The following is a 144,179-nucleotide window of genomic DNA, read 5'->3' as shown; positions in this document are numbered from 1 at the left end:
GTCACGACGGGTAAGCCGGAATGTCTGGAGATGGATGGGGACAAGCTGAAATGGAAAAAAGCAGAGAAAAATGTCCGCAAAAATACAGCAGTAGGCACGGATGGGATACCGATGGAGTTGATCAACCGTTAGGACCAAAGATCAAGGAAAAGCTACTACAAGTCATCAGCACGGGGATAAAAAAGAAGGAAATACCGGACACGAGGCATACTAGCAGGATGAGCTTAAATTATAACGGCAGAGGCGACAAGACTAAACGGAGCTCGTATAGGCCAGTCACCGTCACGGCTGTGCTATATAGGTTGGCAATGCAGGCAGTGAAATTTGAACTAGAGCAGTGGGTAGAAGAGAATAGAGTGCTAGGGGAACTTCAAAGTGGTTTTCGAAAGGGCAAAAGACTAGATGACAACCTATTTCTAGCGAGTCAATGGACAGAGGTGGCGAAGATGCAAAACCGACCTTTGTGGTTCACTTTTCTGGACATTAAAACGGCTTATAATTATGTGGACAGGGAGCGGCTATGTAGTATCCTGGAGGACGAGAAAGAAGGGAAGAATTCATTAACTTACTCAGGGAGCTATACCGGGAAAACCAAGTGCGAATAGCGTGGGAGGGGATAACGTACAATAGGGCAGAATACACCTTTGTCACTTTGAAACAAGGATGCCCTTTCTCTCTACTGCTGTTCATGATCTACATGGCGGGTTTAGAAAGGAAGCTAGAGGGCAGTACGCTGGGACTCGATTTATCATACAATAAAAATGGGCAGGTGGTGGAACAGCGAATCCCAGGATTAATGTATGCAGACAACATAGTGTTGATGGCGGATGACCGGATAGGTATGCAGGGCCTGATGGATATGTGCGGATAGGAAGCAACTCACCTTAGGCTATCCCATCGGAGAGAAAAATCAGGGATCATGGTATTAAACGACCACAAGGAGCACAAATTGGTATCAGAGTAACAAGTGTACAAATACCACGGGTAAAGGAGTATTACACGGATGCACATGGGACCCACCTTAAAACAAAAGGAAGAATGAACGCGGCTATAATGAAACAGAGCACTGTGGGGCTACAATAAATACGAGGTAGTAAGGAGAGTCTGGAAGAGGGTCATGGTGCCAGGATTGACTTTCGGAAATGCGGTAATGTGCTTGAAGTCAGAAACCCAAGCTGGCTTGGAGGTAAATCAGAGGGCGGTAGGCAGGCTGGCCCTAAGTGCCCATAGCAAAACTACGAATGGAGCGGTACAAAGGGATATGGGCTGGTCGTCCTTTGAGGCAAGGGAGGCGCAGAGCAAGATAAAATTTGAGGAGTAAAATTTGAGGAGAGACTATGGGACATGGAGAAAGAAAAATGGGCCGCGAGAGTGTTTAGGTACCTGTATATGAGGAGCATGGACACACGATGGAGACGGAGGACCAGACAGCTTACCAAGTGGTACGGGAATTCGGTAGGGGAAGGTGGGGTATACACAACAGTTTAAGAGCAGGTAAAAGCAGCAGAGACTACAAATTGGGTACAGCGAATGGAAAGGAAAAAAACCCTGGAGACTGATAAAACAGAGAAACTAGCAATCAAGAAGGAAGGTTTCTATGCCAACACGCGAGGCAGTGCATTGATTTTTGAAGCACGGGCGGGTGTCTGAGAACACGGGAATGCAGGGCTAACTACAGGCAACACGACGAAACGTGTATGCTGCGGCTGGGATCAGGAGACCGTAGAGCATATTGTCGCAGACTGCACACAGATATGACCGCGGCGGCACGATGGGGTAACGACGTTGACGGAGGCTTTCGGATTTGGGGCGAGGGGGAGCCTCAACTTCAGGGCCATAAGGTGACGAAGAGGCGGCTGGAGTAGTGGTGGAAGAAAAGTAGGGAAGAGAATGGGACGTAAGAAGAGGAGTGGGACATATACCGAATTAGGATTTAAAACAGAAGGGGGGGGGATAAACAGGTGTGCAAGGGCAGGAACAGGGGAAGCGATGGGAGTAAAAATCCATGGGGGAGGGTGGCTAACCCTTAGGTTAGTTAATGGTAGGGCAAAGAAGTAGAACACAGACAGGTCGGTTGGTAACAACAGACGTCCCGATACTGAGGGAGGGCCTCTAATCATCATTATCAGCTATCCCTTCGAGAAGGCGCCGCGAATCAGTACGGGACGAGTTTTCAAAGCAAAGTTTTTTTCCTCTACCCCCAAGGGTTCTTTCGCGACCGTTGGTGTCAAACGGAAACTCCAGCGAACAAATAAAAGAATTTACTTTACTGGCACCGCGAGGAATCGAACCTGGAACTAATAGAGTAACAAAGCCAAAGCCCGTTCGCTTACCAATGTAGCTATGAACTCACGCTGAGACGGGGAAGACAAGGGGTGTGCTCACCAAGCACATCTGGGGGTTTAACTCCGGCATTCTCGCTGAAAGCCACGCGATAGTGATTTAAGGAAGCTCACACCAACCCATGGCATGTCACTTATAGTACGCCAATATGCTAAAGCCAGTGGCTTCCAGTGTTCACATAAAAAATCTGAGCTCCTTAATCCGCCCTCACGCCAAACGACACCTCAAGGAACACATTCACATACTCCTTGATGGCCAGACCATCACTCCAAGCCCCAGCATCAAGATTCTGGGCCTAAACCTTCAGGCAAACGCCAAGAGTGACGTATCCTTGCAGCGCCTCAAACACAGCATCAATAAAATCATACACATGATCAGTCCAGTTGCCGCCAAGAAGCGAGGCCTCACGGAATCCGATACCTTTCGATTAGTTCAAGCTTTTGTCCTCTCGAGAATCACTTACGTCAACCCCCTGCCTTCTTTTCGGCAAGGAGGACGTAAAGACGCTTTACATAATGATGAAAAAGGCGGTTGAGCAAGCCATTGGTCTTCCTATGAGTGCGGCCACAGAGAGGCTGCTTAGCACGGGGCTCTACAACACGATGGAAGAGCTCATAGAGGGTCATCTGTCTATCCAGAAGCTCCAGATGAGCAGAACTGCGGCGGGTCGCCGTATTTTTCGCCAGATTGGCTGGGCTGCACAGAATGTCACTCCGCTTGATGCACTCCTGGACTTTTGCTGACAAGAACTAAAGATGCTCCCTTTGCTTAGAAATATGAACCCTCTCACACGACGAGGGTCGCCGACAAGCATGGGCTCAAGCGCTCAACACCACCCTCGGTGGGGATCATGCAGTTATCTACACAGACGCCTCCCACCATCGAGGGCAGCAGTACGCCATCATCGTGGCTACCTCTAGGACCAACCTCGTTGCTTGTGCCTCACTCAAGACCGAAGACATGACGGCAGCAGAAGAGGCAGCCATCGCCTTGGCTATCAATCAAGCAGGGGTTCGTAAGGTGGTCACCGATTCCCAACAAGCCTAGCGAAATTACCAGTCGGGTTTGGTTTCCAGGCGTGCATTACGTGTGCTAAAAAACCACTCCCCAAATGGTTCCATTCAGCTCATCTGGACACCCTCTCACGCTTCCATGGAGGGCGACGAATACGCCCATCAAGCCTGCTCTTTTACCCCCCGTGCAATGGAGCTGCGCGAGGAAAGTCACCCGCTTGTCTCGTTCAGGGACATAACCCAGCATTATCGCCTTCTGAGACAGACCCTACTTTCGCCTTACCCTGACCTTTCCATAGAACAACAAGCTACCCTACGGCTCGTACAACCCGGCTCCTTCCCACACCCGACGCGTCTTCACTTAATGCACCCGAATGGCTGTGATGCTGAATGTAAAATTTGCTCAGAAGTAGGAATACTCTGCCACATAATCGGGGTCTGCGACTTGAGCCCTGAGTACACTCCTCTCTTTCCCTCAACTACCGAACAAGAGCAATGAGAGATGCTGCTGTCCAGCCCCTCTCTGCCTACCCAGCTTCAGCTGGTATCAAGAGCATGGGAGACGCGGACTGAATATGGGCTACAGTGAAGAAAGAACCACTCCCCTGGGCCGTTCAGACATCTTACTAGAAGTATTTCCTCCTCCTCCTCCTGCTTGCCCTGCGTCTATGCCGCCGATCTCGTCGCCTCCGTCCGCGACGGCATCGACGGAGAAGTGAGATTGTCTAACCCCGGGTTGGAGCTTTAGTTTTATAAAAAAGGGTGTCCACTCATGTGCTACACCAATACAACTCAACCAACCACCGTTCGTGCGTCATGCATTTATTTCACCTTCCCGAGAATATCTTTTCGAAGTAATAGAGGGTGTGGTTAAGTGCAATTCACTTCTCTGGTTTCAATATATTTGTAGGGTGATGTGAGTGAATTTAAGTGACATCGCATGGTAATCATTGTGGGTGCCCTTTACAGCTTTGCTTTCCAACCACGTTCACATGGTAAAGTGACGCTATTTTTTTTTTACTCCGTCGGAGAAATTCTGCACCTCGCTTACACGCCCTGTGACCTCACATGTGGAAGGCCCTTTTCACGTTGTGCCTGGTACTATGCCGCGCAACTTTTGTGTGCCACAAACGCAAGGAAAAGCCCACTGATATGGTATCACGAGTTCCCGTGCGACGTAGAGTGCCGTAAAGCATGGCTAAAGAACATTTGTCGACAAGGGATAACTGGAAGAGAAAGCATGAGGGAGCTACATGGCAGGTCATTGGTGTGTTCACGTCATTTCAGCGACGGTGAGTATCAGAAGTCCACAAAGCTCAAGATATTGCTTCCAACAGCTTTTCGGACTTTTCCCGACTCTGAGTTGCAAAGCTTTAATGCAAGTAATGCAACCGACTGAAGCAATATACGGGTTAGTCAAAAGCCTTTACAACAGCACCCTGAGATACCCGACAACGCATGTAACTGGTCTTTGCAAGCTGACGTGCAACTTTGTTAGAAAAGTCCAGAGGTCAGGTATACCCGGTACCGACGCTTGTTATCAAATCTTATACCCCATCTTTTGAAATGTCGGGAACTGACGTGCGACAGGGATGATCAAGGCCACAACGAGGAACTCTGCAAAGCGTTTCTGAGGAAATTGTTGTGGCCACTGCTGGCGAACTGGGCCGGAGACCTAAATGCAACTGTAGAGTGGATGAAACTCGCCTACAAGCCTCTATGATGGAAGGTGCTGCAATTTTGAGGGAACGAGGCGCTTTCCATAGCTGCACATAATCTAAATAAAGAAGTGAACGTGGCTGAACCTTGTTTGATCTCGTTCTCTCTTTTCTTGTTATTATTGCCATTACTCAATTCACGCCCAATAAATTTTTCTTCACAGCATCATCTTTACATAGAAATGCAAACACGTCTACAGTGGGGTTGAACGTTCGATCCATTGTAGGCTTCGACCTCATTTTTTTACAAAGCTGGAAACGAAATGTTCTATCAAAAATTAGTGCCCTTCCACTCTGTGAAGAAGGACGACCTGCAAAGCTGGACGCAGGCCACGGAGTGCAGAACACAAAAAACACGTTTATCGTAATTTGCGATCGGGGATATTTCCTAGCCAATTAGCTGAATGGACCTCTGAGGGATCCAAGCTTTGTTCTTGCATATATACATGGAACTGCCAGTGTCCCTTCCGCGTCATAAGCATCTTACTGTTTGTGTAAGGCTGGGTTCAGATTGTTGCTGCAACTGTCGTAACCACTTTAATGAATGACGTCATTTCAAGTCTCTGCCAACCGTACTGCGTGAGGGCATTTTTTACGTCCATACATCATGATACGGGTTTTCCACCGGTGATCTAACCTAACACACAAACCCAATCCGCTCTACCACTAAGGACACCGGACAGGTCCCATTGGGCCGTTTAATGTCCACGTTTAAATCTCGCACCAGCACAACGGACATGCCATCCATCAGTATGGGCATGAAACCTATAGCTGCGCGTGCACGCCTCCCCTCCTCCCTCCCACTATTCTCCACTACAAACTTGCGCACGCATAAACCGGCAACCGGTCATGTGCGCGTGCTTAGAATCTAAGTGGCGGACGCCATCAAAATATCTTCTGAAAGCTCTCTGAAGAAGTGATATTGGCTCACACCGGCGTTCCAAGCGGGTAATTTGCTGTTTATACGGGAGGGATCCGCCGCTACTCCATGAGCTGAACTTGAGGCGGTAACGGCGCTGCCAGCAGCTTTCCGTTGTTTTTGCACTCATTAGCACTTGTGTTCGGGCCAACGCTTCGATTCTTGCTCTTCCTCCAAAAAGACAGCATGCATCCGTCCTGTAACGATTTGAAACCTGGGAGCCCTCGAGCTCTATTCTCGCGTACAAACATATGGCTGTCCATTTTCGTTCACTCGCATGCACCTTACTATGTGTGTAATATGTCTGTAACGCAACAACCCACACCCGAACCACTTGATTGAGGACAGCCGACTAACCGTATTGAGCCATGTAAGTTCCAACTCTAAATACCAGCACAACCGGCATTTCATCGGTAGCAGCATGAAGCCTAGCTGTGCGTGCACGCCCCCTTTTTCTACCCGCAAACCGTGCACACATAATCCGGCAACCGTCGGAAGGCCTTCCAAGCTGAAAAAGAAATATGGGCTCAAGACGTCGTTACAACTGGGGAAGTTTCTCTTCTACCGAGAGGGATTCGCACATGCTTGGAAAAGTGAATTTGAGTGGAAACGGCGCGTTTCGGTCGTTTTGGTTCTCCCATCGCTCTCGGGGGTCGGGTGTGGGAATAGGTGTGGGGGGCGGGCGGATCTCAAGAGACTCGCACTCGACCAGGACGTGCGCCAGAGTGCCTTATCTGTCCTTGCAGAACGGGCAAGTACTCTCGTACCTGTCCTGGTACATCTTGTTTATAAGTGTGGGATGCGCTAGCGCCCCCGCCTGTATTCTTCGCACAACGGTCTGCTGTTTTGGTCTCAATTGCGGGTGAGGCCTGGGGAATCAGCATCTGCGCTCTCTGTACATTTCAATAATTCCTTTGTAGCTCGTGACGAGGCGCAGCTGCGCCTGCTCCTCCTCGGCCCGGACGGACAACTCTCGGGCGTGGTGGTTGGCGAGTTCGTTTCCTTCCTACCATCTTCGAGTGAGCTGGCACCCACACAAACTCTAAGGCTCGCCTTGGGGGCCTTTGCTTGGACAATATCGCATGTGCCGCGGGGGGGAAGAGGGGGGGGTCAGCACCCTGGCTCTTGCGGACCGCCTCCCTTCATTTTTCCCGGGCTGCATGTTCCTGACAAGGGGCTTGGTCTTTACGATGTCCCTCCACTCGGAAGGCAATGTCTCGGTGTCTAGTTGCGGTTCGATGCACCATCCCACCTTGTGCAGGACGGCCCGTCCGTGTTCGATCTGACTTAGTCTGATCCTTTGGTTAGAGAGGTGGGCCTCCACCATTTCGTCCACCATGTTGTGCCTGCCCATGCCCAGCACTCCCACGGCGAGCTTGGTCGCCTTTCTGACCACCGTGTCCAGGGCCTAACGGTCCGCCTTCGTCAGCTGGAGGTACGGGGCAGAGTAAGTGATGCGGGACACGAGGAACGCCTGCACCAATTTCAGGGCGTCGTCTTCCTTGATTCCTCGGTTCCTGTTGGTGACTCTTCTGATCATGCTCGAGATCTGCTCGGAGACGGTCTTTATCTTGTGCGTGGCCGCGGTGGCCTTGCCGTCGTCGCGCAGCAACAGACCCAGGATGGTGACCTGCTGCGTGGGCTCGATCTTCGTGCCGTCGATCGTGACGATCACGTTTGGCGGCGGTTCCTTCTTGGGCCTACCTGGCTGCACCATCAACAGCTCCGACTTCTGCAGGATACAGCTCAGCCCGCAGGTCTTGGCGTACTTGTGGATGGTCGTCGCCGCCCTCTGCAAAGTTTCCTACACCCAGGCTTCGGAGCCCGCTCGGGACGTCCACACCGTTATGTCGTCGGCGTAGAACGCGTGGTCCACGCTTTAGATCTCTTGGAGTAACTTGGGCTGGGGCAGGAGGGCCAGGTTGAAGAGCAGCGGGGGGAAGACAGACCCTTGCGGAGTGCCCCTGTCTCCGAGCTTGATCGGGTCGGACCGTTCCTCTCCTATCCTTATGGTCGCCGTACGTTTGATCAGAAAGTTCTCGGCGTAGCCGTACGTCCTGCGGCCGCAGCCCGTCTTGCGGAGGTTCACGAGCAAGCTTCTGTGGGACACGTTGTCGAAGGCCCCTTGAGGTCCAACGCAAGTATGCCGTGAGGCGAGTGTCTCGTGGCCTTCTTGAACACCAGTTCGTTTAGCTGGAGGAGGACGTCTTGGGTGCACAGGTGCTGGCGGAACCCATACAAACTAGCCGGCATCTGGTTCGCCTCGTCCAGAAACCCTTGGAGTCTTCCGAGAACCATACGTTCCACGACCTTGTCCACGCAAGACGTGAGCGAGATCGGGCGCATGTTCTCGAGTGTCATTGGTTTGCCCGGCTTGGGAATGAATCTCACTTCTGGTTCCTTCCATTCCGCGGGTAGTTCCGAGCGTTCCCAGGATATAGGTTGATGTGGTCCAGGAGCTCGGCCATCGCCGCGTCGCTCATGTTGTTCAGTAGTCGGTAGGTAATGGCGTCCGTGCCGGGTGCGCTCTTCTTGTTACTCTCGTCGATGGCCGCGAGTAGTTCTGTGGTGGTAAAGGCTCGTCCGGTTCCGGATTTTCGGCAGCGGGAACTGCCCGCGCTTCGTCTTGAGATACTTCGCCTTCAGGTCTCCGATGAGCCTCGCCGTCCCCGCCGTAGGCGTTGAGGACCTTGGTGAGGTTTCGGTTTCGGTTCGTGGCCGCCCTACCATTTAGCGGGTCGACCAAGTGTCGCAGGAGGCACCAGGTCTTGCGCGCGGACAGCATGCCCTGCAGCCGTCGCGCGTGCTCATCCAGTTCTCACGGCAGAGCTTGGCGGCATACTCGGAGATTTGCTTGTTCAGCCAGGCTATGCGCCCGGGCAGCTTTGTGTTCCTTCTCTGCCGTTTCAACCTCCGAGTCAGGGAGTGTCGAGCCGCGCACATGTGCGCGAGCTTGGCGTCGACACATGGTGTCTTTGCCGTCGTGGCGCCGGTCTACGTGAGCTTATCGAGCGTGGCCTTCTGTTCTCTTGCCCGCTCAGCGTACGGACTTCCACTACTCTCCTCGGCCTCGGCGGAAGATTCGGCCGCTTCTAACCCACACTTGCGCATGCGGTCGCAGTCGGTGATCCTCGCCGTGCCGATTTCCGCTCTGAACTTGGGTACTCTGATCGTCACGCTCAGGATGTCGTGGTCGGATCCCGGAATCCGACGAGGACGTCAGCCAGGCCAGGCTGACGTCCTCGTTGCGCCAAGTCGCGTCGAGAGTCCTCGCGAGCCACTACCCAGATAACGCAAAACAAACCTGGGTAAATCCTCAGGATGTCCGGCTCTGGACATTTCAGCATCCTCAGGTTGTCCATATCTTATCCTCAGCCAGTCCAATCGGGGTCCGTTTGTCCGTCCAGCGTACATCCTCAGAACGTCGTCAAAATGATGCCGCTGGACAATTTTCGTACACTTCCAGGATACAAAATAATGTTCTTTTTTCTCGGTCTTTTTTTCACAAGCTAATGCAACAGGCCTCACTACAGAAATCGGGCACGTCCTAAATGATTACAGTAGAACCTGGGGAAGCCGTGCCTGGCAGGGAGGCAAAAACACTGCATCCGAAAAGATGGCACGGGTAACCCAAGAAAACTAAAGCGGAGTATATAGGCTAGCTGAACCCCAACAGACCAAGCCTGGAAGTTCGAGCAGAACCACATTACCAGTTCTCGGTGTCAAATTTTGTTTCAGTTTCAGGCAAAGGGAAGAATCTTTCAGGTGCCTCAGAGAGGCGTGGCTTGTACAAGCACAACGTAAGCCCCCTGAAGGTGAAAGGCATCAGGGGACTTCTCTCTAAAAGCTTTGAAGAATCATGGCGGCTGCATGAAGAGTTGAAGTACTTTTCCGACTTTTTGAGGAGATTCCAAGATAAAGAAATGGCAGCTGTTGAACAGGAAGAGTGCGGATGTTGCCAAGAAGGCACTTCTTCTGTCCGCATCAATCGTGCTCTCGACACCCAGTGACCTCAGTTCCAGAGCAGCAAGGCAATGCCGCTGAAAAATGAGTCATATTGCTACTTTTGTGCAGGTTTGTGCAGTTGTTTGTCCAGCACCTTCAAGGTGATGCTGTTTGTAAGGGTTTGATTGATCATTCCACAAGAAACCTGCATAAAATTGTCCCCGAGGTAGTTTTTTCGAAAGTCACAATGTCAGGTTGCACACGTTAAATTTTCCCATCAAAAACCATCGCAAAGTCCTGTAGAAAAAATGCTTATGTGTACTGAGGCGTCAAACCGCTTGTGCAAGTTGATGAAAAAACGGCAATTGTTGGAGCGCCGTTTCTCCGGAACGACATTAGTGGGCACCGCCACCTTGGTGTGAGAAGATGTGAAAACATGGCCGCCGGACGAAGCAGTTCCTTGTCGTTCAGGCAGAGTGATCTTCGCCGATTTCTACCTTGGTTTTAGTTATGGGGGTGGCTAGGTTTACATTTAGTCGGCGCGACTCAAAAGATGGCAGTTCATCAAAAACAACATGGCACCCGCAAATTCGCCGTGTTTCGGCCTTGATAGTGAGGCCGGTACGTGCTTGAAGTGAAATTTCTGACTCATTGCGGTGTTATAAAACAGTGAGTTATTGCTGCCTTTCCCAGTGGACTTGTGAGCGACGGGAATGGGACGATCGATAATGCAGAAGTGGCGGCGCAGGCTACTTTGCCGCAAAACGTTCAAGCAGTGTTCGATAGCGGGACGGGCTATTATTGCTTGCTAGTAATAATGGTTCATCTATCTGAAGTGAAATTTATTTCCAAAAGGGAGGTGGCTAAACATACCAGCGTTACTCAGATTACAATCGTAGTGAACATGCACCTTGGGGATTGAAATGGGAGGGCTGGTGGGGTGCGACGACTGTGACCTCGCTTTGCTCAGCTTTGGCCGTGCTCTACACTTGTGCGTACAGACGAGTCTGGAATTTCAAAAATAATAATTTCGGCATTCATATGATAATAAAAATGCCTTACCATTGCTTAGTTTTTCAATTCGATATATTCAATGGAACTCCACGCTATATATATCTATGTATAGAGCCTAAGAATTTAAAAATGGCCAGTAAAAACGTAGTGCAGTTTGTACCTTCTGATACTCTGGTAGAAAAAACTTTATTGAAAGGCTGTTTCAGTGTTATGCACGTTCAAAACCGATTACAAAGTGCACTTTCCCCCTGCGAGTTGCCAAAAATTTGATTTTTTAGGCTCCTATGAGGTGACGTAAATGTCGCTCTGCTCCGAATCAAGGTTCTTCTGCTCCAAAATAGATATTTCACTGCTCCCAAAACTGCTCCCAAATCTGATTCAGCTGTCTCACCCCTGAATATACGACTACCGGATATCGTAACGTCTTCTGTCAAAGCCGAAAACCCCTAAGGCGTGGATTTTGTCTTGCATTTTCGCTGTTGTCGGTTATCAGCAGCTGGCTGGTCCCTTTGTTCGAAAGATTTCTCGATACAGAAACTGACGCCTAGCTCTGACTCTTTGCTGTCTGCACAGGACCGGCTTCGCAAAGAATGGGGCGACGCCGGCAATGCTTCTTCCGGAGCCGTATTAAAAGCTATTATTAGTCACGCCTTGAACGAGTGTGTGCGATTTTAACTCTGTTATTGAGATAAATAATTACCCACACGCAAAACCTGGTGTGGAGAAGCATCAAAAGTCAACCGAGCGCAAAGAAACAGCAGGTAGAGCGAGACCGAGTGAAGCAGACACAAAATGCAAAAATCCCTAAGCCGACATCACTGAGACGCACTTCGCAGCGCCACCCGTGGTCGCGCACACCACCAATTCAGACATTACGCAACATTACCGCCTCTCCCGCCGAAAGCCAGCTACCCCACACTCGGGACTCACACCAAACCAAGAGCAAGCCTGGAGACTAATACAAACAAACACGTACCCACACCCAACCCCTAATCCACTCAGCACAAGTCCCATCCCCGAACTGCACCCTCTGCTGTGGGCGTGCCCCAAAAATCCATATCCCCTAATCACCATGGCTAAGCAGTGGAGAGAAGAACTGGAATCCCACGGCAGGGAGCTACAGACCTCCCTGATCGTAAGGGCCGTTTCAGTCGTCGCTGGGCTAATGACAACCACCACCACCAACTTCTCACACTGAAGACAAGTTCAGCTTAATAAAATTTGCTCTCTTTCTCTCTCTCTAGACACGAACTAAAGTGAATACGGTCCACTCTTCGGACAAGTCCTTGGGATTCAAGCTCGCTGAGCTCCTCTCGAACTGGTTTGTGAAGTGGTATCGGTACTCTTCTTGGCATGCTGAGCGGAGAAAAGTTTGGCGCCTGGTGGATGATGTATCACGCATTCGTCTAGCATCTTACCTAAGCCACCGAAGAGACCGTCTTCCAAAGTGACAGTAGAATCCGTTACACTGTCCAGGAACCGCATAACTCAGGGAGCCTGTATTGCTGGTAATCTAAAAAGTCAAGGCACAACATACAACCAGTGTGGACCCGCCTTTCCAGCTTAGTTCCTCTTTGAATGTCCCAAGAATGGTAAGGGAGTAATTTCTTAGCTGGCCCCGTATGCTCACCTTCTGGCTTGTGCAGATGTTTCGATCGGTATGCCGGGAAACCAGTGGGGTACCACTCTCACCTATGCGCCTGAGTCAACCTTGCACTTCGCTTGCCAATCTGCTCGAGGATGCGTTGGTCGACCCAACGTTACTAGATACTATCTAGTAACGTTGGGCCGACCATAGTATATGCAGCTCTTGGAAGCGTCGCGTGTGTTGCACTTCATAACACCTTTTCCGGGGCTCCCCTAAGAACCCGAGCAATGCCGTGGCTTTTGGAAGCGCTTTTGAACGTTGTCCTCGGCGACAATGTGAGCAGAATTTGGCTCTTTTTCGAACGCCGCTGAACTGGCTTTCAACGCATCTCCGTTGATGCGAGCATGTCATATTGCTTCTTCAAGGGTAAGCTTTTACGTTCGGCACGTTTGTCCACAAGGTTAGAGTCCCGGAGACCCATGGCGAACCTGTCGTTCTTTTACTTCCGCTGAGGCGTATAGATGCACATTTTGACAAGCGTACGTACGCAGCGCAGTGTAGAACTTGTCTGTATATGGTCTTGCCTTCGCCCTGTGTCCACCCAACGGTGCAAGCGGAAACTTTCGTGGACCTCGTTGACCGGGTGGATGAAGTAATCTATGAACTACTTTTCAGCCGATTCTAGCGAGCTCTACAGTTTTCGCTGGACAAGTCTAGAGCGTCGAGAACGCGCCGGACAATATGTGAGCCCATGGCGTAAAGAAGTGTTCTGACCTGTACTTCTCCCGGCGCTTGGTGGAGCTCTGATGCATTGCAACAGCCGTCGAATCGAAACACCAATTTTGTCTGAGAGCTGGGGTTTGCAAAATCGAACTTCGGCGGCGGTTGATGCCCTGTTCCACCGAACTGGATAGAAACTTGCTTGATTGATGTCTTCGTACTCCATGGGAAGTTTCAAGTTTTGCAGGCTGTTGACTGTTCGATAGTAAGAAATGATCGATGGCTCACTCGCGTATCCGACTTGTGACACTATGTCTGGTCGTTTGACGAGTGATAAAGAATTCAATTACACCGATCGGTTAGTGGGACCCAACTGTTTATTGAGCAAAGCAAAACCCCCTTCCCGATGTAGCGGAGCAAGTGCCGAATACGATGGCCATAGATTTGCGGGTTCGGGTAACCCGAACCATTCGAGCGCAGCGTGGGACAGTCGCCTTTACCTTGCTAGTGGGCGTACACTACGTCACCTACATGTACAGAAAAGAAATTATGCAGTGCACGTGCTTAAGCATGAAACCTTCATGCACGCCCCTATTTCCTACCTGAATTACAACTCAAAACGAAGCTGCAGAATTCTGTGTATACAGTCGAGTCCACTTATAACAATATTGAGGTGCCATGAAAATATCATTGTTATAACCGATTATTATAAGCGGGTCATGCCGAAAATAACAAAGAAAACGTGACAAACAAGAGCATTTAATGAGGGGAACGTGATAAACAAGAGCACTTAATGAGGGGGAAGTTGCTTAAACTTTTAACTTTTTAGCAGGTAGAAAACCGTAAGCAGTCAGCTTCGACTGCTTACTGGCCATCTTATTGACACCTTTTTGCAAAGCGTCCAACCGCTGCGCGTGGCCGAACGGAAGGTTTTTAGCAAACACAAAATCGCGCAGGGAGTCGATCATTTGCAACGCTTCCTGATGCGACACAACCTGCATGGGTTCCGGTTCCTCCTCGTCGTCACTGCTGTCGTCTTCCGCGCCGGTGACCGCAGCGACGATCGCCTTGTCGGTGAGGTCCTCATTTGTTGCTACTGCGTCGTCAGCGTGCAAAAACTCCTCAAGTCCCGACGCGTCTCCATCACCACCGTTCACGGACGACCAAAGTTCGGTCATTTCTGCGTCGGCAGGAGCGTCGCGGCCTTCCACTTCCGCCTCACTGGAATCCCCAGCAAAGCCCACCTTACAGAAGAATGCACTGCCCCACTGCCCGTAGAAGCGCCCATCCGGTCCTCCTCCTCCTCCGCGTCGCCGCGGCAGGCGAAAGCAGCGGTGGCATGCGAGCCTCTTCGGCGCGCACTCACCGCGTGCGAGGCCAAGTGCGCTATCGCCTGGCCGCCGCGCGTATGCTGTCATGCCCTTTTGCGTAATAGGCGGGGTTGGGGTGGCATTGTCGCAGCGTTTTTGCATTTTTGTTTCGTTCAGGGTTGGTTCCTGTGCCCACATTTAATTGTTATAACCGATATTGCATCATGACAGCATTGTTATAAGCGGTTTATTTTGCCATAGAATACAATGAAAAGCTGACGGTGCCGCGGCTGTCCATTGTTATATCCGATATATTGTTAAAACCGGTATTGTTATAAGTGGACTCGACTGTATATCTTGTCCCCTTCAGAGGGGCTTCCCAACCCACTGCACGTGCTGCCGTTTTGCATGGTGGCTTTAACTTTGTCAGCAGCATGTAACCTCGATGTAATCTATGTACATACATTCACCAAGGCCTAGTGCACGTTGCAACACAATAGCACTGCCGCAGAATTTAGTGCAGAGATACACTTACCTCCAATCAGCCACTTACGTTTCGAGGAAAGGGTCACGTGAGGCCGTAGGTCTTGCATTAAAGACAAGCATGTATTTACATCTGGTACTTAAAGTGTATATATTGCAGGGTTCCTGTGAGTACCTATCTATTTCTTCAGGTAAACGATAGCTCTTTTTACAATTATTACTGATAAAGAGATGTGCTTTGAGATTGCAACCTCTGCTTCTACCGCTTGTTGCTTTCCCTTGGACGTGCCAGGGTTACACGCTTAATAAACCGAAAAAGACTATTTACAATGGTAAAACCCTACCGTCAAAAACCTCAGTGCCTTACCGCCGCAAATATGTAGCTTTCCTTCAAAAATAAACTAGAAGTATCGAAGAGTCCAGTCATCTCACACTGCAGACAAAGATGCACGAGTATAAAAAAATTAATATCCCTCAGAGTACGCGTCTTGTAACCGAAGTCTATACTCCCAAAACATATAGGTATGGCGGAACAAGTTTTGTAGAAACACACTACCAAGACAAAAAAGTTTCGTGCTTTTTTATAGGGAAGTCATTCATTTTGTGACATGCCATAAAAGTGTGCACGCAAGCTCGAAGAAATTAAACCCTTTGAAAAAGTTGCCTTCCAGTAAAAAAATCTTTGGTAGCCTTTATTTCCGCAGTTAATTTATTTTATTACAGAATCAGAAACACCTTCATGTCACCATCATCAGTGCATAACCACCGACTTGTCAGTCTGTCTTGCTGTCTCTGACACACAACATGGACAGATTATAACTGTGCCACTTGATTTTGGGATTTTACTTATTCTTACTTCAGAGGCACCACCTGGTATAAGCATGGCTCGAGTTTCTTTTGCTAAGATTAATTACATCTGCTTCGTCGACATGCTCTTCGCAATAAAAACACAGGCTCCTGTGTGCCAAAAAAAGAAGGGAGGGAAAATTTTTATGCCTCCTAGAACAGTTAGAATCGCATGGTGGTGGTCCAAACCTATGTAACGTAAAATAATACGGAAAGGTATAAGAATGTGCGAAGCGATTTAGGCATCTTGGATGACCCGTGCGTAGCTTGTAAAACCTCAAAATTCTATTGATAACTAAAGTAGATTATACCTGTTGTAGAACATTCATCTCTCCTACCTACACCACAAGCTACAAGGTTAAACAAAATGGGCTGTGGCGCCGTTATCCGCCCACTGCTACACCCATCACGCTCTTCGCCTCTTGCCTCACTCTTTTCTTGATTAATTGGACAGAAGTTTGTCCAAAGCAATTCAAATTTCGCGCCTTTGCAGTGGTCGCGCTCCCTCTCTTCCTCCCCCCCACTGGAGCAGCGCGAGCGGGAGTTCTGTTCTTTTTTTCCCTTGCTTTCATGCCGCACATGCCGGCGCCTCACTGCGCAGTTTGAACCGCGTCGTTCTTGGCGGCCACTTTTTGCCCTTACTGTCCTAAAAGCCAACCCAATGGGCATTCCTAACTAAATGGACGCAGGGGCTGCCGGACATATACACAGATTTTGCATCAAATGTACCTGCAGTTTTCTTTGCGCTAAACAACGGCGAGATGTATGATAAGCGCCAGCGGTTCAGGAGTTTCGAACATGACTAATAGCACTCCGCGGTGTGAATCTTTCTGCTTGTTTTTCGAAGCCTCTGTGTTACGCTGTTACAGCACGCCGTAGGGCTCTACTTGGGTCCGTTGGGGCTCTACTTGAGCCCTCGTGGCCCGGGCGCGCGCCGCTGCGGAAGCCACAGGGGTCCCGGACTAGGGACTCCTCCTAGAGTTTGTACAGGGTCGGCTCTCACTTGTACATAATCCTAATAAATGTTTTTCACCACCACCTGATCGAACAGCGTGACATCGAACAGCGTGACAGCGAAAGAGCTACGACGACAAGGCGAGCCCCTGGAGTGCTCTGCACTTATTTCTTTGTCCAAATTTGATCCAAAAAAGCAGTTCAAGCTCTTAAAATCACCCTGGCAAAAGCCCGCAGGGGCACATTGTCTATTTAAGGTGACGGTAGTGGCGACACCGCGGACCCCGAGCTCATGTGGGTTGGACCCACCCACGCCCCGGCTGTGCGTGGCTTAGCCGTGTCCAGGGAAAAGGGCATCCTGGTGGCTGAGCCAAAGCCAGGGTTGTTTTGGACCTTTACGACCCCTGGTGGTGGCAACACGCTACTTTGGCCCTTGCTTCCTGCAGACGGTACCCCAGGATTGACCCGCCCTGGGGAAACCTTTTCCTATCTCCCTCACTCTTTCTCTTTTTCTGTCCTATCTTTCCACGCCTGTCCTGCCACCTACTCTTTTCCTGTTTTTTCCCTTTTACCTTCAGGCGGCAAGGGTTAACTTTGTGTAAAATGGCCTACCTAGACCACTTTTCATAAAGTTATAGTGGCCACGTATGGCTAGCGTGTCTACCTGCACGCTCCCCTGGTTGGGCTCCGTGGTGGGCGGCCAGCGTGGCCACCGAATCAGCAGCTAAATTCATGGCTAAAAGTAAAACACCTCTTGATCGGTCCCTGAAAAGGGCCCGGACCGAAGTCATTTCTCAGTACCTGCCGCAAAAAACAGTAACAACTTCTCACAATTTTTTGTCGTTCAAGGAGTAGAGGAGCCAATGCAGACAATGTCTCCCTTTGCAATTGCCAAGGCCCTCAATCAACCAGTGGGGACAAACTACAACGTCAGGAAACTCCAGAATGGAGATGTACTAGTAGAAGTGCACACCAAAGAACAGAGCGCAAAAATCATGGAACTCACAAAAATCAACGACACGAACGTGACAGTGACTACGCACCGCTCACTAAATTTCTCTAAAGGCGTGGTCTCCAAGTCCGAGCTGTTTCACTGCTCCGACGCGGAGATAGAAAACGAACTTGCAGAACAAGGGGTGGTTGCAGCACGCAGAATACTGATCAGGAAAAATGGAGAAGAAATTAAGACCAAACATGTTGTCTTAACCTTCAACTGTACTACGCCACCAGACTCGGTAAATGCAGCGTATCTGCGTTGCAAAGTGCGGCCCTACATTCCAAACCCAAGGCGCTGCTTTCAGTGCCAACGGTTTGGGCACGGGTCTGGATCCTGTCGCGGCAAACCCACATGCACTAGGTGTGGAGGAAAAGCGCACGAGAACGAAAGATGCGAAAAAGAACCCCACTGCGTTAACTGTTCTGGCAACCATGGTGCGTACTCCAGATCCTGTCCGGTCTGGAAGAATGAGAAAGAAGTAATGACCATCAAGACAACACAGAATCTATCATACCCTGAGGCTAAGAGAAGGCTAAGTTTCCAGCAAAAAGGAACTTTTGCGGAGGTGGTGCGGCGGGGGCCGGCGCCAGCTCTTATGTCGGTAGGCACGCGGTCAAGCTGAGGGACCTGGTGTCAGCGGTACGGCCCCCTCCAGTCCCAGAGGCTGGGCTGCCCCAACGCCCGGCACTGACTCGGTCCACGCAGGTGGACCGAGTGGACCACTCAGTGGACTGCTCAGTCCCGCAGCCCTCTACACAAGTCGGGCCAGAAGCCGGTGTACCGACTACCGATGGGGTGGAGGAGGCTTCGGGGCTAACACGCAGCTCAGCGGGTTCTGCCCCGGCTGCACGGTTGGCTCCCCCTTCTCGGGGGACGGTCGACACGCCCCAGAAGAAGGCGCCGCCAAAAAGTGGCACTGCTGCAGGTGCGGCTCCTGCACGGCAACGGCCTGGGGAACCCCCCGACCCTCGAAGGGTACCAAAGGGCCGCGGGAAGCCTGGGCGTCCTGCAGGCGACAGTAGGAAAGAGGGAGAGAAGGAGATGGACGTGACCTCACCCACACCTCCCTGAATACAAAAGAGCGAACCCAAAAAGACTGGTATGGTGCGAATAATACAGTGGAACTGTCGTGGGCTATTATGTAACATAGATGACATTCACGAATTGATGGAGAAGTCCAAACCATCTATTATCTGTCTTCAGGAAACTCATTTATCCTCTGTGCACAATAATCCTTTCAGAAAATACAATCTTCACCGCAAAGACAGGACAAATTCGCTTGTATTTGCTGGAGGAGTGGCAATCGTCACTCCCCAGTCGATCCCAACAAATGAACTGAAGCTTCAAACCACTTTGGAGGCAGTAGCCATAAGAACACACATTGGAATAGCCCTCACGATTTGCTCCCTGTATATTCCACCAACCGTTCCACTCACCCAGAACGATCTGTTCAGACTCATAGATGAGTTGCATGAGCCTTCCCTATTGCTGGGGGATCTCAATACGCACAATGTACTGTGGGGAAGTGTAAGAAGTGACACACGAGGCCGACTTATCGAGGCTGTAGTGAATGTGAATGTGAATGTTTTATTTCAGACAACCGAAAAAAGTTACAGGGGAGATGTTACCGAGTAAACATCGCAATGAACACATAAAAACATCACAGAAGCGGTTGTCTTCGGGGGATGCCGAAAAGGCAAACGAATTACCTGACAAAGCGACATCCCCCGGCCCCCCCCCCTCCCCCCCTACACACCACTCAGCAGCAACGTGACAAAGTACAAAATTTTCGAGCTCAAAAAACATAATACAGAAAACAAACTCCATTTGATACAACGTTTACATAACACAAGTAAAGGTAGAATTTGTATTACTTAAGAATTGGCATTGCAAGTATAAACAAGATCACAAAGTAGAAATACAGAGCGATAATCAACGGTAATATCACGCTTATCTATATCATAGCTTGTTCACTGTAGCCCCAGCAAATACAGATCAACTTTCTTTTTGAAAGATTGTACAGAAAGAGAAGACTGTATCAATGTAAAAATAACAGGGTGTTCGTTCAAAAAGTCAGGAATTGTGTAGGTTGTCTTTTGCGACCCATAGTTAGTGCGGATTCTTTCTTTGTTGTAGCTCGCATGCCGTAGATTGTATTCGTGGTTCTTCGATACGTATTGTTCCAGGAAGGCATCAGAATTATTTTTGAACTGTTGATAAATGAACAAAGCCATTTTTTTGTTTATGCTGTTTTGAATAGTCAGTATGCTATTCTTATTTATTGATTTATTTATTCAAGATACCCTCATGGCCCCAGGGGCATTACTGAGGGGAGTGGTACATGAACAGTACAACACAAAAAAAGGACAAACGTAAGACAAATTCGCATCGCGTTTACAAGGCAAAGGAAAAAAGATAGTAATACAACCAAAAACCTGTAAGCGTGTTCATACTCGTAATGAAACACGTACCAAAAACAAATACGACATGACAATCACAAAGTGTAAATGCTATTGTGAACAGATGACCCATGAAAAAGAATGACAAGACAAAGTACACTAACGCAATATATGACACATTGTACATAGAATGAAATACTTCACTCAGCTGATGGAATACAGGTCATTCAAACGTCTTTTGAATTCGTCAAAATCGTTGATAAGCGCAATTGATGCTGGCAGGTGGTTCCACTCTGACGCTGTGTTGGGAATAAATGAATTGGAATATGCAGCAGTGCGACAGCGCGGAATGCCAACCTTGCGAGAATGATCAATGCGTCGTGAAATGTAAGTGGGGGCGTTTAGGAGTGCATTTTTTAAGTCTGTGTTCTGGTGATAAATTTTAAAGAATAGGCAAAGACGTGCTACCCTGCGCCGCAATGCAAGATTGTGTAGTGATAATGTGTTTTTCATTGCGGTGACACTAGCAAGACGGTTATAGTTACCAGAAATAAAACGAGCTGCACGGTTCTGAACCGCTTCAAGTGCTTCCGTTAGCAATTTGGTGTGTGGGTCCCAAATTGGTGCGGCATACTCAAGTTTAGACCTGACTAATGAATTATACAGAAGAAGCTTCACGGGCGGCGTTGAAGCTTTGAAATTGCGTTTCAAATAACCTAACATGCGGTTAGCATTTGAGATAATGTACGTTACATGTTTATTCCAGGTGAGATTAGAAGTTAAGAGTACACCAAGATATTTGTAGCAGGTAACAACCGATAGTGTAGTACTGTGAATGTTATAGGCGGGAGCAACTGACGCAGCTCGTCGCGAAAACCGCATAACTTTGCATTTAGTTGGGTTAAGACTCATTTTCCATTTAGTGCACCAATCCAAGATGTGGTCAAGATCGGCCTGTAGTAATACAGGGTGATTAGTAGTTTTAACTTCTCGGTAAATTACGCAGTCATCAGCAAAAAGTTTAATTGAGGAGGTAATAGAATTAGGTAAATCATTAATATAAACTAGAAACAGTAGAGGTCCTAATACCGATCCTTGGGGAACTCCTGATGTAACAGATATAGAAGAACAGTGATCGTTAGCAAAGACATACTGGGAGCGATTAGTAAGGAAGTATTCTATCCATATTAGTATGTTAGCGTCAATATTCAAGGCTTTCAATTTGGTTAGAAGCAAGTTATGTGGTACTTTATCGAAAGCTTTACTAAAGTCTAAATAAACGCAATCGACTTCGGAACTTTTGTCTAAAATGGATAATACATCATCAGTAAACGTCAATAGCTGCGTTTCGCAGGAAAAGAACTTTCTAAATCCATGTTGTGCCAGTGTGAAAAAAGACGATGATTCCAGGAAGCGCGTTAAGTGTGAAACTATGATGTGCTCCATGATCTTGCAAGGAATACTGGTGAGAGATATTGGTCGATAATTAATGGCCACGTGCCTATCGCCAGATTTGTGAAGTGGAACCACCTTACCTATCAACCAGTCCTCGGGTAGAATTCCAGTCTCCAGGGATTGTTGAAATATTTTGTACAAAATAATAGCAGAGTAAATTTTAGTATTTTTTAGTATTTTACTGTTAATATCATCCGGTCCAGCAGAAGAACAGATTTTGAGGCGATCAATTATTTTAACAATCCCATCAAAGTCAAAAGTGATTGGATCCATTTGAAGCATAGTTTGACAAGTATATTCTAGTAAGCATTCATTACCGATGGGAGAAAAAGCTTGCCGGAATGTTTCGTTAAGCAAGTCGGCACACTGACTGGGCGGGACAGGAGTTAATTCAGAGTCATGTAAGGATATTGCAGATTTGTCGGTCTTGTTTACTATGCTCCAAAACCTTTTTGGGTTATTTGTGAGCATCGACGGCAAAGTGACGGTATGAAACTTGTTTTTAGCTTCTTTAAGAGTTTCTTTAAACATTCTGGTGTGCTCGCGGAGCCTCGACCAAGATTCAGGACTTCCTGATGATCGTGCTTTTTGAAACAACCGGCGTTTCTTGCTTGCAAGTCTTTTTAAAAAGCGTTTGGTTATACCACGGGTGATGTCGATTTGTGGTGATGGTTTTTCGTGGAATGTGTGTGTCGATTAAGCTATGGAGCTTCCTTTTGTAAAGAGACCAGTTCTGTTCAACAGAACGTTCATTAAAATGGGCCATATATGGGTCAATAAATTCCTCCAGGGCGTTGTTAATGGCACCAAAATTCGCTTTTGCATAATTACGAATTGTTTTTCTTGAATTAGGAGATGTACGTGCAGGTAAGCTTAACGTAACGCTGAGTAAGCAATGGTCGCTAATTCCAGGTAGGTAGGTTATACTTGAAACAAGATTGCGTGATGAGGTTAGCACTAAATCTAATATGCTGGACACGGATGGTGTTACCCGAGTTGGTTGGCTTATGAGTTGTTTTAACGAAAATTCAGAACACACTGCCAAAAAATCGCATGACTCACTCGGCCTGTCATTTATGACATAGGACGGGTTGGACCAGTCGATTTCAGGAAAATTAAAATCTCCAAAAAGAAAAACTGGAAGATTAGGAAACATGTTATGCGCGGTATTAAGAGCATCCCTCAGGTCCGAGCAGAAACCAGTGCGAGCCAAGGGTGGTCTATAACAGACGCAGAACAAAAACTTCTGGAATGCAATTGTGATTTGTACACAAATAAACTCGAGGGTTGATGCTATATCTAACCTAAAACATTGATGGTTGTCCGTTACAGCTACCAAGACCCCACCCCCACGGCGTCCAGCACGGTCACATCTGAACACTGAATAGCTCTTTTGAGAGTAAAAAATTTCGCTGTCCCGAACGGAATCGTTCAACCACGTCTCCGTCAAAACTACAATATCTGCGGAAGTTGCATCGATGGCGCTTAGCAAGTCATCTCGATTGCGAACAACACTGCGTATATTCGTGAACAAGATGGACGTATCAGTATTCAGCGTGTGCGCATGTCGGCGAGAGTTCACTGCAGCCGAGGCGAAGGAAGGTGCGGTTCATTGATTAGAACTTTCGTTGGGGTCGCGATCACCCACAACTGTCCTGCACTTCCGAGCTTCATCCCACCGATATAACACGTCGTTGATCTTGATCTTATCGTAAGCGAGCCTTACTTTGACACCCGCTTTCCTTTCCTCGGCTGCGCCATCCCATAATTTCTTTCTTTTTTGCCTGGTAGCTGCTGAAAAATCTTCCGATACCGAAATAGTGCTGCCTTTAAGTTTAGGACAGTTTTTGAAAATCAAGTCTTTCTCGCGGTAGTCCATAAGTTTTAACACCACAGGTCGTGATCTGCCGCTTTGCTTCCTGCCAATCCTGTGTATGCGCTCAGTAGACAATACTTGAACACCCAGCACGTCTTTAAATACCCCTTCAACTACACTTTGCGTTAAATCATCAGCTGTTTCCCCAGGCTTCTCGGCAATTCCAAACACTAGTACATTGTTACGTCGGCTGCGATCCTCTAATTCAACCAACTTGGTTTCCAAGTTCTGGACATTTTTTTTCGAGACTAGATACTTTAGAGTTTAGCTCCTTAACGTTGGATGCAAGCGCCTCGACAGTTAACAGTTTCAGTTCAATTTCACCTAGCCTTTTGTGAATTTCTTTTTGACCGTTGAGAAGGTCCTCCAACATTTTTTCTATTTCAGGGCCTGGGTTGGGTTCAACGTCCCCACACATCATCAGCAAGGACAATACAAAATCTTCGACGAAGGAACAAATCGCATGTGGGCACGTCAGCTGGATAAGGAACGGATTGCTCGTTTTAATTGTTGAAGTATAGTTACTGACCTGCACAAGAAACAGAAATGGTCTCGGCATGATGCTGACGGGAGGCCAGCTGACGTGCCCACTGAAGAGATGGTCCGGTTGCGGTTCTTTTATAGGCGGTGCTGTCGATGTTGCTCCGACCGGGCGAAACGAGTCCCAGTCGTCGCCATGTCGTAGTGGCTCGTCCGCGCAGGCGCCGTAGGAACCAGGCGCGGGAACGATGAAGCACGCTGCTGGATGCGATACGCTGGCCTTCGCTTTCACGCCGAACAGAAGTATCTGCACAAGAAACAGAAATGGTCTCGGCACGATGCTGACGGGAGGCCAGCTGACGTGCCCACTGAAGAGATGGTCCGGTTGCGGTTCTTTTATAGGCGGTGCTGTCGATGTTGCTCCGACCGGGCGAAACGAGTCCCAGTCGTCGCCATGTCGTAGTGGCTCGTCCGCGCAGGCGCCGTAGGAACCAGGCGCGGGAACGATGAAGCACGCTGCTGGATGCGATACGCTGGCCTTCGCTTTCACGCCGAACAGAAGTATCTGCACAAGAAACAGAAATGGTCTCGGCACGATGCTGACGGGAGGCCAGCTGACGTGCCCACTGAAGAGATGGTCCGGTTGCGGTTCTTTTATAGGCGGTGCTGTCGATGTTGCTCCGACCGGGCGAAACGAGTCCCAGTCGTCGCCATGTCGTAGTGGCTCGTCCGCGCAGGCGCCGTAGGAACCAGGCGCGGGAACGATGAAGCACGCTGCTGGATGCGATACGCTGGCCTTCGCTTTCACGCCGAACAGAAGTATCTGCACAAGAAACAGAAATGGTCTCGGCATGATGCTGACGGGAGGCCAGCTGACGTGCCCACTCGCTAGAAGAGTGGGGCAGCGTGGGTTCTGGGTGATTCATTTTCTATCACGCGTACTACTTTCTTTTGGAGTACTAGAAGATTATCTAAATTTACTTTGCCAGTTGTTCCCCACACAAGCGAGCAATAACTGAGGCGAGAGTGTATTAACGCGAAATACAGCTGCTTTTTCAACCACGTGGGCAGAAGCTGCTTCAGTTTATTGATGACGCCAACAGAGCGTGACACATCGGTTCGAATTCTATTTATATGAGCTGACCAATTTAAATTTTCATTAAACGTCACACCAAGAAATTGGTGTGAAGGGACTTGTTTGATGGTCGTGCCCCGAAATGTGATTGAAATTTGGTGGCTTATACCCTTATTTTTAGGACGAAAAACGACAAACTTAGTTTTATTTGTGTTCAATGAAAGCTGGTTTGCTTCTAGCCATACCGATAATTTTTCAAGCCAGGCATTTGTTAATGTCTGGAGTGGAGCAAGATCACTGCCGGAAAAGAATACGTTCGTGTCGTCGGCGTATAAGATTAAATCTGCTGAGGAAGAAATATGTACGATGTCGTTTATGTATAACAAGAATAAGAGCGGGCCGAGTATGGATCCCTGTGGCACTCCAAAATTCAGTTTTCCTCGTTTGGATCTTGCGTGCTCGATTTCTGTGTATTGAAAACGGTTACATAAGTAGCTTTTTATTAGATCCAAGCAAATCCCTCTAATTCCATACCTACTTAATTTTTGCAGTAAAATGTGGTGCTTTATGGAGTCAAACGCTTTCTTAAAATCAATGAAGACACCTATTGTGTATAGTTTCTGTTCCATGTGGTCAATTATTTTATCTTTAATGTTCAACAGTGCGAACTCAGTTGATTTTCCTTTTTGGAAACCGTACTGTTGCTCTGATATTACGTTGTTTGCCTTACAAAAATTATATATTCTAATATTAATCAACTGTTCTATAACTTTTGACATTAAAGGAAGAACTGAGATTGGTCTATAATTATTCATATCATTTGAATCTCCTTTTTTGAATATAACAGAAACTTTGGCAATTTTTAGTTTGTCGGGAAAAACACCTGTACTCATTATCAGGTTGCAAACGTGCGATAGTGGTTGGCAAAGAAAGTGAGCTACTGCCTTTATGGGCTCCACTTTTATTTCATCTTCACCGCAAGCTTTACTATTTTTTAACGCTTTTAATATATTACAGACCTCTGATTCTGAAATGGGAGATAGGTATATAGAATTCTGTATACTCATTTTGATGTATGATTCAGGATGAGTAGCTGCATTGGTGGTGGAAGCTGCACCTGATACCAGGAAGTGCTCATTGAATTTATCAGCAAGCGCAGTTCCTTTGAATATTCTACCATCCATCTGTAGCTCTGAAATTCCTCTGCTTTGGTTTTTCATCGATAAGCTATTCAGAGTAGTCCATATTTTTTTAGGGTCGTTAATTACACTAGCAAATTTGTTTTCATAGTATGAACAGCGCGCTTTTTTAATATCGTGGTTTAGCTTATTTCGACTTTTTTTGAATTCTGTAAAATGATTGGGTTTTTTTGTTTTCACAAATATTGCAAATAGCCTGTCACACTCCCTCATCCTTCTCAGAAGGGTGGCGTCAATCCATGGCTTCCGAGCTTTTTTACATTGCTTAATTTGTACATGGGGAAATGCCACATTGTAGACCTCTTGAACTTTACTAATAAACAAGTTGTAGCAATCCGAGGCGTTCTGCATATTGAGCACATCAAGCCAATCTACGTTTTCAATTAATCGGTAAAACACAGCGATTTTGTCGTCATTTATTAATCTGCGCACAACAGGCGCGGCAGTTGTGTTGCGTTTAGGTCGTGCAGAATGAGTTGGAAAAATGATAAAAATCGGCAAGTGGTCACTTATAGCTGAAATTAAGATACCAGCTTCTAGATTATTGGTGGGGCAATTCGTGAAGCACGGATCTAATAGGGTCCGAGATGTGGCGGTAATTCGCGTTGGGGCGTTAATGACGTTTTCGTAGCCGCAGGAAAAGAAAATGTCAAGCAGTTTTTGCTTGCTAGGTTGTGAGGAAAGCAAGTCTATGTTTAGATCGCCAGTAATGACGATTGATTTGTCGCCGAGTTGATTGCAATAGTGTAGCATATCTTCAAGAAATTCCAAAAATGTTTCTATAGCTCCCGACGGAGGCCTGTAGATAACTGCGATCACTGAGCTGGTGGTACTTATTAACAGTGACTCGTAGTCGCAGTTTAGAACTGAATATTTTTGAACTACGCAAAACTTTATATGGTGTCGGACGTATGCTGCCACGCCCCCTCCTTTCTTGCTGCTTCTGCACAGTGACGTGCACCCGTACCCTGGAAATTGCACAACGTCCGAATCCCTCGCAAACCACGTCTCGGAGAAGACGAGTATATCAAAGTTATAGCGTAATGCATTAAGGAACACTTCCACAGAATCCTTTTTGTTGTTGAGGCTCTGCGCATTTAGGTGGAGCAAAGAAGTATGTTTCTTATCGCGCAATGCTTTACTGTGGTTTATGCAGTGCGTGAAAGAATCGCAGTCGTAGTAAGTGTCCGGAGTGGCGTCACTTATCATTGCGAAAGTGTTTAGCCGGGGAAGCATCGAACTGCGTTCGCTTCAAGTTATTATTTATCAAGTTATTATTTATCAAGTTATTATTAACTCCTTTGCATTTATTCAACAATGGGAGTCCCACTTACATATGCTCATCAACCCGCACCGAATCATGCATTGACATCTCTCTTGCAACGCCACCCCTAAGTGCCTTTTCACTTGGTCAACACTTCAAAATCCTCTCGGCAGTGACCACTGCCCAGTTTTCCTGGACTCCACACCAGCAGTACCCATGCTACTAGAGCGCACCAAAAGGTGGAAGTTGGAGGAGGCCAACTGGTCTCTGTTTGAACAAGCATGTGAATCGCATGAAATACAGGACTTGAGTGCAGATGAAGCTTGCAGCCTAATAACTTCACGGCTCTTGGAAGCTGCAAAAGCGTCTATTCCCGAATCCTCCGGGACACTCCCGAGGAGGTCAAAGCCGTGGTGGAGCTCTGATTGCAGGGACGCCCGTAGGAAGCAAAACTGCGCATGGTCCCGTTTCAGACGCTACCCCACTGCCAAATGTCTAGTAAACTTCAAACGACTCAGAGCAGAGGCGCGCAAGATAAGACGGCAGTCGAAAAAGGCTTCATGGCAGGACTTTGTAAGTTCCATAAGTAGTAACGTAAGCTCAAAAACGGTCTGGGATAGGGTCAGGAAAGTGAGTGGAACTTACAGTGCATTTACCATGCCACTTTTTGATGGTAACAAAGGCCTTGCCGAGCAGGCAAACATTCTAGCCGAATATTTTGCCAGTGTCCAGTTCAGCCCAGTACTCCGAATCATTCCTCAGGTATAAGGAACGGGCTGAAAGAGGAATAATTAAGTTAAACTTAAGTAATGAAGAAGCATATAATGCACCTTTTTCCATGGCTGAACTACACCTGGCGATTGCTCAGGGAAAAAGTAGGGCTGCAGGACCAGACCGAATTCATTACGAAATGTTAAGACATCTGACCCCAGGAACCTTAAAAGCTAGCCGTACTGCATTTCTTCAATAAAATATGGTTTGAAGCCTACTTCCCAGTAGTGTGGCAGGAAACCCTTATGCTGCCACTACTGAAGCCAGGTAAAGACTGTAGTGAGCCAGCAAGCTACAGGCCGATTGCCTTGACAAGCTGCTTTGGGAAATGTTTTGAACGGATGATTAACAAGCGGCTCACACACTTTCTGGAAGAAAGTCACATTATTGATGCTCTTCAGTTTGGTTTCCGGGCAAGGCACTCAACAACTGACCACCTTCTCCGTTTAGAAACTAAAATTAGGGAGTCCTTTGTTCAACGATAACGCTGCGTCTCCGTATTTTTTGACTTGTCAAAAGCTTATGACACCACATGGAAACATGGTATAATGCTAGATCTACAGGGATATGGTGTAAAAGGCAGAATGCTTGGGATGTTGAAAAGTTACCTTTCCAATCGCTCCTTTCGAGTGAAATTTGGAACAGTATTATCGGATGTGTACACTCAGGAAAATGGCGTACCTCAGGGAGGTGTTGTCAGTGTTACGTTATTCCTAATCAAACTAAACTCAATAGCACATGTAATACCAAAACCTTTGATGTATTCGCTTTATGCAGACGATATTCAGATCAGCTTTTCCTCGTGCAACCTAGCATCCTGCGAAAGGCAACTGCAACTTGGCATAAACCGTCTGGTGCAGTGGGCCGAGGAAAATGGATATAACTTTTGTGCAGAAAAAACAGTCTGTGTGCCTTTCAGTCTAACTGAGGAATTGTGTTAGATCCTCAGCTGCACATTAAATCAGCCCAAATCCCTGTTCGAACTGAGCACAAATTTCTTGGTCTAATATTTGACCAAAAGTTAACATTTAAAAGCCACATTAATTATCTAAAACAAAAATGTCTGAAATCAATGAGCGTCTTAAAGCATTTATCCTATAGAACCTGGGGCTCGGATCGTACCTGCCTTTTGTGGCTGTACAGCAGTCTAATTCGTTCCCAGTTGGATTATGGCTGCTTTATTTATGGATCTGCTCGCGAATCTGTACTCAAAGCTCTCGACCCCATTCACCACTCAGGATTGAGAATAAGCACCGGAGCTTTCTGGACATCTCCGGTACAAAGCCTGTATGCAGAAACCAATCAATGGTCACTTAACAAACGGAGAGTACTTCTCAAAAACATGTACATAATGCGAATTCTTTCCTGCACCACTCACCCTTGTCGACAGCTGTTTCTGAAACCTCGCTTTGAAACTCTACAGGCCTCGGACTATTCCAACCATGTTTTTCAGGTACCGCATTCTTAAAGAAGCCCTTGACTTTTATGTAGATGATACCATGCTGGTCACCCACAGAACCGGTTATGCTCCATGGGAATACCGCAAGCCACAATGTGACTTTTCCTTGCTGAAGTACAGTCGGGGACTTAATTTTGCAGACCACGCGAGCGCGTGGCAAAAGCCACCGATGCGCGCTCTGGAGGCCCGGCGCCTGTTGTCGAGACCGCCGCGGCGCGCATGCGCGTCCTGTTTTACTCGCAGGCACGCCGATTTTCTCGCTTCCTGAAGCGGTGCTGCAATGGTCACTCAAGCACCGCATAGCGACGCCTTTGTAGCATTTCTTTCTTCCCCATGGCACATTTGGGGCCTAACGTGACGATTGCGAGGGCTTTGGCGCAAGTGCTCCTCGCGTCCTGATAAACACTTGCGCCGAATGCTTTATTTGCTTGTTTGGTGCTTTATTATTCATAGACGATGAGACTAGTGGCTTGCGAACGGCGTCCCCGAATGAAGCGCGTGCGAAGCACAGTCTCACGGTACCGCGCTACCGATGAGGAAATGCCAGCTATATGAATAGCGAACCTTTATTCACCTTGTTTATTGCGTAATTTGGCCACTGAACATAATATTTCAGCTCGCTCTCCGCTGCCCATAAAGTAGGCGATTGGCAAGTTTGATAAAAGAAATCCTCTGTTTTATTTTTCATGTCTACTTTCTTACTTAAAAATGATTGAAAGACATACCCATATGAATTGTCTGTTCGTTCTGCGCGTCAGGATTATTCAAAACGGCACCTCGGGTTCCCATCGAAGAACGCCATAACATTATTCGCTACTTTTCGCCGTAATATTAATCGCTACTTAGGTCCTTCCGAATGCTTTTGTCACTAATGAAAGGGTGTTTAACCACTGAAAAACACTAAGCTGACTCCTGTTTCATTGTTGAACTTGTCCTTCCGCTCCGCTGGGCATCTGCAAGGTGGCCCTTTTCTGATGGAGGCGAAAAGGAAAAATGCTCAAGTGTGTTCGGGATTTCGGCGCATGTTACACATACCCAGGTAATCAAAATTAATCCGGAGCTTTCAACTACGGCGCGCCTTATCGGCTGTGTAGCATCGGCGTGTTAAAACCTCATAATCAATCAATGCAAGCCGACCACGAAGAATCACTCCAGCCTTGGAGCAATTCATCCCCGTAGGCATGAATTCCTCGGCTAAAAGCATCTCTTGGCCAATTAGTAAGCCGCCAAATGACCCTTTGAAAAACAGCTTCTCAAAAGTAGCGAATGATTTTACGGCATTCAATGGGAGCCCGAGGTGCAATTTTTACGAATTCAACGGGCAGAGCGGACAGACAATTTATGTAAGTACGTATTTCTATCATTTCGAAGTAATGAAGTAGGCAGCAAAACGCCGAAATAATTTCTTTTATCAAACTTGCAAATCGCATACTTTATGGGCAGCGGAGAGCGAGCTGAAATATTATGTTCAGTGGCCAAATTACGCAATAAACAAGGTGAATAAAGGTTCGCTATTCATATAGCTGGCATTTCCTCATCGGTAGCGCGGTACCGTGAGACTGTGCTTCGCACGCGCTTCATTCGGGGACGCCGTTCGCAAGCCACTAGTCTCATCGTCTATGAATAATAAAGCACCAAACAAGCAAATAAAGCATTCGGCGCAAGTGTTTATCAGGACGCGAGGAGCACTTGCGCCGAAGCCCTCGCAATCGTCACGTTAGGCCCCAATTGTGCCATGGGGAAGAAAGAAATGCTACAAAGGCGTCGCTATGCGGTGCTTGAGTGACCATTGCAGCACCGCTGCAGGAAGCGAGAAAATCGGCGTGCCTGCGAGTAAAACAGGACGCGCATGCGCGCCGCGGCGGTCTCGACAACAGGCGCCGGGCCTCCAGAGCGCGCATCGGTGGCTTTTGCCACGCGCTCGCGTGGTCTGCAAAATTAAGTCCCCGACTGTACAATAAGCACAACACTCCAAAGGAACTACTGCAACAAGAGTTCTTAGATATCCAGTTCAGGTATGCCGGATGTGCTACTTACTTCACAGATGGTTCTAAAGGAGAAAGGCATGTGGGAGCAGCTGCAATTGGACCTAATTACGAAGAATGCCAGCGGCTCAGACCTGACGCTAGTATCTTCACTGCCGAACTGCATGCCATACAGCTCGTTTTAAACAAAGTATGCACTGAAAGGACACCGCAGTCAATCATCTCTGACTCTCTCAGCGCACTAGCAGTCCTGTGTTCAGGAAACAAAACCAAAAATCCGCTGGTCCAACAAGTGCTTAACCAACTAATGGACTGTAGCAAAAATCACTTAGACGTGAGTTTCTGTTGGGTACCGAGTCATGTAGGAATTGACGGCAATGAAAAGGCAGATGCCCTCGCAGCCCAGATAAAAGAGCTTGAGGTGACGGAAACTCGTTTACCCTACCAGGATTACAAAGACTAAAATTTTCAATAACGAAGTGGCAGTCTGAATGGACAGAACTCAATGAAAACAAGCTCCACCTTGTGAAGCCACACCTGAGAGAGTGGCAGAGAGTGGCAGAGCTGCAGACATAAAGAAAGATTCGTAGAGGTGGTGTTATGTCGCCTAAGAATTGGGCACACGCGCTTGACCCACAATTCCTATTGCTGGGAGAAGACCCTCCAGAATCTGAGCAATGTGGGAAGCGCCTTACAGTATACAAATACTTATCGAGTGTCCTAGTTACGAAAACAAGCGTCGTCAATTTTTTTCCCACTTTTATAAATTTCAAATTCCATTGCACCCTGCTTTACTGCTTGGCGATGAACCCCTGGTTCCCTTGGAAAAGGTCTTTAAATTTTTGATTGCCATCAAGCTTTTAGGGAAACTGAGTTTACCATGTTACGTCATTTTTACTCGAGCGGTTTTTAAATTTTTGAGTGCACTCAAGCTTTTACAGAAACTTTGATTTTACCACTTTACATGATTCTCACATGAGCCTTTTACTGTAGTGTGTTCAAAATATTTACCTTCTGTCTGGCGCATTATAGCCAAATTCGGCTGCTGCGCCAATAAAATTCAAATACATTCATTCATTCACGTTGGCAAAATTGTAAGCTTCGTAAGCACACAGCACACCAGGTACCATCGTTCAAAGTAGCTCCGTGCAGACGACGTTTGCACCTGGCGGCGAGTCGCCGAAAGAAGTTCTGAGCGGCCTGTGACCAAGGTTGGGGAACTTGTCCCGTGGAGCTCACGCTTCTCTGGTGACTTGTACAGCGCTCCGCCGGACGCAGGGACGCGTTCGCCCGGGGTTTATCTGCTACACCACCGCGCTGTACCACCAGTACCGCCGTCGCCATCACGTTTCAAACTAACCACATAGGTAGCTGCAATATCTGCCTTTTTCTTTTCAGGGCAATAAAAGAGATTAGAAGCCTATAAACTACATGCGTGCTTGCGAACGTTCTGGAGCCAGCAAAACTTTTTACTGGGAAATAATACTACTAAAAAGAAATAGCGCTAAACGCACACTTACCCTACATTTGTTATTCCTACTGCATCTATCACAGACAAAAAAAGTATCTTTTATAAATTCTTGACAACTTGCACTTTCACGTCCAATATTTGCAATATTTGTGCCGGGCCAACGCCACCTCCATTCTTTAGTCCTGTCCAAAGTTTTGCGACCTAACTAGGGTTAAGGTGGCTAGAATGGGATTCTAGCCACCTTACTAGAGGTGTACACGTGGGTATAAACTTATATTTGTACGACTTTTGCCTCACTCGCTAAGTGAACCAAAATCAGCCTTGCTCGATAAGAAATACATCCGCACAAATATCGGCCGTCGTCTTCGCGAAGTGCGAAAGCTAACAAAACTGGCCCTCTCATAAACAATAAACTTGATATTTCTCAATTACCAAATGAAGTATTTACTTTTGCAGAGTGCTAGATAGATATAGTTTACTTGAAAAAAATGTTTTCAACAGCAGTACATGTCTTTGGTGCAAGTAGAAAACAGCGGCTGATATATGTAATTTTTTCATGTTTACTGCATCATTTAGATGTGGAAGCTGGCTTATAGTTTTAGATAACTCTTATGTTTAGATTCCCAATGTGCAGCAAGGTGAAAAATACTGGGTTGATATTCATGAAGCGGTGTGCCCGTAATCTGTAGTAAAAATAGTGATTGATCTCCGCCCGCCTGTGGTTTGTTCCCTTCAAACAGCCGAGGACACGGCTAACCAAAGCTGCTGTTCGATATCGTAGGAGAAACTAGTTTTGTAAATCAGGGCCCGCTTTTTTACTCGCAATGCCAAGAATTGCTACAACGGCAGTTATTCTGATAGAAAAATAACTGTCGTACAGTCTACTTCATTTCCATTGATACCAACGCGATGGCAGAATTGCGCCTAACTCTATTATCCTGGGCAAATGTTAGTGGGAGTTCTTCTGTGGAAATAACAGTGCGAAACGCGACGCTACCACGTGCATTTGAAGGCGGTTCTGAGCGGCCACCGGTTGTAGCGCGGCCGCTTCCGTTCCACCACGTTCGTCACGTCCGGGCGCCGGTAATGGCCGCCTTTTCTATTCAGTTTCGGTTCCGGAAACGCCAATTTCGTGAGCCGTTTGCATCGCTCGCGTTCATGTTCGAAACGTAGTATTTTGCGTTTCGCACTCTTTTTATGTGTACTATTAGGTGACATCATTTTTACGTTGTCGAAAATTTGAGGGCAGTTGGCCTTTAAAATGTGCGCAGCTTGCCCCAGTGGTGCAAGACCGCGGAGATGACCTAGTTTTACGTTGCTTTGTTAAGTTGTTCGCAGGTTTTACGAGGTTATGCTATGCTTGGCTAAGTTGTTTCTAGGTTTTGCAAGGTTATGCCAGGCTTGGGTTTTCTAGGTTTTGCGAGGTTATGCTAGGCTTGATTAAGTTGTTTCTAGGTTTTGCGAGGTTCTGCTAGCCTTGGCTAGGTTGTTTCTAGATTTTCCGAGGTTATGCTGAACTTTAAAGCTGTATTTAGGATTGGTTAAGTTATCTGTGGCTGCGCTAAGTATCATTTTCGTTCCGGTTGTTCCCCCACCCATCACGGCGGTCACGGCATAGGAGCACATTTCACTTTTCAATCGGGTGAGTGGGATGCGGGTCGGAGCTAAAGGGGGGGGGGGGAAGCCGCAGGCTCCGCTGTCGACTCCAGCCTTACACCACAGAGCACGCTGCGAACATTTTTCTCCACTTCAAAATTAACTCAGTTGGCTCTAACACTCGTGAAAATTCCTATCTAGCCTTTTTTTTTTCCAGGTGTTGCGCACTGCGTACCAACACAACCTTCACCTCGCCACTGCTAACCCCATAACGCTCGGGCCTTGGGGTGACCCAGGGACTAACTAGGTTGCCGGTTTCACGGCGTAAAGATCCTGGGTTCAATTTTTTTTCACATTCTTCTTTTATTTTTTTCCCCACATTTTTTCTAGAGGCACGCACTCTTAACACCTGGTTGTGGGCTCCTTCATTCCTCACCAATTTCTTGGTTTACATTTTCACCCTCTTCACTTCGCCGATGATAGTTTTGTAGTAACACTCCACGGTGGAACTAAAAGCTTAAGCAACTCCGCTGTTGAAAAATAATGCAAGAATAAATGGGCCTTGGTGATCACTTTTCTGGCTTGACACGAAATACCAGCTCATAGATTAAAACCATGCAGACGAGAATGAGAGAGCAGGCATGTGAACAGTTATCATTATTACTTCTGCATTAACACAAAATAAATTGCTCAAAATAGTTACTGCATATTTTATATCTTTTATACACTACCAACTATTTTTTATCGCTGCTAATGATGTTCAGCAACTCGCTCTGACGATCCCTGTTGTCTCATTGTTGCATGTTATTGCTTGTGGCGACAGCGCACTAATACTCAGCCTAACATTTGTAAAAAAAGCTTGAAACAATCCACACACTGGTTATTTATTAAACTAAGATTATGAAGACTATACGCAGGCCATCTGCAAAATATGAAGCAACACTTCTCAGTTTTGCTGAAGCAAACTGCTCTACAATGTCACCAAAGTTCTTTTTTTTTAGTTTCTGCTCTTTGCACATTCAGCAAAGCAAGGTCACAAAGTCTGTCCTGGACCACTGAGGCCCTCAAAAAGGAAATTGTCGAGTGCAGCTTACCGAAGTTCTCACAGCCTGCAATGAAAACTTCTTTGGTTAACATTATCTGAGTGGCCATGTCAAGGCTGGGAAATACACGGTCATTTCATACTGTATGATAAATTTCAAAACGTCAGGCCCTGACATTGCCTGGTCAACCTGGCGTGAAAGCAGGAGTCAAATCTAAACTCTCCTCAGAGATCCTATGCATGAACATGAGACGTCAGGTTGGTAAAACTCGCCGAAGGTGTACCATTTTCTTTTTGTTTCATTCTTTTTATCATCATAGCACAGCTTGTCCACATCCGAGAAAAAGTCGAACCTTGCATTAGTGGCTTGCAGGGGGTAAAGCTCCCATCAATCTCACAATGAAGATAGGTAAATGTGGATTTCATGACCCTTCCCATTTCCTGCTTAGTTGTTAACCCTTCTCCTTTTGACTTCTCACCAGGCATCTTTTTTATCTCAAATATAAAGAAATGCTGTGCAATCAGATATACAATTTGATAACAAACTTTCTCACAACTTTCAAAACCACTAAAGTCATGGTGAACTGTTTAGCTCCCATGCATGCGAGAAACTCTTCCTATTTTGGGTGCCAATAGTTGACCAGAATTATTTTTCGCATGAAAAAGCCGCTTGGCCGCATGCAATCTCGCATGGCCGAAATGGTATGACTAGGTGTGTTTGAATGTTAAATAATTTGAAACATTTAATGGAATCATACACTCTGTATGTGCCGAGAGATTAGGCATTTTACAATTTCATGTTCAGCATCAGAAAAGAACAGCAGGTTCCTTTTGGCTACAAAATGGTAACACAAATGGAAGGGGCATAAAATGTGGCTGCTTTCATTTCATGGTAACTTCATTGTGTTTCACAGGTGGTGATGGGTCACAAAGCTAAGCTAAGTGAAGCGAGCCTCTTCTGACTGCCGATAATGCACCGTATAGAAGCGTTGACCTCTTAGTCCCAAGAATGCACAAATACAAAAATCCTTTGTAACACACTTTTATTCGGTTCATTATCCACACAAATGAAGGCAAAAAATTGCAATAGGCACAATGCAAACAAAAGTAATAAAATTTGATGGTAACCATTTGGGTACTGTGGGTTTCAGTGTGTGTGGAATGCAAGGAAACAGTTGCGGTTCTGCAAACACAGAAAAACACCGCACTTGAGGCATCTGACCCTTGATTTTCCCCCACATCCTGGGTAGCGGCACTTCATTTGTGATGGCAGTTTTTCATGCTGAGGAAAGTGGCCAACTTGATCATACCGCACCTCATCAGGTGGAAGTCGGGTCACCTTGCTGCGCTTCACAGGAACATCTGACTGCTGCGTGTCGGTATCTGAACTCGTGCTAGATCTAAGCTCTCTCGCAGTGTGAGCTTTGAGGAGTACATTTGCGATATTGGCTTTGAAGTCTAGAAGATCCAGTCTATCCTTCTTAGGAGTGAGGGCCGCTTCACAGTCTTGTCGGTACTCCACCCAACCGTTGCAGCAGGCAAGGTCGAGAAAATGCGCGAAAACCCGCAGTGTCCACTTTCGCGTTCGGAGCTGAATTCGGTAATAGGAGACATAGCGATCGATAAGATCAACTCCACCCATGTTCGCATTGTATTTTCCAACCACATGTGGCTGCAGGATATCAACTTTCTTTTTTTCGTCTTTCGACCACCTCTTGCATTTTCCCTCGGGCTCAGTGCCAAAGGCAGTTGAAAGATAAAGGACTGATTTCGTGTCCTTCCATTTGACAATGCAGATGTTTTCATCGCTTCTAACTTTACAGTTCGACTCTCCTCTTTCCATGGACTTGTCGGGCGCTAATGTTGCAGCTACGCTGCCCGTTCTGTTGGCCATGACCGTACCTGTCAGGTACACCTTCTTTTCAAGAAGGCAGTCTGCGAGCTTAATGCCAGTAAAGTACCTGTCTGTAAAAACGAAGGTTGGTTCACACATTTTGCCTGTCTCCACTAGTTTCTTGACGACACTGGCTCCCAATCCAAGCTGCTTCATATCATCATCAGGGACAGTTCCCTTTCCAACGTAAATGAGAAAGTCCAAGACAAGGCCATCAGCTGATGCTATCACAAAGTTCTTTAGCCCAAGAGAGTTTGGCTTACTAGGCACGTACTGCCTGTAGGGACACCTTCCCGAAAAAGGCACCATTTGCTCACCAACGCACACATTTTGCGACCGTGGCAGCTGCAAGCAAGCTTCTCTGAAACAATTGAGAACTGGTTCTACTAGAAAGAGTCTGTTTTCTTTCTTTTTGCCTTCATTGAATGTACTTTTATCAGCAAAATGCAGGTGGCTTCGCAACTCAAAAAACCTGCTACGTGGCATAGCCTGTGAAATGACGTCCACGTTAGCCATTTGAGACCAGTAAATATGCACGCGGGGTAGCTTCAGAATCCCCATCATGATGTGCATCCCTGCAAAAACTTTCATTTCCTGAGCGTCAGTTTTTACTGAACGACCAGACCTCTCCTGCACAGAATACAAATTAGTCTGGTACGCACATTCTTCCCAGAACGTTTCTCCGTAGTACTGTGAAAAGTACTCATATGGTGTCTTCGGTACGCTGACCACCGCAGGCAGCTGCTCATTGTCGAATTTAGGGCTGTCAAATCTGTTACACCAAGAAAAGATAAAGTATTTTAATGCAACATGCCTGCCCCTATACGCTTTTCACAAATTGATCACCAAACTTTAAAAGAGTACCTAAAAGCAAAAATACCTACGTTTTTGTTTTCCACAGAGCCTTTCTTTGCTGAGGTGGTCCCTCACCAGCGGCAGCGTTGTCATTGCTTTCGTCATCTGATGCCTCTAGTTCTTCCTCATTTAGCACGTCTTCATTGACGGGATCTTCATCTTCAGAATCCGACAGCTCCGCATCACTTTGCTCCAAAACAGCTTGAATTTCTTCATCAGTCAGGTACCGAGCTGAAATGTGTTCGATACGCAACTAAGACCCACAGTACCAAATTGGGTATCTAAAAGTTCTGAGGTCAGTATCACTTCACGCCGCTAAATTGTAGCATATAAACCTAGTCCCGTTATGATCTTTCAGTCCTTAATAGTTAAAAGAAAGTAGGATAAATGACATCATTTAGGCTTAAAGTAAAGAAAAAATGTTTTGCTTACCGTGTGGACGCATTCGAGCGCTCGTGCCATTGAAAGCCATTTTTGCCGCCTCGCTCTGCAGAGATGCCTGGACACATCGCGCCACCTGAGGGGGCTTAGTGAAAGCAAGGCCTGCTTTTTGTGGGGAGACAACTTTTGAAGCACGAATTTCGAATGGAGGAAAGCTATTGCCTTTATGGCTGTGGTACCATATTGGGTACCCAGGGACTGGGGAGGTTAAGCATGTTAAATTTTACACATGGTGATGGGTTGCAAAGCTAAACAAGTGACATGTGCATCTCTTGACTGCCACTAAGATACAATCATAAACCATATGGAATCGCATGAAGTAAGCATATTAGAAACAAAACTTTCCTATTTCAGGTCTACAATCTGGTATTTATAATATAGTGAGAGTTCTTTCGCTCAGCCCAATGTTCTCTTTTTTTAGGCTCACTCGTGCACATTGAATGTCATGTTGTGCTATGCCAAACAATGCACTGTAGAGAGGGATAACTAGCTGCAAGTACGCTTAGCACATGTATGAGTGCTTTTTACAACCAGACAGCAAACTGCATTTTTATTGTACAGCAACAAAAATCTGAAATTTTCAGAGGCAGTGTGAAATAAGTATTTATAATGCCAAGACATTTGAACAGGCACTCATGTGAGCAAAAAATGCCGCATGAACTCTAATTGCAGTTGTCTCTGTATTTTAGAAAAGTGGGCTATACACCAAACAGCCCCAAGGGTCAGGGGGTACAACAGCAAGACCTGCACATATGTGATAGTTCTTTCGCACCAGTCATGCAGCGATTTCTTGCAACAGAGGTATGAGCCCAACACTAAAAATACCCACTCCTGGTTAGTGAATTGAAGAAAAAAAATTTGCATGTAACGTTTTTTTTGTGCCCACTTGCCTGATGTTTGCCAATGGACAATGCGCAGCTGGCACGTATACAATAGTAACTCTTCATAACGACAAGGATGACAATGTGCACTAAACATTCGGTTTTTCAAAAAAATTCCAATCTTTCATGACTAACCAGACACCCATTTATAGTAAAGCTCCTTGAGCAAATGTTAACCATGCAGGGCCTCTCACCAGAGTGCAGTATGAGTGGGCACGGAAGAGCAGCTACAATGCGTTCGCCTTTCAACGCACCACTCCTCTTTGTGCAGTTTTTCCTGTTCGGCGCATGGAACCCCATCTGGGGTGACACAGCTGCGCTTCCAGCGCCTGCTGCTCAGTTCGTTGTAGAAACAAGTACCGCACAGGATCGGCTCTACTTTCAACCTTGGCCGGAGACAGTGACTACCCCAGTAAGCAGCCCAGCAGCACCATCGTCATGGACATCACCTAATCGGGCCGACTTAAACGACTGCCATCGCCTGTCGTCCTTCAGTGGGCACGGGAGAGCAGCTACAATGCGTTCGCCTTTCAACGCACCGCTCTTCTTTGTGCAGTTTTTCCTGTTCGGCGCATGGAACCCTATCTCGGGTGACGCAGCTGCACTTCCAGCGTCTGCTGCTCAGTTCGTCATGGAAACAAGTACCGCACAGGATCGGCTCTACTTTCAACCTTGGCTGGAGACAGTGACTACCCCAGTAACCAGCCCAGCAGCACCATCGTCATGGACATCACCTAATCGGGCCGACTTAAACGACTGGCATCGCCTGTCGTCCTTCAGTGGGCATGGGAGAGCAGCTACAATGCGTTCGCCTTTCAACGCACTGCTCTTCTTTGTGCAGGTTGGTACCGCCCCATCCATACACTGTAAGCGCTCTAATAACGCATTTTTGCTGCTGCTCCCGTGCCCAAGTGTGCTTCATGGAATTTTGTGTGACTGTATTTTTGTTTGTAAGTTGCTCTTTCTGTGTGGAGACGTCGAGCTAAACCCCGGGCCCAATCGTGTTGATCCTACCGCACAGCACAATGAATTGCTTGCAGCTATTGTTGCCCTCTCTTCCAAACACGACCACCATCACGAGGAGGTAATGGAGGCATTTGCCGATCTGAAGAAAACTCAAGCAGCACTCGCGGCAAAGGTGTCAGACCTTGCGGCCAGGCTAGAAACCGTTGAATCTGTCGTTGAAAACCTAGATGTAGTACCAGCTGCAACCGAAATCCAACGGACTGTTTCAGAGGCAGTTAATGCGCAGAGCGCCGAATTTAGCTCTCGTTTGAATGAACTAGAGGACAGGTCGCGGAGAGTTAACCTCATTTTTTGTGGAATCCCTGACAATTCATCTGAGACCTGGGTGGAATCTGAGGGTCACATACGGGGTATTTGCTCGTGTTTTCTTGAATTTGAACTTCCGGAAGGAGCGATTTCCAGGGCTCATAGGCTGGGCTCCTTTGCGGCGAGTAAGATTCGCCCAATAATAACCAAATTCTGGTCTTTTAAAACAAAGGAGCACATCCTGTCACTAAAAAGCAAGCTTAAAGACAGACATTTCTTTGATAGAGGACTTCTGCCCAGCTACTCGGCATTGTAGGAAAAAGCTTATTGAATTCGGAAAAGCAAACGGGCAATCTTTTTCACTGCGCTACAACAAACTTGTGATGCATAAGAAGCACTATGGATACTGCGCAATAACCGACAGTGTTCATGCGCTTGATAACTCCCGTCAGACACGCGTTCCTCATGATACACAGGCTCCTGATAGTGACGGCGCTTTAGCGAGCAGTCCCTCTCCAGAATCGTCCTAGCAATCTCATTCCAAATCCAGTCTAAGCAATGTATCGTTTCTGTTTACCAACATTCGAAGCATCATGAATAAGTGTGCCACCCTCTCTTCAGCCATCGATTCTTGCTCAGCCGATATCATCGTATTAACAGAAACATGGCTCTCGGCAAAAATAAAACGTAGTGAAATATTTGACTGCGATAAGGCGTACACAACATATCGTTATGGCCGTGACGTCCGTACTGGCGGGGGCGTGCTCGTTGCTGTCAATGAAGCGTTTAATTCCTCTGCCGTTCCGATCAGGTCATCCCTGGAAATTGTTTGTGTACGAATAATTTTTACTAGTCGTGACTATATTTTCTGTGCATGTTATCGATCCCCAACTCCTTCCCCCTCCTTTTGTTCTGAGCTTCATGATGTTCTGAATCTGCTGATTGTACGCTATCCAAATTCCCCCTTGATCCTTATGGGTGATTTCAATTATCCTGGTATTGTGTGGCATGTAGACTCTGTTAGTATAAAACAAACCTCACCAGAAAATATAGAATTTTTGAATTTGTGAAAGGACTTTAACCTCACCCAAGTTGTTCTTGAGCCCATGCGGTCAACATCAACCTCTTCTAACTAGATCTCGTACTTACAACATCACCTGATCTTGTTTCTTCGATAACTTATCTCGATGGACTAAGTGATCACATGTTGCTGCATTTCACCGCGCAAGCTCGCCACCCCTCGAGATCTAAGGTTTTCAAATTTATTCGGGATTATTCGAGTGCCAACACGGCACTAATTACAGCAGAAATGGAACGTTTTACGGAGGAATTCATAACTAACTATCAAGAACGATCTGTCAATAATAACTGGTTGCTTTACAAAAACAAATTATTATCTTTGCGCAACCAACATGTACCAACAAGAAGGATTTGCACTGACCCTCGCTCTCCCTGGTTCAGTTCCACTTTACGCCGACTCCGCAACAAAAAGAAGCGTCTGTTCCGAAGTGCTAAACGTTCTAACCTCCCCAGCTGTTAGTCTGAGTACTATAGTATAAACTAGGAATATAACGACGCTGTTAGCAACGCAAAAACAACATTTTTTACTTCCACACTGCCTGCTCTTCTTAAGACTAATTCCCGCAAATTTTGGAGCATAATGAGAGGCGAATCTCGATCGAATATTCAATTAAAGGAACACTGAAGTGATTTGTAAACAATGCGGGATTACGAGCGCAAATTGTAGTCCGGAGTCTCTAGGCCCTGTTTCGACCACTCTGAGCGCGTTTACGCGAATTTATTTAGTAGAAAAATCAATTCGAAAATGCTGTCCTTCTCTCTTTACGCTGGTCCATTTTCTTTGGCGTTTTCGTGTGACGTCAGCAGGAGAGGAGCTGGCAATTGGCTGCGCTACTGCACAGCTCGCCGACCTTCCGCGACCGAGTCAGGCGGCCCAACGTATAGTCCGCCGGCCGCCGACGGGTCATGGCAATTTGCTCGATCAGTTGAAACTAAGCCACAACACGTTTGTGAATGGAAGAATGTGTCTTTCTTTACTTCGTTAGTTTGTACTCTGTATCTAGCTCCAAGTCAAGGTCGCTGCACACAAGTGCTGCACAAGCGCACATGCGACGCTTCGCTGACTGGTACGCCAGTAGGAAAATATAAGGCCTCTTGAAGGGGTAGAAGAGTCAGCGAAGTCAATATAGGTACTAAGGAAATAAAATCAACTGATATTTTTACCGTACAGTGTAAACTAGGGTGCGGGAAGCACTTTTTTGCGCTGGGCGAACGAGCACAGCGGTCAGCAGCACGACTACGCATCTGCGAACGCTTTTCCGTCTAAGAAATGAAATTGCTAGACGTGAGCTATTGTGGAAACTCGGGGGATGCGTACTGCACGAGCGCAATACAACAAATAGTCACCCAAGCTGCTTATAATGCTAAAACTAAATAAAAGTGTAAACTGGTTATACATTATATACCTTGTATTTCCTTTCACTGCTGTGCTCTCGTCCGTAACCGTGTGGTCTGGAGCGCTAGGTATATCATCGCGAATGTTTTGCCCGTCGCAAGTTCGAATCCCCACGGGTACGATCTTTTTTTTTTTTACAGGGTAACTTTTTTATTTTTCGCCGATGTTTTATATACTGACTCTGGTCTGTGCTAGTTGGTACATCTTCGGTGGGAATCAGCTTGAATAAAACGAACACAAAAGAAAGAGGGAGTAACACGACACACTGCACACTCCCTCTTCCTTTTGTGTTCGTTTTATTCAAGCTGATTCCCACCGAAGTTTATATACTGAGTTCACCATTTTTTGGGCCGCATTGTTCACTGCTCCACGAACTAGTCCGCAGAACTCGCGCAGCCTGGCACTGGCGCGCTAGCGAGTTCTTGTTGGCGTGCTGTTGCCATAAGCACCAACTGCTTGCGGGCAGTGGGCACAGGCCAGAATCAACAGACCCTTGGCCTGGTGCGAACACGCTTTTTACGATATAGGCATGAGTGAGGCAAGCTCCAAATATGGGGGAAAAGCGCATGTATTTGTGCGTCTGCGGGGACGCAGGGGGCGTTCATGCACTGCATAGGCCTCGGCTAGTGAATGCTACGATTCCAAGCCGCCCTGGGAGGCTTATCTTATGCATTTTACAGCCGACAACATGGCAGAAGCGCGGTACTACGATTACTGGGATATTGAGAATGCCTATCCAACGACGCCATTGGGTGTCAAACATGTTGTTTTACAGAACCGAAACCGAAACCAACACTTGTTTGATTGCTAACCTTGGACATCGTCCAATCACGGTGCCCCCTCCTTCCAACGTCACAGCTTAGTTGGTGCGGCCGCCGCAAACCGCGCATGGGAGTTTTTCTTCTTTCGCGCTTTGTAAAATAATTACCGATTTGTCAACCGAATAAACGATGAAAAGTGTGCTAATTTGAGCCAGTCTACGCAGTGCAAGCAAAAACGGGAGCTTGACAAATTCACTTCAGTGTCCCTTTAACAAGTTCTGACCTGCTTGTACCATCTGATCAATGCTGCACGGTTCTAAATAATGCTTTTTCTTCAGTATTTCAAAGAACAGCCCCTTCATGATATCCCCATGTACCCAATGCCAGTTTTCCGCCCATGGAACCTATTTTTGTTGACTGGGTGGGCTTAACCAAGCTAATTCAGGGTTTAAAAATCTCTTCTTTTGCAAGCCCCGATGAAGTTTGCACTAAAATGTTGAAATTAACAGAAGTGTATTCATCCATTGTCCTTGCTAAACTTTTTCACCAGTCATTACAGTGTTCATCGCTACCCGCTGATTGGCATTCCGGAAAGGTGGTTCCCATCTATAAGTCAGGTAACCCGCATCTTCCAGAAAATTATCGACCAATATCTCTCACAAGCATTTCCTGTAAGCTACTCAAACACATTATTTTCTCTCATTTGATGGACTTCCTTGAAACAAATTCCGTTTTTCATCCTTCCCAACACGGCTTCAGGAGAACATTTTCATGCGAAACCCAACTAGTATCTTTCACTAACGATCTGTTTGCCAATTCTGACGAAGGTTACGACACTGACTGCATTTTCCTTGATTTTAATAAGGCGTTCGATACCGTTTCTCATGAGCTTCTCCTCTTTAAAATAAATCAATTGAACCTTGACCCTAATGTGCTTGGTTGGATTAAATCTTTTCTTTCTAACAGGTCGCAATATGTCACTGCTAACAACTGTTCTTCCAATACCTCTGCCGTAACATCAGGTGTGCCGCATGGCTCTGTGTTAGGTCCATTGTTATTTTTGATTTATATAAACGACCTTCCTAACTGTGTTAAGTTTTCAACCATTAAATTATTTGCTGACGATTGTGTGCTGTATTCTAAAATCACTAATTCAACTGATTCTATCAGACTTCAGAATGACCTAGATAACGTGTCTCTTTGGTGTCGTGACTGGCGAATGAAACTTAACTCAACAAAATGTGAAAGCATGCGTGTATCTAGAAAAACTTCAGCTTCTAACACTTGCATGTACCTTCTTAATGATACTCCTTTATCCTCAGAGCACTCGTATAAATATCTTGGGCTTAACATTACTAACAATGTATCCTGGCAGAAACATGTCGAATACGTCACTAATAATGCTAACCGGATGCTTCGAAATTTGCGACGAAACTTTTCTTCCGTACCCATGTCAGTGAAACTAAACCTTTACAAAACGTTAGTCCGCTCTAAACTGGAATACGCATGCGCCATCTGGGACCCCGGTCAAGTAACCCTAACTCTCACTCTTGAAGCCGTTCAAAATCGCGCAGCCAGTTTCATTTTGTGTAATTATTCGCGTCATGCCAGCGTCACAGCCATGAAAAGAACTCTGAACCTAACCGACTAATTGTTCCATCGAAAATGCTCTCGCCTTTCTCTTTTTCCTAAAATTTATCATTACAATCCTGCTTTAAAAGAGCACCTTCTCTCTTCCCCCTCCTACATTTCACCTCGTTTCGATCATTGTTTTAAAGTAGGTGTGCCATTTTGCCGAACAAACCACTACAGAGATTCCTTCATTCCCCGAACAAGCAAGGACTGCAACTGCCTTTCCGCTGCCACCGCATCTCTCACCGACCCTGCAAACTTCAAACTCTCCATTTTGCAATTGTAACATTTCGTTTACTTTTTTGTTTTATAACCCCCAATCCTTTCTGTAAAGCCTTCGGGTATGAAAAGTATTCAAATAAATAAATAAATAAATATTTAGTGACCAGGTGACCACATTCAGTAGAGCACCCTTAATAAGCACTACACATTCTGCAGGCAGTCACCAGAGTGCAAGCTTTTATGTTTAACCAGGTGGGATCATTGAGTTTGGCTCTTTTGACACATGCTACACATATAAGGCATCTCACAAAAGTGCACCCTTTCATCAAAAACCAGGTTGCCACCTCTAGTGAAGCTCTTCACAGATGATGCACACATTGCGCCTTTCACCAGATTGAAATCTCTCATGATCAATCAGGTGGCATTTTCAGTTTAGCTCTTCTGACATGTGCTACGCATGTAGGCACTTTCCAGGGTGCAATTCTTCATTATGAACCAGGTCGTACCTTATGATACGCATTTTCTGACAGTTGGTACACATGCAGGTCCTTCTGCCATAATGGGATCTTTCGTGCCTAACCATGTGGTGTCTTTGAGTAAACCCCTTTTGACAGATACTACACACATAGGGTCGTTCACCAGAATGCAACCTTTCATGACAAACCAGGTCAGCACTTCTAGTAAAGCTCTTCTGACAGATGCTACAGACATAGGGCCTCTCGCCAGAGTGTAATTTTTCATGGCTAACTAAATGACTTCTTTTAGCAAAGCTCCTAGCACAGATGCTACACACATAAGGCTTCTCACCAGAATGCAATTTTTCATGGCTAACTAAATGACTCCTTTTACCAAAGCTCTTCTGACAGGTGCTACACGCGTAAGGCCTGTCGCCAGAGTGCGATCGCTCATGAGCAACCAAGAGGTATTTTTTAGAAAAGCTCTTCTGACATGTGCTACACATGTAGAGGCTTTCACCAGAGTGCAGTCTCTCATGAGCAACCAGGTGGCATTTTTTAGTAAAGCTCTTTTGACACGTGCTACACATGTAGGAACCCTCACCACAGTGGAATCTTTCATGGTGAACGAGGTCACTCTTTTTGATGAACGTCCTTTGACACATGCTACATGCATAGGGCCTCTCACCAGAGTGCAATCTTTCATGAGCAACCAGATGGTTTTTTTTCGTAAAGGCCTTCTGACATACCCTGCACACATAAGCCCGCTCACCAGAGTGCACTCTTTCATGAGAAACCAGGCTGTTCTTTCTTGCATAACTTTTTTGACATATGCTACACACATACGACTTTTCACCAGAGTGCACTCCATGAACAAGCAGGTGGGCTTTTGCAGTAAAGCTCTTCTGACAGATGCCACAAGCATATGGCCGCTCGCCAGAGTGTGATCTTTCATGCCTAACAAGACTATCCTTTCTAGTAAAGCTCTTGTTACAGGTGCTACAAATGTACGGCCGCACTCCAGTGTGCACTCTCATGTGGACGTCCAGGCTGTATTTTTTCTGGAAGACTTTTTTGCAAACAGTGCATATGAAGGGCATGTTACTGTTGCATACTTTTGCATGGGCAGTGTGGTGGCTGCACTGTTGACATGACAGGCAGGAACATAGCTTCCTTTTGAAATCTGCTTCTCCGTTGTTGAGAACACTCCTAAGTGGGCAGAATAAGACACTGGATTAAAAACTGCACAAAATCACTTCAGAAAACAAGGGAAATGGAAATTGATTCACCCACCAAAAAAGCTGTCTCTTTAATAAATGTATAGTTTTCATGTAAACGCTATCACAAAGTGCTTAGTACGGAAGGCATAAGGTGTCTGTGAAATATTGTTTTCGGTGGTTTTTCTCGGCATTTTGTTCCGAACTTCCTGACTGACTGATATCGAGGTTTAACGCACCAACCCTACACAGGCAATTAGGCATGCCACTGTGGAGGGCTTTGGATTAATTTTGACCAACTTGGGGTCTTTCACGTGCGCCAAAATATAAACACACGAGCATTTTTGCTTTCCACCTCCATCAAAAAAGCACCAGGTCACTACACACTTTGTTGGCTTAGTGGCTCAGGCATGGTGCCACTGAGCAATGAACATGGGTTTGATCCCAGCCGTGGTGCTGCTTTTATATGGAGGCTAAAAGTGAAAATGGCTGTGTCGAGATGTTGGCGTGTGTTAAAAATCCACAGGTTGTCAATATTAATCCGGAGCCCTCCACTACAGCGTGCCTCATAGCCCAGGCATAACTTCGGCACATTAGCTTCACAATAAAAACATCAAATTAAAGTTTGTAACACCAATGAATGCATAATATATTTGCATATGGCCATTGATTTTAGAAAGTCTGTTGAAATATCCATTTCACTTGAGTGGTTTAACTATTGGCATCTCTCGGGCATTGCTTATGAGGCTTATATTTAGTTAATGTTTTTATAAATATGCAGTACACTGGACTCGCAATGTGATCTATGCATATATGACCTGTGGCAGTGGTTTTTTGGTTTCTTAGTCATAGCCCAAGGACACTGTTTTACTCAAGGAGAAAATGTACCAGAAACATAAGCACTGATAGGACGTCAGCATCCATGTGACACAAATCACAGATTGAGGTTTATGTACGCAGGATGTTGCACAAAGTGAATAACTATCTTTCATGTAATTACCATGAAGTGCCAGCCTGCTGATTGTGAAAATATTAGCCTCTAGAACATGTGGCAAAAATTGGCGTTACCTGAGTACTGCATTCAGTGTATTAGGAATATCCTCACGAACCGAACTCGTCCTTCGGTTAGACTAAGAAACAAAAAAAACACTGCCACAGGTCATAAATGCATAGATAACATTGCAAGTCCAGTGTAGTGCATATTTATAAAAAAATTAAACTAAATATAAGTCTCATAAGCAATGCCAGAGAGATGCAAATAGTTAAACCACTCAAGTGAAATGGATATTTCAACAGACTTTCTGAAATCAATGGCCATGTGCAAATATATTATGCATTCATTGGTATCACAAACTTTAATTTGATGTTTTTATTGTAGAATTAAAGTGCCGAAGTTATACCTGGGCAATGAGGGACACCGTAGTGGAAAGCCCTAGATTAATATAGACAACCTGGGGATTTTTAACGCACGCCAAAATCTCGACAAAGGCATTTTCACTTTTAGCCTCCATCAAAAAAGCACCACCACGGCTGGGATCGAACCCATGTTCATTGCTCAGTAGCACCATGCCTGAGCCACTAAGCCAACAAAGTGTGTTGTGGTAAAATTAGTAAGTTTTCGAGAGTGTTTACAAAATTTACTGTTATACTGAAGCAGAAAATGTACCAGAAACATAAGCACTGATAGGATATCAGTATCCATGTGACACAAATCACAGATTGAGGCTTATGTACGCAGGATGTTGCACAAAATGTGTTCTATAAAAAGAATAACTATCTTTCATGTAATGCATTAAGTGCAAGCCTGCTGATTGTGAAAATATTAGCCTCTAGAACATGTGGCGAAAATTGGGGTTATGTGAGTACTCCATTCAGCGTATAAGGAATACACTCACAAAAACTTATCGATCCATAACTAGGTACATGCATGACATAGGCACAACTGGAAATGTACAACTGTACTGGCCTAATCAGTCTTCAGCATCTCTATGAGAAAGATGGAACATCACGTAACTACTGTGATTTTATAAAACATGGCTGACTAAGAAGCAAACTTTGCACTTCACGGTGAAAAATTCCTGTTCACAGTGAATGCAGCCGGAAAAGAAAAATCCAACATTTTTGTCCCACGCTAGTGGACGTTGAGAAGGCAGCCATGAAGACACAAAGGCAATTTACAGAAGCACTTGTAGTGTATCCGGAAGGTGAGATTTGGGAAAACTACAGCACTTTAGTAAAAATCTGCATTTTTAGTCGCACATAATGAATGCACCTGCAATTAAACACAAGAAAAATGCAGCGATATCTTGGCGTTTGAATAATTCCTGCCAGGTCTACCAAGCCGCTACCATGCGGATAACTTGAGCATGCCTGCCAGACCATTAAGAAAATTCCCCTTTACTGACACTAGGTGACTCAGGCAAATGGCACCTGTTGCCTTACCTGTGTTTGCGTCAGTTTCTCAAGCAATATTCTGACAAAAATGAATGAAAATGAGAAGGAAGTGCTGATAAGCAGCACCCACATTTGTCTGTCCTTCTGTTGTCTGTCCTTGCAGTGACAACTAGCCCACGTGATGTGCAACATTTAACTCTGCCCCGCACAAGACAAAATAACACACCGAAAGACAGCCCAGACTGGCTGTTTTTGAAGGGTTCTCTATATGTATAAAGAAAAACCAATTGTGGGTGTATTATGGTGCAGAGATAATTGTTTTTTAAGAAGGAAAACTGCACATAAAGGATGAGACTGACAACAGCCTGTAAGTAGACACTTGTTTAGTTGGCAATGCGAGACTTTGATGACGAACACTGCAGTGTGGGATGACACGCCGAAGTGCTTTGTGGAATACCAAAATTTTACTACCCATATGCTGCCTGCCGGACAATGGCCATTACTGAAGGTTTTGGTACTAAATCATTACGTATATCTGCTGCCACTACAAACCACGAAGCAGCAAGTTATTTGCCATTTAGGTTCTTTGTGGAGGACATAAGGACTACCCTGCTCGTGAGTCACCGCAGTCACCACTGCTAATTGAACCACAGCAGTAGGGTAATGGTGAACCATACCAACATCCGTGCTCGGCAATTTTTTGCGATGTAGCTGGTAGTATTGATTGATTGTGGGATTTAACGCGCCGATGCAACGCAGGCGATGAGGCGCGCCGTAGTGGAGGGCTCCGGATTAATTTTGACCACCTGGGGATCTTTAACGTGCGCCGAAATCTCGTACACACGGGCGTTTTTGCTTTTCGCCTCCATCAGAAAAGCGGCCGCCGCGGCCGGGATAGCTGGTAGTAGCAGCGGGCCATTTGCTAAAGCAAAGATTAAGGAAAGTGGAAGAAGGCCTAAAAAGCCCAATCTCACTGTACAGCCATCTCCTATAAACATGCCCTGTGACAGTGCATGCCATGTCACAGGTGAACGTGACAGCACGTAAGTGGAACAGGTGCATTAAGGGCTTTGTGCAAAAACTGCCGAACAAACTGCAGCCAGTCCGCCTGTCGGAGTATTTTGCATCAAGAAACAAAGAAACGAAACCTAAGAAAGGGACGCATACACAATATAGCAATAAAGAAGTCTTTGATTATATAAGGCCTTTGCATTCAAACCACGCAAGCAGACTGAAGTTTTCGAGGAAGTTTTTAATCTAGTGGCATTGATGTGTTCAAGAGCATCACTCATGCAACTGCTCTGAATCTTCAGCAGCGGCACAGTGGCACCACGAGAAGCTTTTCTTCCTATATCAATTTTCAGCCAGAAATTCGTGACCAGAAAAGCATTAAAAGACGCTAAAATTGCCATAGTTGAAGGTTGAAGAGCTTAAACTAAAAGATTAAAGCTTAGATTTAAAGCTTAGATCCTTGCACAAAAAACTGCCAATACGGCACGGCAAAATGAGGCCACACGATTACTGTTTTCTGCACCTTTGGAAGCAGTAATAATGACCATAATAAAAGTAAGTTTGTGGTAATGATCTCACTGGCAAACACAGTCTAGTGCACTAGGTCATGGGATAGCCTGAAATTCACCTGAAGCAGAGCTTGCACTTCAGCGGCAAAGTTCAGACGCTGTGCCTAAACAACCCATTGTACAATTTTGTTGAGAAAAACATAGCAGGAATGAAATATCCAATTGAATTGAGAGAGGAAAGTGAGTGGACGGCACAGAAGCCTGCAGCTAAGTGAGCCGCCTCCAAAGTAGTGTCTGTTCATCCCCCCCCAGCCTATCTATGCCCACTTCATGGCAAAGGCCTCTCCCATTAATCTCCAATTATCCCGGTCTTGTGCCTGTCCAAAGGAGGCTCTTGCTGATGACCAAGCAAAAGACAAATCGCTGAGGGCGTGCTTCCAAGGTCAAAAAGTTTTTAGGAGTGCAGTAATGCGTTCTCTGAAGCCAAATTGGCTCTAAGCAAGTTCATACGAGTGTGTTGATCAGTTTGCTGAGTATTGGCATCCTGCACATGACAGCAAGGTTAACAGCAAAAGGTTTTGTGCACTGGCTTCAACCTGGCATGCACTGGATTCTATGTGTTTTGTACGATGCCAGGTACTTTCTACATTAAGGTACACTGACTTTCCCAAAGATCACCTGAATGCCTGAAAAGATGGTTGTGTTCTTTCAGTGACATCTTACTTATTTACTAGCCTTGATAAAAAAACGAACTTCTACACAATTCTCATTGGGTCCTAGTCTATGTTTCATTAAATTAAAACTCGTTGCAAATAAAACCTGTTAATTTGAAGATCAAATGCACTCAAAATTTCGACTGCGCGAAATCACTGTTCCTGCATAGTATGACTAAAAAGACCGCGATGTACGAAGTATGACGCCTAAAATGTGCGTAATTACGCCGCAAGCGAACAGCAAAAATCGACGATTTTGAAAACGAAACTGGGCAAAACGCGGCCATTACGGGCAGGCGGAAGTGACGTATCAGCCGTCGGCGCGAGCGGCCAGACGGCCTGGCCTGACGGCGCGAGCTGTGCGGACTGGCCGACGCGGCCGGCTCAGCCAGCCAGGAGCGTGCGCATGCGGGGGTGTGGGAGGCGAGAGGAAAAGCGAGCGCTTGTCCCGCCACACCGCATAGGCATGATGTCGTGACGACACTCGAAAAGGAGAGAACCGCACGATTGACGAAGCCTCTTCGGAGCCACGAAGGCCAGGCGTACTGCCGGCGCAAAATAAGAGTTTCCTGGATTCTCCCACTGCAAGGCAGGCCGATCGGCCTGGACGCCTGGCATGTCACTTCCGCTAAATGGCTGTTTGCGCGACACGCCGGCAGGTGCTTTGTCGTATGCAAGGGCGTTATTTTGAGTGCCTGAAACTGAATAACCACGCATTGCACGAAGCTACCAGTCGCGCCACAGTAGTTGTCATGGTACCTACTACACATTTCGAAGGCATTTAGCCAGGGTGAAATTTGAGTGCAGTTGGCCTTTAACTCTTTCACGACGGCGCCATAGGCGATCGGAAGCCGCCGTCCGATGATTTTAAATCTCCCGCAAAATCTGAAACCCGCGCTCCACAGACAACTATCGCCATCTGGTGTGTTCATTGGCAACGTCTCTTTCAATTTCGGTTTCGTTTGTTTATGTGTCTCGTGTGGTGGCGGCGTAGCAAGAGTAATTTGAACCGAAGGGGGAGGGGAGGAGGAGGAAAAATGGCGTTCGGTTCGCGCCGCGCTCCGCACAGTCGGACTGCTGTAGCAAGCACTTCGGCTGCTCCTGCTGTCGATTTTTCTGATTCCAGCAGCAGTGAGGGATCAAGCATTGATGTGGGATCTTCAGATTTCAGTTAGGAAGACGAAGCTCCGATTCAGGTGCCTCGAACTTCAACAAGCGCTGGCAGGTAATTTCGTTGTGACTCCGCGCTGTATTTATAAACAAAACGTGCTTCTTATCTGACGACTGCGGTTTTGATTTTGTGTTTAGGGTCTCGAGAACGTACGGGCGGGATATTTTGCCAAATGCACCGCGCCGTATCGCGCTATCACATAACCTTGCGCTCGTGTCAGATTAGCGCTGCAGGGTTCAGGTGCGATGCTTGTCGAGAGCGCTCGATTTTTTTTTTCTTGTTTTTTACCACCGAACTGATAAGGATTTTGTGCGAGGTCACAAAAGAGTATACCGTAATTACCTGATTCTAACGCGCACCCAATTTTCCTGACAAAAAACCGAAAAAGCTTGCACCTCCGATTGTAACGCGCATGGAACTGTGTGAGCAAGAAAAACAAATGCGATAGAAACGGGTGATTTATTTCCCGAAGTAATCTCACTCATCTCACTCCTCGTCGCTCTCCGCTGACCACAAGATCTCGTCCTCGGTGCCGTCAAGCACGTTCGCGATGCCACACTTCTGAACGAACGTTCAACCATGGTCGATGGGATCGTGGCCCACGCCTCACACGCCCATCCCGCGAGCTTCTCCAGAGGCGCACGCTTCAGCCGACCGCTCGTTTTGAACACGTGAGAGCCGCTGCTGCCATTGCTGTTATCAAGCGCGCAAGTGGAACGATCTGACTATTTGTATGAACTCCGATGGAAAAGCCTAGGCGCCTATGCTTCCTGCGTGCGAAAAATTGTTGCTAAAAGCTTCAGCGCCATCTTGACATGGCGATGGTGATGGGTGGGACGAAATTTTCGCTGTTTCGGTTTCGGTTTCGTATCCGATTCTAACGCGCATGTGATTTTTCGACCTATTTTTCCGGAAAAAAAGTGCGCGTTAGAATCAGGTAAGTACGGTACTTGGATGCACATTTTACATAGACTCACTCACCCTTGAGTGCCCTCGCGTCGTGGCACAGCCGTCAGTTGCGCTAGGTTGACGGGCCCTCAAAAATCCAAAACTTGGTGTAGACTGTTGATTTATATATTGAATCATAGCCAAGGAACGTAGGAACAATTTGTATATCTTAAAATACCTGAAATAATTTTTAGTCTCGGTAAAAGTGCCGATTTGTGTTTTTAGTATACTTTTCTTGGGGGCTTTTTTCTGATTACTTGACAAATAAACTGTAAGTAATTGTACTTTTAACAAAACTGATGCTTTGTGTTTGGAAGAGCAATCTATAAGCTACAATTTCATGCATAGCAAGATTACGTGTGTCCAGTAGCTCAAGAGAAAAAAAACGTTTTGTGGAAGCACTTAAAATCGGCCGTTTTTCCGCCGTAACGAAAGAGTTAAAGCTCTTGGATGAAACTATTTACGTCAATATTAAGGTATTTTTGTGATTCTAAGCAACCTCCTTTCCAAGCACCCTACACTAGCTTCAGAAAAAAAATTTCAAGGAAAGTTCGCATGCCAATTTAAGCACCTATCTTTCATGAGGAAGCCTGCATTGCCCCATCTGCCAACAGTGGTTGCTCTCTGTGGATAAGACCGAGCTGTAGGAGTGGCGCAGTCTCCAGCTTCTTGTGCATGGCCAGTCTAGAGTAAAGGCGTGTGCTCTCGCCTGCTGACCCTAGCCTGGCTATTTTTTGTTACTGTGTTGAAACATTGCATGACAGAAAACGTTACACAACAAGAAAGGAGCAGAAAGCATTGCAAGGTGGAATTTCGGATGCGCAAAAGCAGGTCCAAGTTGACGCAGTGACCAGGCTTTGAAGAAAACGTCCAATTACAAAGTACTGCGGCAGAACAGAAGACGAGCTGATGTGCAATGCTGAGAGCAGTGGCTCAAGCAGTGTGACAGGTTAGAGTGGTAGTGAGAATGACTGAATGTTAGATGTAAGCGGCAGGTTCACGGTCTGTGCCTATTTTTATTTAGTATTTGCGAAATAAAAAACTATTCCTTGTGCCTGTCTTGCTTAGATACTGCCACAGGTTCATTGTAGATTTTTTAATCTAAACCCCTCACTCACTTAGGGGACTGCGTGTACGAGATTTCGGCGCACGTTAAAGATCCCCACGTGGTCAAAATTAATCTGGAGCCCTCCACTACGGCGCACCTCATTGCCTGCGCTGCGTCGGCGCGTTAAAACCCTACAATCAAATCAAATCAATCACTTAGGACACTGCAACTGCCGAAAAAAGGGGGTGCTTAGAAAAGAGTAAACATGGTATATGCAGGCACGATAGTTACTTCTTCTGGCATTTCTTAGACTACTGGAATCTTTTCCATTTCTATTTTTAAAGTAGCTCGCTCCACTACAATTCCGGCACCACAACAATTTGGCTGAGCAAAGTGACTTGCTGTTTTAAGGGGGACATGGCTCTTAAAACTATTTCTTTTAATTTTTGCGTAAACTATGGAACTAGTCAGTCTTGCTGCTTTTCCCCCCACTGATTTGAAATATGGCATTATTTTTTGAGTAAGTCAATTATTTCCCAAGATAATTAGAGATAACCATTTTTGGAGGAACAATAGACAAAGCAGTGTTGGTCATAAAACTGTAATCTTTACTTTTTCTAACTCTGTAAACACTGGTGAGTGCAATAACAGATTTAGTTTTTTGATGAACCGCTTGGAACTAATTTTACAGCTAATTAAACCTAATTTTACAGCTCATTAAACTTTGGTGTTTGAAATAGATGCTCAAAATGGTTCCTTGCCAATGGTGCAGCCAAAGCTTAATGAGGTGTAAAATTAGTTCCAAGCAGTGCATCAAAAACCGATTCTCTTATTGCATTGTTGGAAAATGTAAAAATTACACTTTTATGACCAACACTGTTTTGTCTATTCCTCCTGCAAAAATGACTAATTATCTCGGGAACTAATAACCAACTGAAAAAATAATGCCACATTTGAAATCAGTGGGGAAAAAGCAGCAGAACTGACAAGTTTCACACAGTTTACTTGAAAATTAAAAACTTTAAGGGCAGTGTGCCTCCTTAAGCCAAGGCTTCCCACAGTGTTGATATTCTGCAAGCAACAACACTGCAAGCATCGCAACCCACCTTATGCTGCTAGTCTGTGGGCTGCAGGAACAGGTGTGTAGACCAGCCTCTGCAACGATGTCTTCACCACCTCCTGAAGGAAGAAGTTTCTCTGAGGCACCAACTTGGGCATTGTCCACTTCCAGAACTGAAAAAATCAAATGCAGAGGCAGCTAAAGGCAATGAGTGCTATGGAAGCCACCCAGCAAGTGCTGCGCTTGTATGCATGAATCGTATTTTGCCTATAAGCTGGATTTAGTGACACCAGAAAATTTTCAAAGGCTTCAGGAAACTTTTATTGATACAGTGATTAATCCTCGTGCAGTGCTAACCTTGCAAAGGAACAAATGCTGGCAATAAATGCTTGCACCGACAGAAAAATTTACAAGTTGCGGTTGTACATAGTGTTGAACGAAATTCGGAAGATTTCTGAAGTTGCTACCTTTAGCATTGTTTTACGTTACACATTAAACCGTGGTTATTTCTGTCACATATAAATTTGTCCTCAAATGTTGCCTTCAATTGTAGTGTACCATACACATTCAATCATGCCATTTTTGGTAAAAAAAATGGCTCCTCGAAAATTGCTCTGTAGTTTACAGACGTACACACCGGTTTTCTTTATCTTTTGACACGAAGTTACTGCAGACCTCATTTCCAGTAGTGGCACACAGGGCCGCAAAATACTGCAAATACTATGTTACCACTTCCCAAACAGGCATGCTCAACAAAGCTCACCAGTTTTCACTACAGCTGCTGAAAACCCATTTGACTCTTGTCCTTGTGTTCCTGCGTGTGAGGTGAACAGAAGATTTTCACTGCTACTGCTCAGAGGTCACACACACACACATGTACCCTGTCATACTATCATTCAGTATGAGGGGTGAGTATGCATGACGTATAAAAGAATTGTACCCAACAGGTGAAATGTCAGATCCACAATGCAGCACCTAGCACCTGTTGGGATATGAAGACTGTGAGCCAGGTTCTCTTAATCAATAACTGGAACAGGAGATACTGATCATGCTGCCGTACATGATGCACAAAGAGGAGGATGTAACACTTCAGTAGAAAAACATACAATGCTGGAAATACCAAATATGAAAAAAACTTATGTACTACCTTCAGCTATCGCACTTTACTCAAGTGCCGTGTGTCTGATTATATCAAGTCCAACTTGTACTAACAAGTGTAATGAAAACCACTGTCTCCTACAATTCCTTTTAGAGTATAGGACCCACGCAATATTTCAAGTCAGCCACTGTGACGTTCAGCACAGGAGCGCCGTGGGTGGAACAGGGGCTGCGGCAAGGGTGGGAGCTGTTGCTGCAGAAACACGAGAGCAGCTTTGCTCCCTTCAGTCCATTGCCAAAGCAACCACTGTGGGTTAGGCATGCGGTGCAGTGATGGGTTGAGCTGCCCAAGGCAACCCAGCGGGGATAGGGGCAGGACAAAGTGTGTCTTGCCGCCCTGTGTCACTAGTGAAACCGGGCACTGCTCTGCCTCCAGCAAGCTGCTTCGGCGTACCATTCCATAAAAAAAGTGAACCTCTTTCATGCCTTTCGAAAGGAAATTTTTCCTGCTATCTTAATGCTTATTATTTTTTTTCCATATGAAACTTGTCACAGGTCCTGGAGTAGGCTGGGTGTGAACCCAGGGGGTTGCTGCATGTGTAATTCTGTAGCTTGAGTTTTCTATTGGGTGGTCGTATGCAAAAAATTTTGTACTTCCTAGTCAGCCACACCAAAAGTTGGTTGCACACCTCAGATGATAACACCTCAGCAACAGTCCAGATTGGGAATGTAAGCCCTGATGTTGCAATGGATGAAGCGTGCATCAATATTCCTGGAAGTGTGGAGTGATTAAAGGTCAGGATAGTGTGTTTGGCAGTGATTTCCGTGTAATCTCTGCGGATAGTGATGTGCCTCACAGCTGCAACACCATGATTTTTCAAGCCTTCCAGAAGATTCGCATCCGTTTTGTTCAGCAGGTCGGCCTCAAAGGTCATGCCCTAAAGCTGTTGATGCTGCCATAGGGTGTGACTCGAAAGCCACTGGTGACTGAAAAGAGCGTCATGGCCAGCTTTTGGTTATTTACTTCAACAGGGATTTCTCCTGTTCTTTGCTTTTTGAATTGTTGATTTGCCAATGATGCCTTCAAGAAATATTTCCTGGGAGGCAACAGGGTGTGCTCTATTCAATGACAAGAAAACGAGAGTATTCCTTGGCTTAAGCCACCGCTGCACAGGCGCCGTCAGTCTGCGCATACTTGCCTTCTTCGTTCTCTTTCTTCCTTACCTTACAAAAACCCAAGATGGACAATAAACGGTTTTTGCCCTGGTCACTGTGTTTGTGCACTTCCGGTGCGACCAAGCCACAAGGCCAGTTGCAAGAGTGGCGATGAGGATTTCAGAAAAGAATGAGGTCGAGCTGCTTCCCGAGGGCAAGATAGCAGCTGCAGCCACCCTACCGACAGTCATCCACCCCTTTCTGGAATTCAACGGCGAAAGAGATAAGTGGAAAACGTTTCTCGTAGAAGTTTAGGCATATTTTTAAGCGAACGAGATCACTGACGATGCCAGGAAAACAGCCCTGCTGGTTGGCACGCTTGGAGCGAGAACGACTGAGGTACTATACAGCAGAGTCGCACCACGCAAGCCAGACGCACTTGACTATCATGCGGTCGTGGAAGTTTAAAGCGAGTATTATGATCCACAGCCAAATGAAATTTCCGAAAGCTTTAAACTGTTTTACTGAAACAAACAGAAAGGGGACTCTGCTGTCCATGCATTCATTGTGAAAATAAGGCACTTAGCGCACAGCTGCAATTTCTCATCCAGGCTGGACAGGATGTTAAGGGACTGTATCATGTGTGCAGTACATTCAAGATGTTCACAAAAGCAGAAGCTCGCAAAACAAGATTTCACATAAGAAGTGGAGGCACTTGTAGAGTTGGATGCACACAACAGAAATTGAGAAATGGGCCCGGTAAAAGTGTACGCAATGAAGGACCAACATTGGGTGCCATGAGGACAGCATAAACAGGATGGTGGAGAGCCATGCGAGTGCTGTGGAAAGCGTAATCTTAAACGCTTGGCCTGTTCAATGCATGAGAGGCACTGTTATAAATGTCGAAAGCAAGGGCACTTGGTACGAATGTGCCCAAAAATTGACAATGTGCTGAATGTAGCAGCACAAGTCAACGACAACAATAGCAGTGCGTTACAACTTCTAGAACTTTCGTTTGTCATTTGAAAGGATTCGTTGGCACTGCCGATTCAGGAAACATTCACGTGGAACGGCTTTAAGTTGAAGATGAATGTAGATACCAGCTTGCCCATATGCATCATTCCTAGAACAGCCTACAAAGCCCACCGTCATCAATGGCCAAAGCCGCAGGAACTGAAGGTAAAGCTGGCGTGCCATTTGGGAAAGCTGCCAGTGCTTGGAGTACTTTCAATGCATGTCTGCCACAAGTCAGCAGAAGTTGGTAATATGATTGTCTTGGAATGAAAAGGTCCTTTCCTGTGCGGTCGTGATTTGTTGCATAAACTACAAGAGGAGGGTGCAGCATTACTCCACTTAGCAGTGCCTGTAGAGCCATGACTGGGGTCTCCATCAGTGCCTGCTGTGCTGGACCACTACACTGACCTCTGCACAGACCCCAAGACCCATGAAAGGCCCACTGAACCGCCTTCATATCAAGCCTGGAGCCACTCTTCTTGATAAAGTTTCAGAGAATTAGATTGATAGTGGAAGCTAGCATTACATCCCACATGACCTACCTGAAGTGGGCCACACCCACTGTTCCAGTTTCGGAGAAAGATGTACACCTTCCCAAATTTTTAATAATGTCACAAAAGCGGCGACTGATCGGCGTACCAGCACCATATCACCGTGTTCAGCGGCAAAGTAGGCAAGAGTACGTACGTGCCCGCGCGCAGAAATATCTGCTGTATGAGTGTCGTCTGCTATGCTGTTTGTTCTCCTTAGAGTAACACACCCCCTCGGTGAAAGCTGTTTGCTAGCAGCCAGAGGTAGCTAAGAAGCGTATACGTTCCTGATGAACATGCTAGGCAAGTGATACGAAAAAACATCAAATGCGCATTGGAGATGCGCATGTGCTTCAAATAACCCGTTTCTTGGCAGCGGTATATTGCTCTCAAAGAAACAGCGTAGCAGACAATGCTCACAGGATCAGGCATTATGCGTGTGCACATACTCTCGCCTGTTTCACTGCTGCACACTGTGATAAGGCGCTGACAAGCCGAGCAGTTGTCACCACCGTGATATTAAAAATTTGGGAGGGTGCATAGTTCGCATTTGTCTGACTTTAAAATTACACTGAACCTGGTCTGTGAGCTCAAACAATACTTGCTGCCTCTCATCGAATATTTTTTCAGTTAGTTGGGGGAGACCGGTTCAGCATTTTTTATTTTCCTGGTGCCTACAACCAGATTTTGCTGGACAGTCTCACAAATTGGTTGTGATAAACACCCAGAAGGAACTCTTTTGCTTCAACCACCTCCCATTTGTGATTGCTCCAGCACTGATGATATTTCAAAGGTGGAATAAAATCAATCCTTCAAGGCCTGAGGTACAAGCACACCTGGATGATGTTCTGATAGCAGAAGAGAGTAACAGCCAAAACCGAAATCTGATGGCTGTGCTCCAACGCTTTTGTCAGCATGGCATTAAGCTTCGTGTTGGTAAGTGCTGCATCAGCGAGTCATCGGTTATACATCTAAATCATTGTATCGACAAGAATGGACTGCATCTCATGAAAAAGAATGTGGAGGCTATCAGGCTAGCTCCCCCCCCCCAACCGCCAGTGAGCTATGCTCATTTATGGGCATGAACTCTTTTTATAACAATTTTATGCCTGACGTGTATACTATTCTGGCACGGTAGTACAAACTGCGGGAAAAAGGTGCTAAGTGGACGTGGGGTGCGAAAGAAAAGAAAGCCTTCATCCAGGTGAAAAATACGTTATGCTTGGCACCAGTCCTGATGCATTTTTACCGAAACAGTGAGCTCTTCAAGTGTGGTGCATCTCCCTACCAACCTGGTGTGCCCATTTTCATCAGATACAAGGTGAGAAGCGACGAATATGGCATCGATCAAAAACACTGACCATTGCCGAAACAAATTACTCTCATATTAGTGCGAGGCGCTTTCCCTAAATTTGGGGTTACTCGGTTTCACGACTTTATGCACGGCACCAGTCCCGACGCATTTTTACCCAAACAATGAGCTCTTCCTCGAATGTGATGCGTCTCCCTAATGAGCTAATGCTGCCCATTTTCATGAAATACAAGGTGAGACGCGAACGGTAGGGTCTCGATCAAGAACACTGACAACTGCCGAAATAAATTACTCTCAGATTAGCGCAAGGTGTTGGGGTTACTCGGTTTCTAGATTACGTTTTGGGGCAAGAGTTTATTCTTGTTACGGATCACCAGCCTTTGGTGGGCCTTTTAAGGCACGACTGTCAGACTTCCGCCATGGTAGCAGCCAGACTTCACTACTACTACTACTACTACTACTACTACTACTACTACTACTACTACTACTACTACTACTTGGTGCGTATAAGTATAAATTGCACTACAGAACTGGTAAATTTACACTGAACGCTGATGAATTAATCCTGTTACTCCAATAGTCCAAACAAGGGCTGCACGATGCCGAGGATACTGCTGAGTACATCCTTGTCATGGACCAGTGGGACGAGCCAGCAGTGCCAGTGGAAGAGCCCCAAGCACTCACACAGTAAGACCGTGTACTGCCAAGTTTGTGCAGGTACATCTTTAGTGGCAACGCACTACTGAAAAAGGCACAGAGACATAGAAGCACCGCAAAAGGTGACCCGAGCTGCCCATACAGCATAACTTGCTGCACTGGGGCTATAGTGCTGTGGTTTCGGTGGAAACCAGAACTAAGCTACTAAAGTTATTACACAGGGCTCATGAAGAAGTTTCCGCAATAAAGGCAATGGTACAGTCAAAATTTCGGTGGCCAGGTTTAGACGATACGGAGTGCTTAGCCACAGTGTGTCAGAATCGCGTACAGGCATTGCACATGCCACCGGAGCAAGCACCCTGCAATGAAACAGGTGGTATGGTGCCGCAGACAAGAGATGGCAGCAGCGACAGATAAAAAAAACTGACCAACGAAAGATAAGAAAGATGAATATGGAGATGAAGAGATGGCACATATAGCATAGGGGAAAGCACGGAAGAGACAGAAGAGATTGGTCGTCAGGATTCCGCTCCCCTTCGGACGCCCGGTTCGAGGGATGGGAACACTACAGCAGTCAACTGGACTGCCAGTGCACAAGGCCGACGCCACTTCCACTCATCAAGTACAACCTGCACAAATGGAGCATGGACCCGGTCCTAAGAGTCTGCAAGTCAAGTGCGGCTGAAGCACCGTCACTGTCGCCAGCTGCTGTTGTTCCGCCGCAGTTAGGTTGTCTGCCCTTGGTCACCACTGCCGTCATCCACCAAGTCTGCCCTTCCGCAAGAAACTGCGAGACTTGGTTTTCCCTTCCTTGAATTTTGTGCGACATAAACCGGTTGATGCATATCACCCATGGTCCGTCTCACTTGAAGATCTCGCGACACCTATGACGGTCCAATGATCCTGCCGATAACATTACGCACCCATCTGCTGGACAAGACACAAGAAAGACGGTAGCGACTGGATGTGGACTTTGCGGGAAGAATCCATAACAGGATGCTACTTGCTGTCGTGGGCTCTCACAGTAAATGAGTCGAGGCCATTCCACTGTCTCACATGACCCCTCAAAGCCCAATTGATGCCCTTCAACAGTAGTTCGTCTGCTTGTGTCGGATCATGGCGTGCCATTTACCAGATGAAAGGTTAATGAATTCTTGACGCGGAACAGGGTGATTCACGTTCTGGCACTGCTTTACCCTCCACAGATTAATGAACTGGTGGAGCCTGCTGGGCCAACTATGAAAGACGGAATAAAGAAGTGCGTAGATGCAGAATTGTCAAAAGGTGCTAGCTAGGACCCTGTGTCGCTACAGTAACACACCTCCCCAATCAGGACTCACGCCATCAGAAACGTTGTTGGGATACAGGCTGCGCACCCGACGAGTCTTGTTTTCCTCCATGGAGCTGGTCAACAGTGAAGGTCCAGTCTGCTGACAAAGCTAGCTGAACTTTGCCTCCTGAAGATCCAGTGTACCTTCATAATTACGGCCACAGCAACAAATCGACTCGCAGAAAGTTCTGCTCAACCATGGGGGCAAGCATTGCGTCTGTCAACACAGAGAACAGGCTTGTTTACTGTCTCATGGACCAGCTAAGGCAGAAAAGCACTGAAGAACCTTTGGCTTCAGAGGCTCCCGCTAGCCCCAGATAAGCCTGGACCTGCCAGTACAAGACCGGAAAACTCCAACAATCACTCCTGCCAGCTTTCTGGAGCCCCCCCCTTCTGAGCTACGACGGCCTATCAAGAAGCCAGTGAAGCGTTCTGGAGTCTGAGGAAGGGGAAACGCCACAAACTATTGACCACCACTGCAATGCCCTGTCAATCAAAGCATGTGCGCGCCTTCCTTTTCCTCCTCTCACTCTCCCCCTTTCTTACCTGTCTTACAAAAACCCAAGCTGGACAATAAATGTTCTCTTTTGCCCTGGCCACTCTGTGCAGTTCCGGGCATGGCTTAGCCACGGTACTTGCTGCAACAACATCTACAAGTGAAATTAGAACAAATATCATTTGATATACGCTAAATGTGTCAGCACAATCATCTTTAGACTCCTGCAGCAACTGCAGCATTTGCAAAACGAGCACAAAATATTTGCCACTATACCATTGTGGTGCATGACCGACTGCTTTTTTTTCAGACACATAGCAGCAGCAGTATGCTTGGTGTGCTTTAAATTTCTCACATGGAAAAGCCTCACGGCTTCATATTATTGCCATACAAAGAGTATAAGAAATTTACAGAAAAAAATATATTCTACATGCATGCTACAGCAAAAATTTCTTCCACTTTGTTGACCATTCTATAATAAAGTGTTCATGTAAGTGAAAAAAAGCAGGATCCAAACCTGAAATTTCCACTGCTGTTTGAGAGCTTCGACTGAACAGTACCATAGCGCACTGTGTACCTGAAAAGAAAATTCACAGTCAGCAACGGAAATCAGCTGCTGTCAAAGAAAAAAGGGGAAGGTACCTATGGCACTGGTGGTAAACCCCACTTGTGTGCTTTGGCTGCGGAATACATCCTGGCTGGAGGCTGCTGCATCCGTAGATGTTGCCACGGTGCAGCTCTTTGACATCGATGAAGTTGAATGTGGAAGAATGGCTGCTCTAGGTATTGTCTTCTAGAAGAGAAAAACACAACTATGAATGAAGATTCACACAATAACACTCGATGCCAAGAGTAACAGAAATAAGCGGATTGCTAATTCACTCGCCTGAAGAAAACAGCATGCGCACAATTTTGCCGACAAAACATGTCTTAGTAACCGGATAAATGGGTAAATAGATGCGCCTGCCTAACACAAAAACCCGCTCACGGTTCATCCGCGCCTTCTTCGTTCTCTTCTGCGCTCGGCCAGCCAGCAGGAGGCATATAGCTCTGTGTCTCAGCTGCTATACAGCTCTAAATGTGTCAGAGATGACTGGCCATTCATAGCTTCTTTTCCGCCAGCTTTTTTAAAGCTTGATCAGCCCTTCACTGCCAAGGTTTCTTTATGGCTCTCCTCACCCCTGCCAGGATTTCTTTTCCAGCTTTGTTCTGTGGAAATTTTATGCCAGTAATGCACTGCAATAATCTGCGGAACATTTAAGGATTTTTAAAGACTACCGTGTATTCAAAACAATGAACCACAAACCAATAGCTAGGAGCTAACACGTGGATAGTGAGACTTCCTTCGCTGCTGTTGTTGCATTTGACTAGCCACTTCCAACATGGCTGTGCTGCAGAAATAGCTGAAGTGATGTGGATGAAGGAGCATGCACCCCATTTGATGTCTGACATTTATCTGGCCCGATCTGTGCGCTCATGTGACCTCTCAATAGATGATGCGCTATGCTCACGATAACGTTTTTTAAACGAGCTGTCTTGGAAGTGCCAGGGAGTTGGGCAAAGAGGCAACAGGTATTCTCACGCATGGCAGGGGGTGTGTAGTTGCCCGAGTTATCTCGGGAGTGGCGGTGAAAGGGTTAATGTCTGTTTACTAATTTTCTAGCAGAGGCACAAGCTTTGTTGCCATAAACATAAGCAACACCATCCGATCAAAAATACTGCCGTTTTAGAGTAACATGTCTTTCTAGCCCTTTTTTAGCCGCATTTTGTACTGCAATATGCATATTTGAATTTTTTTAGGGCAACGCATTCTTTGGCAATTCCAAAGACCTGCCTCTCTGGGCCCCCACAGCATCAAAAACATGAACAGTTATGGTTAGCTCAAGAAAGAATCTGGGCAAATGCTTCAGGATAGAGTCATGTCATCAAGTGGGGACCTGCCTTCACAAGTGACTACTTTACCTTGTGGCACATGGCTGTAAAGAATGTTCTTATGCTACAAGCTACCCCATAAATATTAGCTAAACAGTATAAACATTCTTTATATTTCAGAATGGTTGTGATTTTTTTTCCATTTAGATATCACACTAGCTTTGGTAGAGTTTCTTTTCAGAGTGCAACTAAAATTTCCTATTTGCAAATTGAACATTCACATTTAGCACTATTCCATCAACACAATTAAAAAGCAAATTTTGAATTGACAATGCAAGAATCGTCGCAACAGAAAAAGTGACAGCATCACGGCTACATCTGGAATCACTAATCATTCAGACCACATCTAACACAGTCAATCGTAACGACGGAAATCTAAACCCGATCTACGCACGCTCTTTGCAGCGATTACTCAAACCCACTTAAACGACCCACTTCTGGTGATGCATTCATTGTGAACAAGGCTTCCGTGCTGGAAGCCGAAACGTCAGTACGTTTTGTTTGGACTGGTCGGCGCCTCTTTTTCGTTCCTAAAAAGCAAATTTACACCTTCATAGCTTCGTTTTCTTATGCAATGTTACATTTTCCACCCGACAGTGCTCGTACAGTTTTTTCACAACCACTATCAATGTTTTTATATAGGAAGAGTTCGGACACTACATTTATAGCCCCATGACTCGAGCATTTTTACAAAATGGTCAAGGATAGTGCCAATGGTCATACTGCGCAACGGGTCGATGGTTGGCATAGGGGCTGCTCGTTTTACACTATTATTACCTCGCACACCCTGATGACTCAAACGTCAGTGCGGCCATACCCGCCCCTTTATTCCAAACTTTCCCGAGCTTTACGCTGTTCTGTCCAAATTTAATTGTGTGCTTACCGCTTGCGTTCTTGCAGACCACAACACAAGCATCAGCTTATATGCACACACCAAACCAGAAGCTTCCACGGAGGTTTTTTATTCTTCATAGCGATGTCTAAAAAGAACTTTAGGCAAAAGCCGGTGTTTCTTTACCACCATTACCTGGTGTTGGCCCAGTAAAAGGTTGTGCCCTACTCAATTGGGCATGCCTGAACAAGTTTGCCGAGCCCCTCCCCATGTTCTACGTAGTGAGAACAAGCTAACCACCCCTGGTCAGGAAACTGAAGGGAAATATTTATGGAGAAAAACCTCCTACTTTTTCGGGGGTAGTTATACATCGCCGGTATAAAAATAAAGAGATTCTGAGCCCCAGCAAAATTGCAGTGATTTTCTTGCTTTAATAAACCGACACTTTTCTTATTTTTGTTTTTATATTGTAGTGTATCGATTCAATGTGTAAATCGTATACGCGGGAAAAAAAGGGCGAAAAAGTGAGCGAGGGACGGATGCGGCCCCCCCCCCCCCCCCCCTTTTGCTGGCTACGTCCATAGTGAAAGGAGATGATTTCTCGAGCGTTCTCGCGTGATTGGCCACCCGGGCTGTTTTTCGTGACGTATTTGCGCACTCAGCCGATCACGTGACACTACACGTGAAATCAACCTTGTTTGAAGTTTTCCGGCACACAGCATAACTTGGCCATTTGGCCCACGCGTTGCATGTACACACGCTCCATTTATTTGGCCATTTATTTGGCGATGTGGGTTGAGTTGTCCAGAAGCAAGATAACTTTCCAGCCTCGCTGCTTGATATATCAGTCAGAATCCTTCCAACATCAACGATCTGCCAGGGTCACTCATAATTCTCTTTTTAGTTGCTACGCATTTCGCGTAGATTCCCATATATCAGCACCTACCCATAGTTCTGGTTTCATGCAGGCCAAGCTCATACGGTGGTATTAACTGACGCCTTCAAGAGCTCTGACTGACAGTTTAGCAGGCTATTTACGGTTACGTGTCGAGTCACATTACCTGACATCGGTTGTGCACGGAAGACGCGATCAATCGCTCCTCCACCACGGCCGATACCGGCGACTGCGGGAGATGCCAGTGATGTATACACGTCAACTGTGGCTGAAGGAGAGCCGTCGGTAGGTGAAACACAGGCCCCCGCTGGGCAGGAGACGCGACAACTACGACGAGCGAAGGCAGACAAACTTTTTCGTAAACTTCTGCGAGGTCCACACCGATGTGCTGGCAGTAGCTAGCTCAGCGGTTAATTACAGTATTATGAGCTAATTCTCCGAACTACACCCTCTGCACAAACGTTGTTGTCCCATGTGCGAGCGCCAGATCGCTGGTACAAAACAAGACAGCGATCAATTTCCCCACTATAATACAATAATGCCTGTCCCAAAGTGTCAAAACTTATGAAACCTTACTCCGTTCGAGGACGCAACGTACCAAAGTTGTTTTGATGGCAATGTTGATGCCGACGTTGGCTTCAAGCTCAAGTTTTCGAAACTGCGCTTGTCGCATGCTTTGCAAAGGTGTCTTTGTACTTCCAAAGGGGCGAGCTGGAGCTTCGATAGGCAAAACTAAAGCCGAAAGCGTGTTGTTAGTGGCACCGCGCAATTTTACTAAGTGCCGCTCAGTTCGATTGTCCCTCCGGAAGTCAATGAAACCTAATTTTTCGGGGTAGTCAAGTCGGAGTGTCCAGTGAGAAGTAGTGAATGCTTGTAGCGTAATAGTTCAGTGTCGTCTGGTTGAATGTCCCCCCCGTACCCCGCAAAATGTCTCGAGCCATACGTGTGGCACGCGACTGGAACGTGGTGCCACCACAGCAACAAACTCCGTTTACCAGTTTTGACCTGATAGGGCTGGCATACATTGTATGCAATAGGTTCCAGCGCTTCGTGTTTTGTTGCTGCAATGAGGCGTAGTTGAGAATGTTAGATCACGATACAGGGCTTCGCGGCCAAACTAATGTTCTCTGTGCCTGTGAAGACGCCTTGTGGGCTGCTGCTGACATACCGATGTGGACCTCTCTGCAGTTTGTGAAAACGGCTGTGGTTCTTCACTCGTCGTGGTTGTCGTGTCATCTTCATGACAATCTGCGTTCCTCGTATTGAAGGCTACCCTACGGGCGCAGCTACTTTTGCTTGAGTGAAGTGACGTGTATATCAGCAGTATTCCAAAGCCGCGGGCATCGGCCGTGGTAGAGGAGCAGTCACTCCTCGAGCAGCCTTCTTTGGAATACCGATTCCAGGTAACGTTACTCGACACGGAGCCGGTAAAGATGCTCCAGTTATTTCGAGTCCACTTTGTAAATACCGTCTTGAGATTACGCTGGATTGAAATCAGAACCGTGCCGCTAATGGATGCATGTTAATATACACAAGGTGGTACAGCGATACGCTAATGTTGACGGATCGTTGTAGCGGCAGCCGAAACCGACCGCTGCCCTTCTGGTTGCGCCGTTGCGCGATGTCCGCTGTCGAGACCGCTGGCCTATGGAATCGCAAAAAAAATGTTCTTCCCTCGAAAAGTATATATACGTGTGTTTCAGGCAAAAAAAATGCGGCTGAAAAACAATGTTCTTACAATTGCTGGAGTCTTTTTCAGAGGATTGAGTTGCTTGCATTATTTGTGTTCATTTTATGTGGTGTCAGAGCTGTTCTCACAGTAGCCGGGAGAATTACTATCGGGAATTTCTCAGGGCAGTTTCCACAAAAGCCTGACAGGTCTAAAATGATCTTAGTAGTATCACGGGAAGTGAACTAAACCTCCCTGTATTTCCCTGTATATCGCACGGGTGGCCAACGATACGGCGACCACCTTATAATTCGTCACAAAAACGAGTGCGAAGTTTAATATAACAGTGCCTAACGCAGCCTAACCTAACTTCACCGAGCTTAACGTAGCCTTAGCTATCCTAACTAAACTAACTCAACCCAACGTAATGTAATCTAACCTAACCCAACCCAACTGCAATGAACGCAACCGGGCAAGTTAATGCAACCATGCTAGTTAACCTACATGGAACACAACCAATCTTAGAGGAGTAGTGACATGAAATGATCGTGTCACTTTTTTTTTGCCACTGGGTACCTACCAACCCAATTATCACAGAATGGCAGGTTAGGTGGCGGACCGCAGCGAAATTATTTACAGCCTTGTTTATTTGTGCACGCTTTGGTTTCGACAGTGCGAACACTGAAACGGCTGCCATTACAGGACAGCAGTGTTGACGTCAGTGTTCTTGTCGCACGACGGCCAGTCTGGATGCGCACGCTGGAGCGAGCGAGTGCACCCAGACTTGTGGTCGTTCGCACGTGACCAAGCAGCATGACGTCAGTCCCAAAACTGTGACATGTTCCACAAGGAGGAGCAGTGCGCACCAGTAGCAACCAGTGCTTTGCGTTCGTCACAAGAGCCGTGATGCTGGCAGTTTGGGGCGAGGTGCATGGCACAGCACTCATTGCGTCGGGCTGATGCCGATGTTGAAAGGGTATCCGTTCTGAGCTTTCTTGTGCTGGAAAAGATTAACATTGATTTAAGATATGTTATACTGAATGGTTACAATTGAAACTTCTTGGTAGATACCTCCATACACAAAAGAAAGCTCTTACATTGTTATCTTAGCGTATAAATTTCCTGTCAGCACTTCAGTAAATCCAATCCAACCGTAGTCAGAAGTCCTGTACGTGCATCGCGGGCTAGGTGTAGGTGTAGCCAGAGTGAAAAAAAGTTCACTAACAAGGTCCTGTTGAACGAAAGCCTGACATATTTTTTATACTCGTTCATCCTGATTATGCAGTTCATCCAGTTCATCCTAATTACCCGTTCATCCTGATCATGCAGGTTTTTGCCCGCATCATTGCCGACCTGCTACTGCCTGCCTTGCTGGCTGTATTGTCTGCCACCTCGGGAAGCTACCTGCCTGCTACCAACGAAGGCGAACCTTGTGTTTGCCCCCTCCCTGGCACCCATGCTTCCGGACCTTCGGCAGTGCCACCCCTCCCTCCGTGGATCGTCGAGATAAATCCAGCCACCCTATTGCCGTCGACAACATCCCCTGTGCAGCCTATAAAGCAGCAACCACCATCCAGCGCGCACTGTGGGCTGCGCGGCTGTGCCACCACACAGGCCGCTAATCCGTTCATCCTGATCATGCAGGTTGGTAGTTCGTATCCCACGTCTACTAAAAAATCAAGTAATTACTGTTTGGTGCAGCTGCCGAGCACACAGTGCTGCCGTTTGCTTGTTACCGAATGTGTGAATGTCATACGTGCCATGTTATTGCTATCGGGAGATGTAGAGATGAACCCCGGGCCAGATATTCTCGCTGAGCTGAAAAATTTGTCACAGGGCCAGTCGACAATAGTATCTGAGATGCAAGGTCTTAAATCCGAGATAGCCACCACTAACCAGACTATCACCGATCTTGGAAAGTGCATTGCTGTCTTGGAAAATCACTGCCAGAATCTTCTAACCCTTCGAGCAGAAGTAGATGCAATAAATACTAATACCGATGAGCTAACTCACTGTGTGTATGACATTGATGAGCGTCTTGACAACCTCGTGAACCGTTCCCGGCGTGAAAATCTAGTATTCTACAATCTCCCTGACACTAATCCGAAGGAAACATACGCTCAGTCAGAAGAAATAATAATCCAGCACTGCCTTGAACGACTTCAACTAACAATTGAACCAAAAGACATAGAGCGTGCACATCGTCTAGGGCGGCACACCAATAACCATAAACGGCCTATAATAGTGAAACTCTCGTCTTTCAAAGCTAAAGAATCCATCCTTTCAAACGGCCCAAAACTAAAAGGTACAAAATTTAGCATTGGCGAAGATTTCACATACCGTGTTCGAATATCCCGAAAAGAGCTCGTTGCTTTCGCTAGGAGCAAATCTGTGCCATTTGCACTGCGTTTTCAAACTTTGCACATTGGCTCTAAGGGATACATTTTCGACTATGAAGCAGGAATTGTCAAAGAAAAAACATAGGGATCAGTACGCCGTTGGCGAACGCGCCAACAGCCACGTACAAGCACTAAAGCTAAGCTTTCGTTTTCTGTAATTTATACTAACATCCGTAGTTTTCTTCATAAGTGCGTGCCCCTGTCTAATCTATTAAAATCATCTGGCAGTAGTATACTTATATTGACCGAAATGTGTCTTACTGACGACATTTCAGATACAGAGGCTCTGGCTGACTTGCCGCACTTTAACCTTTTTTGTCACGACCGTAAGAACGCACGTGGTGGGGGCGTACTCATCGCGACTAGCAAAAAGCTATCTTGCTCCCTTATCAACATCGGCTCACAACTTGAAATATTATAGGTAATGTGTTGTGCCCCACCCGAAACAGTAATACTTGGCGTATGCTACAGGCCCCCTCGTACTGATCCAAATTTCGCCCGCAAACTAAATGAAATGCTATCTACGCTTACTAATAAACACCCTACCGCACATATCCTCCTTTATGGCAACTTTAATTTCCCGAATATTGACTGACTGAGCCAAACACAACTAATTACAGGAAATACCGAAGCAAGAGAATTTGTCAATGTTTGTCTCAACTTTAACCTTACGCAACTGGTATCCGAACCAACACGTGTAACTAGTGAATCTTCGAATATTTTAGATCTGATACTAACAAACAGCCCCGAAAGCTTAGAATCTATCTCGTACTATCTTGTACAAGTTTTCAACTGTGGCTGTGTTTTTCTCTTCTAGAGGATGCAATACCAGCAGCAGGCATTCAACTTCATCGAAACCTAAGGTCATGGCAGCACATACCGATGCAGTGTGCAGCCGGCGTGTGTCCTGCAGCCAAAGCATACAGGCGTTCATTACTACTGCTGCCATAGGTATCATCCCCATTTTTTCTAACTGCTTGGCTGTGGGAAACTCTGGCTGTGAATTTTATTTTCAGGTACGCAGTGCACTTCCGTGGGGCTCATCAGCCGAAGCTCCCAAACAGGTGAGGAAGTTTAAGGTTTGTCTCCTGCATTTTTGTACTTACATAAGCACTTCAGTGGATTAATTCCCATCGCAGCCTTCAATTTGAATCATTTTTTGTGCAATTTCTGTATAATTTTGGTATGACAATAATCTGAAGCCATGGGGATTTTTCATGTGTGAAATTCAAAGTACACCATGCATCCGCTACTAGTACATGGTATAGGGAAAAGAATGTGTTATTAAACGTTTCAGTGCTGTGATGGCAAAGGGTTGTGCTTGTGTTGCAGTGGCTACATTTGCAATGGAAGTCCAAAATTTATCGAGCTGTTTTCAGCATACATCAAAAGCACTAGCCACAGGGAGCGATTTTGCAAGCGATTTGGGGATTTGCACGAGTAGCGACGAACTACTTTTCACCGTGGACCAAATTGCTCATTGAATCGGTCGGTTCTGGGTCGCCAGAAAAAGTAACTCACCTCCCGGAAGTGGCCTCACCGACTAGCCAGTAGGAAAGCTGTAAGGGCGCAGCTTCCAGCTTCGGGAGAGAACAAGGGGAAGAGGCAAGCGGCGGCACAGCGCATCTTAGAAAAGTACGACCCTCTGCTACGACCCTCTGCTATTTCCTGTTTTAGTTACAACTGCACACCTAAAAAACGCCTTGCAGACACGTCATACCTGCCAGGTTTACCGAATTTTCCAGGAGACTCCCGAATTTTCATGGTTTTGTACGATTGTACGTCCGAAACAAAAATCTCCCGAAAATGCACCCGTCTTTGGCCAAATCTTTTTCCCAGTGTGGCCACAATGTGAAGGAGGTATACCTGACAATACAACGCGACACCAATTGGCATCGTTATCAGTGAAGTGCTTAAAAAGCGTAGTCGGCCATCTGTAGATGGTGAACCTGTTCAACCCATTGTTAGTTTACTGTTTATAGAAACGCAGCACCACCGCCGCCACTTTCATTTACACACGAGCACGGCCATTCTGGACAGCGGTTCTGAAGATTTAGCATGTCTCCAGTGGTGTAGCTTGTTGTTAGCTTAGACGAAACAACAAAACAGTTCAGTTCCTGCTGTTTTGTATTGCACTTGCAGTACTATTTCCAGGACTTTCTGAAAAGGGCGGTGTCAGCCACGTCGAACATTTGAGTGGTCTAGCTTCCTTAAGCAAATAAAAAAGATGTGTGTAAAGTTACCCATTCTGTTGTAGCTACTACCCCTCCTCCCCTCCCCCCCAGTAAGATCTCTCTGATGCCATCCCGGCAAACCTGGCAGGTATGAGCCACATGTACTTCAATAATAGTATTGGCGCTGTGCGGCAATATTGGGATTGCGTTTCGCTGTCGCTGGCACGATCGCTGTCATTTGGTTGACTCGGCGAGCGATTGGGACGAGCGTTAACTGATTTCCGTCGCGTCGCTCCCAAAAATCGTTCCATGTGGTTAGCGCTAGCAGCATTGGGTGTTCTAAATTTGATTGTACATATCTACAGTGCCATCCCATAGCGTAGGGGCAGTATTTGTACATTTTCAGGAAAGTGTAAAAACCTCTTTTTGCCGGTAGAGGATTAGGAAAACCTGCTGTACTATCATCATTCAAGGCTTTTAGGTGTTTGTTCCACCTTGTTGAAAAAAAGCATGTTCCTTTTTCTGTGCATAAAATTACTCCTCCTTTTCCTATGCGAAAAGGTAATACACGTGAAGCTTGACAGTAAACTAAATGCACAATGGCAACTGAAGCCTTCATTGCTTGTTGACCTCCGCTTGTGCCTAATGAACTGTGGGGTCTGCACGACGCTCACGATTATGCTCATGGGCACGTGCCCGCATAACGGCTTCCTATTTGCCCTAACAAATCACCCGTGGCCTACCCATAGACCTGCTAACGTGAACTCAGGTCATCATCACCATCAGAGCTCCTTAAGGTGGGCTTTACTGTAGGCATTTAGCATACAGCTCTTCCGCCAAACGAATGACCCATGGCCTACCCGTAGACCTGTGGACGGGAATTTAGATCATCATCATCAGAGCTTCTTAAGGTGTGCATTACTGTATGGTGTTTAGCATACAGCTCTTTGGCTGAGCGAATCACCTGTGGCCTACACATAGACCTGCGAACAGGAATTCAGGTAATTGCCATCATCAGAGCTCCTAAAGGGGCCATGAAAACAAAATGCAAGTTTGGTTCAAAAGATTGCCTTGTTAGAATCATGCTGACACCACTTTTAACATAAACTTCGCTCAAATAAGCTGTATAATTAGGAAAAAAGGGAATGACCATGCGACCCACTAGCGCATTTCCTGCAACAAAACCTCTGAAGTGACACCAGCCAGTGACAATTGGTGGAGGCCGGAAAAAGCAAACGCAAAATAGGCAGAACTTGTAAGCTTGCCGAACGAGCTATTTGTGCATCAATTTATGACACATTCTTTTTATATCAGTAAGAATGGTGGGACAAATAGTGGAAGTTACGAAAGCACACGTAAACATAGGAGTACTGATGCGTACTGCTGTTGCTACCGTGCACACCATGCTTCGTTTAGGTGCGCAGCACTGCGGGGCTTTGGGGTTGTCTCAGATGACACTGGCCGAATGACACAAACGACTGTGTCTTACGTGACCATGTTTGTTGAGCGAGCACCATGTTTCACGACACAAATATTTTGTCCGTGAACAAAAACAAGCCAGGTTTAAATACAGTCACAAACAAACCAAAGGCAGAAAACGGCTTGTGACGGTGTGGTGGCACCATCTGGGTTGACTAACAGTAAGCAAGTCTACGCTGCACACCAAGTTTAGCTGAAAGACCGGTTCTTATGATGTCATTGTAAATGTCATTCAAACACACGTTTTGACGCGAGAATCAAAATTTTAGATTAAATTGAATAATTTCGCAGTGAATAAGGCATTGTTTGCTTCTGGACAAGCACAGGGGGTCTATAGAACACGAAATCTTTCGAATAGAACAAACTTGTATTTTGTCTTCATGGCCCCATTAAGGTGGGCTTTACTGTATGAAATTTCGATCACATATTACAAGCTCAGGTGAGTTATTTAAAGCCTCGCTTGAAAATTACATCAACTATGGTTGCTATGAGGGGTGTTTAACGTAGGCATGTCACTAGGTGGCACTACGTTTTCCGTACATGGAGAAGCTGTTCTTGTTTTTTAAATACCCTTGGCATCGTAAACCTACAACTGCCAGAGAATGAACTGTACCGAGGAAAAATATTTCGAACATTAAATGCACCAGCTTCATGTCCCAACAAAAAGACTAATCAAGAGAGAATTTTCGCTGTGCATCCATTTCTTTAGAAAAAAATGTCAGTGCTTTTCCACCCCAAAAAGTTATGATCAGCAAAGCTGGGCACACTCTAAGAAGTGCATTGCCGAGTAAAGCAGCTTCACCATAATAAAAACTGGGGAATTAGATTTTGACTTTGGGGTGTTTGACTTGTACACCTGCACTATAAAATGTTGCTCCTGAAGCCTTTGAAGCTGGACAGGAAAAGCACTGGCAAAGAGATCACACCAGAAGCCCTTCAAGAAGTAAAGACTAAACACCAGCTCTCAGGGGCAAAAATTACACCATCTTCCCGTAGGGGAACCCTGAATAGTATGCGAAGCAGCCATGGGGTCGACTGAAGTTCCCATTAGCTTTCAGTTAATCGTTTCCGTGTTGACGTTCAGCTTCGTGTGCCTTTGTTGTATCAGTAGCTTCTTGACATAGTTTGAAAAAGTGAAGGACATTAGCCGCGTTTGTAGCACATACTCCCGTCTTGGTTTGTAGCGCAGTGAGAAGAGCGCCACGTACCTCCTGTTGTGGCCAGAGAGTCGTGGGATGGAAACCGGGCACCGCCTAACTATTTCTTTTTTATAGTGGACGGCGCTGACCTCAGCCCAAATGCTGACGGGGCTGAAGAGACGCGCATGCACAGTAGAGTGCGGACAACGACAATGAGGGAGGGAGGGACACAGCCCCAAGCATGAGATACTTCGCATCTAAAAATGTCCACTCTACACTGGTTTATTCATGCATGATATATGTGGAAACAGTCATATACAGCTTCGCTCTTAATTGTCATGATCTAAAGTAGTAACTCCAGTGTACTAAAATATAGTACACTGCTGTTGTAATGCATTTTTTCAGGACAAATTGCTACCTACCAAAGTATCCACATTTGCTTGTGTGCAACAGAACAGTGTCAAGGGCAGCTGGTTCAAACGTCTCACCGTAGCCATTCACCCCATCTTTCAAACTTGTTTCTGAACAAGAAAAGTATTTATTGTAAGCATTCATTCATTTACAAGGTTAACACTGCTTGAGGATTAATTGCTGCATCAACAAAATTTTGTCGAAACCTTTAAGTATTCTCGGGAGGCAAAATATCGTAAGAGCATACATGTATAGCGCCTGTCCGAGGGTGTTTGTAACACTGATTGCCTTTAGCTGCCTATATGTTTGACTTTTTTTTTCAGTTCTGGATGTGGAGAACGCCCAAGTTCATGCCTCAGAGGAATTCCCTGCTTCAGGAAGCGGCGCAGTCCTTGCAGTAGAAGCTGCTCTTCACACCTGCTCCTGTCACATGCAGTCTAGCAACACAGGGTGGGTTGTAATGCTAGCAATGCTGTTGCTTGCAGAACATCAACACTGTGGCGGCCCTGGCTCAATGCAGAAAATATATTGATTGAATATGGGGTTCAAAGCGCTGAAGCTACGCCTGGGCTATGAGGCGTACCTTAGTGGAGGGCACCGGACGAATTCTGGCTACGTAGGTATCTTTAACGTGCGGTGGAATCTCGACGCATTAGCATTTTCACTTTTTGCTTCCGTCTGAAAAGCAGCCATCACATCGAGGATCAAACCCACATCCTTGGACTCAGCAGTGTGCCTTAGCCACTGAGCCACCACGATGGGCTTAACACAACAAGTCACTTTGCTCACTGAAGAAAATGTAGGGGATCATGCTCCCGTACAAATGTAAATGGTGCCAGTATTAGCCTGAGGAACATGGGCAGCTATAGCAAATGTACCCACATATATGGTCTCCTCGATTTGGCTACACTTTCTGCACAAGTTGAGGCGGTGCAGCACTCGCACTCGATTTGCCAGTGCAGCTAGCGCCACCTGCACTTCGGCCTTCGATTTGACGCTGTGCTGCACGAGTTCTTCCTCACTTCTGCACTAGCCTCTGTGCAGTTCTCATCTCGAGCAAGGTGCAGCGTGCTTTGGCGTGTTTTGTGGTGCGCATCATAGCAGATGGTTCCAGCATGATACTTGTGTCAGTAAACGGAGTGGAAACGACAGCGTTGCCCATTTTAGACGAGATTGGTCGCCACGTGCAACAAGATACTGCATTTGTGTACAAAACACAAGGTGAGTGCAGGGTGGCAGTATTTTGAGAGAAAAAAACAACAACGCTAGTGCAGAAACACGGACCGCAGCAGACGACGTTTGTGCACTTTTGCCCTTGATTCAGCCGCTGCATGGAAAGCGCTGATACGGCTGCACTCGCTGCACTGAAAGAACAGGCACTGCACTTGCACGACACTTTTGTGAACTAGTACAGAAAGGGTAGCCAAATCGAGGAGACCTATAATTTCGACATAGTCTCAGCTAGGAGTATCAAATTCCCAAATTAAAAGATTTGATTGGCAAATAGGGCAATTTAATTAAACTTTGTCAATGACTTCATGAGAAAGTTCTGTTGCTTTATTTAGGCTAGTAAATAGATGGCACTGAAAGAACACAAGCGTCTTTCAAGCATTCAGGTGACGCTCGGCAATGCTAGTGTACCCTGATGCAGCACGGACTTGGCAAGGTGCACGAAGTGGGGGATCTAGTGCTTGGTAGCTTCAAGGGACCCTCAAGTACTTACCACGGACTATTCAGAATGCACTCAGGGTATGTTGTTCCAACAATCTCCTCCTGCAAGAATCATAAAAATCTGTCCAGTATGGCTGTAGCAATGTGAGATGAAAACTCGCGGATCATTGTTCACTTTCAACTCGAACGGTAGAGGCTGCACTCTCCGAGAGAGAGACGGAGGCGGCTCATGACGTCCTTTGCCGGTTTTTGATATATATATATATATATATATATATATATATATATATATATATATATATATATATATATATATATATATATATATATATATATATATATATATGTGTGTGTGTAGTGCAGAACAGAACTATATAGGACGAGGGATACGACTACACATCAAAGATGCAGTCCTTATTGCAGTGCTATTCGGCTACTTGAAGGTGCTTTATAGCGCCGAATGAGGGGATTGTCATTTTTGTATGATACAGGAAAAAGATCAAAGTCGAGAAAAAATCCGCCGTGATCGGAAGCAGGAATCGAACCCACGACCTCTGCATAACGCGTGCGGTGCGCTACCAACTGTGGTATCCCAGCGGCAGATTTCCTCTCGACCTTAGCAGGGGCCTTTATTTAGAGAGGTTCAGAGACCGGTCAACTATTCCGCCCCTTGACAACCGTGGGAGACGCGGAGCGTCTGTTGTTATCCCAGCAGCTTGCCACGTGAAATGTAGGCAAATGTTGGGGAAGCCAATTTTTCGCTATTTTTTCTCGCGATTTTTTCTCGATTTTGATTTCTTTATTCCTGTGTCATACAAAAATGACAATCACCTCCATTCGGCGCTATAAGCACCTTCAAGTAGCCGAATAGCACTGGCAGTAAGGAGTAGGACTGCACCTTTGATGTGTGTGTGTGTGTGTGTATATATATATATATATATATATATACACACACACACACTCACACACAAACACACACACATATGTATTATATTTCCTCCGTGGTGCAAAACAAAGCTTGCATTGGTGCCTACTCTGTTTCGCACCTTCTAGAGTTGGCACCTTTTTGATTTCGAAGGCGTTTTTGAAGCAACAAATTCTTGTTAAGTGGTGTGGCTGAAAGTGAAACATTGAGTTCGTTCCTCCTACTCTGTCCGCACTTCAAACATTAAAGAGATGCCAAAACTGAAAGGTTCAGGCATAGAAGAGGTTAGTGTAGAGTGGCGCCGACGCCGGATTGTCCCTGGAAATGCGAGAAGTTATCCATGACATTGAATGGCAACAGCCAATAGGACAGCCACCACTGTAATGCCGTAATCAAAGCGTTGTGTAATGAAGGAAATTTGTAAAGAGTGCGGTTAAAGCTTTGCTAATGTACCGCTTCGCATGCACATGTAGTATTTGGCTCAAGTATTCCTGGCAGTGTAATCTAAAAGTCATTCTGGTTTATTTTCACTGGTGAAAGTATGCTGCAGCATCTCTTTAAAGCCAGCACGCAAATTTTTTTTTTTGCCATTTAACCTGCTGTCAGGTGCAGCATGTCAATATTTAGCAAGGTTGACAACAAATTCATGTATGTACTGATTAAGGTAACTGCACTTGGAAAGAAGGGGATTATGCATCAATGAGATATACCTCAGTAAGTCACACTGGTCAAAAGTTTAGGCAGTCAGATAAGTTGTTCATTGTCTTTGCCAAGTTCATTGGCCAGTTAATGGAAACCCCCAAGGAGAAGTAAGTTCCTGTGAAGGGAAAAGTGGGAATCCACACTAAATGTAGTAGCGTGGTGATAATAGAAGGCGATGCAGCCTTGTTGGAAACTTTACAGGTTAAAAATTTACTCTGCTCTTCAAGCTTTGAACTCGAGACCACGGCCCCCTTAACATAAATCTACTTTAACACAAAGTCCAACTGGGTGTTCAAAACTTGCTGCGTGAGCAGACAGCTATGGTTTTAAGCAAGAAAAAGCTACCTACGGTGTATTCTCTATGAGGTGTGGGATCTAGACAGACCCTGATATCAAAGTAAATGGTCTATCAATTCCTGTGAGAAAAAACACATCACAAGTCACTGTGTTTCCAGAATCTAAGCATTGTCATGGCATTGCAATCAGACTGACAAAGCAGGACTGTTGTACTAAACCAACTTGTAAAGGCCGTAATGCCTGCCTGTGCCTTAAAATTGACTATTGTTTTGTGTTGAGTGTCTTAAAATTGCTGAGCAGAGCACTGCTGTTGCTGCACTGCACATTGATACAAATGTCTTACGCATTCCCTATGAGGACGTATAGCCGTTCCTACAAAGGAGACTAAGGCAACACTCGCAGAAAACATCGGACACAGAATATCAACTGCACACTCTAAAGCCGCATACAGGCGTATACATAGCAAGCAAGCATAAGAGCAAGCAAGCTCTTTATTCACAGTAATAGATAGGCCACACACATTGAACCTTCTTTCATTTGCTCACTAGTTTTTCAAGAGCCCTGTGCATAGCAGTGTATGGAGAAATCCTGTTTGTAATTTACACATAGTACAATGCGAAGCACTTGACACACCCTGATACGAACACTTCCGCTACCAACGACATATTCTGCTCCAATCATCATTCCTTCAGTGATCGCAAGAGTCCCTTTAAGTACAGTGGTACCTTGCTGATATGTCCTCCAGACTTATGACGGCCCACTTCTTAGGACAGATTACGCAGTCCCAGCAAACTCCCGATAGAAACAATGCACTACAAATCCTGATGATAGGAAGCTTGGGTGCACGTGGTGCACTTCATACGACGGACCCTGGTGTGGATAAAACAGCACTTCTCCCATCTTTTACACTGCTTCTCCACCTCATCTTGACCTTTCTTTATTCCTAACCCCTGCTTGATGCACAAAAATCTGCAGGCGGGCCAGTCCACTTGCTGAACAGACGCAAGCAAGCAGGCAGGTATACTCGCGAGCGGGAGTTAACCTTCGGCGGCTCCATGCGGCAGCAGTACGCCAACGTGCCACCTGTGACAAGTCAAAGTTCAGGTGGATGGCGGGCCGTGAATTTGAAACTCTCACCGAGGAATTGACAAACGTGAAAAAATATATGATGCAACCCCATGGTGATGACCGATCACCCGCTTTCCTCACTCGTTCGTTCTATCCAACTATCTTCCTCTGCTCTCTGCTGATCAGTGTCTTTCAAAGCGGCATTGTCGGTCCGCTCCTTTTTTTGCCCCATTTTTTCCATCGCCGCCTGGTAGTATTCCTTGCCAGTTTCACACTCACCTTTTCCCTTCTCAATTCGCTCGACCACACCGGCCTTATCTTGCGGGCACGGAGTTGGCAGGCTATAAATAGCGCCGGATGGCACCGGGGGGTGGGGGAAGGGGTCACGGAGCGCTCCACGCTTGGCTGGTGGGTTAGCTCAGACGTCACGGAGGGGAAGGGGGCACAAAATAGGCTTTTCTTTTTTAAACTTTGGATTTTAACTTAAGCTTCGCAAATTATGCGAGAATGGGCTAACTATAGTAGTTTTAAGTAAATTATTGGCCCACCTGTCGCCTGAGATCATCCACTAGGCCGGCATTTACCGGCACCCTGGACGCGCTTTTGCGCAGTCCCTTGAATGTCGTATTATCGAGGTTTCACTACTTCCTCTTCTACTTACTGGAGAATAAATTTGTACACCTCATCCCATATCATGCATAATCACAGCCTGGCCAAGTACACGACCCATCTCCATTTTTTAAATTGATTTCACTTTTGTTTTTACTGACAAATGTTAGTAACTTTACACCACTTTTATTCAACCATTTTTACAGACTCGTTGCTCTCATTGACCATGGGCCATTTTTCTGGTGAAGGCAAAAAGCAAAAATGCCCATGTGTTCGAGATTTCGGTGCACGTTAAAGATCCCCAGGTGGTCAAAATTAATATGGAGCCTTCAGCCACACCACACCTCATAATCAATCAACCTTTGGCCATTAAAACTTGTAATCATCATTGTTAATTGGCCTCATCACGAATTTTTTGTTCTGGCTAGTACACTTTAGTCTCAGCACTTGCCAAGCCCAACTTTACAGTCTGGAGAGAATAACTGTCCCTAATTTGTATAAGCTCTGTAAATGTTGGAGCCAGGCACCCAAAACACACTGGTCCAGCACAACTAGCAGCAACTCTGGCTATGTGTGCTTGTAAATGTGCAAGAGCTCGACCACACATTTACAGCATTGTTGACATGGTACTTAGGCTCGTTCATGTCTTTCTAGGTTTAATTTGCATCAGAGCCATATCAGGTGAATGCAGCTTTATTTTTTGCAGTTGTGTCTATGAGAAGAGCTGATTCCTCATTGACAACCCATGACAAGGGGGTTGTTTGATGCCCACCCTGTAATGGTAGCTATAGCAGCATAGCAAGGGAAAGCCTTGAATCAATCACATTTATCCACCCGCCATAGGCACCGGACACTGCAGTTTGCGCGCAACTCCAGCGCCGCCTCTCGCCGCTGCTTAGCAACTCTGGATCGGTGGATGTCGCGACCGGCCGTTCAGCGCACGTAAAAACACGCGCTGCGTGCGGTTCGACGTTGGGTGGCGGAAGTTTTTTAAGAAACATAGTTGTAATTGCAAGTTGCAGGGTCCGAAAGGATCAAAAAGGCTGCAGGAAAGAATTAGTGGCAGCGCCGCTACTGCTGCGCGAAGGACAGCCACAATTGCAAAAGGCAGCCTGCCATCGTTCTGTACAGGTTTCTCGCTCGCGCAGCCGTGGGAGAATATGCGCCGCAAGAAATGATTTTATCAGTAAGAAAAGTCAAGGAAGTAAGAAAGTCATGACATTTTTTGTCAGTGGAAGGAGTAAAATTATGAGTATGATTACCGTTTATGCGCAGCGCAGACACGAAGGGCCGTAAAACTAAAACGTTTGCTTTCAGTGTTCATACACATCACGCGCTGCGATGAATCGCATGCCGTCGTAGTAGTTGCATAACACAAGGTATTACCGCTTCCGCCACTATTGTTTTATCTGCAGTAACCTTTTTTTTAGTGACATTCACGGCACCGAATGGATACCGAAAGGCGGCACAAGAATATGCATTCACAGCACTTCGCGGGTGATGCCAAAAGCAATGTCAAGACGGTCAATACGCATCCCGCTTACTGCCCTACTTTGTTCCCCGAAGTGTACATAGTTCGGCCACGCATTCCAAGCGAGAGCGTGGAAAGCTATCAAAGGCAAGGTTGCATTCACTCGCGCTGATTTCTTTAATACGTTTTGCGTACTCTGAAAGTTGAGGTTATTATTCAGAGGATGGGGAGGAGAATTCTTTAATGCGTTTTGCGTAATCTGAAAGTTGAGGTTATTATTATTTAAGCAGAGGATGGGGAGGAGGAGGAAATACTTTTCTGGAGAATTCCAAACGACCTGAACAAACTGTATCACAATTAGCCGCTAAGACGACTCTAACATTACTCACAAGATAGAAGCCGAAACTAAACGGAATCTTCGTGAAGACAACCGCCACACCGCAGCAGATTTCGAACTGTGTGGAACTGCGTTTACTTTGTCAACAGCTACTTACGTTCGGAATGCGTTGTTAATTAGTGACAACACCAACCGAACTGAAGAAGGGCAACCGAAAAAGTAACTGTGGTGTGGTTGCGCGAACAGAGAAAACAATAACACAAACACGCTTGTGTGATGGAGCGAAGTTCTAACGCTGGCTACTGACCTGAATTGGCGCTGTAAATAACCTTTCCTTGCTGAGAATGGGACTTCGCAACGATGTCTGTCACGTAAATTTCTTTCACGGCGAACACGCGCGCGGGAACGTACAACCTCTGTAACTTCTCATGCACGCGAGGCCGACAGTAGTAGTTCAGCCCCGTAATTGTCCGGAAATCGCATAGAAGCACTTGAGACACGGGGAAACTATTTGCCAGAACAGTTTTCAAGGTCGAGACACCTTTCTAAAACAATTGCAGAATCGCAAAAACAAACCGAGAGGTGCCGAATATATGAACGCGCAGCCGCCGTCTGCCTCTCACCGTCCCAAAGTTAGCTCAAGCTTCTGCGGGGCGGCGCGGGGTGTACTTATTCGTCGCGCCCTCTGAGCAGTGACCGGTGCCTATGGCGGCTCAGTGTCTACAGTGTCGTGCTGCTGAGCCCAAGGATGCGGGTTTGATCATGGCGCAGTGGCTGATTTTCAGGTGGCAGCAAAAAGCGAAAATGCCCACTTGTCGACAATTCAGTGCACATTAAAGAACACATGTGGTCAAAATTAATCCACAGCCCTCCACTTTGGTGTGCCTCATCGCTCGAGTGAAGATTGAACATGTTCAACCCCACAATCAACAAAATGTTCATGACAGACTGCGAAACCAGGCACACTGCAAATTATAATACTGGCAGAGCAAAAGAAATTACTGGATGATTGATTTGTGAATCTCGAAGAATCAGTGAGCATCTCATCTCTTGCGAACCTAAGCTATAGTTATCTAGAAGGGGGTACTGAGTTCAGGAGCTGGGGCACCCCATGCATTTCAGCGAAACGGTGAGCGCGGACAGGATGCGGGTGTTGGGGGTGGCACTGTAGCTGTGTGAGTTGGCTGGGCTGGCTGCCTTTGCTGCTTCGCATGTTTGTCCATGCACATAGCATTTCATTTTCTATGAAACTCTATGGTTATGCGGACATGATACGCGACGTTGGCTATTCTTGGGTGTTTCGACGTTTGTTTTCAATGGAGTGGGCTAAACTCATCAGAAGTAGGAAAGCTGAGATGTCAACAGCACTGACACTGCTTTGCTCAGGGGGGGGAAAGGCTATAAGTGGAAAAAATGAAAGTCGTGTAGGGTAGAAGAAACGAAAATCCATGCAGGGCAAAAGGAATTTACATTGGTGAACATTTTGAGCTTTATCAAGTGCCCCTTCGAGGCAATGACACCTTGCTGTGCAAAATAAGCTGTGCGTCTTCACTGCAGGAAGGCACAGTACTGAAATGAATTTCTTTCTTGACAGTGTCTTGCTAGAGTAGGTGGATTTTCAAGTGATTCAACTGCAAATGGCCTAAGAGTGACGATATTCCAGCACATTACCACTGCTGAGAAGCACTCTACTAAGCAGTCGAGGATCTAATATATTATGACAGGATCCGCTGGGTAATTGTTTGGTAAAGTAAGGCAATCGTGTGGGTTTAATGGGCATGTCTAGTTTCTAATTGTGAAATGCATGTTATTTCATAACTTTTGCAAAAGAGTATATGTTCAGGAAACGCTGATCTCAAAGAACTACGGGAGAAATAAGGTCGCTGCTGAGTGCCCCAGATGCTAGTGCTCCCGAATAAGCCAAGGATGATGCAATGGTTCTCATTGAGAAAGCGATGTCATTTAAAAAGAGCATTTATTTAAGGCAGAAGTCAGTGAAGGAATTTTGGAAGGAAGTGCTCATGGCACACCTCAAAAAACTACATTTTTAGATACCATGGGTTTTCTCTGGTACTGCATTTATTGACCAGAAAACTAATTTACTAGAGCAAGGGGTTTTCATTGACCTTGTTTCATTCATTATTTTTGTATGCCTTTTTAACTTTTGTCGCATTCTACCCAGTTGGGCAATTTTTCCAGTGAGAGCGAGACAGGCCAGTTGGGACGGATGCCTTGTTCCTGCCTACCCGGTCGACAGTGCAGCCATTCGTCTACTCGTGAGAAAGTGTGTGCTAGTGAGACGCCCCACGTGTGCAGTGTTTGCAATCATGGCTTTCGGAAAAAGTGGTACCTGGACACCCACATGAGAGTGCATACTGGAGAGAAGCGCTACATGTGCAGCGTCTGTTTGAAATGCTTCACTCAAAGCACCCATTTGCTTATTCACGAAAGGGTGCACTCTGGTGAAAGACCTTATGTGTGTGGCATCTGTCAGAAGAGTTTTACTCAAAAAGGCAGCCTGGTTAATCATGAAAGAGTGCACTCTGGTGACAAGCCATTTGTGTGTAGTGTCTGTCAAAAGAGCTTTAATCAAAGGTCCCACCTGGTTAAACATGAAAAATTGCACTCTGGCGACAGGCCTTACGTGTGCACCATCTGTCAGAAAAGCTATACTCAAAGGGGCGACCTGGTTAATCATGAAAGATTGCACTCTGGGGATAGGCCCTTTGTGTGTAACGTCTGTCAGAAAAGCTTCACTCAAAGATTCAACTTGGTTCGGCATGAAAAACTTCACTTGGATGTGAAACTCTAGGTGTGTAATGTGGTGAAAGAGCTGCACAGAAAGAAGATACTTGGTCACTCATCAAAAATGCACTCTGGCCTGGCCCTACTAGTGTAGAGGCAGTCAAGAGAGATCCACTAGTAGATCCTGCCTGGTTAATCACGAACAATTGCGCTCTGGCAACAAAGCATTCTGTAAAGCTTCTGTCAGAACAGCTTTTAAAATGATGTTTGTCTGATTACAAATGTTTTTTTTTTCGTGCAACACTTGTTTACCAGTTGGCCAAAAAGTTGTCTTCCGAGTCAAGAGTGGGTTAGGCACAAGCAATTGCGTACCAATGAAAAGCCATTGGTTTGCCGTGTATGTCAGCAAAGATTTTCCTAGAAGCATGCTTTTTATATATGAAAAAATTGCACTGTGGTTAAAATGCTTTGTTTTCAGCCTTTGTTATTTACAAGTACAGCGTCTGATAGGTTTGATGAAGACGGAATACATGATTGTTTTATTCGAAAGATTTGGGAGTTTATAGGGCCCAGCACTTGTCCGGAAGCAAAATATGATTTATTCAGTAAGAAATTAAGCAATTGAGCCTGAAATATTGGTTCTTCTATTGAATTGAGTGTTTTGTGATGTCTGCGATGACATGTTCAGGGCAGGTACGGGAGTGAATGTAAGTACGGTGCCCAAGGCTGGAGTGAACAGGGGAACGCTTTGTTTACCGTCAGCCCTTCTAGATAGCGCCACGATACTGCTCAGTACCGCTGCCTGCCCCCCCTTTGTTTTTGACCGGATTTGTACCTGGCTAGTTTTTGTTACAGTTGAGAATAATCGTTTCTTGAAACATTGGGTATGCTCAACAAACAGGGTCACAGAAGACATGGTTGCTTATGTCAGTTGGGCAGTGAATGCTCGATGCATCAGGTGGCTGTGCAGCTATAATTGGCGTAGTGCACAAAGTACGGACTGGTGCTTTCTGTTCATGTGTGTGCTCATGGCTTCTATTGTTTTCGCGCCATTGGGGCTGCTATAGAAAGAATGTGAAATTAATTTAGGTGCAAATGTCTAGTTCTACATGATTAACTGCCCTGTCTAACCTGCATTTGTTTTTGCCGGCCTGAGCCACTCGCACTGCCCATAATACGTCATTTCTAGTGTGCGAAATGATCTAGCGGGTCGCATGGCCATTCTCTATTTTCCTAATTATGTAGCTTATTTGAGTGGAGTTTGCCTTAAATGTGGTGTCAGTGTTATCTTGCCTGGCAATCTTTCGAATGAACCAAGTTGGCGTTTTGTCTTCATGGCCCCTTCAAGCATAAATGATCACTTATTGAAAAGAAGCCCCGCATTTGTACTGTCTGTAAAGAAAGCATTGCTTACAAATGTCCTCTTCTGAGATGGGATACTGCCTATGAACAGAAATCCCTGCTTTTATTTTGTTAGAAAGGTGTTGGCCGGAAAACAATTTTTTTTAGTTTCAAGAGATGACTATTCAATAATGAAAAATATTTCATGTTGATTACTCATAGATTGCACTCTGACATAGATTGCATACTGACATAAGCAGAGTTTGCTCTACATTTCACACGAGCTTTACTTAAAACATACCTCACCATTCATGAAATCAAAAAAATGCTTCACGGGGCTTTGTCTGCTGTATTTCTCGGAAGGCCGTTACCCAGAAATGGCAGAGATTTATAATGAGAGACTGCACTCCATCATAAGAATAATATCTATGGTATTGGTTAGAGGAGTGCTTTACTGAAGAAAGATGGGTCTAGATGGGCAAAATTGCTCTCAAAATTCCTGCCATATGCAGAAAAAATAAATCGGCCTGGTTATTTACAAGGTCGACACTAATGAAAAAGTCACTTGCAGCACCTGTTTTAAAAAGGTTTTGTGAATGAAAACATGGTTTGATAGGCACAATCGTACACCGGTAGAAAGTGGAATGTGTGGAACTAAAAAAGTAATTCTCGAAAATACCTCTTAATGCACATAAAATGCCGGGGCCTTCCATTTAACTTTGCTCCACAAAATGAATTAGTATAGTTACAACTAGGAGCACGCGAGTACTAATTGTATCTTTTAAAGCAACTAAATTTTTTAGATTATTTTAAGCAAGTAATTTGAATGGTTGAAAAAAGTGAGCTACTACTGCGAAGTGGCCACTTATTTTCATTGGAACACATGCAACAGTTTAGAAATTTTGACAAATGCTAACAATTCTCAGGACGCAACTTAGGGTAATGACAGTCACTTTGCAATTGATAAACTTCAGAATACTCAAAGGCGGAATCGTTTAGCTGTGTCTCTGAATTGGGTCCAAATGCACAGCATTATCAATGTCATCATCAAAATCTGCCATCACTAATCTGACTGCAGCAATGCAACCGAATGCAGATGCAGTGAGCAAGTGTGTAGAAGAAAATCTTTACAGCCACAGCTCTGACCACAGATCCACCAGCAGTAAGCAGATATTTTTTTATCGCTGGGGCGATATGCGTGAGCAAGAAAATTACTGTGTGACTGTGCAATTAAACTACCGCACATGTGCTAGTCTGTCAGCTGCCTTCCGTTTTGCATTTTTTGCATCTGTGGTCTATGCCATGGTGACAAAGGTGTGCAACCAACTTCGGTGTTTTTTCAACTTTATTTTTCTTAGGTAAGTTGAAATGTGTCTCTGTAATAAATTCAAGCCTTATACCGTCATCAAACTTTTTTCTCCCTTCTTTATTTCATTGTTGGGCACAATAAACTGTTATTTTTATTTTTCCCTCTCTGCAGAGTGGGCATATTCATTTTGGTGGTACACATGCGTTTAAAATGTCGTGTAGCCTTCCTGTGATGCAAACTGCCTACAGAGTAGTGAGAGGCCAGGTACCGGTGAGTAGTAGTAAGGAAGTGGAAGAAGCTGAAGGTGGAGAAGAGAGGCCAATCACCTGTGCCCGGGTACACCAGGAGGAAAGAGAAGAGTGTGGAGAAAGAAGAGGACGTTATGCTAGGAGCAAGCAAGACCGGCTGGAGCAGAAAGCTGCTCATCAAATGCGACCTGACGCAGTGAGGGCAAGTGCCAATGTCAAGGCGACCGTGCCGTAGCGCCGAAACGCTGACAGCTCCTGCTGGCACAGCGGGGCCTGTGTCGTAGGGCCGGATACCCGCTCATGCGCCATCTCGAGGCACCCGAGCTTTGTGCCGGGTAGCCTGGCTATCGTCCTTTCATGTGGGGTGCCACACCATCGGGCAGGCCACCTGTCCTACATACCAGAGCACCCGTGCTCTGCGCCGAGGATCCTCAGCTCGTGCCACCTCTTTGGAGTCAGCACGTCTTCCGTTACTGCCACTGCCCGGTCGTCGGTTACTCTGGCTAATCAAGGCAGCGACTTCGGCAACACTGCGCCGTATCCATCTACATCTACAATGACATTGCCTTCGGCTCACGTCACTTATACAAAGTCGACGCCTGACCCCAAGAGATCTGCCAGACTGCATGAACTGTGACTTCATTGGTTCGTTTGCTTAGCTCGGTAACTGTTCTAGGACTATCGCAGCTAATACCTTAGTTGGTTTGTCTATCTTTAGTTTGTCGTCCTGTCTTCTAGCTGTCTGTCACTCATAAGCAAGAACAACACAGAACTACCAAAAACCTGGACTAATAATAACCGTTAAATCTTTAAAACACCTCGAATATAAGAATAACTACACTCCTCATGCAATGGTCCTTAGCACTAAACCTACCCCGTGCTTTCACCGTGGTGTTGACCTGCCGTGGCCATCACATCGTGTCGGTATTGTAGCCATGTTTGCAGACAAGTAGGGCCCACGAACCGCTGGTGTCACTTTGGGGGGGGGGGTTCCGAAGCTGGACGGCTGCTTCTGTTGTAGTCACGCAACACAAGAGGCATCGTCTGGCTTCGGAAGCAACGTTGGGGCCTTCGAAACGTAGGTCGGTGGTGCGATGGCGCTATGCCAAGGCACTAGCCCGTCGTTACTGGGGCTGCCAAAGCGCAGGTTGGTGGTGCGTCGAGGAGAATAGGCTGCTGCGTTGTTGAACCGATCCCTCCCAGACTTGATGGTGACAACGGTGTCCCAGCATGGTCACCCCTGGCTTGCTCGTCTTGGACCTTCATGTCTCCTCCTGGCACACCTTTCTGGTTCTCTCTTCCATATCCTTTCTAAAATTCATCTCTGGGGTTAATTTATCTCCTTGTGTTAATTTCTCTCTTTGTGCCTTCCTCAGCCTCCCTCAGCAATCCTCTTCTACTGGGCTTTGCGTTCACGCTACTGCTGGGTTTGGGCTCAGTTAATAAAACCTGCGTGGTGAAATCACATTTCCACCCCAGTCTAACGATCTGTGTTTCTAGCTTTGTGCCGTACCCACTGCTAAGGATATTCTCACAGTGGAAAGTTCATTACAAGGAAGCCACAGACTGAGTTTTAGTGTGGTCTGTACCGTACAGATGACTATACAATCACGTACAAAAAATATCCCACGAAATGCAAAGCTATTCGCGCTAAGCGGCACTCGATCGTGGCGGCGCAGCGGGCGGGTGCCGCCGTCTATCTCTACATCTAATTCCTACGTCTAACAGCTTGGGTTCGGTTGCTTTGAGGATGATATGGAAGGAGACAATATGGGGCTTCTGGGGAACTCCAAGTTCGTTACTACAACTACAGTGGCTAGAATATTCTAGCCACTGTACTACAACATTGTCCCGGCCGTCATTTAAGAGCTGTTGAAGGGGCGTACGTAACTGTAGTTGGCCGTGCATGGAGAGAATACGGATAGATTTGGGGACACTTTCTAGACGAGGACAACTGGAAAACACAGTAAAAGTGCTTCTAGAAGCCAGTACGACTGAAAATACACTAAAATTTTCCTCGTGTTATTGAATAATAAATGTGAGGGGAGGAGGTAGCACGTGCAACCTTAAAGAAGTAGATTCCGTTGAACTTCCATAGAAAGTGGCTGCTCCTGTGGGAACAGCACAACATCGCGGCCTAGTAATTCTGTGGGGTCACGCATAGTACGGGGGCCTGTATCAGTGGCTAATGAAGCTTGATATCCTCCGCTTGCGGGCTTTTGAGTGGAGAAAGGCGTTATCTCATAGCAGACGACGCCGGAACCACTCCAAACACCTTAGCTTAAACCAGGCGTGTGCATCAACATGGCCATCAATAAACCTTGAATGTAGCGCCACCACTGCGACAATGTCCTTCAATCAGTTTTAACCCAATAGGGCTGGCATAACGGTTTAGCCGTGGTCTAGTACTTTCACCGTAGTTGTGGCTCATGAGCGTCGGTGTAGTTCGGAAGATTCGCTCATGGTACAGGGCTTAAACGCGGCCAAACTCGTGTTCTCTGCGCCTGTGAAGACGCCCCGTGAGCTGCTGCTGACACACCGACGCGGACCTCCGTGCAGTTTCTGAAACGGCCCGTCGTTCATCGCTCGGGGTGGTTGTGTCACCTAGCTGCCCAGCAGTGTGTGTTCCTTCCATTGAAAATACCCTACGGCTGCCGTTGCTTTTAGTTGAGTGAAGTGACGTATATATCAGCAGCATCCCGAAGCCGCGGGTACCGGCCGCGGTCGAGGAGCGATCACGGTTCCTTGGATTACCGATTCCAGGTAACGTTACTCAACACGTAGCCGTTAAACCTGCAAATCGACTTTGTAAATACCGCCTTGAGATCTGTGCTGGGTTGAAATCAGAACCGTGCGGTAATCGATGCATGCTAATATACGCGAGGTACTATAGCAATGAGCTAAAGTTTACGGACCGTGCAAGCGGTGGCCGAAACTAATCGTTTCCAGTGTGGTTGCGTCGTAGCTCGGCGCCCGCTGTCAAAACCGCACACGGGCCGGTGGAATCGCGAAAAAAATACTTCGTACTGGGAAACTATACCTACGTGTGTTTTAGAAAACGTTGCGGCTTGAAAACAATGTTGTTACAGTTGCTGCAATCTTTTTGGTAGGATTGAGTTGCGTACATTGTGCACCTTTCAGGCTGTGTCTGGTCTCACGGCAGCCGGGAGAATTACCATCTAGAATTTCTGACGGCAGTTTCCAGGAAAGCCTGAGAGTCCTAAAACTAACTGAATAGTTATTATCACGTGAAGTAAACTAAACCGACCTGTATTTACCTCTATTTCTTATGGATGGCCAATGATATACCCACCTGCGACCACTCTGTAAATCAAGTCACAAACACGCGTGCCAAATGTAACATAACGCATGCCTAACGTAACCTAACTTCACCGATCCTAGCGAGCGAAGCCTTAGTTATTCTCTAAACTAACACAGCCCAACGTAACGTAATCTAACCCAACCCAGCCCAACTGCAATGAACCTAATCGAACCTAGTCCAACTACACCAAACACGATCCTATCAAACCCAATCCAACCAAACTCAGAGGTGCTGTGCTTCAGACGTGGGCCAGTTGTAGGAATAACCAGAGCGGAAAAAAATTCACTGGCAGAATCCTGTTCACAGAAAACGTGACAAATTTTTAACTGCGAAGAAAGAACAGTTGCCCTGTGTGGAATTCGAATTTGAGTCTTCCCTTTCAAAGCAGATATTATACCATAGTGGCACACAAGCAGCTGTAGGAGCAGTGTTTTTAAAGAATACTTGTCTCAAGGAAGCACCAGATGGTGTGCTTCCTTGCAATGGGTGACATGAGAAATTTTGAGTTTAAAGAGCTCAGAAATGCCGGAGCGACAGAAGCTTGGAATGGCAAGACATCTCTGAGACACTAAAATACCAAGCAAGCGCCCCCCCCCCCCCCCCCCCCCCCCCCTTGAAGTGCGGATAGGTCAGGAAATTTCAGAGAGCGAACCCTTGTTCGGAACTACTCTAATTCAGAATGGTGGAATGTAAATGTTAACCAATTACCTCCTATCCCCCCCCCCCCTCCCAACCCAGCCGAAAAAGAAAAGAATGCAATTCGTTGGAGAAAAACACATTTTTAGTAAAGATGAAGACGGTGAAGCCCCTCTTGACGCAACCAGTGTTAGCAATTAATACAGTGTTCCCGTCAACCATGTTGTTGGTCCTGTTAGCCAGAGATTGCCATTGTCTGGTCCATTTTTGAGATGATGTATAAGGTGTACTCGTGACATGTTCGGAGGGCGTTCACAGGGGAGCAAAAGGCATTGGTGGCTCTCAGAAATCTTCCGGTGTTGTTTGGCTTTCATTACGAATGCATGTCATGAACCACCGTTGTCACAAATTCAAAAGCACATTCGGCTATGTCAGGTGACAGTAACAAAATGGTGAGTGTGTGCGGAATTAACGACTACCCTGTGAATTTGGGTTGCATTTTTGTGTAGACAAGAGTGCAGTCAGAAGTGTTCCTGGCCGGTTTCGGTTTCACTGGTTTGGGCCATCAACGGGCGGTGTTTGGTAGTGCGCAAGAACTCAAAATACTCAGATTATGAGAGGGGGGTGCTTGCATGGGTGGGGGCACTTGATCTGTATTTTACGCTAGAGCTGTAGCTTTTGCAGTCTGGTGTACCGCAGGAGGGAGGGAAGAATGGATGGATGGACTGTGAGCTGTTTTTCATGCTAAGGAAGCTCATCTCTTTTAGGTACACAATTGGTTTAAAAGGCAACTCTGGTTGGCTAAATTGTGTGCATGCCATTGTCTTTAGGTAAATAAAACTAGGAATTGTATTATGACGGCCACTCTTGGCACCTCGTTTTATTGTGTAAATTTTTACCCGTGGCTGTTTGCTTCTGTTTTATAGGACACAATATCAACAGCAGGCATTCCATGCTCAACTTCATAGAAGCCTAAAGCTGCATCATGGCAGCACCTCCAGATGCAGTTTGCAGCCGCCATGTGTCCCGCAGCCAGAGCATACAGGCGTCCATTGCCACCACTGCCATAGGTATCGTCCCCATTCTTTTTAACTGTTGGATGTGCGAAACACTGACTGGATTTTCTTTTCAGGTACACAGTGTACTTCCACGGTGCTCATCAGCCAAAGCTCCCAAACGGGCGAGGAATTTTCAGGTTAGTTTCCTGCATTTTTTTTACTTACATAAGCACTTTAGTATGCAGCCATCAACAAAGTGAAAGGAATAATTCCCACTGTAGCATCGATGTCGAATAATTTTTCGGGTGATTTGTGTACAATTTTGGTACGATGATAATCTGAAGCTGAGGATTTCTCGTGTGAAATTTAAAGTACAATGAGTATGCCACTTTAGTATGGGCTACAGCAAATAGAATCTCTTAATTACCACCTCGGTACTGTCATGGCTAAGGGTTGGGCTCGTGTTGCAGCAGCTACATTTTCTATGGAAGTCCCATAAAGATCGTGCAGATTTCCGCATATACCGAAGTATTTCACATGTTCTTAATTTGGTTGTAGATGTCTACTGGGCGGAGACTCATGGCCTAGGGGCAGTTTTTCTACATTTTTGGGAAAGTGTAAAAACCTCGTATTTCCAGTGAAGAATTTTCCACATGCTGCTGTACCATCATCAGGCGAGACTTTTAGGTGTCCGTTCCCCTCTTAGAAGGAAACACGAGGAAAACAACAAAAAATATACCGTATGCTTCTTTTTCTGTGTAGAAAAAAAATTATTCGTCCTTTTCTTAAATGAAAAGGTGAAATTTGAAGCTTGACAGTGAACACACAATGCACAATGACAACTGAGGCTTTTTTCTCTTGTTGGTCTCCACTTCTGCCTGGCGAACTTCAGGGACCTCGTTATGCTCATGAGCATGCTCACGATTACGCTCACAAGCCTGTGCCTTCATAACTGCTTACTCTTTGGCTGAACAAATTGCCCTTTCCCTACCTGTGGACCTGTTAATGTGAATTCAGGTCGTCATCAGCAGAGCTCCTTAAGGTGGGCATTTGGCATTTAACATACAGCTCATCCACCGAATGAATCACCCATGGGCTACCCAAAGACCTGAGAACGGGTATTTAGGTTATCATCATCCGTGCTCCTTAAGGTGGGCGTTACTGTATGGCATTCATCATACAGCTCTTCGACCAAATGAATCACCCGCGGCCTATCCATAGACCTGTAAACATGAATTCAGTTCATCGTGATCAGAGCTCCTTAAAGGGGCCATGCAGACGAAATACAAGTTCGTTTTATTCGAAAGATTTTGTGTTTTATAGTGCCCCCAGCGCTTGTCCGGCAGCGAATGATGCAGTCTTCACTGAGAAAATAATCAATTTAGGTTAAAATTTTCATTCTCCCACTAAATCGTGTGTTTCCGTGACGTCTGCCATGAAGCCATATGTGCGCGTATTCAAACGAACTATTACTGCATCACTGGGCTCTGCAGCCTTGCTTGCCCTCAGTCCTCCTGAGATGGCGCTACCATACTCAGCCATGGACCGTTGTCCGCCATTGCTTTGTTTTTGATGGTATTCACACCTTTCTTGTTTTTGTTGCTGTAGAAAGTAACCGTTTCGTGAAACATGGGGTATCCTTGACAAACCGAGTTGCGTAAGACAACGTCACTTATGCCAATACGCCAGTGTCGTGTAAGACAACTACAAAGCGTTGGACTGCTGTGTAGCTAAAAACAAGCTTAGTGCGCCCAGTACCAACTGCAGTGAGCATCGGTACTTCTATGCTTATGTGTATTTTTGCATCTTTCATTGTTTATTGCACCATTTTACGGCTGTAAAATGAATATGGATTGCATTTAAGTGCAAATAGCTTGCTCGGCAAACTAACAAGCCCTGCCTAATTTCTTCGTCTTCTACTACTTTCTTCGTCTTTGTCTGAATTAGCACTGGTTTTATCCAAGACTGCCAAATTTGCATGTTCTTTTGCGGGCCTCAGCCAATCGCACAGCTGGGCATATGACGTAGGTTCAGGTACGGGGAATTAATTAGCTGGTGGGTCGCATGGTCGTTCCTTTTTTTTCCTAATTATATAGCTTATTTGAGCGGAGTGTGCGTTAAAAGTCGTGTCAGTAGGATTCTGACGAGGCAATCTTTTGAATGAACCAAACGTGTTTTGTCTGCATGGCCCCTTTAAAGGAGCCCTGCAACGCTTTTCTTGCAGGTACTTTTTGGGTCCTGTGTCTGTGGTTCATGTTGTTCAGATACACACACAAAAGAAGTATCAGGATCGGTGCATAAATGAGATCGTTATTCAATTTTCACGTCTACAAATACAAGCAAATGCGACACTGCCTATGTCACACCCGAAGCCGCCAGAATGACGTGAGGACCTCATGCACCCTATGATTGGTTGAGCCTGCAATATTTTGTATATGTCATTATACCGCCCAAAAGAGCCTAAATAATGCATTAGGTCATATTTTTTTCTTGAAGCTTAAAACCTTAACCCCAGATGATAACAGAGGGCGGACACTACTGCCCGCTTCGAGTGCTTGTGTGCCCTCTCAGGCCGTGTTACAATAAATCGCTCTCGGCATCGTGTGGCGTCTGCATGCTTAGCCAAAATGCATGCTAAATTGTCCATCTGCATTCTATATGATGATGTCTATGCTATACAGATAAGTCTGAAGTGGTGTAGTCAGCGGGTATCGCAAAGTGGACTGCAGCTTCAGGGTTGTCAGTCCGCTTCGGGCGTCTTGACGTTTAAGGATGCGCTTGCACACTCAGAAGCACCATACCATTCACCAAAAAACAACCACACCTTTTTTCTCCAGCAGCAGTCGGCTGCCATGAGACCAATTCAAACCAAACAATTTTATTGGAAAGCTGTTACCAAAGGCAACATTAACTCTAGTGATGCATTCCTTTCATGACTAATTTGGTCTACGTGAAGGAGCGTGCTACTGTGTGATAGCTTTTTATGAGTTAAACGAGGGAGCTCTGGCTTAATTTCTTGTAGTATTAGCATGACTAGGGTAATCTGGAAAATTGGTTCGAGATAAACGTTATCACTTTCACAATTTCGTAAAAAGGACAAGAACTACACACACGAATTTGTTGACACACAGGTATCGTATGCCCAAATTTTTGTTCCACACCTCGTTGCTGAAATGGCCAAGTGATTAAAGCACCATCCTCTTGTTTTGAAGCTTGGCGGTTCAACCCTGTGAGGGCTTCTTGTTTTTTTGGGGGGGGGGGGAGAGCATCTTACAAGTTTTTTTAAAGGGACACTAATTGCTCAATGAAATTTTCTTTTAACTCAAAAAGATCATACGTTTCTTAGCTTATTGACTTTTGTTCGACGAGCAGCGATGCGTTATTTGTTCAGAAATAAAGCAAAGTTGGCATTTCTCTCACCTGCTTCCCTTTCATTTTTTCGTTACGGAATCATTGCGTCACAAACTAAGAGGGAGGCACCTCTGTGGTCTAGGCGCTCGCACTCTGGCCGCAGTGGCTTTTAAGTTCGCGAGCCGTGGCTGCCACCGGCGTTTCGTCTGGCTGAGGGTGCTGGCTTGGTTTTTTACGATTGGTCCCCGGCGGGATGAGAAATGCTTTTTGACATACTACTGATGCCTACGCCAACAACACCCCCTCAACTGCTGCCCACTGAGTGATAACGTGAAACAGGTATGGCGCTGAGAATCCAACGCCGCTCTAGCAAGCTCCCGCGCTGGGGCCTTCCTGATGGGGCAAAAAGCACATGAGTGAAATGCGATCACTTGCGACTGTGCTCTATGCTTCCAGCAGTCGAACTCGGTAAGCTGACAGTGAAGATTTTTTTTTTGTACGCTCCTTCCATAAACTGCCGGCCACATATTACGGCCTGCGAATATTATGATTGAGCAGTTGTCCCCACTTCCCCCGTGCCCAAATGTAGAGCTATGCGGTATTAATGAATTATCAGCAGTGGCTTGCTGCGAACGGATGATCACAAGGTAATTACCCGTTGACCTTTCACGGACGATAAGGTTCTAGTCGGGTGCTGCATGCATTACCGATCGCAACATCAGAGCGCGAAAAACGGATGATTAGAAGTTCAAGTGGGTCGGTTAGACATCTTGTTCCATTTGCCACTTCCTGTTGAGATTATTGCTTGCGGAAGCTCAAGCATTCACCATCGTACATTATTGACTTCTCTAATTGTGCACCAGTTTAGAGCACGTCTTTTCCAAAATGAAACTGAAAACATGGGGCTGTCTCTAAAGAGTTAGGGAAGCAGCCTGCCTCGCAATGTGTAAAAGCTGTTGCGTGTGTTTTTTAAATAAATTGAGCTTTTGTGCAGTTGTTATTTGCATTTATTTTATGGGCTCAACCACCAAAGAACTGTTTATTTGAGGTAAACATTTACAGATGTTTCTCCAATGCGCTCTTGCCATTCTGAACTTTCGTGACGTCACAAACCGTGATACCCAATACTGGCTATCAACACCCGTTTTGACATTTCTGGTGTTTTCGGCATTAATAAACAACTGCTGCTTGCGAGAATGGTGTATTTATATTCCCGGCATCGTAATCTGTCGATGCAGGCCAACTTGTTTTTACCCTTTAGTGTCCCTTTAAACCGTGATATGTACATGATTGTTTCTCGGCTTTCTGTGAACCCAAAAGTGGACTTCAGGTCGAGTCTCAGCAGCAAGGCAGTGCACACACTTCACACTTTGAATCACTGGGGGCATAACTTGAAGCTAGATTTTGGTATGAACAGATGCCTTGGTAACCAAAAATAACTTGAACAGTATGGTAGAGTTCAGAAAAATAAGCCTAGCAACATACATCAATGCACCGATGAGAAGGTGACTTCGGCATACGTCTCTGCCTTCTCCTACTTGTTGGCGTGTATCAGCATGGTGCCGTTGAATGACAGTCACAAGGTTCGTACGGGTCCTTAAAAACCTTGAAAACCCTTGAAATTGTAAATTAAGTTTTCAAGAGCCTTGAAAGCCTGGAATCCTTCCTTCTCCTTGAAAACCCTTGATTTTTTTTGGGCAACAAAGAGGAGACCTGATTGCTTGACTGGGTTTTTGTGGCTTATATCAGTGTGGACCCGCACATTCCCCATCAAAAACATGCTTTTTAAATTTAAAGTGAGCTTGAGAGCACAGGCGTGCTGCCTTACACATCGGTTCGTACGGTACGAAATCCCTCTATTGGACGAGGCGTAAATTAGCATAAGTCCCCTTCAAATTTTCCATTCTGCTTTCTGAATTGCCTCATCCTGTTATTCATTTTACATATCTTCACCTTCCCCTGGTATTCTCCTCAACAAAGCATACAAATCATTACTATTCCTCACTATTTTTCAAAAACGAATGTTGTTGGCACTCCAGGGGGAAATAGAAATGAGCTCAGATAAGCAAACAGAGTGTATCCAGCTCTTAAGCTTTACTCGAATATTTTATTTTGATGGGTGTGATGGTGGGCAAAACCAGTAGTCAGTCCTCCCCCTCCCCTCCCTTAATTAACACAAAAATTTGGGGGATGAGAATGGCAGCGGGTATTCTGTCCCTCGCTATTCGAGACTGTGTATTAAGAGACTTGCAGAGCTCGAAAAAGTTCAGGATGGCGTGGCTTTTGTAAAGCTCCCTCACTATTACTTGGGGGGGTAACTTGTTCACTTCCAAAGGGTGGAGCTATTCCAGACTTTTCTTGAGGCCATTTTTTGAGATGTAAAGAAGCGTATGTTGTGCATGTGAAAACAGTAGTGAAGTGTTAGTACATCTGCTTCCCTGCACCCTTGGGAATGCCTTGGCAGGGCCTTGAAAATATTGAACATCCTTGAATTCTTGTCCCTGGATCCTGTACGAACCCTGCCGTCAAAAAGCGTGGAAAGGAGCTTCCCAGGTCAGGCAACCATGGGCTTAAAACTTTCGGAACGGGGCAATTTTCGCTGGCCTTATTGGTCCCGTGATGCATCGTCATCGATGAGAGTGGGAGCGAGTGGCAGTCTCCCAGTTTTCTATAGAGAGAGAGAGCAAAGTTCAATTTGCTTGTATTTATAAATTTAAAACTTGAATAACTCTCAATTCAGCACAGATCTTTATAATTCTTTTCATGTCTATCTCTGCATGACACAATGAACAGATGTCAAGCCGGAAAAGTACCTGCAAGAAAGCCTTGCAAGTGTCCTTTAAGGTGGGGTTTAATGTGGAGCATTTAGATCACACATCACACATTCAAGTCCGCTTGAAAAATTACATCAGCTTTGGTTGCTTTGAGGGGTGTTTAACGTGAACATGTCACTAGGGGACACTATGTTGTCAGTTTGTTGAGGGAAATTTTGTTTTCATGGTGCTTGGCTTCGTAAACCCACAACTGCCAATAAATGAAACACACCGAGAAAGCGTATTTTGAAATTGAACATTAAAGTACACATGGTGCCTAGAAACTGTACTGTAAACAAGCATAACTGTTTATTCCCGGGCCCTAGTTCCATTTATTTCCTGCCCTTTCCTTTTAGAGATAATCGCACACCTTTGGCGAGACCAAAATGTTTGAAAGATTGTGAGAAAGCAGCATTTCTGTTGTGTGACGAGGGCAGCAGTCGCAAGTCATATTTAATTTACTCAGGCTTCAAAATAGCTGGCTTTTTACTTGTAGACTAGATTTGCGCTTATGACCTCTGTTATGTGCAAAGGTCCTGCATTCAAAGTTTCACGTAAGCATTCTGCACTGCTCAAAGAAGTCCACCACTGGCATGCCAAACTAGGTTGGAAGTGGCTTAGGGAATACAATGCAAATGGTGTCGTCCTTCAATGCAGCACTTGATAAAAGCTGGGCACTTTTGCTTGCGAGAGGAGCTTTTGTGTAGGTTCAATGACTGATGTAAGTTGCTCAATATTACATGTGCCTTATAGGTTCTCAGGAAATGTACCTACCGCAGTGGCTTAGTGGCTGACATGTGCTGCGGAGCCCAAGGACACGGGTCTGATCTTGGATGTGGCAGCTGCTTTTCTGATGTAGGTGAAAAGCAAAAATGCCAATGTGTCGAGATTTTGGGGCACATTCAAGATAGTAAATTGTGTCAAAATTAAGCTGGAGCCCTCCACTATGGTGCATCTCGGAGGTGTAGCTTCGGTGCATTAAAGCCCACTATTACTCAATCACAGTAATTGTAGGAGACGCTAGTTCTTATGAAAGGGGTTTGGAGAAGTTGGGCCTAAAAGTCTCAGTCTAGGCATGCAGTACGGTGTAATCGTTAAAGGGTGTGCAAAACTTCTTTTTATATTGAATGTGACCAGCTACATGTTATTTTCAGTTAGTGTTACATGCTGCTTGCCATGTGCCGCGTATGCCAGCATAATGAGTTTCTACGCTTTTTATGCTTGGTTGAGAAGAATCTGGCTTGCTTTCTTAATTAGCATGCAGATATTAGGTGTGCTGTCTTGCCATTCTGAGGCTATTTACCTGTTATTCATAACTTGTTTACAGCACATGCATCCCCATCTTTCACCTTCTGGGTGATCTAATGACATTGTATATGTGTTCTGTTTTTATGCAGGAACACATGGACAACAGTGGGAGGGGTTTCCAGCAGCCTTTCTGGAAACTGGTGAGTTCTGTCGAGCATGCCTGCTTGTGAAGTATTGTGTTAGGCTAATTGCAGCATATTTGTTGCTCTGTATGCCACTTGCCGTAGCGAGGGTTTCACATAATGCAGCAGCTTCTTGTCCCGAAATAAATAAAAATTGAGATTTGTGACTGTGATCAATAGAGAATTCTCACTGTGCAGCCATTTCTTTTACAAAAAATGTTAGTGCCCTTGCACTCTGAAAAATGATGAGCAGAGAAGCTGGGCTGAGTACAAGGAGAGCATTGCCAAGTAGTGCAGAGCAAAGCGGCTTTACCATACAAAATACTGGGGGGTCAGACTTATACACCTCTCCTGTAAAAAGTCACCCTGGAAGCCCTTCGAGCTGGGCTGGAATAGCACCACCAGAAAGACAACATCAGGAGCCCTTCAAGAAGGAAACACAAAACACCAGCTCTTAGGTGTGCAAAATTTTCACTGTAAGCCGGATAGTAATGCATGCTATATGTAGAAGCAGACATAAACAGCTCCACGGTAAAATGTCACGATCTGAAGTAGTAGCTGCAGTGTACTAGCAATGCAGCGCAGTACTGTTGGACTCCATTTTTTTTTTCAGGACAAATTTATACCTAACAAAAGTATCTACATTTGCTTGTGTGCAACAAAACAGTGTGAAGGGTAGCTGCTTGAGCCATCTCGCCGTATCCATAAACCCCATCTTTCAAACTCGTGTCTAGATAAGGCAAGCATTTATTGTGAGCATTTATTCCTTTACAAGGTTAACACTGCTTGGGGATAAATTGCCGCATCAATAAAATTTTGCGAATGCTTTTAAATATTCTCTGGAGGCAAAATATCGTAAGAGCATACATGTATAGCTCCTGTCTGAGGGTTTGTATAACACTCATTGCCTTCAGCCGTCTTGACATTTAATTTTTTTTATTCAGTTCTGGATGTGGAGAACACCCATGTTCGTGCCCCGGAGGAATTCGCTGCTTCAGGAGATGGCGCAGTTCTTGCAGTCGAGGGTGCTCTTCACACCTACTCCTGTGGTCCAGAGTCTAGCAACACAGGGTGGGTGGCAATGCTACCAATGCAGTTCCTTGCATAACATCAACACTGTGGAGACCCTGGCCGAACAAAGCAAATATATGATTGATTATGAAGCTCAACACGCTGGGCAGCTTAGCAGAGGGCTCTGGATTGGTTTCGACTACCTAGGTATCTTACTGTGCACTGAAATCTTGACGCATGGACGTTCTTGCTTTTTGCTTCCATCTAAAAAGCAGCCACTGCATCTGGGATCAAACCCGCATCCTTGGGCTCAGATCCACTGAGCCACCGCGATGGGCTTAACACAGGAAGTCACTGTGCTCACTGAAGGGATCTAATGAAATGCAGGAAATGTAATGCAGCGCACTCCTGGACATATGAATGGGAATGGTGCCAGTAGCCCCAGGAACATGGGCAGCTGTAGCAACCGTACCACATTTAATTTCAGCATAGTTATAGTCTCAACAAAGTATCAAATGCCTAAATTAAAAGATTTGATTGGCAAATAGTGCAATGTATTAACCATTGTCATTGGCATAATGAGAAAGCTGTCTTTTTATTTAGGCTAGTAAATAAGATGGCACAGGAAGAATGCAAGCATCTTTTCAGGCATTCAGGTGATGTTCGGCAATGCCAGTGTACCCTGATGCAGCAAGAACCTGGCAAAGTGCATGAAGTAGGGAAACTAGTGCTTGCTAGCTTCAAGGGACCCTGAAGCACTTAGCACTGACAATTCAGAATGCATTTTGGAGTCAAGTTTATTGCCCCAGCAAGCTCCTTCGGCAAGAGATATAAAAGTATGTTCAGTATCGCTGTACCAACGTGAACTGAAAAAGTTTTCAATGTTGTTCCCAGCCTGGACCACACGCTGAAGGCTGCGCGGCCTCCCAGAGAGGGGGGCGGCTCGCGATGTTGTCCTTGGCGGCTTTTGATGTACAATCGAGTCCACTTACAACAATACCATTTGTATCAATATATCGGATATAACAATGAACAAACTATGGCACCGTCCGCTTCAGTATGCTTTCTATGGTAAAATAAACCACTTAGTACAATGCTCCAGTGCCGCAATATCGGATATAACGATTGAATCTGGTTCCAGCCTGCGCCAAAACTGCAAGCTGCCACCCACTTACCGTGCAAACAGCATGCTCTGTGAGCCACGATGCGCCTAGCATCCCTTCAACCCCTCAGTAAACAAGTCGACTGGGCCGCTTACGAGGTAGCGAAGGAGAAGAGCAGTTCTCTGAATCCCCCTCCCGGTGCTGCTTCTTCATCATCGTCCCCGCGTCTGCTCGTTAAATCGCGGCGCCACTTGCTCCCACGTTCGCTTGCTGTGTCACATGCACACTGCTTTGAATTTCACTGGGTGCCCGTCTTTAACTACCCCCGTTTTTCCATGGAAGTTACATCAGGGCTGATGTTTTGGAAACATCCGTGTGCTTCACTGAAGAGGCGATCATTGTGCGGCTATGTGGTGTGGACAGTGGTGACACTGATGACTCTGGCAGTACGGTGGCGCGGGCTACTAAGGTAGTGTCTTCGCAGGAGGCCCAACGCATGACACAGTCCCTCGGGGACTTCATTTCTGCCATGGAGCTTTAGCTCAGCTTGGTGAAGCACTTATAGATGCGCTTAAAAAATATGTGTACCAGCGTTCCATGCGGCAATCAAGGCTGGCCGCAAACGGCTTCTTTTCCACAAATAAGTAGTAGTACGACCTTGCATGCAGGCAAGTAAAATGTTTCTAGTGCAGTTTAATCTTTTTTTCTCGCAATCGCTTTTAACAATTATCTGTTATATTTATAGAATTTCCTTGGTACATGGATATTGTTATAAGTGGACTAAACTGTAGATATCCAGGCCAGCGAGTTTTCTGTTTCTTAGCATCGTGCAGTAATCTATTTCCAGTGTGGTGTGAAACAAAACAGGCATTTGTGCCTGCTCATAACCTTGTGCTGAGTCTGCTAGAGCATTTTTGAAGCAGTAAATGCCTGTTGTCAAATGATCTGGTTGAAAGCGAAATGTTCAGTTTGTCCCTCGAAGTTTGTGCGCACTTGAAGCATGAGAAAACGCCAGAACTGCACGTACAGGTTCAGGCATAGAACAGGTTGGTGCAGAGCGCCACCGACGGCAGATCATCCCCAGGAATGGGAGAAATCTGTGACATTGAATGGCATAGGACAGCCGCCAGTGTAATGCCATAATCAAAGCGGTGCATAATGAGGGAAATTTGTAAACAGCCAGTTAGTATTGCTGCACCTTTCATAGAGCTTTGCTAGTGAGCCGCTTTATGTGCACGTGTAGTATTTGGCTGAAGTATTCCTGGCAGTGTAATCCAAACATCACGCAGGTTTAGTTTCACTGCAGCATCTCTGTAACAGTGCTTAATTTTTTTCCCCGTCTAACTGGCTGTCATGTGCAGCATATCAATATTTAGCGAGGTTGACGACAAATTTGTGTATGAACTTGTTTAGATAACTGTATTCAGAAAGAGTGGGATGATTCATCAGTGAGATATACCTGAATCATTTGAGATTTGCTGCTGTGCATCCTATTGAGTCAGTCTCAAGGGAATGTGTGCAAAATACTTGGGCAACCTTAAATCAGAAGTTTAGGCAGTCAATTAAGTTGTTAATTGTCTTTGCCAAATTGTTGATTAGCCATGTTATGGGAACCACCAAGGAGAAGTAAGTTCCTGTGAAGTGAAAATTTGGCATCCACGTTAAATGCAGCTGCGCAGTCATGAAGGAAGGCGATACAGACTTCTTGGTATCTTGGCAGATTAAAAATTTATTCTCCTCTAGGAGCTTCAAACTCAAGACCACTGCCCTCTTCTTAACAGAATTCTACTTTAACAATAGGTCCAACTGGGTGTTAAAAAACTTGCTGCCTGAGCAGGCAACCATGGTTTTAAAATAAGAAAACGCTACGTGCGGTGTATTTTCTTTGAGGTGTGGGATCCAGACAGACCCTGATATAAAACTAAATGGTCTATCGATTCCCGTGAGAAAGAAGCACAAAACAAAATTCGTTATCTTTACACAATCTAAGCATTATCATGGCATTGCACTAAGACCGACCTACAAAGTGTTGTGCTACACTGACTCTTAAAGGCCATGATGCCTGCCTATGCCCTAAAATTGAGCATTGTTTTGTGTTGAGTGTCTTCAACACAGCATTATTCTGGCCCATAAAATTGCTGAGCAGGGTAGTGCTGTTGCTGCACTGCGCTGTAAAGCAGATGTCCTACGTGTTCTCTACGAGGACTTACAGCCATTTCTACAAAGGAGACTAAAGCAACACCAGTAGTAAACATGGGACAGACAAACTACAAGCTGTACACTATAAAGCCACATATAGGCGTATACATAAGAGGCAAGCAAAAGAGATTCTTCAAACTAGCCTCGGGTTATGAATAGGCCACTGACATGAAGCCTACTCTCACCTGCCTACTGGTTTTTCAAGAGCCCTGTGTGCAGCAGTGTGTGGAGAATCCCTGCTTATAATTTACATATAATTCAATGCAAAGCACTGGCCACAGTCTTGTACAAACATTTCCAAGAACTATACTGACATATTCCATTATAGTCATTGTTTTTTACCCCAGTGATTGCAAGATTCCCTTTAAGTACTTTGAAAGACGATAGTCTTTCTTGCGCTACTTAAACCCAGAAATTTTGATCTGTCTGTATGTCTGTTTTTCTGTCTGTCTGTCTGTGACCCGATTCAGCAACCCGGTCTAAGTAAAACAATGCCTGCGCAATAGTCTTATATAGTCACAGCTAAATCTGCCTGTCTAAGTCCGGTGTAATGTTCATACTTGTCAACATTGTTGAATAAGAACAAGACATTACGCAAATATAAGAACAAAATTACAAGTGATATTTGCAGTGTTCTTTTATAAAAAATTATCGATGCTTGATTTTTACGAAATGAACTACTACATCCACTGCAGAAAAAAAATTCACTCTGCCGTCGCTGCTGTCGCCCGCGCTACTATAAGTCCTGGTGGCCTTTTAAGAAATCAAAGGGCAACAGTTACGAAAGGTTCCACTAGATAGGCTCCACGTTGTGCTTGGAACGCATGGGACTTGGGAAGCACGGTACCATAAGCATTGAAGTAGGCCGCCTCAATTCATGCGCGTCTCCGCCGTACGGCAGCGATGGCATCGAGGCACCCGGCCTGGAAGAGTGGAGCGCGGTAAATTTAAATTGACTTGAGCAAAACTTTAGCGATTTTACCTTGAGAGGAGCGCGATGGAAGAGGAACAGCATAAGAGGTGAGTGGGAAAGCGAAGGGAGGCATTTACTTGGCAAATGTCGGCAAAGACTATCATCTTTTGTCAACATTTGCAACAAAAGCAGCAGATACGCGGCCAATTTTTTGAGTTACCGGAGAATATATATTTTTACACGTTCTACATCATGCATAATCACAACATGGCCCTGTACACCACCCATCTCCAGTTTTTAAAAATTGGTTTCACTTTTATTCTTACTGACCGACTGTAGTAACCTTCGCACCACTTTTATTTAATTATTTTTAGGGTTTTTTGCTCTCATTGACCTTGGGTCATTAAAAGTCATAATTGTCATTGTTGATTGACCTCATCATGAATTTTGTTCTCACTAGTACACTTTAGGCTCAGCACTGGCCAAATCCGACTTAGAGTGGAGAGAAATAATTGTCCCTAATTTATATAAGCTCTGTAAATGTTGGAGCAAGGCACCCAAAACACACTGGTATAGCACAACTACCAGTAACTCTGGCTATGCATGCTTGCAAATGTGCTAGTGCTCGGCCACACATTTACAGCAGTGTTGATATCGTCACGATATTGGCCGGGCATTAAAACAAAACATAAACAAACAAACCCAATGCCTAGTTCGCGGCATTATGGTACCAGGCTCATTCACGTTTTTCAAGGTTTAATTTGCATCAGAGCCATGTCAGGTGAATTCAACTTTATTTTTTACAGTTGTGTCTATGGGAAGAGCAGATCCTCTATTGATAACCCATGACGGGGGGGGGGTTGTTTGATGCCCAGCTTGTAATGGTAGCTATAGCAGCGTAGCAAGTTGAAGTTTTGAATCAACAACACCACATTTATGCACCCACCACAGTGCTCAGTGGCTATGGCGTTGTGCTGCTGAGTCCAAGGATGCGTGTTCGATCCTGGCCCCGTGGTGGCTGTTTTTCTGATGGAGCAGCGAATAGTGAAGATGTGCACTTCTCGAGATTTCAGCACACGTTAAAGAACAGAGGCAGTTGAAATTAACCTGGAGCCCTCTACGATGACGTGCCTCATTGCCTAAGTGTAGATTGAGCTCGTTAAACCCCACAATCAACAAAACGTTTATGACGGACTATGGGAAATCAAAGCACACTGCAAGTTATAACGCTGGCAGAACAAAAGAAATTACTTGAGGATTCATTGGTGGATCTCAAAGAACCAGTGAGCATCTCATCTCTTTCTCTTGCTAACCTGAGTTATAGTGATCTAGAAGTGGGTAGTGGGTTCAGGAGCTGGAGCACCCCATGCATTGCAGTGAGGCGGTGAGTGTAGATGGGACATAGGTGTTGGTGACTGCACTGTAGTCACGTGGGTTGGCCGGGCTGGCTGCCTTCGCTGCTACATGGGCTTGTTTATGCGCATAGCGTTTCATTTTCTATGAAACTCTAGAGTCATGTGGACATGATACACGACGTTGGCTATATTTGGGTGCTTTGACGTTGGTTTTCAATGGAGTGGACTAAACTCGTCAGAAGTAGGAAAGCTGAGACGTCAACAGCACTGACACTGCTTTGCTCAGGGCGGGGAAAAGGCTATAAGTGGAAAAAGGAAAGTCGTATGGTCTAGAAGAAATGAAAATCTTCTAGTGGTAGCCCTTATGCCAAAAAGAATTTATATTGGTGTACACTTTGACTATCAACTGCCTCATCAAGGCGATGACACCCCGCATTGCAACAGAAACTGTGTGTCATTGCACCAGGAAAACACTACTGTAATGAATTTTGTTACTAGGTGGATTTTGAAGCGATTCATTTGCAGATGGCCTAAGAGTGACGATGTTCCAGCACATTGTTACCGCTGAGAAGCAGTCTATCTAAGCAGTCAGGGATCTAATATATTATGATAGGATCTATTGGGTAATATTTTGTTATAGTCAGGCAATCATGTGGGTTTAATGACCACGCGCAGTTTCTAGCTGTCGTTAATTTTGTGTGGTTTCATAACTTTTTCAGGACAGTATATGTTCAGGAAACAGTGACCTCAATGGGGCTACGGGAGAAATAAGTTTTCCTCTGACTGCGCAGGATGTTAGTGCTCCAGAATAAGCCAAGGATGATGCAGTGGACATCATTGATAAAGAAAAGCGCGGCGAAGCGCATGCTAATTCTATTCTTTCTGAGCACAGAGAGTATGCAAAGCGCGTAAGCATTGAGCGGTTAATGCGTTGCTGGAAAGTTTCCAGAACGTGACTGCATGCCCCGCAAGGCCTTATTTTTGGGAACTCCAAATAAGAGAAGCATATTGCTGTGATATGTGACAAGAGAGGGTAGTTATATTTGCAGGAGCTCTTCAGAGCAGTGAAGAAGTTGGAGGACAAATTTACTGTGTTCTTCAGCTCCAGGAAACTCTGCAGTGACAGCATAATGGATGTAATGCTGCAGGTGAAGGCAGAATAGTTGCAGCCAGCACGCAATGTGCTCGAATGGAGTTGTTTGTAGGCACCACAACTAAACTTTTCTTCGACCGTACACAAAATTTCGCGATTCCTTTAAACCGCTACCACTAAATTCGCCATAGGTGTAGTTAAGTCTAGCTTTCAGGGATATATATATATATATATATATATATATACTTCACAAACAAAACTGTGCTTAACAAAATACATCTTATCGGGCTTCTATTCAGGGGTTTCTGTTACAACTGTGTAAGTGTGCATGTGCCGCAATTGTTTGCCTGACCTTAATTCCAAAATGCGATTGTGTCCTGAATTACCTGAAATAAAAAATTGGTGCAGCTTGCACTAATGTGCAAGGCTGAAGGAACAGCAGATCTTGCAGCCCCTTTTCCTTTGTTGGAGACCTGGCTGTTGCACCTCACATGGACTTCCAAATTTGCCGATGAAAGTTCTCCTTGACTGGCAGGCCTGGATTGTTTTGTCTGCAGGCTTTCCCATCTCTGCCAAGGTGAACTGTGTTAGCATGCTCTAGAACCTGCAGTGACTGGCTTCACAAATTTGGCTTCTCTAGCGGAAAATTTCGTGTTTCTGCTCCCCACTTCTGGCACAAATGCATGTGAACAGGTGAGGAGAGCAGCACACGGAAGGTCGCACCACGAAGGCTATCGCATTAAAGCCGGTTTCATAACGTGGGGAAGCCATGTTAGATTCCCATCACAGGAGGTGTTTTTCCCCCGGGTTTGCCTCTCTTTGTTTCGTGCATCAGCAGTCTTTTAATTTTTTTCTGTCGTGTTTAATTCAGGGGGTTAGCTTATCGCCTTTTTATTTAGATTTTTTATTTTCAACCTCCCAAACCCATTTGTGCATTTTCATAACACCGTCTTCATAACGCGAGGCAGCGAGGTTCGATTCTGACCATGGGAGGCGTTTTCTCGCTGGATTTTTTTCTTTGTCTTTTACGGCAACGGTCTTATGTTTTCTGTTGTGCTTAATTTTGGGTGTGTGGTTATTGCTTTTTTCATTCGTTTATAATTTATTTCCAACATCACAAACCCATGTGGGCATTTGCCCTCCTGTCTCGTAGTGAGGCAGCCTGGGAAGCTGAGATGGGATTGTTTTTGCATGCTATGGGTGCCTAAATTTGTTGTTAGGTTTATTTATTTTTTTCCGCTTCGAAACCAACCCATTTAGTTCTAATACTTGTGAAAATCCCTATCTGGTCTATTTTCCTTTGTAGGTGTTGCGCCGTGCATGCCAACACAACCGTTTTTTTTCTAATTGGCTGCACGTGCTGTTGTTCCTCGCCGCTATCATTGTCCCTTTCGGGCATTTGGGTTGGCCCACTGTTTAGGTTGCTGGTTTCATGTCATAAAGGTCCTGTGTTCGATGCCTGGGACATTTTTAATCACATTTTTTCTTCCATATGCCCCCAACACCTGCTCATGAGATCCTTGCCTTCTGGCCACTTTCCCTGGCTCTTCGTGGCTAGCATTTTCGCCCTGAACTGATGGTGATAGTTTTCTGGTAACACTTCATGGCAGAACTAAAAGCTTAAACGGCTTCGCTGTTAAAATGTAATGGGAAATTAATTATGTACCTATTCATATTTTTGCTACTTCTGCCGTCTTCGTAAGCTTTTAGTCTTGAAATCAGCCGCATAGTCATGTGGCCATTTGTCTGGACTCGTTGGGTCAGGTTTACCTTTTCGCACTAGCTGTTAGCGCGCCTGCCTTTTCACCTTTCTCTGCATCTTGTCTTAATTTGAGAATACGTTTTCAGAAAACATGCTGCGGAGATGCGCGCTTCCCTTACCGGCGCAACACCAAGTGCACATGGCGTTTTCAGCATTGCAAATGCTGCGCGTATTGCATTCCGTGCAGCCTTTGCTCCAGTTTGTCATGTCGTGGGGTCGATGTGAGAGGCCTCACCCATGGGTTCTCTCTGACCCACTACCCTCTTTTAGAACATTATACCTTAGCCTAGACCTGAAGCACATGCCTTGCTCCAGGTTTAGATGTCCACAAGACTGCATTTCTCACCCATGCGTTATACACCGTGACAACCATAGTTTGCATGTTAACAGCCTTTGTGGTCGTGTTTGTTCATTTCAGCACCACGTTGACTGCATAACACTCCCTTCGTTGTCCATTTGTCACCATTATTTTCATTCCATCCTCTTTTGCCCCACACTGGCTGCACACTCCACTTTACAATGCGTACAAGTGGCAAATGGATGCATGCGTTCCATTGAAACAGCACGATGCACCTGGTGCGTCACCACAGGATTTGACTAGGTGTCTCTCTCGCAGCATTGGCTGCATATTGAAGGCAGCACAATAGCAGCCACACGTGCTTATGTTGTCTGTTCTGTGGCCCGGGGGACAAGTTGACAGTGAAAATTTTTTGAAACATGAACTCTTCATTGCTCATGCAATGAGAGTTGGAACTTGGTCACTGGCTATGCTACGATTGTGTTGATTAGTGCTAAGACATGTTCTTGCTACATTTTGTGGGCCATTAAAATGGCTCAGTTTTAGGAAGCTCATTGGAAAACTTGCAAATTACAGTAGCACATAAACTTCTGATGGTGTATTTGCATTTGCCATATATTTCATAGAAGTGGTTATTTCATTCATAAAGGTTATTTCATTCAGAAGAGGTTATTTCATATATTTCATTCAGAAAGGTTATTAAGTTGGCATTCTTTGGACCGGGTTTATAACTACCTAACTAGATTTTATTTTTATTTTGCAGAAATTTTAAACATTCAATGTACTTGGATTTATGTATGTGTGATGTACTGCAAAATATTTATTTAATTGTAAGTCAGTCAAGCAATTTTGGATTAAAGTGGTCATGGCACTCCTCAAAAACTACATTTTTAGATGACTTGGGTTTATCCGGTACTGCGTTTATTGGCCAGGAAACTAATTTGTTAGAGCAAGGAGTTGGCACTCAGCTTGTTTCATTCACTGTTCTTATGCCATTTTTAACTTTGTGTCTCATTCTACCCACTTTGCATTTTTCCAGTGAGAGTGAGACAGTCCAGTTTGGATGGAAGCCTTGTTCCTGCCCAGCTGGCCAACGGTGCAACCATTCATCTATTAATGAGAAAGTGTGTGCTAGTGAGACACCCTACGTCTGCAGTGTTTGCAATCAAGTCTTTCGGAAGAAGTGGAACCTGGACACCCACATGAGAGTGCATACTGGCGAGAGGCGCTACATGTGCAGCATCTGTTCAAAAAGCTTTACTCAAAGAACTCACCTGGTTATTCATGAAAGGGTACACTCTGGTGAGAGACCGTATGTGTGTAGCATCTGTCAGAAGAGTTTTACTCAAAGAGGCAGCCTAGTTAATCATGAAAGACTGCACTCAAATGAAAGACCCTATGTGTGTAGCACCTGTCAGAAGAGCTTCACTCAAAGATGCCACCTGGTTAAACATGAAAGACTGCACTCTGGTGAGAGGCCCTATGTGTGCACCATCTGTCAGAAGAGCTATAGTCAAAGAGGCGACCTAGTCGCTCATGAAAGATCGCACTCTGGTGAGAAGCCATACACTTGTAGTATCTGTCAGAAAAGCTTTACTCAGAAAGGCAGCCTGGTTAAACATGAAAGATTGCACTCTGGCGAAAATCCCTACAGATGCAGCATCTGTCAGAAGAACTACGCCCAAAGAAGCGACCTGATTACTCATGAAAGAGTGCACTCTGGTGAGAGGCCATTTGTATGTAGTGTCTGTCAAAAGGGCTTTAATCAAAGGTCCCACCTGGTTAAACATGAAAAATTGCACTCTGGCGAAAGACCTTACGTGTGCACCGTTTGTCAAAAAAGCTATACTCAAAGAGGCGACCTGGTTAATCATGAAAGATTGCACTCTGGTGATAGGCCCTTTGTGTGTAACGTCTGTCAGAAGAGCTTTACTCAAAGAGTAAACTTGGTTCGGCATGAAAAAATTCACTGTGGTGAGAAACTATAGGTGTGTAATGTGGTGGAAGAGCTCTACTGAAAGAAGATACTTGGTTACTCATCAAAAATGCACTGTGGCCTGGTCCTACTTGTGTAGAGGCATTCAAGAGAGCTCCGCTAGTAGATTCTGCCTGGTTAATCACGAACAATTGCGCTCTTGCGCCAGCAAACATTTTGTAGAGATATGAGAACAGCTTTTAAAAGGACATTTGCGTAATTACAAATGGTATTTTTTTGGTGCAATACTTGATTACCAGTTGCCCGAAGAGTTCTTTTGTGAGTCAAGATTAGGTTAGGCATGAGCAATTGCATACCGGTGAAAAGTCATTTGTATACCATGTATGTTAGCAAAGGTTTTCCAAGAAGCATGCTTGGTATAATAAAAGCATTGCACTGTGGTTAAAACGCTTTGTTTCCAGCCTTTGTTTTAAAAGTATAGCTTGTTAAAGGGTCGATGAAGATGGAATACAAGGTTGTTTAATTCAAAAGTTGTTGGTTCTTTGGAAGCAAACTGCTTTATTCACTGAGAAATTGAACAATTTAGGCAAAAATTGTGATTCTTCCACTGAATTGTGTTTTTTGTGATGGTTGCGATGACATATCCTGGACAGGTACCAAAGTGAATGTAAGTATGGTGACCTAGGCTGGAGTGAACAGGGAAACGTTTTGTTTACCGTCAGCCCTTCTAGATGATGCAATGATACTGTTCAGGACCGCTGTCCGCCGTCCCTTTGTTTTGGACCGGATTTGTACCTGGCTAGCTTTTTTACAATTTAGAGTAACTGTTTCGTGGAACATTGGGTATGTTGAACAAACAGGGTCACAAAAGACTTTGTCGCTTATGCCACTTGGCAAGTGGAAGCTGAATGTGCTGAATGGCTGGGCAGCTATAATCAGCCTAGTGTACGCAGTACAGACTGGTGCTTTCTGCTCGCATGTTTGCTCGGAACTTCTATTGTTTTCGCGCCATTTTTGCTGCTGTAGAAAGAAAATGTATTAAATTTAGGCCAAAATGTCTCGTTCTGCAAGCTTGTAAGCCCTGTCTAACTTGTGTTTGCTTTTGCTGGCCTGATCCTATCGCACAGCTGCCCATAATACGTCGTGGGTTCTAGTGCATGAAATGAGCTAGTGGGTCGCATGGCCATTCTTCATTTACCTAATTATGTGGGTTATTTTAGTGGTGTCAGCGTTATTTTAACAAGGCAATCTTCTGAATGAACCAAGTTTTAAGCATAAAAGATCACTTATTGAAGAGAAGCCCCGGGTTTGTACTGTCTAAAGAAAGCGTTGCTTACAAATATCCTCTTCTGAAATATCCTCTTTCTCCCTCCTTTTTTTCTTGTTGGGTACAATAAAATTTTACCGTAAAATCCCGAGCAAGCGCCCCTACCCGGACAAGCACCCCCCCCCCTCCCTCCATTCTCGAGTGATTTGAAATTTGCGCCAAATCCGGAGCAAGTGCCCCCTGCCTTTTTTTTAACCTTGTCCGGTGCTTCACCCATTTTCACAAAACCTCTTACCTTGTTGTTTAGTATTTTCTTTTCTTTTTTGCTAAATATTTGCATGTTAAATTATAGAATGATGCAATTTAAACTGCAAACTGAATTTAAACTGAATGATGCAAAATAAACTGTTTGGGCTTACGTATGTCACGTGCAGTATCACTTCCCCATGCGTAGCCAGCACACGGCCGAAGCTGGCTGAAACGTGAGCCAGCCGGATAGGTATTGGGGGAGGGGGGGGGCGGTAGCTCGGGATAATACGCCGCCATTTTGAATTTCGGTCGACGACCCGAGCAAGGGCCCCCCTCAAAAATTCTTCAAATTATCTGTTACCACAGGGGTGGCGCTTGCTCGGGATTTTACGGTATTTCTATTTCCCTCCCTGAACAGTGGACATATTCATTTTGGCGATACACAGGCGTTTAAGACCTTGTGTAGCCTGCCTAGCTATTGGGTTGTAAAAGGGGCTGTTACATATGTCAGGAACTGCACCAGTTGCTACCTATATTCCTATTTCTGGCAGAGCGGAACGTAACCTTTGAACTGCAAGAGTGTTCTGGTGAGAAAATAAGGCTGGGTGTAATAAAAAACTGGCCATACTAAGATACGCAGTGAGCTTTTTAAAACAAAAGTTCTTGCTTCTGACATGGTCACCTAAAGGGACACGAATGCATAAGCAGGAGTGCATTTTTCAATAGGTTGAAATGCCGTGAATACAAAAAGACCACTTTTGGTAGAAGCAGTTACTTCTGAACTCTGGAAATGCCAAAAGGGACAAACAGGGATTGCCACCCTGTACATTTTATGGAAGAGAGGTATATATATATGGAACTGTAAAGGTACGTTGGAGTTTCGGCTGACAATAGGTTTTGAGGCAGTTGAGCTTTTGAACTTTACAAGTAGGTTCCCTGAATTGATTTGTTGGGGGCGAAATTTTCTTCAGTTTTTGTTTCAGCTGAGGTCCAAATGTCATTTGAACCAAATGTCATTTGACTCAAATGGGTTGCTTCAAATGCCATTCAGAATCCGCCGTGCTACACTACAATTTCGATGGCATTTGAAAGCTTTCACAACTGTTCGCTGTGCTGTAGTGGCGCTGTTGTTGCCCCGTTCCGTTTTCGTACACTAATACAACAATCAAACTTAGGAGCAGTCCGAGGCAGTAAAATGATATCAATTTAGAAGAGACACCAGTTTTGACTCTAAATATGTCTGTCTTGCGTTGTTTTTGTTTGTGTTTTTTACAACTGGCCCACTGGTTTTGAGAGTATGAAAATTAAATATGTTGATTTCGTATTTTAAGTAAATAAACAGTGAACAAAGTTTCACAAACAAAATATTTTGTTTGTTTTACGTACGGAAGTATTATATTTTTTATTGCCGATCGAAGACGCTGCGTCCGAGAGTGCTGGAAATGGCATTTGAAATTTTAAATGTCTCTCTCGGTGCTCATTTGGCTCAAATGACATTTGAGCCAAATGGCATTTAAAAACCTAGTGTAGCAGCACAACTTGGCATTTGAGCCAAATGACATTTGGTTCAATGACATTTAGACCCCAGTGTAGCAGGGGTGTACAAATGCAGTGAAAATATATATGGATGAACATATTAGTGCATTTTGTTGTCTGTGTCTTTTTATGATGACTAGTGGCAGCATTACGATGTTCTGGTGCACTGTGTGTTACTCTTTGCAGTCAGCCATTGTACTGAAGAATTGCAGGTGTATTTTTTCTTTGCACTCTGTGGCAGTAGCTCCCATACACAAATCTGAAGAATAGTCCTGAATTACTTAATGGGTGGTCCGTCTTTACAATAGGTGATGTTCTGTGTTGCATAATTTGAAAATCTGAGGGAAACAGGAGAAAAAAAATCAAGCTTTTGTTTCTGTCTCCTAACAAACACAGAAACGTTGGAGATTTCAGTTAAAACGAAAAATAATTTAGCCTATGTTGTCCTTTAAGCGTAATTTTATATAGTGCTCAGTCCTATCCATGCACATTTCACTTCAGCTAGCTGATGGTGGATCCATCACCTGCACATCCAGTGAAATGCAGATATGCGAAATAGATGCCGGGTACACAGTGCTCAGTCGTATCTGTAATGGTAAGGGCATGCACACTTGACTTTGTTTAGCAGGTGAGGGATCCATTGCCAAGAGACCAGTTTAACAAATACAGATATCCTGTATGAGAAATGGACGGTGTGTAATAAGTGCACCATGAATCTCCATCATTGTTTGGAAGTAGCAGCTTAACCTTCATCACATCTTTACTACCAAATGATTTAAAAATTTGAAGTGCCTAAACTTTGATGAGAATATAGAATAATGCATGGGTCACATGTCTGTACTGTTTCACGCAACCTTGTTGCGCAGGGTATGTGCTACAGAGCATACAGTGGTGGTGTCCTTGTGATTTGCCATGTAGTGCTCTCACTTTAGGTTCTATTCCTTGATTTCAGTTGTAAAATTGGCATTGCTTAGTGCACCATGAGAGAGTCAATTCCCAAGGGAGTCATGGTTTTGAGCTATTTTAGTTTATGTGACTGCTTATTTTGTACTTCCCGCTCAGAACATTGAAAAAATTGTACTTTGGAAATTTGAGCATGGCACAAGAATTAGGCCGGAAGTCATTCCACAGATTCAGCACTAATGGGAACCTTTTGTAGAAAAGTGTTCAGAGCTTTTTGCACCAAGTAAAGCACTGTCACATATCGTCGGCGGGCTGAAAATAGAGATGGGCAAAACAGCTCACTTCAGTGAGCGGCTCAGAATGGCTCTGTTCACTGAAGTGAACCGATTCATTTGAATGACTTAGCAGTTCATTCAAGTCTGTAACCTGTGTTAAGCGTAATCTAAATTATTGCTTAATTTAAGTGCGAGAACTTTTCCTTGTTACGGAAACCTTTCTTGTCACAGCATCTCGTGTATTTGTACAGAAAAAATGGCTTCACTCATGGGCATCGGCAGGGGGGTGCAAAAAGGAACTTGCCTCCCGCCCCCCCAAGCTACCCCAGCACTCGCCCCATCTCCCATGCCCTCTCCCTATTCCTTCGCGAAACAAACTCGCCCTCCTCCATATAAAATTCTGCCGACGCCAATGTCTTTACCGTCATTACAAAAGTTTTTATGTGTCTGTGGTATTTCAACATCACTCTTGGTCGATGTATAAAGCAAAATATGTAAATCTTTTGTCAACTTTATTAGTTAACAAACTTGCTTTCGGCTAGCGAGCTGTGACAACAGAAAAAATGTTTCTGGAAAACACAATACAAGAATATAATTTCAATACATGAAATGGAAATTGTGGTTTATGAACAACACTTTGCTCAGTTTATTTGAAGCGAGATGGGTCTGCTTTTTGGCACCGATAACCTATGACGCGAACGTTTCGCACAAGACCGGGCCAGGTCGGCCGATACTCCTCTAGTAACTCTACCCGAGTATGCCAACACGATTCGCCCCAGAGCCACCTGGTTCAGCACGGTTCTCTGATCGAGCAAGCAGCCATTGAACGGCGGTTCTTTGGTAGAGCCTCTCCTCGGCGAGGCGCAGTCTCCCAAAGAACCGCCGAGAGCCGCCGGGAACAGAGTGCCAAGAACTGCCGCTGAACGGCTTATTGGGCGGCTCAGAAGATCCGGCTCGTTCCTGACTGGAAATGTAGCTGAGCGCGGAAATGTAACTGGTGAACAATACAGGTCACAGGAGTTTATTTTCTTATTACTTTCAAAATGCAGACGCAGTTCGTTCACTGCGCCATTGCGGCCTCCGATCTATCATTCACTGCCGCCGCAACGGTAGCCACCCTAGCCATGGTCTCTCAACTGCCGCTCCCAAAGAGCGGCTAGAAGATCCGAAGAACGGTTCAAAAGATCTAGCTCTTCTGGCTCAGATTGTCTGCTCACACGACAGGAGACGCTGGAGGAATTTGATGGTGGAAGTGGTGGTGGAAGAAAAGTAGGGAAGAGGGTGGGACGTAGGATGAGTAATATGCCGAAATTGAATCAGAAGGGGGAGGTAAACAGGAGTTCAAGGGCAGAAAGGGGGGAGGGGAAGCGATGGGAATTTAAAAGCGGTGGTTTGCAGGGGGAATAACCCATTAAGTTAGGGAAGAGTGGGGCAAACAAGTAGAATAACAAGGCAAGTCGGTTGGTGACAACCAACGTCCCGATACAAAGGGAGGGCCTCTAATCATCATCCTCAAATTAGCCCCACCTGGCCCGGCAGGGCAGTTGCTTTCTCGCGCCGAAGAGGAGGAGGAATAACTTTATTTTACACTTTTTAGGAAAGGGTGTCGTTTGCGTAAGGAGGGGAGGTGCCCCTATTCCAAGGCCCCAGTAGCTCTGGCTGCACTCGTGGCCCGTCGTACCAGCTGTCGCTGATCTTCCGGGTCCGAGCTGAGCAACGCAGCTTTCCACTGCTCAAGAGTTGGGTTGGGTATTCGGGGAATGTTTGCAATGTCAGGGCAGGCCCACGGAACGTGGTAAAGGGAGGCATACTGAGCTGTGCATGAAGGACATTTGTTTGAAGGGTGAATTGTAGGGTATATGGCGTGGAGCCATCCTAGGTGCGGGAAGGTGTTTGTTTGTAGTTGACACCAGAATGTCGCTTGTTCTCTTGTTAAGAATTTGTGCGGAGGAGGAAAGGGTTTTCGGGTGAATCGATGGTGCTAGAGTTGCATTGTATTGCAGCATTATGGTCTCCGGGTAATAATCCTCCAGTGGCGCCCGGGAGGCATGGGCTCGGGTGACAGCGTTAGCTTGCTGATTGTCACAAAGAGAGTCGTGTCCGGGACTCCATGCTATTGTAACACTTGGGAGGTGTTTTGGCGCCTTGCTGGCGAGAATGCAGTGCTCTATAGAAGCGACCCAGCCCCTTGCATAGCTCTGGCAGGCGGCCTGGGAGTCGGTGATGACGCGTACGTGTTTGTCACAGCCCCCTCCTCTTCCAATGAAGAAGGGCGTGAGACAGCAGTTATTTATATTGAAGCAGGGTGGCCGGCCCACGAGTTTTCACGTGTGCCGAGATTGCTGGAGTGACTGTAATCACTGCGGAGATGCACGACTACGTTTTTAACTAAATATCAGGTGAAAATGACCTACTGGTTTTCTTCCCGTTTCATCTGGTCCCACTTGTGGGGCATCTGGTTTCAATTGGTCCAGCTACTCGGTTACTGGTTGAAACTGGCCCCAGTTGCCAGTGTTCTGGTTTGCTACTGGTGTCATTTGGTCCCAGTTATGGTGTATCTGGGTTTGAACTGGTCCCAGTTGTCAGTGGCTTGGTGTGCTACTGGGTCCATCTGGTCCCAGTTACTGGATAACTAATTCAAACTGGTCCCAGTTGCAGTGGCCTGATATACATCTGGTTTCATCTGGGCCCAGTTACCAGGAATACTGGTTTCAAGTTTGGTCCCAGTTGCAACAGCCTGGTGTGCTAGTGGTTTCATGTGGTCTCAATTGGGAGCACATGAAACTGGTTTCAACTGGTCCCAGGTGATAGGTTATTGTTTTAAACTTAAGGTACAGGTCATGTAAATTTTTGTATTTGGGATAAAATATAGTTCCAGTTGCAGTTACGTCCGCGTTATTCTTGAGAACTCTGCAACTAAAACAGTGTTTGGGTCCTAATTCTCAGCCAACTATAACTTTTACCCTTTGGCTATCTCTCTTAACAGACACGCTTTTTTTACAAGGATAAATAGTTTCAATGGGGTTATTGAACGATAATTTGCAACTTTGGCAAACCACAAATGGTTGTGAATCAATCATCCTATCAGAAGAGAGCTGTGTGATTACACATTTAAATATTAATTGCATTAGGCAGGCACAAATTTTGCCTGCTACGCCCTGAGCAGCTCTAAAATGTTCCTTTAAATGCAGTTCATGCAGCTAATAAAATATTTAGGTGAATTTTTTCTGCACCGGGTTTACATAATTTTATTACACGTAATGTTCTCGTGGCCACCAGGGAATACTTGGCCAACGTAATACACCCAATTAGCACAAATGTTGGACAGTCGTCTATAGGAGTGTTTACACATCGCAAGGCAACAAGAACTTGTAATGCAGAAAAAGTTGACTAATAGTCGACCTCATAACGCTGCTGGCAACATTGTCTTAAAGAAGTTATTTTTGAAGTCAAGCCAAACCAAGCTAAGCCGATTGCATATTCAAAATGGCGGTGAAGCACGACTTAAAAAGAGTGAAAGTTGGTCTGTACCTTAAACGAGTGAACTGCATCGTTAGTAACCAGCATCACGTGGTCGAGCAATGTCGGCGCTGGTTTGTTGGTGCTTATAGTTTCGATGAGACGTACATGGCTTCTTCAATGTGGTTCTAGCGGACAATGAAAGTCTTCATTTGTGCTTCGAAACAACTTTTGTTCAAGTGGTTCGCAGAAGTGTTTCAACTGTGCAGTCACAACAAGTGCTTCCTTGTACATTCATCCTGCACCGAAGAAGCGTCATTATACACTTACTATTTTGCCATGTCCCGAGGTCTGCGGTTCGCTAGACCGCGAAGGTAGGACCACGTGTATATCCAAACATTGTGTATCTTCATGTCCCAGCCCTTCTGCTTTGGCAGGAACAGGTCACAGCTTGTTTTGAAACTGTAGTTTTAAAGTTTATTAGTCTAATAAAAGGTCTTAGTTTATTTGCCGTACTTGTTTTTTCAATATAAATCATGACTGGCACTAGCTTGCAATGAGCTGCGAACGATTTCTGTTATATTCCACCTAGGCTAGAAACACATCCATCTGGGATTGAAATATTCCTGAGCAGTTTATCTTTCATGTGCCTTCTGCTAGTGCCCTGTCTGAGAATCATCTGTGTTTTTGTCGACCAGTACCCACTAGTTCACAAGGACTACGACCAGTTGCTACTGGTTTTGAACACTACTGGTCCCCGATGATACTGGTCCTAGTCCTACTGGTCCCAGATGCTACTGGTTTACCCCTACTGGTCCCAGTCCTACTGGTTTTGTCCTACTAGTCCAGTGGTTCCAGTGGCTACTGGTTTCATCTGGGAATTGTCCAATAAACCAGTTGAACTGGAACCAGATGGAAACAGAAGAGACATTTTAAATGCAGAGCATTTCTTTAACTCGCACTGTCACCCGTCGTCCCTCGGCGTTGTCCGCTCTCAACAACAGGTGCGGGCGCGCATGCGCGTGCTCCGGCGCTGAAAGAGGTGTTGCAGCAGCAGGTGCTACCTTCTCTCCCTCTAATGCGCGCGCTAAGGCAGCGGCGAAGCGTCAGCGTCGAGCGGCCGATCCCGAGCGTCGAGAACGAGAGGCCGCCGCCAGTCGTCAGCGTCGAGCTGCGGATCCATCGAATCGAGAGCGAGACACGGCTTCGTAACGTCGGCGGCGAGCGGCGGACCACGCGTTACGAGAACGAGATGCCGCGGTCGGCCTTGTTGACGTAGTCCACGACGTACGCCGCGCACGCGTAGTGGTCGAGGATGATCTGTAGGTCCATGTTGGAGTCGAGAACCCTTCCGATCCACGGGTTGAACGCGTTCACGCGCTTCTCGGCGGGGGTCCTCGCGTGAAGCACGCACGGACGCTACGCGCCAGCTCACAGAATCTCCGAGTACTCCTCCCCGACCGCACGTCGAAGGCGCGCAGGAACTCGTCCAAGATCGCAAGCTCCCCGTGCTCCAACGCTTCGTGCATTTCGTCGTACTTGGCCTTCAAGCGCCGTCGACGCACCCGTACGACAACAACTACAACTACCACCGCCAACTACCACTACCACTGGTTGTTGGGTTTTCATTTGCAACATTGAAAAATGACCCCAAATCCACCAGCAGGGACATAATGCAAGGCACCATGCACAAGCTAGACTCATGATAAAATACTGCTATAGCAACAATGTCATCACATTTCAACCATGGGCTTCGCCAGGGAATGCATACCTGCCAGGTTTTCCAAATTTTCCGTGAGACTCCCGAATTTTCATGGTTTGGCACGATTGTACGACCGAAACTAAAATCTCCCGAAAACGCACCCGTCTTTGGCCAAATCTTTTTCCCAGTGTGGCCACAATGTGAGGGAGGTATACCTGACAATACAACGCGACACCAATTGGCATCGTTATCAATGAAGTGCTTAAAAAGTGTAGTCGGCCATGTGTAGATGGTGAACCTGTTCGACCCATTGTTAGTTTACTGTTTATAGAAACGCAGCGCCGCCGCCACCGCTTTCATTTACACACGAGCACGGCCGTTCTGAACGGCGGTTCTGAAGATTTAGCAAGTTTCCAGTGGTGTAGCTTGTTTTTAGCTTATACGAAACAACAAAACAGTTCAGTTCCTGCTGTTTTGTATTGCACTTGCAGTACTATTTCCAGGACTTTCTGATAAGGGCGGTGTCAGCCTCGTCGAACATTTGAGTGGTCTAGCTTCTTGGTAGTTTGTACGACAAAACAGTTCATTTCCTGCTACGTGTTAAGCAAATAAAAAAAATGTGTGTAAAGTTGCCCATTCTGTTGTAGCTACTATCCCCCCCCCCCCCCCAGTAAGATCTCCCTAATGCCACCTCGGCAAACCTAGCAGGTATACATATGCATTGTTCTGTGATGGTTACAGTTCTTGGTATTGCTATGTGGGGTCATTTTTCATGAAGCACAAAGAATAATGTAAAATAAAGTAAGTGGCAGTGGGGACCCAACTTTTATGGGTAGAATAAAGCCACAGTACGGAGGGAAGTATACATATTGCATTTGGTCTGCCTTAATATTGAGCTTTTCTGCTCAGCTCAAGAATAAGGCACTAAACATTGCGGGTAGCTACCGTGATTTGAAGTTTGATGCAATGCTGAGAAGCCGAGGGTTGTAAGGTTCAAAGAACTTTTGTGCAGTTGATGTGTTGCAGGCCTACTTGCTTTCACTGCATAACACGTTTATGCTTTGCAGTGAAGCTCGAAAGATGTGCGCTGCAGTTCAAAATGAACATAAAATTGAATTTTTAACACCGTTTTGAGTAATCAACAACCTCTAATGATACAACTTCTGTACTGCGATTTGGCTGTAATATTAGACTTTATAAATGGATGTTTTAAAAATCGGTGGGACAAAAAGTTCAAGTAAATTATCAGCTGACATTGCGCTTCAATGGAATGTCTCGTAGAATGGAGCTTGGAAAGCACGAATGTTTCATACCATAATCGTGTGTCATATTGTGCCATATGTGGCTGCACACCTGCAGCGCCATTTGTGAACCGAGGATGATGCACCTTTTTTGTACCTCCTTAGGTAGGTGCTTTTGCAGGAAAAGCTCCTACAGATTGAGGTGCTAAGGAAGCACCGTATGATATTTTGGGCAGAAAAGGGTGCTCCTGCGGCGACAGAATCCAAGCACCCTAAAGGGTGTAAAATATTGTGTTATGAGGGTGCTCCTGCGGTGACAAGCTGAACGCACCTTTTTGGGAGTAAAAATGTTTAGTGTGTGGTTACGTCGAGCTCCGCAAGATGGCGGTACTTGTCCGTGCTAAGCGCATGATATGGTTTGGACATTCCAAGCTCTAGCCCGCCGAACGCAATGTAATGCCTTGACTCCAATGCGAGTGCTTTTAATAACAACTTTGATGACACCACTGTTGAGAATCGGTTGAAACGGAGCAGGCGACGCACGTCAGTGTTATATTTTTCTTCGGCGTGCGGCCGCAGTGGCACGAGCCGCGCCATGTCCGTGGCGCGATCAGCCATGTTCGTGGCTATTTCAGTGTTGCCAAACGAAGAAATCGACAGCTAAACTTTTCAATGAATACCGGCTATAGGATGGGTCAAAGATAAATGTTCTTTATAGTTCAGACTGCTGTGTCCACCTCATTGCGTTCGAAGGGAAGGAAGTTCATAATTGCTTGTATCTTGATATTTGGTATGTGCTTGGCTGTAAAGTTTTAAGGGAAGTTTCCAAAATGTTAATAATAGACACCTCAATCATAGTTTATGGTTGTGAATTAGTTTTAGTCTCAGTATTCATGCACAGAATTCTGCAAACATTCTTGTTTCTTTTTTTTTATGTTGCGACATTTACTGTCGATTGTAAAAGTTTGTTCGGAAAACGTGGTTTCGTTCGGCTTGAGTCTCAAGATTTTTGACACAAAAGAAATTGTGCAATTTATGGTCAATTGAACTTATAAATGTTGCCTTTTAAAAAAGTTGTGACGACAAATACCAATACAAGTTCTCTACGGGTGCGCATCACATGGGATATTGTTTTTGGAAGCTACCACCAGAAAACATGATTGCAATTGTAGTGGGGGTCCAGTTCTGTCTAGTTGTATCACTTGAATGCTAATGTGTAGTGAGCACACTGATAACGGTTTTCAGTGGTCCCTCTAGTGCACCAATGTTGTGATCGTCACGTGCATGAAATTGTGAAGTTCTATTATTTCTTCTTTTTTGGTTCAGACTACTACGTTTTTTTTGTGTGTCATGTCAAGTTAACCGATATTTCAAGATATCCGAGTTTGACGCCACGAGGGATCACTGTATATATAACTTAAAATTGTGCCATTAGTCATAAATTGTTGCATTTCATTTACTTACAGGGCCTCCAGACATACACCTGTCGCCATGAATTGCATTAGGACAGCATGGTGATAGGTCGCAAGCCTCCAAGGCCCTGGTGATGACACGCGCAGCACCATGGTACTGCGCATGCCATCACCTTTAAAAAACGGTGTGAGGATGCTCAACACCCTTTATTTAGGGTGTTGAGCGTCCTCAACATCCTTTTTTTAAGGTGTTGAGCTCAACACCCTTTTTTTGTTCTTAAACCCTTTTTTCGTCCGTACACCCTTTATTTGCGAAAACACCTTTTAAGGGTGTTAGCCATGGGACAAGGTTTTTACACCCTTTACGGCCAAAAAGAGTGTAAAAAAGTTTAGTGTGTACCTATTGACCCTTCCATTCTTCCCCTTATCTCCATCTCCATCTCGCCCCTGCTGCGGTATACCAGTGTTGGCTACGCGGTCTTTTTTCCAGTGATTCCGAGCCGCAGGGTGTCGACCAAGCCACGTTTTATCTGCGGCCTAGTCAAGAGCGACAAGCCCGAATGATCGCTCTGGAGCACCAAATGAGGATTGTTAAATATTGGCGTCCTTCAAAGCTCAACTCGCCCTCTTTCAATGGCACGTGTTTGCTGTAGCTGCACCCATCTCTGTATAAAGAAATCGTTAATTTTACAGCTACCCAGAGCTTACCACACAATTCTGAATTGTTACTCACGCAATGGCGGAGCATAATTGTCTTTCGATGTGGTCATTGCCTGCGTTAAATGTCCACCCTTAAAACCCGCCTTTCGGTACGAAAAGTATTTTTGTGCGACAATTTTACATCACCCCTTACCTCGCGACGTTTAACTGCTACTAACTAGTACTGATCAGAGAGATGACTTTTTTATTCGCCCAGTGATTTCCATCATCCATACTTTTAATATTACATCCCACAGGCCCTTGCGGCATCATTGAATTTTTACTCAATTTCTCACTCACCGGGACGGTCTCTTTAGGCTTTTAGTTGTCTTTTAGACGGTCTCATGACAATAACTGGGATGGAATTTTTAGTTGTCCCACGTGATTATCCGTTAGCGTCTTTAAATTTTATACCATGCACAGCACGTCACATTTTTTAATAGAGCGTAGCTCTTTAGCAAATCGTAATTTTTTGTGTCCGCAGTTAAAGGAGTACTGACACCAAATTTTGACGCCTAAAAAATCATATAATTGGCTTCAGTAGTTTGTACAGATGCCTCACAGAAATTTTTGCAGCGATCCCAGGCCGGAATCACATCTAAAATCGATTTTGATTGTCCCGGCCGCGAGCTTCCACAAATCAGCAGCACTAGCGAAATCGCTTTCGGCGTGACGAAACATCGGCCCGTGTGTCTGGCCGGTTCAGGGTGACGTCATATAGTCGTTCTCGGAACCGGAAATGATATCCTGCGCTGCTGTTGTCGACGGTATTCGTTTGGGCAGGAGACGTGGGTGTAGCTGTGTGAGCAATGCTTGTAAACTTTGCGTGTTCGATGTCTTTGCTCTTCCGTTCGTGGCCGGCGCACGGTGTTCCCTTGCACTGGTGCTGAAAACTGCGCGGTGCCGGCACCGCGCGGGGCGCGATTTCGACGCGCACGGCGTCGCGGTGCGCGTCGCCGAGCTCGCCCAAGTTGGGCTATGCCAAGCTCGCGGAATGCGAAGTACTGCTCGTGGAAGCCGGTCCGAGCAAATCGACGACGGCGCCAAGATGCATTATTTCCTACGCGACGACATGCAGCGCTAAACGTAGACTGAGTTCGTGCGCGGCGGCAGCCGCAAGAACTGTCGCCCAAGCCAGCGGGCCCGGCGTTGCTCGGGTCAGCTTGGGTGTTGGGAACTTTAGGCTTAGTATCGTAGCGACTATTTGATCGCTGGTATCTATACAACTGCGAATGGCCATCCCTTACACAACGTTTCACCAAACTATCATCCCTTTTTTCGCATATGGAGCTTTATTTTGGCGATAATTCCCGTTGCAGCGATCGGTGACCAAGACATCTGCCGTGGCCTGTTTTGATTCTATCGCGCAGGTGGCGCCATCTTTCCGCCGCTCGCCGCACCGCGGTGCCGGCAGTGCTGGGTCGGAGTGGCGAACCTCCGCTTCCGGTGAGCGTAGGCTTACCATCGCGGCAAATATCTGAACGCAAGTTTTAAACTCAGCGCTGATAACAACCCCTAGCACAATTTTTCAACACACTAACATCTACTTTCTCGCATGGGGAACTTCTTTTACGCGACCAGATTGATTAGAAGAGTGGCGACAAGCTGTTGCTATCCTGGTCTGCGCCGGTTTGAGCCGCAGTGATATTTAAAACGGACGACGGCGAAGACATCGCCGGCCTAATCGCCTGGCCAAATAAAGTTGTTCTGTCTGTAGGGTGGCAGCGACTCATCCGAGTCTGACGACTCAGACACCATGTCGACTGCGCGGGCGAGCGCGGACCATGTGCAATCGTAGCAGACGATGCGGCCAACGTCCCTGACGTCACGGGTGAGGCCGTGACATAAGGCTGGCTCGCTTGCAGGCTGGCCTTCGAACGGCCATTTTCCCGCGCGGCGACCCAATTTGAAACTGGTTGCAATAAACGTACTATAATTAATTCTGTGTTGGTGGCTGACGACTTTCGGTTCGATTTTCATAATTACTGGGCCAATAGGTATTCTTTATAGCATAAAAACTGAAAGTGAGCAATTTCGTGTCAGTACTCCTTTAAAAAACTGGCTGGCGAATACGATACGCCTAATGTGATAATTGGGCGCAGTTATTTTGACTGTGAAATATATGGCGAGGAACAGATTTTCAGAGGGACATAGTTCTATGGTTATAGAAAACTTCTATATGCAGTGGCGGACGAAGCACATGCACGGGTGGCCTCGCTCATTGTTCAGCACTCACTCGCGGTTCTGGCGTCGGGGGTGCTGAGCCTCCGCTCTGGCGGCTCGTTAAGTTGCAGCGGCCGACGCAGCGCTCGAAAGATTGCCTCACTCGCAGTTCAGCACCCACTCCTGATGGCTCCAGTGCACTGAAGCAGCACCAACTCGTGGGTTCTCTCGACGGCAGCTATGGTGACCTCCAGCGTCGTCGACGCGAAGTTGTCTTGGGAAGGGACCGCGAACTGCGTATTAGGAAGCAAACGCATGTTATGGTCACCGGCACGCCCCATCACGTTTACACCAAGCGTCGCGCAGTGGAGCGTCTCGTGCGGACACAGTATACTGCACCCTTTCCCCCACACACTTTCGAAGAAGTGTCTCGCCCCGCCACGGCGAATCGCCCTTCCCTCCCAATTTTCCGAGAGTATTTTCCTCTGCTTTCTTTCCCTGTTCGGTATTGCCATCGCCGCCTGGCACGAACGGGGGCCACGAACGGGCGCCAAAGGGCTGCGCTCCCTGCGCCCTGAAATACCAAGATTGTGCCCAGCGCGCGCACGTGAGCACGGGCCCAGCGGCGATTGCCGAGCAGCTACATCCCGGACGCACATTTGTCGCGTCAAACATGCCCACTTAGAGATTGGCCAAGGTTGACCAGAAGAAAAACTCCAGCGCAAGTATGGCAACACTTTGGCTATCCCAATTACACTGCTCGCGTCACTTGATAACTCCGCTCACCGACAGAGGTTTGCGCGTTCGTCATTCGTATGCGTCTTAGAAGTGCGCCGGCGCCGACGCACAGATGGGTCGCCGACGGGTCGTTTGCACGCACTTCTCCTCGATACTCGTCGCGCTGGGGATCAAGAACGGAAACACAGATCCAACACAGACCACGTGGCTACATGGAATGCTGCCAAAGCATAAAGTTTCATAATATAAACTAGAGGGAAATCTCTCGCTGCAGTCGCGGGCCGCCGTGGGTGGCGCCATTGCCGCCAGCGACGTTCCTCGCCTACTTCGCTGAGCTAGACCTATGGATGTTTTTTTTTCTGTCACGAAGCCAAAAGCCACCATATTTGCTCTTGTTCATAGTGCATGAGGCTTCAACATAATCACTGACAAATTAATCTTTTTGGAGGTTCAAGCTTATAATAACAAAGCAACTTTGATGAATCTTCAACCGTAACAGTGTCGGGTTTTCACAGCCAGAGCCAGCTTTTCAGCCTGTTCATGAGCCATGCCAAGGACAAGTGGAACGTGCCTGCCCGGTACATGACGGAACGATCACTGAAGCGCGTGCTTCCCTGCACAGTGGGGGCATATTTCCCTCTAGTGTATATTAGTATCAAACTCTATGTGCCAAAAGACGAATGTGGGCCTAATACACCGAATTCCTTAAGCGAAGGGGCGTGAGCGGGTACCGGCAACGCCCAGCCGCACCCGCTCGTCAGCAGCGGGAAGGTGTGTCGGTAACAGGAGCCGACGCTAGGTTCTACCGTGCTATGGGGTGAAACTTCGTTGAACCCCATAAACGAAGCAAAATTTATTGCAACGGCTACTCGGCCACACACTCGATTGGAGGAGGAAGTGATCATCATAATAATCATCATCGTCAGCCTGCTATGATCTACTGGAAGACAAAGGCCTCTCCCATTGACCTCCAACGGCTCCTGTCTTGCGCTGTTTGAGTCCAGTTTACCCCCGGATCTTTTTATTTCATCCTTCCAAAGGGTTAATGACATCTTCCTCCTAATAGATCCATCTCTTGGTACCCCCTCTGTTAGCCTAATTGTCCATATGCTGTACGTTCGTGACAGACAGCACAAGTCACTTTACTTTTATTCATTTGAATTATGATATCCTACACCCTAGTTTGTTCTCGGATCCAGGTAGCTTGTTTCCGCTCCCTGAGTGTTACTCCTAGCATTATTCCTTCCATGGCATGCTGAGACGACATAAGTTTGCTTTCTAGTCATTTCCTAAGCAGGCAAGTTTCAATTTCGTATGCTATACCAGGATGTATGCACTGGTTGTAGATTTTTTTAAAATGAATGTTAGAGGTAGCTTACTTTTTTTATTTGGGAGTACAGTGGAACCCCGTTGATACGTCCCCGGGAGTTACGACGACCCCCTTTTCACGACGGATCACTGCGGTCCCGGCAAGCTGCCCATAGAAACAATGCATTGAAAACCCCGATGATATGTCAATCGGATGCACGCTGTCCGCTTCATACGACGGATCCTGGCACGGATAAGCCGGCGTTTTTTTCTTCATATTTTAGATGCGCCGCATCTCTTTCACCCGCCTTGTCTTTCCGGCGTAGTCCGGCGGGGTCCGCATCCCTTCCCCATTCTCCTCGACGCGCCAGCTGCGCGCTAGCGCCGTTCTCACCGCAGCGCCATCTGCGTGTTAGCGCTCGGCTGCGCTCGCTCCATCGCCGTGCTAGCTGTGCGTGGGTGCGGGTTAACACATGCGCATGCGTTGCTCTCTCTCATTCCCCTCACCGTACATATAAACGCGGTTACTGCGCCGCTCCGCTCAGTCGTTCCGCCGGCGCTCCTTCGATAACATCCTCCGGTGCCCGCCGATGATTTGAAATGGAGACTAACAGGCCTGATATCGCGATGGTTGGCGCAAACGTAACAAGCGCCGGCCACCCCGATAAAATTTACACCATCTTCCCGCGAGGGGAACCATGGGGCAGATGCGACGCATCGAGGGTGAACATGCTGCGTAAATAGGGCACAACAACAGCAATCCACACGCTAACATAACGGAAACGCAACGACAACCCCGGATGCGTCGCATCTACCCCATGGTTCCGCTCGCGGGAAGATGGTGTAAATTTTACACCGCTCCGCTGTCTTGTCCCGACCTTCTTTATTCTTAACCGCCGCTTGATGCTGCTTGATCTGCAAAGGTCCGCATGCGGCCCGGACCCCTTGCTGAACATACGCTTGCAAGCAGGCGTAAGCGGGAGTTAACCGGCGACGCCCCACCCGGCAGCAGTACGGCAACGCGACGAACGTGAAAAGTCGAAGTTCAGGTGGCCGGCAGACTGTGAATTTTAAGTTCTCGTCGAGCCAGCCACGAACGCGAAAACACATACGACGCAACCCCACGGCGATGACAGAAGAGCCGCTGTCCCCGGCCGCTCGATCCAAGTTTCTTCCTTCCACGCTCTCTACCTATATCTCTGTCTCTGCTTATCAATGCTTTCTAACCCACGTGGTTTCTACGCTCGTGTCTTAGCTAGAGTTCCTCAATTTACGCGCATGCGCCACAAGGGTAGAGGCACGTACACGTTGGCACCACCGTTTTGCGTCATTCGCTGGCTGCCGCCGACAGTTACTGTAGCAAGACCGCCCTATAATTTTCGCCGCAATACGGTTTACTCGCTAAGTTTGAATCATCTTTCTATTTCGCATTGCTGGGTCTTGTGGAAAACCTAGACTGCTGTGTTGAGCACTTTGACCCAATAGCGACAGCACGGGACCATTCAAAGGGTGTCTCCACCATGTACGACAATGCCGATTTATTTTTCATCTCCTTCTTGTACTGAACGAACGAGAATAGTTAGCTTGGCCTTGGCAGTTTCACCTCACTTTTCGCCCTGTTAATTTATTCGACCACGTCCACTGTAAACTTTTTTTCCTCCCATATACTCCCTGAGGTTCTTTTTCGCCTGTCCTCTAGTGGTCCTCCTTGTAGGAGTTTTTTTACTACATGAAACCGGGAGGTTTTGTTTACCTCCTCGAAACAGGGCGTTTTTAGGTGATAGAAAGGAGGTATTTAGGGAGTGTTAAGAAATGTTCAGGAGAATTTAAGGAGGTCAAAATGGAGTATTCTTTACTTCCTAAAAGGCGTTTTTAAGTGATGTTTATGGAATTTTTAGGCGGTTGAATAGGAGCCTATTATGGGTCCCTTGGGAAGTACTTATGTTTAGGGGAGTTTTTAGGAGGTTCAAGGGAAGCATTTACTTCTTTTGCATGGAGTTTTACGAAAGCTTGGGGAGTTTTGTAGGCCTTCCGAAAGGAGGTTTTCAAGGCCACAAGGGAGAATTTCTAGTTCCCTGCGGGAGTACTGATTTCACACGGTTTTTCTCGATTTCAGGTTTATTTCAAACGAACTTTCGCAGACAAGTTTACATAGTACATGGTGTACAAAAGGAGGTTCCGAAATAAAAACTTAGGGCGACCTCCTATAAGAAAGCACAAATGGTACATTGCTAAATAACACGCCAGTTAGGAATTGAAGACAGCAATACGATGCTAGTTGAACAAACCGTAGAAACAATATTACTACAAGAACTGGAAATACGCGAAAAACAAAGATAGGCACAAACACAACCGCATGGTAAGTGAAATCATTATATAATACTAGCGGATCGAGAACGCGTCAGTAGTTATCAGAACTTATCAGTACGCGTCAGTAGTTATCAGAACTTATCAGTACACATCAGTACTCTGTACACAAAGTGAAAAAAAATGGTTGCAGTGGTTTACAACAAAAAAAAATGTTCAGTTGGTGGTGAAATGAGCGAGAGCTGTGTGGTAGTTGAACAAATTGTAGAAACAATATTAATACAAGAACTGGAAATACTTGAAGAACAGATAGGCACAAACACTACCGCATGGTAAGTAAAATCATTATATAATACTGGAGGATCGGAACGCGTCAGTACTTATCAGAACTTATCAGTACGCATCAGTGCTCAATACACAAAGTGAAAAATTTTCAATTTGTGGTGAAATGAGCGAGAGCTGTGCAACGATTTGATATTGAAAGGTAACTAGGTGGTAAAGGCACAAGAGATAAATGATGTAGGAGACAGACAGCAGTGAGATGGCTATGGATAAATGAGTAATATAAAGAACGAAAAATATGCTGCAGAAAATACCAGTGCGTTTTGATAAAGACACAAATGCGCCAAGAAAAGTGACCGAGTCTGACGGGTTAACTGCAATGATATAGAAAAATGGGTGGTATCGCGACAGCTTCTTTAGAGTGCGAACAAAAAGCCATGAAATTCGTGTTTTAAGGATAATTTTTAGTTGATTCATTTCGCACCAGTTGCCAACATTATTTAGATAATTGTTTCAAGTTAAATGAGTTTGTTAATATTACTGCTTCACTGAAAGATAGCTGTATTATCAGCATACAGAACGGCCGATCAAATATCCCCTTTTCAGTAAAAAAAGAAAAAAGAAAAAGTCAGAAATATAATACGGAATTCTTTTTGAATACTATCCAATGATTACAGGATTGAAAACAAATAAAATATTAGTGAGCGATATTGATGCGATAAAAGGTAATTAGTTCTAAATCCTTCACACGTGGTTTGGTGCTGGCAAGGTTCAAAAAGGCATGTTCCACAAACGTTAAAGCTCTGTGTGCCTTCTTGGGATATTGAATGTTGACAACCCGCAACGATGCAAACAGACTACACAGTCCTCCCAGTAAAGATGATGCAGTCAAGACACGCTGGCCATCGATGTGGAGGCTAACTTCCCCGTTCACGGAATGCAGGCAGGGAGTCAAAGGAACATCTACCTGAAAAAGCAAAAAAGAAAAAAATGCCCCACACGTAAAATTCAACAGACACAATGGTTAAATGAACTTAATAATTCAGTACAGTAATAAAATTGCAAGGCCAGGTTCCCTGCGAATTCCAGTACTTAAATTAGGAATGCAAAGGCTTCATAAAACCAAGTGCCAGTACATTAACCGTCGTGGCTTTTGCAGCAATAAAAAAGATATTACTTCCGCACAATATACTCGAGCACAACTTTAAATGACAGTGAAGATAAAATGCAAGTCTCTCTAGGTTGATAGATTAGTTTTTCTGTTTTTGACTGAAAAACACTTTGGTATTGCATGATTTTGTTAACTGCTGTTTCTTGCTTTAAGATGTCAGCTTGCATCTAATTCAAGTGAGTGGGCACACAGTTAAAGATGCAAACCCTTACACTGCCTCTTCCCTACCACAGTGGCTCACTTTCATAGAAAAAGTGCAGCTTTTGCGAGCTGGACGGCTGTTGCGTGCCGTGGCAATACTCACTTCTGCTGGAGGGGCCAAATTGGTTTCCAAATGCAGCCTTGCCTTGTACAGCACCGCCTATCTTGCCTTAAGATATATGAAGTCATTCAACTCGATCATGTATCAGGATCTGCAGAAGAAAATCGTCTCTGCAAATAATGAATTCATGCCGGACAGGCACACACAGTTTCAGTTATACTTGCAGATACCTCCACCTATTTCCCTCCTGGTGTTACATCCAAAGCTAATTTGTTACGGCTTGTATCATCAAGTATGGTCATCTGTCATAACACAGCTAGACATACAGGAAAGTTCTTCACTGGGTCAGAAAACACTTTCTTTTTTTACAGTAGTGATAAAATAGGCGACTCAGTCATCCCTATTTCGACACCTTAATATTATTTGTCACCGTGCTGACAAGCATGATTGGTGCATAAGGTCATTTGTAGCCGCAACCGTTACTACAGCCTTGTTAGCTGACGTAAACCTCATTCATGGCACCAAATTACTTGTGATTGCATGGCAACAAAAAAAAAGTTGAAATGGAAACGCTATTCTCGCAAACTTACCAGCGCTGCAGGCCACACACACCTGCCTTAGTTTATGTTAACGTGATTGTAGAAGTTTCCGTCACGCAAAACCACAGTGCATTTTTTGGAGCTGCAAGCTCCGTGTCAAAATCGAGTGTCAGATGATTCGAGTAATTGTTGTGTATGGTCTTACAATTCATTATTACATAGAGTTATTACCAATAAAAGAGTGTGCATTGCTCTTCTAAAAAAATGATAACCCTTTTTATGCCCGGCAGACTTGTGTCATGCTACTGCTAACTCGGTTCTCGTCCATAAGGGCATGCATTTTTGTTTTTTATCATCATCCGAAAGGGAATAAAAACATTTCGGGTTCGAACCACGTCGCTGTCGTGGACCACACTATATAGGGTCATAGCATCTTTTACGTATCTCACCGATTCCTTAATAGGGTGCGCTGTTAGAAGATGCGGGGAGTCGATTCAAGCGAGCAAACAATCCCACCGAATCTACAGGGCACAGGTGACGAAGGGGGTGGCCGTCTGATGTGCGGCTTTCGCCGACCAGAGCGGTAAGAATGAGTCAGAGCCTTGAACGAAAACAACACAAAGACATATTTGGACAGGCAAAACACGGTACAAGCACGAGGACAGGAACGTAAGCGAGAGGTAACGTAGAATGAATACAAATGCGAGCAACAATTCAAATACAAAATGTACAATGAGGAGCGTTAACAAATATTACAAAGTAAAGCAGTTAACTAAAAAGAACACGAACAGTTCGATGTCTATAAGAGACAGAGTCCCACAATATTCACCGACCGGGCCAGACGATGCACCGCTGTCGGAGGCGATTCAGCTACCTGTGAACGACGTCCAAACGTAGCTAACTTGCTTCGGCGCGAGTCTCTTTTTTTTATAACTGCGCACTTCGCGGAGATAGAGGGCACAACCCGCAACGCCCCCGCCGCCGACGAGCACACCACTTCCCTCTTTCTCCCTTGTAGAATCATCGACACGCCTTAGCACTGGCAAAGCTACGCTCACCCCCTCGAAAGAACTGATCTTCGGTGAAAGCTGAGCGGCGGAGTTTTTATTTTGGTATTTTCTTGCCGGCGAGCCGGCGAGTTTGTCGCGTTACCGCTGCTTCGTTCGAGAGAATTCCAGCATTTTCTCAGGACGAATAGAACTGAAATGAATGAATCCGACGACTGTAACAAGGATAGGGGCTGTACAATAAAAATGAAAAAAAAATATACGGTACTTTTGGACGTCGTACGCTCGAGTTTGTGGCAACGTACCCGTGTGAGGCTCTGTCCTGAAGTTCGGAGAAACGCAAGCGGTTTGCGTTCCTTTTCTCGTCTTGCATTACGCTTTCTTTTAAATATGAGCGCCATCTTCCCCGACCTCTCAACCTTCCTTCCCTCTTCCGCCTGACTGCGCTGATTTTCGCCAGCACGAAGTAACCGTCACGTTGCTTGGAAACGACGCCGCGCGCGACAAGCGATTTTATCTCGAATGCCCTATTACAAACCGGCCAACAAAAGAATGCGAATGCATACCTCAAAATCCACAAACAAGTAAAATAAAACGAGTGAACGCTTTTTTTCTTTGCCCGCGCGTGTACGTGCTGTGTGCGGCACGGGTACTTCGCAGTTAACCCTATCCAAACGTTTGACAAACGCATCGACTGATGACAGACCACTTACCAGCGAGCTGTCCACCGCTGTCGCCGTATCCAAATGCTGTTAGCGGCCGTTCGTCTGTGACAGCGGCACATAAACATCTTTCCACCAAATGGCACTACTAGTCCTTCTCAAATAAGAAAAAATGATGGCCCAAGGCGAGGCACTTGAAGCGCCGGCCGCACCAAGTCGCCGGCCGCGCTGCGTTGATAGCACGGAGGTTGTTTACATCCGGGCAGCAAGTCGTGCCGCCAGGGCAAGTTGAGTCGCTGCAGTCGGGTGCGTTGGCGCGCTGGCACGAGAATTTAAATCGTCTATATATGCGCAAGCATGCGAAGCAGATGAACATTGCAATTGTTTGCAACGGCGAGAACTGTCTCTTTGTTAGCAGCAGAGTTTGATAACACCTATCGCCAAAATAAACAGATTGAAACAACACGGCCGCGCTGACTGCCTGTGATCGCGCTGGCTGAAGCATCTATACGGGTATACGTACGGTGTCGGTTTTGTAGCTGCATGCAACCGTCGCGTCCTGCTTTCGTTCTAATTAGCATTAGGCCACGGTTGAAGTGCTGATACACGGAAACAACACAAGACTAACATGGCCACTGCCCGCTTGAGATGATTACCCCAGATGGTGGGGAGTTTATTGTGGACGGGGTTGTATACAAGGAACCGAACGCCATCTCACAAATGGTGTTAAGTCGTTCTAAATCCTCCCTTTTGACGCACAGATGGGCAACGGTAGTACCATGGAGGTGCGTCCACTTTTTTACTCCATGCCTATGGAGTAAATGTTTTGCTATAGGTACTTTTCAGGCCACATTACATGTTAAAAACTCCATTTCCGGCTAGTTTCCGTTTACAGTGCGTCGGCCTTACCTAGTGCGCGTAAGGTTCGGGGCTGGCGGTCTATAAATAGCGCCAGACGCGACGCTTGGCTAGCGGACTAGCTGGATACGATGTAGGGGAGGGGGGACAAAATAAGCGTCGCTTTTTTTAAACTTGGCATTTCAGCTAAAGGTTCGCAAAAAACGCGAGACGCGCTAAATATAGTAGTTTAAACAACTTCTTAGGAGACCTCTCGTGTGAGGCCGTCTACTAGGCCGGAATTTACCCGCACTCCGCTAACACGACCCCCCGGTCATACTACGCTTTCTCGCGGTACCTTGAAAGTCGTATTATCAGGATTCGACTATACTTGTCGAGTGCTCCACAGCACGTACGTACGCCGCGCTGGTTTTTTCTCTCGTGGTTGGAGTCCGCCCTAACCATCAGTCCGAGGTAGTGATACTCTTGTACTTCTTCTAGAGCTTCGTATCTTAAGCTGAAGAGGGCGCTACCAGCACGCTTTTTCCTCATTACTGTGAAGACCAGATCGTCCTGATTCAGCGGGCACGCGAAGCACCAAAGGCCCTTGCAGCCCTGAATCAACGGTACCACCCCTTCTGACCTGGTCGGGAACTTTCGCACGCGGCACAAGACCCTTTGGGGGGCCGCCCAACGACATTTTCCTTCCCGCCTACTTATTACTCTAGATATATTCATATTTATTTTTTGGCCCACGGCACTGCGTACGGATTATAGATCCTCAAGCAGACAGTACAGTGCTGGAACAATTTCAGAATCAAGTACGTTTCCTGGATGTGCATGGTGAAAAAGAAATTGAAGGCGGAATACATGCCGGGTGGGCTGCATTTTTTAAAGGCCGTGTCTATAGTGCCGTCCGACGGTATTATAAGCAATTCATTATATCGACGTCCACCGGCGTTTTGTAACAAAATGGCCGCGTCTGGCACTAGATCTCTCTAGATAACGTAGAGCTAGGCAACCTAACCTAAACACAACACAATGTGGCCTAACGCACACAAAAAAATCTTTGAAAACTCCAATACTAACCTAAACCATAGAAATTATAGTTCAATTTAGAGATGAAAAAAAACTGACCCATAAAGCGGCCTCGAACCACCGTCTTGGGGGTAACTAAGCTAAGACGAATCCTCTGCGCTAGAACGACAGACCCTTCGGGCCGTACTAACCAAGTCTTAAATATTCGAATGTCGTAGGACGGCACACTAGCTATGCCTGAAGGCATCAGCTGGAGTGCTGTTGGACGGCACTCTAGACACTTCGTTGAAAGAATACTAAATCGGCCCAAGGGGATTTGGAAAGTAATTGCAAGGGGTCACACCTAAGGATAAGAAACATATTTCGTGGCACTTCTTTGTAACTATTTGCTAATGGCTGCAACTTTGTCTTTGTGAGTCTTTTATCACTTTGGTCAATTTGTCTTTTGCGCAAGACCGTATTTGCACATGTTTCTCTCCTTTCGTTTCTTAGACTTACGTTGCGAATTAAGTCAGCAACATGGCTAAACACCCCACAGCTTCCCTCAAATCTGTATTCTGACCGGGTGGTGCATCCCAGTTCACCCCCGTGCATCACGCTCATGTGTCCCGAGGCACTCATTATTCTGCACGGGTTACGTTTCCAATTTAGTGGTAAAGCGGAGTTTGTAAAATGGGTACCTTAGCCCCTTGAAGCTCGTGATTATTGGCCAATCCCCCAAGTGGGCAGGTTCCGCGAGAAAATGAATCTGCCCAAAGAATCCTGCACACACATTTTTGGCACCTTCGAAGCGCTATGCAAGGTGTGTACGATGTTCATCCTCTGCACTGAAATAAGAAAATGCGAGACACAATTCGCTGTTTGGGGGAATACGGAGGAGATCATTGGTGTTCCGATATGACTTAACTTTGTAATTCATATCGGCACTTAATACGAATATTAACACCAGCAGTGCGCGTAGTAGTATGGATGTTTAACGCAGCCTGCAAATAGTTTGCCTTCAGTTTAAATTCTTAATGCATTAGAGGTTTATGAAGCAAAGCCTAGTGGCCAGGTGGTCATTCCTGTGCCCGCAAAGATCACATACTGCATGAAGTATTTGCTATAAAAGCTGCCCTGGATGTTAAGTGGGGATTGTTCCACTTCATGAACAACTACTGTACTTCCTTACCAATGTTATGCGACCGTGCCACTGGTTCTCAACATTCAAAACGAAGGCTGCACTTGATCCGTTGATATTTTTCTTTCAAATATAGGCCACAGTTTAAATCTTTTGTCAGTAGACGTACAAGTTAGTGAACTGTTGCCCGCAAAAGGCTCATGAACAACAATTTGGCATAAAGTTTTTCCTGAGAATTCGTTTCACCATGTTGCAGTGCACTAGTGGGGGCGGCGGTTAATTCTCGTGGAAATGCGTACTCTTTGGGTAGATTATACCGCTTGATATAGGTTCTAGTGAGTATAAATGCACAAAATCTTCTCTGCACTCCCCAAATGCATCAAATTATACCACGAATATACGGTAGCCCTAATATATGCGTTTATATTTTCCTTCGAATGAAGTATCAAGCTGCCTCTACAAATATGAAGGACGCTAACACTAACAATGAGGCTTGAAGGTAGCGAAGCTGTACGCAACATTCACGATCATCCCAAAGGTTTAGGTCCGCGATTGCAGCCAATTTGCATCTTTTTCGCTGCCACGAAGACCTTCACTCCATCATTCTTGCTATATGTGTAATCTTTCATTTTTTTGGAAGCCATAATAATTGAACACCACCTTGGCGGGCGTATGCTGTGACGTGTCTTTCTCGTTCCGAGCAAGTGTCACCGCGTTTATGGCGAACGGTTCAGTTTTCTTTCGGCTAATCTTGGCCAATCGCCATAAGTGGGTATGCTTGGCTTGCAGATGTGCACAGGAATCGCTGGTGATCGCCGTGGTGAACGTACACATAAGAGCTCGGCATTTTTTTGGTTTTTTAACTACCAGGTGGTCACCGCAATATTCGCCAATCTCCCCAAGTGGGTATGCTTGGCTTGAAAAACATGCTCCGTAGACGCTGGGCGGTCGTCGCGAGGCACGCCTACACGAGCGCTCGGCATTTGGTTGGTTTTGTTAACTATGGACGCGAAAAGGTTTGGACCGTCAACTGCGGACGATCAATTACGATTTGCGTAACAGCTTCGCTGTTAAGCCATACTATACACAAATGAGATGGCGCTTTATATGGCACGGCGCTATGGTACTTGCTGTTTTCCAATGTTGTTTTGAAAAATCCAACGGTAGTTTCCTGAGTACTTCCTCAAGTGGCATGGCAGTACTAGCAGCATTAAATTGTATTTTAATGCTGACAATACAAACACATTTCCCAAGTCTACACAGAGAAAGCACCCCATTGCAAGAGGTTCTTAGGCTTATCTCATCTTTCAACCAAAACCTCCAAACCAAGTACCCATATAAAGTCTGCGATAACGTTTGAACTTTAAAAAAACGCAGTGTCTAGAGTGCCGTCCGACGCCACTCTAGCTGATCCCTGCAGGCATTGCTAGAGCGCCGTCCGACGCCATTCGAATATTAAAGACTAAGGTAGCACGAGTTAAAGCGCCAGTCGTAGTGTAGAGGATCCTTCTTAGCTTCTTGATACCAATGGCGGTGGTTCGAGACCAGTTTGTGCCACTGTTGTTTTTTATTTCATCTCTACATTGAACTATAATTTTTATGTCTTAGGTTCGCTTTAGTCATTTAAACGATTTCTTCGTGTGCGTTAGGCTATGTTATGTTATGTTATGTTTAGGTTAGGTTGCTATTCTTTACGTCATATAGAGCGATTTAGTGCCAGACGCAGCAATTTCGTTACAAAACGCCGGTGGACGTCGATATAGTGGAGTGCTTATAATACCGTCGGACGTCACTCTAGACATGGCCTTAAAAAAAAACCTATGAATTCGGCTGCTTTGTGTGTAGAAGTACTATATCGATATCCTAATGAGGTCACTCGGGACAGGAAATAATTAGCGCAAACGATTTTGTTCTCTAGTTAGCTGATGTAGTTGATTGAGGACTCATTAGTAGTGGTGGTGGTGGTGGTTGTTGTGGGTTCAGGCGGGGTTAGCCTGGCTGGATATGCCGGCGATTGCTCCGCCCAAGCTCCTCCTAACTAGCCAAGGAAAGTGTCCTTGTACTACTAGTTTGGCAGCTCCGTCTCCTGAAGGAAGCTTAGGAGAAGGCGGGACACATCCCTTAGCAGCATCCAATGTCCCCTTCCTTGGAAAAACGATGTGGTCCAGAGTGCTGTGTGGGCCTGCAAGCTTTCGAATCGCTGAGAGCATTGCCGTCCGTTCGACATCATCCTCTGGGCAACACAATACGAAGTGGTGTACATCCCCTAGTCATTGCACATGACGAACACAGAGGCGATCGCACGAGGCCCACCTTGAATAGCCATGCTGTGGTCTTCTCTAAGGCCGTTCGGATGCGGTACAGCAATGTTGCCTCCGATATAACTGGCCGTTACGTTTGCAGTTTGTGTGTTCAATTTGAAAAAAGTTTGTGGTTTCTTTATTCTTATTGAAGCAAGCACTGAAGAGTGAAGCAGTGCAGCTTTAGTGGGAGCGTAGATGAGATGATCGCGTGGAAGTAGCTCCTTCTTCACAGACACTCACATGCGTTGTTGACCGTGGTCACCTTCTCGAAGAGAATAATTTGTTACGTGTAGTTCCGGTCAAGAAACAGTTAAAGTCGTTTTCTATAGCCATGCACCCCCTTAGACGGTGATGTATTGAAATCCGACATTTCTCCTATAGCCGGTTTACAACTTTACTGTTAACTAATTATGACAGTAAATAAAGGCTGTCTTTAGTGTGCTGTTCCACGGCACTATAAGTGCACCACTATATCGACGCCCATCGGTGTATCTTACAAAATACAGGGAAGCTTGCCCTCACGCGCAAGACTTCAATGGCGAAGCGGTTGCAGGTGATCATTGACGGACACAAAGTTGAGTTTTATTATTGGGGTGGTGTCGTGGCTGACGTTGTCGGCCCGACATTTCATTGACGCTATGTTCAGCAAGGCCGGAGTGAGTTCGACATTTCGGTTGATGTTTTCGTACACCACTCTGCAAGCACCACTCATTGTCTCTAGAGAGTGCTTCACGTACCGAGCCTCTCGAAGCGCGGCCCGCGGCAGGGCCATGCGGAGTCAGGGATCTCCTACAACAGCTCCGACGTTCAAGTCGCGGCTCTTCTCCGGTAGAGAGCGCATGCGCACGACGTAACGAGGATGAACGAAGGAGGGGTGTACGCTATGACCTGTCTTTCTCGAACCCAGAAAGTGTGGCCATGATAGGCAGAACGCAGAGGCTTTTTTGGCGAATGTTTGCCAATCTCCCTAAGTGTGCTTGACTTGAAGTAAGTGCACCCGAAGCACGCGGTGAGCGATGGAGTTTCTTTTTGGACAATATTGACCAATCTCCCAAATATGGTATGCTTGACACATAGAGTTTCATACTAATATACAGTGTGTTGCGACGGTAATTGGAACACTTTAAAACATTTTGCTCAGCGAACCGCCGCTCTGTTCGCGCTCAAACTTCACACGAAGGTCGCATTTTCTGGTCTATTTTGTTTGACACCGGAAAGAACGATGGTACTTACCTGTGTATTCTGAAAATAAATGAAAACGATTTTCACCCATGGGAAAATTGCGGCGATTTGGATGTGCGAGCTTGAAAACCGGGTTTTCTGATCGTCTGTTAGCCCATTTCTAGGTGAAT

The 144,179-nt window shown here is 45.7% G+C and overlaps 2 protein-coding genes across 4 annotated transcripts; both read left to right on the top strand.

The window, feature by feature from the left end:
* The first annotated feature begins 69,162 nt into the window (after positions 1–69,162).
* Positions 69,163–90,022, top strand: LOC144158530 (uncharacterized). Of its 2 annotated transcripts, XM_077689450.1 has the most exons (6): positions 69,163–69,536; positions 71,132–71,446; positions 73,019–73,152; positions 73,218–73,265; positions 77,728–77,854; positions 86,684–90,021. In XM_077689450.1, the coding sequence occupies exons 3-6, from the start codon at positions 73,068–73,070 to the stop codon at positions 87,294–87,296; spliced, it is 873 nt and encodes a 290-aa protein (XP_077545576.1). In that variant the 5' UTR covers positions 69,163–69,536; positions 71,132–71,446; positions 73,019–73,067; the 3' UTR covers positions 87,297–90,021. The 2 variants fall into 2 exon arrangements, with proteins under 2 accessions (XP_077545576.1, XP_077545577.1); XM_077689451.1 differs by lacking the exons at positions 69,163–69,536; positions 71,132–71,446 and adding an exon at positions 71,110–71,131 and having other exon boundaries at positions 86,684–90,022.
* Positions 90,023–92,511: 2,489 nt separating this feature from the next.
* Positions 92,512–115,993, top strand: LOC144158529 (uncharacterized). 2 transcript variants are annotated; one of them, XM_077689448.1, is made up of 6 exons: positions 92,512–92,890; positions 95,012–95,155; positions 95,218–95,280; positions 102,645–102,695; positions 103,622–103,748; positions 113,451–115,993. In XM_077689448.1, the coding sequence occupies exons 2-6, from the start codon at positions 95,071–95,073 to the stop codon at positions 114,397–114,399; spliced, it is 1,275 nt and encodes a 424-aa protein (XP_077545574.1). In that variant the 5' UTR covers positions 92,512–92,890; positions 95,012–95,070; the 3' UTR covers positions 114,400–115,993. The 2 variants fall into 2 exon arrangements, with proteins under 2 accessions (XP_077545574.1, XP_077545575.1); XM_077689449.1 differs by lacking the exon at positions 113,451–115,993 and adding an exon at positions 102,001–102,102 and having other exon boundaries at positions 103,622–103,708.
* Positions 115,994–144,179: the final 28,186 nt, after the last annotated feature.

Source organism: Haemaphysalis longicornis, unplaced genomic scaffold (genome assembly GCF_048455015.1).
Source record: "Haemaphysalis longicornis isolate Haplotype H1 unplaced genomic scaffold, Haemaphysalis longicornis Haplotype H1 scaffold_10, whole genome shotgun sequence".
In the NCBI taxonomy this organism is placed as follows: Eukaryota; Metazoa; Arthropoda; class Arachnida; order Ixodida; family Ixodidae; genus Haemaphysalis; species Haemaphysalis longicornis.
This window is presented reverse-complemented; position numbering and strand designations above follow the sequence as displayed.

What these genes read in the sequence shown, in the direction of transcription:
- LOC144158530 (XM_077689451.1), top strand. Translation starts at nt 73,068, where the DNA reads ATGGCAGCACATACCGATGCAGTGTGCAGCCGGCGTGTGTCCTGCAGC. An exon ending in CAGCCGAAGCTCCCAAACAG is followed by an intron (nt 73,266 to 77,727) that starts GTGAGGAAGTTT and finishes TTTTTTTTTCAG; the next exon opens with TTCTGGATGTGGAGAACGCC. An exon ending in ATGCAGTCTAGCAACACAGG is followed by an intron (nt 77,855 to 86,683) that starts GTGGGTTGTAAT and finishes CAATTTTTCCAG; the next exon opens with TGAGAGCGAGACAGGCCAGT.
- LOC144158529 (XM_077689448.1), top strand. Translation starts at nt 95,071, where the DNA reads ATGGCAGCACCTCCAGATGCAGTTTGCAGCCGCCATGTGTCCCGCAGC. An exon ending in AGCAGCCTTTCTGGAAACTG is followed by an intron (nt 102,696 to 103,621) that starts GTGAGTTCTGTC and finishes TTTTTTATTCAG; the next exon opens with TTCTGGATGTGGAGAACACC. An exon ending in CCAGAGTCTAGCAACACAGG is followed by an intron (nt 103,749 to 113,450) that starts GTGGGTGGCAAT and finishes GCATTTTTCCAG; the next exon opens with TGAGAGTGAGACAGTCCAGT.